This window comes from Apis cerana, linkage group LG3, assembly GCF_029169275.1.
Source record: "Apis cerana isolate GH-2021 linkage group LG3, AcerK_1.0, whole genome shotgun sequence".
NCBI lineage: Eukaryota > Metazoa > Arthropoda > Insecta > Hymenoptera > Apidae > Apis > Apis cerana.
This window is the reverse complement of record NC_083854.1, coordinates 1089404-1213490: the sequence shown is the minus strand read 5'-3', so window position 1 is coordinate 1213490 and position 124087 is coordinate 1089404. Positions and strand designations below refer to the sequence as shown.

The 124087-nt window shown below is 20.1% G+C and overlaps 1 long non-coding RNA gene across 2 annotated transcripts; it reads left to right on the top strand.

The window, feature by feature from the left end:
* Window positions 1–2510: 2510 nt before the first annotated feature.
* Window positions 2511–94011, top strand: LOC114578045 (uncharacterized). 2 transcript variants are annotated; one of them, XR_003698629.2, is made up of 3 exons: window positions 2511–2810; window positions 59568–59621; window positions 93741–94011. It is a non-coding gene; the product is annotated as an uncharacterized LOC114578045 (long non-coding RNA). The 2 variants fall into 2 exon arrangements; XR_009829309.1 differs by lacking the exon at window positions 93741–94011 and adding an exon at window positions 66080–66766.
* Window positions 94012–124087: the final 30076 nt, after the last annotated feature.

Below are 124087 nucleotides of genomic sequence, written 5' to 3'. Positions count from 1 at the left end.
GGATTATCGTTGTTGCAACATTATACAACAATATTATTCCTTCTTCACTATGCAAAAAATTTAATAAATTTATGGAAATTATTATATTATTATTCAATTTTATTAAATTTTATAGAAATCATTATATTTTTATTCAATTTTATTATTAAATATAATTGTAAAAATAGAATCATGTAAGATATGATATAAATATAAATGGATGATTGAAATTGCATAATTAATTGTTAAACGTTATTTGAAAAAAAATCATTCTTTAATGTGTTATTAAAGGGAATGTTAATAAATATTAAATATTTGAAAATTAATAATAAATAATAAATATTAAATTTTTGAAAATTTTTTTGTCTTAATTTTTTAACGTAAATTTAACTTCTCCAAAGAGAAAACAGAATTAATCTTTACCCACATTAATTTTTGTAATTATAATGGATTCTTTCTATTATATTTTTATCATATAGTATCAAATGCAATATTTAAAGATATTCATCATTTGAATAGATATATTTGGTATAATATTGTTTAATGTAGTGATTTCGTTTCATTGGTTTCGAATTTCAATCAGATGATATCAAATGCAATATCCAAAGATACGATAAATTATCATTTGGATAGATATATTTGATGCGATATTGTTTAATATTTTATATTATTATTGTTTAATATTTTAAATTAATGCAGAATTGATTTCAATCAGATAATACCAAATACCATATCCAAAGATATGATGAATTATATTTATAGTTATATTTGAATAAATATTTAATACAATATTATTTAGTACTTTAAATAGGTTCTTGAAAAATTTCATATACTTTTTATATTTTTTTTTGACTTAGTAGTAACTAAAGAGATATTCTTATACATTTTTAAATATTTTAACTTTGATAGCTTTTTTATTCAATAATTTTTTTAACAGATTTATAATTTAATTATGACACTTCTATTTATTAGAAATTATTATATTGGCCATATTTTTAAGAGTCTTTTTTAAGATCAGTTTCTAATATAGATCCTGATCATTGACATCTACAAATATCATCTTTGATTTAAATAACTTTTCTATCTTATTGTTACATGATACGATGATTCTTTGTCATTTCATTTCAAATCTATTACATCCTGCATATAGGGTAGTAAATATTTCTTAGAAGTAAATTTTGATAAAAACTATCATTTAAGTTTTACTTCAAGAATGAGATGAAGGCAAGATACTAAGCGAGTTAAAGAAAATTAAGGTTAGAATAATTACAAATAATTCAAGCTCTAGTATAAACAAAAATTCAATACATCTTATTTAATCAGAACTATACAAAAAAAATACAAGTGATTATTATCACATAATGAATTAATATTGAATATTCTTCAATTTCCATCCAAATGATTTTATTTATTCAGAAACATATGATAAATTAATATTATTTAAAAAATAAACGCAAAGCACATAAGAGATTAGAATTAATATGATATTTGAACAAATTATCATAATATAATTATTAAAAATCCAGTTTTTGTTTATACTAATGAATAGTCCTTCTTTTATCTAGATGACACCAAATACAGTATCCAAAGATGTAATGAATCATTACTACGATTATGGAATTTTCGCAAATTTGAAATTCATATTATTTAATAAAAGTATTTTATATTTATTCAAAATTTTCAAGCATTATTCAAAATTTGAAATATAATAATTTTTATTTTCCTACAATTTCAAAAATAATTTGTCTTAAACAAATTGAAATATATTCTACATTTACTTTATTTTTTGTATTTTTTTTTGTTTCTCATTTAAAATAATAAATAAAAAAAAAATCATTAAATATGTATACATTACATTGTAACATATTTAACTTCAATGTTGAATATACATCTTATGATTAATTAAATTAAAATATCTTTACATTAAAATATATAAAATGAACGTATAAATGAACATAATTTTTGATTCATATAAATTTTATTACAGAAAATGTTTATAAAAGAAATTTACAAGCATTATAAAAAGTATTGAAAAGAAATATTTGAAAAGAAACATTTATTATTTATTTCAAAAAAATGAATTATAAATTAAAAAAAAATGAATATAAATTAATTAATAAAATATTAATAAAATATTAAATTAATAAAAATTATTTGAGTATTCTTTTGGTTCTCTAATTGTTTTTAAATGATTTAACATAAAATTTATTAAATTATTTATTATCCATTTTCTTTCATTCTTATATTAAAATATTTCAATTATTAAAATATTAAAATATTTCAGTTATTTAATATTTTCTTATTTTCCTATAATTGCGGAAATGTTTTTAGAATATGTGATTTATTATATAATAATCTAATAATGATTTATGTTTTAAATTATTTTCTAATTATAAATTATCTTTTATTTTATAAATTTTAACATAAACAAATCTTTATTTAATTTAGTTATTCTAATACAATTTTACAAAGTTGAATATGTATATATATTTTGGTCACTATATATATGTTTTTAAAAAGCAATATGTTGTAATTAATTTAAATTAACCGCTATAATAGTTAAATAGTTAATGAATGTGCCTCATGAGGGCAGTAATCTATATCTTCTTACTTTCTTCTTATATTTCATTTCTATAATCTATCAATCTAATACTTCCATTTTCGAAAGCAACTCGTGTGTGCGCGGATCATGTTAAATTTAAAGTTTTATTAAATAAATCCATTTATTAAAACAGAATCGATCATCGAATCCCCCAATAAATTATGGGCCTAGTCTCAAAACTTTACATTTTAAATTAAAAAGTGAATCATATTGGAAAAGAAACAATTTAGTGAGTTAATTAATATATTTAAATTTAAACGTGCACGATTAAAATTATTTATAGTGTTATTCATTTTCTTTTGCATCTAATTTTTTTTTAATTTAATTTTAAAAAAATTTATAAGATGTTAGATTATTCAATGATCATAGAATATGTTGAATAAAAATAATTATAATTTATGAAAAATATCCATAAAAGCAGTTAACAAAAAATGATCATTGATGCTATATTGATAGTATATATTCTCATTTCATAGCTGAAAATTTCTGGAACTAAGGTAACGAAAAAACTGAAACTAATATAATTCTTGCAATTTTCAGAATTGTACTATATAAAACAGTTGCTAAAATATGAATAAAGTTTGTAAATGTTTATTTTTTCTTTGCAAACCAATATAGTACAAAGTTACTTTATTAAAACAATTGCTATTTATGAAAATAAATAAAAAAGTCGATATGAATTAATTATTTAAGTTTTATTAACTTTTATTAACTTTTTAATTGTTAACTTTTTTGACATATTTTTTATGTAATTATAAGCATTTCACATATGTAAATAGAATTTAGAGATAAATTATTAAATTTTGAAATAATTAAAGAAAATGTTAGATGAATTTGCAAGGAAAAAAAATATATATATATTATTTCCTTAAAAAGCTTATTATATATATAAAATTTACTAATATAATTATAACTTATAAAACTTATAAAACTTATTTAATATAATTCTCATTATCAAAATAATATGATCAAATTTAATTTCAAAGAATTCATTCAAGTGTAATTATTGTAATAAATTTAATGATATAACATTTGTTTATAGAAAATAATTAAAAAATTAAACAAAATTTGAACTATTCAAATAAAGTCAACTAAGACAAAATAGTTATAACAAAAGTAGCTTTTCTATCAATTATATTAAAAATTTGATAATATTATCATTACTAATTATTATTATTAATTATGAATATGAATCAATAATGATGTAATATCTTATATATATCATGATAAACTTCTCATCTGTAGAAAATTAAAAGATAAGATTAACTAAATAGATTAGCTAATAAAATTAAAGATATTATAAATAAAGGTATAATTTTCTTGAATGCTTTAGTAGCAAAAATGAAATTATTGAATACATTATACAGAATATATTAAATGAGAAAGTGCAATAAGGAATATCTCATAAGGAATTGAAATTACCAAAAAAATGTTTTAACAAAAGTTGTTTGGTTCAAAAGGGAATATTATATGATAAATTATAGTAAATTATTTTTTGTAGATCCAAAAAAGATTTCAATATCAATTTCATTTTTTTAAATAGAACTACGTAATTTTGAATGTATTAATTTATTTATTTGGGTATTTTCTATAAAAAAAATAATTATAATAATAAAATAATTAACATATCTTTATTAAAAAACAATTGATTAGGAAATATTTTAACATAAAGTTTATAAAATTTTTAAATGAGATAAAAGACATGAAAAATAATATATCATATTTCTTGTTTTTTTTTATCTATGGTCAATTTTATTCTTCAAATTATAATATCTTCTAGATCAATAATTTGTTTCATAATCTGTTTCATAATGATATTTATTTTTCAATGAATATCTTTTTCTTGGAGAAATTTCTATTTTTTAAATATTTTTTTGAAACATTTAAAGATATAATTTTTGTTATTAAAATTATTTATGCTTTGTTATAAAACTCTGTTGATACACATTTAATTTATTTATTATAATTTTATACAATTTTTTTTATAAAATATTAAATATTTAAAATAGTTTATGAAAAAGATGTTTGTGAACTATTTTATTTCTCTTTGATTTTCATTGGATTATTATGAAAAGAATTTGTATTGAATACAAATTTTTTTTTCTATCAATTATAATAAATTCAATCATATAATAATCATAACTTCTTAATTTTTTTTCTTTATATTTATCTTTATATTTATTTATATTTATAAGTATTTCAAATATATTTTAAAGTATTCTTAATTGTTTAAGGAAATTTGATATTGATATATGTTTGTAGTGAATTGAATTATTTTTTCTAAATTTAGAATAAGATTAAATTATTCGGTACATTCAAATAATCACAAAATTTCAGATCATTATTTTATTAAAATACAATAATATATAAATAGTTTTATAATTCTTAACTTTTATATTTTTTCCAAGTTTTTTTTTAATATTTAAATTTTTAATCTTGTCTTTGTACTTTTTATATAAGATAAATTGAAGATGATAATATTAGATACTGGAAAAAATTCGTGCGGATTTTTAGATTCAGGATTTTTTAAAAAATAATTTTATTTGACAAGTCAAATAATCGTCATTTATTTTTACATTTTTTTTCAGCATTCTAACTTTCATAAAAATTTAGAAATTTATAAAAAGTTAATTAATTAATGATTTTATTTTAAAAATTTTTATTTGTAAGAAAATTCAACATAAATAAAAAGAAATATATATATATATATTTCTTATTTTTTAAATCATAGAAACAACACAAAACATCATATAGCATTTATTATCTTTCTTTGAACGATATTGTATTCATTTGTTTAATATTTTATAAAAAGCAAATAAATCTCATTTTAACTACACATTTTTTTATATTCAAATATCTGCAATTTTTCATAGATTTGCATGTGATTATTTCCGTAGTTCAGACAAGTAAATGAATACCTGGCAGCTCGCAAGTCGTATTCTACTCCTTTTATAATCACATTTTTTCTTTTACTACACTACTTGGAAATGGAAGTAAAAAAGAGATTATATATTAATAATTATGTAAAACAAAGCATTAAGATAAGATAATATGTGATAATATGAATAATTACTAGTAGGAGAATTAATATATTGGTAATAGAAATAATCATGGAGAAGTTGCCCGAAATAATAGGAGAATATGGAATGGTTAATAATAGGAAAACTGGTGTAGTGATAGTAGAGCTATAATGGGGAAAAGAAATTGTCCAAGTTGTCCTGATTCTAAAGCAAAAAATTAAAAAAACATAACAGGACAAATAAATAAAAAAAACATAAGAGAACAAAAAATAAAAAAAACAATATAATAGAAGAATAGTTAATGAAGAAATATTCTTAGTATTTTTGGAATGTAAAAAAAAGATAAAAAGAAGGATAGTAGTCTATATAATCATATATATATATATTCACATTCATGTAAGACAAAGCATGATTATTTTTTAGGAGAATATGGAATGGTTAATAGTGGAGGAATTGACATACTATATACTACATATTAGTAGCAAGAATTGTGAAATGATTAAAGAGGGAAAAGAATTAGCTAGACTTATAATATTTATTTTTCTTTGTTATATTCATTTGTCATTATATTTTATGAAAACAAGTGAGTGATGTTTTTTCTAGGTTTTTTCTAGATTCTTTATATTCGAATATCAGTAAGATTTATACAAAAAAATCCAGTAAAATAAAATAAATGTAAATTTATTATTTTTAATAAGGAGTGTCATAAACACATTTATTTTATTAATTATTTTTCTTGAATTGTTTAAAGCAGAATTCAACAACTTCTTCATGAATTACATGAATCTGGCTCTTGATTAAATGGTTTTCCTACTTTTTTTCCTTAAGAAATTACATAATTTCCTCTTTTAGTAAAGATTTTCATATCATGCATAAAATAATTATTATTATATGCATAATCAGTGAAATAAAAGATATGGAATATGAATAATTATAGAAGAAATTATCATCGAATTTAATTTTAATAATTTTTAACAATTGAAATTAAGAATAAAGTTACTTCCATAAGTTATTTTCATAAATTATTTCTATAACTTATTTCAATAGCATCAAATAACAGCACTTACAGATAAACATCAAACAATTATCAAAACATTAAACTGTAGATCAAAATTATATGAAAAGCAGATCAACTAATAAGTACGAATAAATGTTGTTTAAACAATTTAAATAAAGTTGTTATTTAAAGTAATTTTATTCGAAATTTTAACTAGTTACTTTTTTAGCAGGTTAATCTTCTGAACAAGTAAAACACGAGCTATAATTGACTTGCCAGTTGTCAGTGACATAAACATTTTTATGTGATTCTTTCAATACAATCTTGTCTACACATATGTTTTGCAATATTTATTACAATATTTATTGTAATATTTCTAAATTTGAATTCATAAAATAAGAAATCGCGATTTTTTATTTTTCCACTTTCCATTTTTAATTTCATATAAATAAATATATTAAAACAATTAAAAACTACTATCATGTATAGTAATAATAGCATGAATGTAATTTCTATTAATATTATTTTTATGTCTTAAACTTGTAAATTATTTATTGAAATCCAACTTTATTTCATTGTAAGTAGGAATTTTTTCTAGTATCTTTACGACTTTTTAAAATGAAATAATTTTTTTAAAATTATTAATTAGATAAGCCAACTTGAATTTTTTTTAAAAGAAGAAGAATTAATTTATTAGATAATGTGTAAAAAAAAATTAAAAATAAATTATTGATAAAAATTGGGCGAAAAAAAGTAGTCATCAATTAATACAGGCATTGAAGATTTTTAGATTGATGTAACTTTAAAAAAATTATTTCGTTTTAAAATATCCAATTATTATTATGAATCACTGTAAATATTTTGACTTTAAAATATAATTTTGAATGATTATTTTTACAACAAAAATTTTTATACGAAAATGTTTTTACTTACTTTGACATTATTGAATCACAATAATTTTGTTATATATCAATTAATAAAATCAATTAATAAAATCAATTAATAAAATTAATTAATAAAAAATGAGAAACAAAGAATATATTATAATATGATTTAATTTTGGATCAATTATAATATTAATAATAATAATAATAATAATAATATTAATAATAATAATAATAATAATATTTAAGTTTATTATTTTTATAAATAATAAAAAATAATAATGTATATAATAATATAAAATAAATAAAAATAATAATTAAATATAAAATAAATAAAAATAATTAAATATAAAATAAATAAAAATAATATATTAAGATGTTTATTTTTATTTGATTTAAGTTATAATAATAAATGAAAAAAGTCAAATTTATAATTATCCGAAATTGCAATTGTGATAAATATAAAAAAAAGAAATTTCTGCAATCTTCATTTTCAGTACATTTTTCATTTGATTTGCTTATGCTATAAGATTCAATGCAAATAAGGCAATAATATTTTTTATTTTCTTTATTTTCTCATTATTCTTTTTTTTTTATAATTCAAAAAGATTTGTTTTGATTTGTATCCTATAATTTACATTCTTTTTTTTTTTTCAATTCTTTTCTAATGTTTTTTCTTTTAGAAATATCAATATAATTATAGTAAACTTTCTTTTTTTTTTAAACATTATAATATTTTTACATATTTATTACTTTTATTACTTTTTATTACTTTTGAATTTAATTTATAAATTTTGATTAATGAGACGTTTAAAACTGTTAAATAGCGATCAATATTTAAAAAAGGCATTAAAATTTAAAAAATAGAAACTTACAAAGAGAATATTTATTTTTTAAATTAGTAAGAAAAAAGTTAGTTAGTTTAGAATATCAAAAAATTATTTTTTTTGATTATGTATGTTTCTATTGTATATTATATTACAAATATGAATTTTCATATTTAAAATTTGTGTTAATGTATTATATGTATTATAATGTATTATATAGTATGTTTGTCTGTATATTTTAAATATCTATACAAATTTTTTATATTTTTTTATATTAATATATGATTTATGACTTAAAGTAATAGCATAATAATCAATATAATATTTATATTGATTATATAGCTAAATAAGAAAAAAATATAAACATTATATAAATATAGATTTAAAACTTTATTATAAAATAATGACAAAAATATAAAAAATAAATGATAGAGATTAATTAATCTCAAAGTTATTGAGATTAAATATATTTATTTATATAAGCTATACATATTATAAGACATTAAGCTATATATACTATGAAATATATAAATATAATTACGTGTTATAGAAAAAAAATGTCCTTTTGTATATAGTTTTATTGTTTACTTTTCAAGATGTTCAATAGAGAATGTTTGTCAGTATTTCCAAGAAAAATAAAATAACTTCAAAATATTTCATTTCTTTTAACCTTGATAAAAAAATATAAGAAAGAACTGTTAAACAATCAGAACAATTTTTTTTTAAATTATAAAAATATTTTAAGTTAATATTGAATGCAATCTAAAAATAATAATAAATACACAATATTTTTTTTTAAAAAGTAGCCAAAAGAAAAAAATTAAACGAAATCGAAATTAAAATTGTAATAATTTTATAAATAAAAATTATTTGATAAAAATTAAATATAAATTATTTGATAAAAAATAAATTATTATAACTATATATAACTATTAAATACTTCCAAAATACTAAGAGTTCTTATGTAGTTTATAATTATTTAAAAAATATTACGAATTATATTAAAAAAAATAAAACATCCAGGAAATTATCTAAAATTATTTTTACAAGAGAAACATTTTATGATATGTATTCAATTCTAATGACATGATAAGTAGCAGAAGAAATTGCATAGAAATTAGTATTATATGCAGTGCAATGGATGATAAAGATAAAAAGATTTGATTAAAAAATTTAAAAAGATGTAAAATATTAAAAAGAACATTGTTAGTTATAAAAAAGTCAAATTGGAATTTGCAAAACAACGAATTCATTATAAAAAGAGTTAGACGAAAATAATTTTCTGATTTAAAAGATTTAATTTAATTTAATCTCAATATTATTTTTACAGATTTAAGAACAGAATTAATATTATAAAAACAAACAAATAATATAGATAATTATAGGTATTATTAAAGCAAAACAAATTTTGAATTTATTTTTTCAAGAATGAATAATAAAAAAAATATATTGATAAGCACTTCATGCATATTCCATAATTAAGAAAAAAATCTATTTTTCAATAAAATAATGCAGCTATATATTTTGTATATAGTACAAAATTATTTTAAATACAAAAAAATAGATACTTTATATGAAATACGAACGAGATATAAATATTTTAGAAAACATTAATAAGTATATAATATAATATAATATAATATAATATGATAAAAATTATATAATAATATATTTTATAATAATATTACATAATATATTAATATATATTAAAATAATATATTAATATATTATTATAAATATAATAAAAATAAACTTTTAATTTTTTACGAAAAACCTGTTTTATAGTTTTATTATTTTGATAGTTTTATTTTATAGTTTTATTATTATTATTCTTAAAAATATTGATAAAATTTCTGCGTTGAAAAACTTTATATTTTGTGAACTAAGTATTAATATTTTTTTTTAACATGAATTTATGTCTTATAGTATTGTAACGGATGTTAAAATAAAATCTACAAAATTTATAAATTTATATATCAATCTATTTACTATTAAAATGAATTATTTTAAGAAAATTCAAAATAATAATACAACTCTTAATTTTTTTAGAAATTAAAGATGTTATTTTTCTTTTAATATTATTATAATTATAAATTTAATTCTTTTTTTAAAAAAATTTTTTTGTAAAATTCTAAAAAATTTGCTTTTCATATGAAAATTTCGTAATTTCAGTATGCATTATTAATAATCAATCATATGAATTATCAATCAAAAAAATACAACTGATCTATAACTACGATTAAGAATTCGGTAATTCAGAATGATTTTTTTTTATCATCATCATCTATCATCATCTATCAATCGTTAATTTTACAAGGAATTGATTTTATATTCATTATATTTATTTTATATTAATTATTATATTTTTTATATATAATTTTATTAAAAATAGTAATATTATTAAAAGTAGTAAAATATCTATGAATATATAGACAAAATTTATCTATAAGTTATTTTATGAGTGTTGATCATTGATGGCGAAGAAATTTTCTTAATAATATTATTTTTAAATTATTTTTTTTTTATAGTGCTGTTTTTTTTAATTTGAAAAATTGTTACATGTATCATTAGATCTCTGCATTTCTGTTTCCAAATTGACCTAAACTACCTAAACTAACATTTCAAATGAAAATTTTTCTATTAAATGGTTTTCTAGCAATGCTAAAATTTTTGTTTTTCTAATTAACTTCAAAAAATTCTTTAGATTTTTTTCCTATTTTTTAATTCCATGATTATGTTGTATTTTTTTTTATAAAAAATTACTGTTTAAATTCTTCATTATTTTTTTTTACATAAATTCCCTCATCTTCACTTACTTGATATTCGTTAAAAGTAAATTTTGGCATATTTTTAATATGATATTCTTATTTATAATATAATTAAATTAGATCAATAATAAATATGGTATATTAAAAATTAATTATCGATAAATCTCGTATTTGGATAAGATAAAATTGTGGAACTTTTCTTTTTTTTTCAAAACTTGATTTTTGAATACATTGATTAAAATATTACAATAAATGTATGTATTGAATTATTCTTATCTCATATATTATTCTTATCTTAATAGTTTCAGCTCTTCGTTCTTAATTTGTATGTATTTTAATAATTTCTCAAAATCGATTATTATGAGCATCAATTTTTGATATTTTATTCAATGATTCTGATTTCAAATTTTTAGCATTTTTTGATAGTATTTTTTAAACAAAATTTTAAAATAATGAAGCAACATCTATTTTTCTAATTTCATATAATTAATATTTTTATAATAATTTATTTATTATATTATATTATTTTTTAAAAATATTAAAAAAGTACGATTTACATGATATTCTCATTATATTTTATATTCCAAGATTGTATTTATTTTTATAACAAATATTTTGATTGGAAATACTAAATTATGTAGTTTAAAAGAAAAATTATCTATTATTATTTATATTTATTTATTTACTTATTTATTTAATTATATTTAGCATGTATAGATTTTGGTCTTTTTTTATATATTTTTACATAGATTTCATAAATCTAAATAATAAATGATACATTGAATTACATCTTCTTCATATTATCTTCTTTTCATGAAATGCAAAATCATTTATTTTTTATTTGCAATATAATCTAAGAAACATTCTAATGATATGATTTAAAAATCATTCTAATAAGTTTAGAAAATAGTAATACAATTTAAAAAATATTTATTACATAACTTGAATGCGAATATTGACGATATTAATGCAAAAAAAAAAAATACAAGAAATAATATATATATTTCATATATTATAACGTATATATTATATATGCAAACTTAATTGACAAAGATAGATTAAGTAAGATTATACTGAACCATATTTTACAATTATTATAATTGATAACAATTATTATTATTGATAAAACTTATAACACTTTTACTTTTTTTAATAAATATATTAATTATGTAATAAACGTTACACTGTCTTAGCAATTATTATTCTTTGTTACATCCATTGTTATTGCTATTTAATATATATACATGTATACATATACATATATACATATATATATATATGATTAATGATGAATTTATCATTCGATATGTATTAAATTCGAAAAATTTGTTTTATATGTTTTATATGTCTGTCAAATAAAAACAAAATACGAATTAAAAAACGTAAATATTTCTTTACTTGGAAATATTTTATTGAGGAAAATTTCAAAAATTGTCATTGATCGTTATTATCTTTTTTTTTAAGCACATTGTGATAGTTCAGCTTTTATTATTGGATATACTAGTGTAGCATTTGCTAACTCCTGTTTACATTTTTCAAATACAGTTGTGATTTTTGTTTTATCTCTCTTCTTATTTTAGTATTATAAATGAGTTTACATAAATTACAGTTTTCATATATTGATAAAAATGTATCATTTAATTTTATTCACTTAAAAATTTTCTCAATTATAGCATTTTTGTTTCTTAAACTTGATTATTTTTCAAAATAAGATTAAATTAAATTAAGTAACAGAATTGAATGTTGATCTTCTAATCTAAGAAGTCTATTTCCTTTTTCATGGAATTATTAATTTAAAATTTATTAATTTAAATTATAAATAACTAGTAATAATAATTAATTATTAATAATAAATACATAATTTTTTAATTATTCATTTACAGTAAATAAAATAATTGCTATTTATAGAATATATATGTATAATGTACATTGTACAAATATATACAAAAAAATATATGTAGAATGAAAATAGAATTTATTTGTTGTTCAAAATGAGTAATGCAAAATTTTGATATAAAAAGATAAATATGATTTTTTAAGAAATGAATAATAAATAATATGTAGTTGGAATACAAAAATAAACAATAAATTATAAAGTATATTAAATTAGAAAAAAATTTTATATATAAATAAAAAATAAAATTAGATAAATAGTAAAGTCAGTCAAAATTCAACTCGATCTTTGAAATGTATCATTTTCTTCCGTCTATTCTTTCTTAACATTGAACAGACTTCTTTAACGAACGAATTAATTTGCATTTAATAATAAATAGATTATAAATAAAATTCCTAAAAAATAACATACACGATATTATCGGGTTAACATATTCTTCTTCCTTAAATTGATTATTTGTAATTCAATAATTCCAGTATAGAATTTTGAATTATTTTTACATTAAAAAAACAGATTTTTTTAATAATAATAAAATTTAACATATTTACTTTCTATTGTATCATAAATTTCTGCTTATTATATTTTGAATGTATTGTAGTATAATGATCAATATATCATTAATGTAAGGTTAACGTATTTATCGTTTAATTCGTTAGATCGTCATTTATATCAGTTGATTATTTATAATTTAATAAGAGAATTGAGACTCTTGAATTATTTCTATCTTTTATTAAAAATATTGATAGTTTTAAAAAAATAATAAATATTTATACTCGATATATAATATCTCGTTCAATATTATAATGTTGATATTTATCATTGTACATATTTTTAATCTATACTCTTTGAGTATGCAATACATCTCGAAATTTTTTGTTAATAATATGATGACTTGAATTTTTGATAATGTTGAGCTGCAGTAGTTGCGTTTCCATCAAATTAAATTAATATCTACAATATTTTGAAATATTCGATATTCATTTGTATAATAATTGTATTTTTGTAATTTATGCTCTTTGAGAATGCGATGCATTATCATTTCGAAACTTCTTGTTAATAATGTGATAATTGAATAGAATTTTATGATAATATTTTATGATAATATTGAGTTGCAATTGCAGTTGCTTTCTATGATACCTAAATATATTGAAATATTCGTTATTTGTTTGTATGATAATTGTGCATAGCTTTTGCAATTTATATTCTTTAAGAATCAGATGCATTGTTAATTATGTAATAATTTGAATGAAATTTTTGATAATTTTGAGCTGCAGTCGTTGTGTTTTTATCATGTTACATCTAAAAATATATTGAAATATTCGTTACTCATTTGCACAAAAATTGTATATTTTTGCAATTTATGAATACGATGCATCTCGAAACTTTTTGTTAGTAAGATAGTGGATGCAATTCTTGATAAGTGATAAGTTGTATAGTTACAATATGTTGAAATATTCGATATTCACTGACATAATAATTATGTATTGTAAATTAAGAATTTTTAATAATTTGAGTTCGTTTTTCCTCTTATTGTGCTCTTATTTTATTTTTTGAAAGAGAAGTCTAGAAAATACTCTGGAAAAAATCTTTTTTCTTCAAAAAATTAATATATTTCCAGAAAAAATATATTACGTTGATATAATGGCTGGAAAAGAAGAAAGTTTATAGATATATAAGAGAAAATTTATAATATAATTTTTGAATTATTTTCAATTTTTAATAAAAAAACATAGTTTTATTTAAAAAATATTAAAATGACTTGAATTTTTTATTCAATAAAAATTTTTTTAATTTAATTTAATTTTTTTCTTATGAAGTAAAAAATTCTAATTTAATTTATAATTCGCTTTGACTCTAGCTAGTATTTGAATTATAGCAAATTCTATGATTATGACAAATTTCTGGTGACTTTTATTATATGAAAAAGTAAATAATAATTGAAAATAAAGATTGAAAATTTATTAAAATTAAAATATTATATGTTCAGTTTTTATTTCTCTTTTTAATTAAAAATGCAATAAATTAATTGTTAATTTTTATTTATAATATAAATTATCTAATATCTTTTAATATATGTATAAATATAAAATAAATTTATTCAATAAATGCTATAAATTTAGAAAAATTTATAATAGTAATAAGATTGATTGACATTTTTGAAAAAATTTTGAAAAATATTGTTACCATCTGGATGCCAAAATATATAAATAGTATAATATAATTATAAAAAAGATTAAAATAAAATTTTAAATTAAATAAATATTAATTATAACAAAAATAATATTATAAAAAATTTAATAGTATTTTTATTAATCCTAATAGCATATAAAAAGTTTGTTAAATTGAATAAATTTTATGGCGATATATCTCAAATACATTTCATTTCAACAGATCATTTTTGTTACACATATATATATATATAAAATAATTGAAAAAAAAATAAGAATCATTCTTTAGTTGATATTGTTTATAAGCAACTAATTGTTTATAAGCAAATAAGTGAAAAATTAGTAATTTTCTTGTTATATTATTCTCTATTATACATTTTTATAATAACTTAATTAGCAATATAATGATTAATATTATGTATCTTCATCTATAGAAATTCAAATATTGTATTCTATAGTATTTCTGAATGTTTCAAATGTATGACTTACCAAAGATTTTACAGATATTTTTTTCTTATATTTTTTAAGAAAACTTTTCCACACTATATTATCTAAACATTCTCAAGACATGTTTACTATCTATCTAATACAAATCGATTTTATTATCTAAAATTGATTTTTATTTGATACTACATTAGTTGTATTTGATTTCGAATATACTATTACATACAATATTGTATGAGCAACAGTATTTGCATGTTGAGTTAATTACGACTTTCTATCACAATTAGTTTATTTGAACTTATTATATATTATATATGCATAAACATTAATAAGAACTTTTAACAATTAATATTCTTCAAACGATAAAATTTCAACTAACATTTCAATACATTTATGTTGTTCTGCAATATTTTTTGTTTTTTAAGAATTTATATTTCTTAAGAATTATTTAAGAATTATTAAAAATGTAAAATAAGTATAAATATATATATTGTAAAAAAAATAAATATATTGTAAAATATGCATTTGGAATAATAAATATTAAATAGAGAATTTAATAGAAATATTACATTTACTGAGAATATATTGTATATTATATAAAATATGTACTGTTAAATATGCTGGTAAATTGAAAAGGAATATGATCTTATTGATTCTAGCGAATTTACATAATACAATCATCGATTTAAAAAAAAAATAAAAGTTTAGAGAAAGCTTAGAAATTCATATATGATTCTTTTTTTTGCCATATTACAATTGAAAAAAGAATAAAAAGGAATTAGGAAAAAGATATTTTTAAAATCTTTCTTTGACAGAATATAATTTGAATTTATGAAGCAAAATAACTAAAAATGATGATAAATTATATAATTTATAAATTGATTATTATACTGTATTTACTTATAGTTTCCAATCTTTTTGTTATCTCTTATTAAAGTTTATTTAATCAATAAATTATTAATATATATCTATCATGATAGTTTTTATATTTTGATTTAAAGTATAAATCCTACAAAATCGATCTTAAATTACATTTATTAATGCATTAAAATACATAATATCTATTTTTTGAAGATAAAAAACATCAAGGAATAAGATAATTTACATAGAATTTAATATTCAAGTTTTTTTTTACAATTTCTGTATTTACGTCATAATTAATATATAATTAACATTTTGCGAAAATATCATGAAGATTGGAAGAAAGATTGATGTGAAAGTATCATGAAGATCATTTTTATTTTCTTATTTTCTACAAAAATATATTTTTTTTTCATAAAATTCTTATTTACATCAAAATGAATAATTAGATAATAAAATAATTAGATAATAAAAAATTTCAATATTTTATTCAATATTTAAAATTCATTTATTGTCTAATAAATCCATGGACTAATTGTATCGTCTATGCGCCTTTAACGTGTTTTTTTTTTAAAGTGTTAACAATGTAATTTGATGTGAAAGTATTAGCGAAAAGTATCGACACGATGAATTTTCTTCTACCATAAAACCCTTAACGCACTTTTAATTATCTAAGCTTATTAAGTTTATTAAGTTTATTAAGCTTAAAGTTTATTAAGTTTTTTAAAAAATCTCAATTTACAAGATTGTAGACGGAAAACATTCGCTTAAAAATATGCATACGTAAAATTTTAAAATAGTTTTTCTCAAAAATAGTCTTATTTATTGCTCATTATAAATTAAATTAACATTTGCATATCTTTTATTTCATTGTTATTATCATTTCATTCTTTCTTATTTTTTTTTTTTTTTTTTGAATTAAATAACTTAAATTTGGCTTTATTTTAATCATACATCGGTTTTTCTTAAAAGAAATATTATTGATTGATTTGATTTTATCTATTGCAGAAATGATTTTTAAATTTCCTTTTTTATAGAGAATGACTATTATATTTTCTTTATTAAATTGTTAATTATTATATTTTTTTTATTAAATTGTTAATTATTATATTTTCTTTATTAAATTAATTTTATCTTTTTATTAAATAACATTTCATTTCCATTTATTATTTAACTAAAAAAAATATTATTAAACATTAAAAAATTATAAGAAAATTATAAATTATTAAGATTTAATTTTATATGTTCTAAAATCATTAATTGTAGTAATAATAATTGAAATATATTTCGCCAAAAATTTATTTAATATTTCATGTATTTTTTTTACTCTATATTATAAATTATTTCTGATTAGATTGATTCTAATTAGAATATTAGATCTTGTGTATCTTATGAAATATAATTTTATACATTTCTTTGAATTTCTAGATTTGAAATTCTTCGAAATTCTAGATTTCTTTAAATCTATCATTTATTTGTCTTGAATTCGGATAGTTCTTTTTAAAATTTTTTTTATTTTTCTTTTCTAGAATTAGAACAAATGAATATCTTTATATTTCTAGATATCTATATATCTTTTATAAATTTCTTGTTACTGGAAAATTATTTAGAAACATTTAGAATATTATTATTAGAATATTTGTATGTATTTGTATCATTGTAAAATACGTACTTTAACAATTATGCGATAAATTTGTTTTAATCATTTGTTTTAATCTAACAGATATTAAAAACATGATTTTATAGAAAAATAGAATTTTTCTAATTGCATAGAAATATATCTGCAAAATAATGGTTTGTTATAATTTAATTGTAAGAATTATTTTTTTGATATTATTACTGATTACAAATTTATTATTATTGATGTTGAATAATAACGAAGAAATCAGCTATATTTTGAAAAATTCTTTATGAGATATAGTATGGGTTTAGCTGAAATATTTTTTCTGTTTTTGTTTTTTTTATTTATTTAATTTAAATTTTTGTTTAAGAAGCTCAACTCATATATTGTTAAAGTCATCCAAAATAACATTCAAAATGTTTTAGGTAATTATTGTTTATAAAAAAATTATTATTGAAAAATAATAAACAGTATTACTCTCATATTAGAATATATATGTCAATAATTTTGATTTTTTGTATGAAATTTTATGCAAAAAGAAACGAAATGCATTATATCCTTACATATATTGTGGAAACTAAAATAGATTCAGCGAAAAAATTAATTAAGAGTATCTAATGATTTTATAAAAAAGTTTTATTTAGAAGATCCACAAAACATTCCAAATTTTTATATATAAATAAAAAAATAATTTACAAGTTCTTAGAAAGGATAAAAAATCGTAAATTTTTGTTAGAAAAGTAAAATACTTTGATTAAATTCAAATTGAAGATTGTTTTAGTAACAGGGAATTTACTATCATTTTTATAATATATATTGATATCATATATTGATATGAAATATAAAATATTTTATATTTTATATCAAAAATATTGAATATATACATACATACATACATATATATATATATATATATATCATTAAAGGTTCATATTCATAAATAATTATAATTTACTAGAAATAAATTTACAATAAATAATTTTTTTTTATGAAAGAAATTGTAAAAATTTTTAATAAAGACATCACATTTTCGAGATTTTTTTTTATTAAGATTTTTATACAAAAACTACAAACTCTTTTCCTCTTGGATTGAAAGTTTATCTTCTTATTTAATCATGATTATTTTATTAGGAGTAACGTCTCATAATCCTAACTTCAGAATTCTTTATTTTGTCTCAGTTCTTGGTCTTTCTTGTCCTTTTTTTTATCGATAAAAACATATTCTTCATATATTCGACTTCTCCTCCTTTGCAATATTATATGAAATATGTTCTTTGGCATGATTATATTGTCTCAAAATTACTTTCGTTTTATTAATAAATAATTGATGCATAATTTCTTTTCTCCATCTCTTGGAGAGTTGCTTGTTGCCATCTTTCCGAAATTTCTAGGACTTGACAGTAAAATGCTTATTTTATTTATGTTAAATATATTTTTATATCATTTTTTGAATTCAATTTTTTATTATAAGAATTTTCTAAGGAAAGAAATAAATAATAATCATGCAATATCCGTATAATATCCGAAATTATAGAGAATAAAAAAATAGAATAATAAATCAAAATTAAATATTAAGTCAATTTGTTTCTAGTGATAGCAGCGCTCTTATTGTTATTGTTATCGAAAACGACTCATTGTTTATCTCATTTGTTTATTAATTTTGAATCATTTTATTCAATTTGTTCAGTTTAGTATATGATTTTATAATAATAAAATAATATACTGTAATATAAAAATAATTATTTCATATTGTGAAAGCAAATGGCTATAATAAATGATAATTTAATAATAATTTAATTTAATCTTATAATTTCATTAAATAACAAAACTTTCTTCAAGTGAAAATTAATTCTTGCTATAGATTTCTTATCTTTGGATGAAGAGCATATGTATATTCTTATAAAATATCCATTTTATATTTTTAGTGATTAATATGATGTTTTAAAAAAAAATTTATTCTTGTCATTGAAACAGATTCTATATAATGTTTTAATTTTTTTTTGTAAATGTATGAAGAAAAAATATATAATTCCTGTTTTTCGCTGTATTCCTCATTTTTTTTGTGTATCAAAAATTTATATGCATATATATAGAAATAAGTTTACTATTATTCGCAACACTATGTACTATCTGATTATTTTGGGATATTATTTTAAATATTAGAATATATCAGATATACTTTAAATATATATACATATATATATATATATATATTTAATTATGAATATATAATTATAATATATAATTATGAATTCTGACATGCATTTTGAAAATGCATTTATATCTCAATCGATTTCGAATGTTTCGAAAAGCATGCGTATATAAATCTACATTTATAACATAAACTTAATAAGCAATTAATTAATATCAAACGAATTGCTTACTAAATTTCGCAAAAAAATTATTTATATATTTATATCAAAATCACTAATATCAGACTGAGAAAGCATTACACATGTTCTACTCTTTTTTAAACATTATTATTATTACTATAATACTACTTATTCTACTGTAAAGATTCGTGGCTTTTCTTTTTCATGATTTTTCATTTAGTTTGCGAAAGTTGAAATTCACACAAGATTATTGGATAAGATCTTTATTTTTGTTCTTTCTATTAACTAATTAGACAATGAATGATTTTTGCTTTATTGCAAAGTTTGTTTAAATATATATTGCTGAGGATTGAAACATGATAAAAAAAAGGAGAAATTTGACAATAAATCCAAGAAATCACGTATTTATGACGTGTCATTATTATGAAAATAGTAGAAAAAAAGTGAGACTAAGTGATATGCTTATAGATGGAAAATTAGCTATATAATATATATAGCATCATTTAGTTTTTAATTTTTAAATTTTAATTTTTTAATTTTTTAATTTAAATTAAATCTTCTTTATGCAATACATTAGCAAAAAAAAAAAAAAACAATTAATTCGTTGGTATTATAAATATGAATTCTCCGCATCAATTTTACTCATCATAATATATAGTTTTTAACTGTTTCAATAGTTCTTGTTTATATGAGATGTGATTATAGTGAAAAGATAAAAATTCATATTATTTTGTTTTCGGCCATTTAGCAGCAATGGATACGAATCTTATTAAGGCCATGCTCGCTGAAAATCCGTGATAGAGCGAGATAATGGATGCCAACATTCCCAAGACAACAGTACATAATCACCTGATCAAAATGGGATATGTCAATCAATGTTTGTTTATTAAATAAAGTTTGGATTGCACAGCTAGTGATAGAGACTGACTTTATAAACCGCGTATTTACATGCGATTTGTTTCTTTCTGATATGAAAGAGATTTTTTTTTTAAATAGACTTGTCACTTGGATTTTGTATCAAAATGTGCATCGAAAACGCATTTGATTTAAGGACAATAGATCTTCAACTATTGTCATGAAGTCTGGATTTCACCTGAAGAAAATTCTTTTGTCCATTTGTTGAAACTGGAAAGGTATAGTCTATTATGAGTTTCCTTAAGGTAAAATTTTGCAAAATATTGCAATCAGCTTAATAAATTGAAAGCCATAGTAGAAAAACGGTAAAAATTAGCCGACGAGACGTTTTCATCACGATAATGCAAAACCACATGTTGCATTGGCTATAAGAGAAAAGTTATTACAGTTTGATGGGACATTCTATCGCATTTTCTGTATTCTCCAGATCTTGTTCTATCCAATTATTATTTGTTTTTATCATTAAAAAAATTCTTTCCATAAAAAACGATTCCAATCCGTAAGCGAAATAAAAATATATCTCGAGCAATATTTTGCAAATAAGCTCCAATAATTTTGGAAAGAAGAAATAATGAAGCTTTTTGAGAGATGAAAGAAAATGCTTGAGAAATGATAAAATAGAATGGTTCATAACGCAATAAATTAACCTTAAACAACAAATATCATGTATTCATTTCGCATCAAAGAATAAAAATAAAGATACTTATAGGATACCCTAATATATACCCTTATATATATATATATATATATATATATATATATATATATATATATATATATATAAAATATACATATAAACTATATATATAAGTCAGGTATGAATTTTTGTGAATAAAAAAGTTATATTTTTCTTGCACGATAACACAGCTTTACATTATTTATATGATTTGTCAAAAAATAAAAGATATTGCATAGAAAGTTTTATTTCATTCTTCTTACAAAATCATCATTATGTAATTATCTATGTATCTTTAAATTTTAAAATATTATGTAATTATTTTTATATTTTTATATCTTAAAAAATTGAACAATATGAAATCAGTAATTAATTTATTTTCAATCGATTAAATCTTCAGATTTTTACAAAAAATGATTGGAAAAAATTTGATTGGATTTTTACAAAATTTGGAAAAAAGTGTTAAAATATTTAAATTTTGATCTAGAAATCTATATGAACTTTTTCCGATATTTAATAATAATTTTTTCACTGCTCAATTCACTTTCATGCCATATTAAGTAATTGTAAATGTTTTTGCATAAACGAATGAATAATAAAAAAAAAGAAATTGTTAATCGGGTTGAGGCTGCGACATGCCGCTTGTTAGTTAATTATTGAGCCAGGCGTTCAGCAGTCGAACCTCACAGTGCATCTGATTCAGACCTACTCGGAAATCTGTTGTCAAGACTGATCCGCCTGTATTGTGATTTCCAAGTAATACTTTGATTCTAAACAACTGGGATAGAGAAAGGACCATTTTTCCCTCTATTTTTCTGAAGTGAGACGGTGGATTTCTCACTCCCATTTCTGCCACCTCCTTCCGCGATATAGCTATGTCGTAGGAAATTACTGCGTGCCAATTATATCTATCTCCATTAACATGAAAAACAACAGCTGACGGAGAGAGATCTGCTCCTATCCATCAGAATACAGCACTCTTCTGAACGATTCACATTCGACCAGCGTTTGCTGCGTTGTATTCCGGAGAGCCGCGCAGCTGTGGCTTCTTCTCTGATACAACCTAAATAAAAGACAAAGCAACTATGACTAGTCAATATCTGTGTTATTTAAAAAAGCCTTTTATGTAGTTTTCCAAAGCAGAGAATTGGAAAGCATTAATTTCGAGCGATACCATTAATGCTATCCTATCCTGAGAAATTGATTGTGAGAGGCTCTAACTCGTCGAATTGCATGTTCTTCGAACTGATATCAATGAATGAAGTGAAAAGCCTGATAACTTTCAGTCTAAGGATGCGCAAAATCAGAATCCAGGCTTGATCGGGGATACTGTCGGAATCCGATGTCTTGTTCCATATTTAATGCGGAACATGGCACTGTAACCCCCATATCCGCTGTGAATTCGATATATTCTGTTTTCCAGAATCGAGTCCCTTTCCAGATTTTAGTGTTTCAGTATCGGACGATCGCGCACTCTCTACATATTATCGCGATGTCGACCGACTACCAATACTGGATCCATCTGAGGGCGTTACAGTTCATGGTATGACCATGTTGCAAGTTCTGATCATCGCATCCCAGAATCAAAAGTTTCACGTCCCTAATCTTTTCCTCGCTGGTGTCCGGTCAAAACATAACGAAGATTGTGGCTATATCAGGACGTTCATATGCTTGAGCGCCCATCGAGACTGGCGGATGGTGCGAAGACGCACATAGTGATATATAGATGATCGTTTTCATCTTTTCTATAATGCTTCACCCATAGATACGGCATGTGGCAATAGATGTTTCCCATGAGAGATCGAGAGATTGATTCTCTCTGGTACTGCATACACATATTCATGATCGCCGAAGTAGAAGTTCAATAGAAAGTCCAGGCTTGCCATCCAATCCAACAGAACGAAGCCCTTCGCGTCCATTGTCAAGGAATCCCACATAGTAGATTTACTGTTGAAGTCTCCTCCAATACAATAGCAATGGACTGGTCCCATTATGGATTATCGCAATCCGCAGATTCAAAAATGTTTCGAAGGATACAAGGCTCCAGTTCGGTAGTACCTATGTCCCAATCATGATGAAGCTTTTTCATCTAATGGAATGACGGATGGAGAGTGCCTTCTTTGTTACGCGCATTTGAAATTAGGAATTTTTTAGAAAGATTGTCACTTTGTGGTCTGATCAGGACAAAATCTCCATGTCTGCGAAATATGACTACTTCTCATCAAACCACGTCATCCATATTCGAGTGACAACAAAAGTTCTTATCGGACCATGTTATCTGTATGAGTGACGGTTATTTGACTACTTACGAAGGATTTTCGTAGATATTTGGAAAGATATTCCACAGAGTATAATAAAACTATTGAATTGTTTTAAAAATAATACAAAAATTATTAAAAAAATTATTTAGAATGTAAAAAAGCATTCTATATTCTATACAAAAATTCATCAGGACAATTTGAAAAAAAAGTTGTTATCTTTCTTCTTTCGTGTCTATAATCAATACGTTTGACGTCTTTTATCTGAATAACATAGTTTACATGCGCGTCTAATGCTTATTCCAGAATCATTTTTCCGAATAACGATATTATACTGACTCTATTGAAGAGACAAGATTTTGTTGTATTTTCAGACAATCCTAATATAATTTTGCAGCTAATAATTCTCTAATTTTTCTAATATTTATATTTTTTTTTCTTATTTTAATTTTATAAACTATCAAAGCATCGAATGTCAAATTTTCGGTTTTGATTCTTTCTCTAATTATAATGGCATAAGAAACCATTTGGTCTGAATAATCTATATTATACTTTCTTTTATTGTATTCAAGAATAGCTAGTGATTTCAGTTTTGTGAATGATTATTGGTTTGTAGAAACAGAATACTATGAATGTTTTTTGTATTTAATATCATAATGGACGTGTTTGGATAAAATTCTCACATCTCGCGTATTTCTCCATTTGAATACGATAATCCCGTTATTATTTTCTTTGGATATTATCTCTCTTTTTCTTAGTTTGCAATGAAGAATAGCTTTTGGAATGAATTTTTTATTATTTCTCAATGTTCTAACTATATGAATCTTGCGATTTAGGCATGGTATAGCTAATTCTTAATTTGTATAAAAATTATTAATATATAATGTTCGTCCTTGATAGAAAAGATTCTTTGCAAGCTGTAGGTATATATTGTGTGTCAATTCTATTTCTCTAATATTGTCAATTGATTGAGAATAAATCATTATCCATATATTCCATATCCTTTACTTAAGCATAATTTAAATAATTTAATTCCGTATTTGTGTGCTTTATTTGATATATATTGTTTGAAGAAGTCTTTCATGCCATGGAATCAACATTTCATCAATGACAATGTATTCTCTAGATATGAATATTTTTTGATATTTTCTTTGCAGTTTGTGAAAATATTTTTCTATTTTCATCACAGGTAATATTATGGCAAAATGAAAGTTATTAAATAATAATTAAAAACTGTTTCGTGACATAATGGCACACGGATATTGAAAATTATACAATGGGCTTTTCAATCAATAGTTACAAATCCCATCCATAACATTAATACCAAAAATTTTTTTATTTCTTTAAGATTAGTTGGTGTTCACTTATGTATCCATGAATATAGAGTTAGATTTATTTAACTTTTGTTACAAATATCTATTTATTTCTAATAAAAAATGTTTATTATTTCATCATCAAATCAAGCAAACACGTATGAATTGATATCGCCATGTAATTGTCTAGGGCTACCTGTCTCGGATGAGAAATGATTTTTATCGACCATAAATTCATTCCATTCACTAAATTAAATTATACTTTTCTCGATATTATAAACTTTTCTTTCTTCCTCAATGATTAATTCTTGTAAAACCTCGTTAATAATATCTTTATTACATTTGCTATAATTACATTTATCAGTATTCGAATCTGACGATGTAATTCTATTTATATTTTTCTTTTTGGAAAACTTCATTTCTTCCTTTATTATTCGAATTTGTATAAGTCTTCTTCATTGACTCATATATGATTCATTAAGATACCATAACTCTTCCACTTTTCTTTTCGACATTGGAACGAATTAAGGCAGAAATGTTAATAATTATATTACTCGTTACTCGGCAAAGATTCGAACTGTTCATGTAGAGTGGCGAGATGACAGTGAGATTCTCAGGAATAAAAACAAAAAATGCAGGAGATTCTTGTGACTCACATTACTAAAATATCGGTGGAAATATCTAGTAGAATATGCTTAGTATTGTAACGTGCATGGCCTGTAGAAGATTTCATTAGAAATATGCACGACAATCAACTTCTCGTGTTTAACTTCTTCTAGACGATGCGTCCACAGAGCTCTCGCATCCTAGACGTCTCTTTGCACAATTTTCCCATAATTGCAAATACTTTCGCTCATACAGTCTGCAGTCATGCAATCTAGTAAAACATACTCTCCTGTTCTGCATCGCAAGCATATGTTGCAGCCGTATATATTGCTTAAATTTGGCTGTGAAATCTTTCTTCAAAAACTGTATTATACTGTATTGTAATGATCCAATATCGCAATTTTCTTCCATATTAATGCTATATGTTAACATTTTTCTTAGGGATTTGTTCCATCTTCTTTACTATTCTGTAAGTAAAGCTATCTGAATCACTTTTATATTCGTTTTTATAGATATATTTTCCACTTGCTGTGAGAGGGATGTTTTTTGGTTCAGTTACAGCTTTCTCTTAATCCAGTATCTCGTTTCTATCTCTCTAATTTTCAGATCGATGGAAACTGATATATTTTCATCCGCACTTGGTATCTCTATACTACTTTTATCATTGACGGCCTTTTCCAATCAAATACTTTCCTTAACAGAATCATTTCTGTCTTTTATGCCGAAGTGTTGAGTTTGTCTTCCGTGCATTACTCAATGGCAGTTTATTCGGACGCCTTAACTCGAGAATAACTATCCCGGGCGACTAACAACAGGAGATTGTCCGCATACGCGATCGCGCACATGTTTCTCCAGGCCAAGGTGAAGAGTAGATTGTCGAAGATTAGATTCTTCAAGGTTTATCGGATAATTAATCAAGGAATAAATTTCTCGGATAGTTTCTTTCTTGCAGACAATGGACTATGCTTGATCACTATACATAATTGAATGCTTCCTCGGTATTGAAAAGGATAGTGAGGACATATTTGTTTGTTGTCTCATCATTTCTCCTGCCATTTCTTTCGTCAGGATCGCGTCCATTTTCGATCTACTTGAATTAATGAAACTCGAATTAATTTGTGGCCATGAATCGATGGTCCAAAAGTATTGATAGAAATCTATCTATATATTAGCAACTTCTCCAAGCACTTCATCGGAAGAAGGCAAATTGGTCGATATGATGTCGAATCGTTTTTGTTGGTATTTTTTAATAGGGCGTGAACCAAATCTATCTTCCAGACACCGGAGAAGGAATCATAACCAACGTTAAAAAGATCTTTCAATTTTTTTTGGATTATGGCATAGAAAATCTTAAGGACCTCGATTTTGATTCTAGTGGGATTTTGCGTCTTTCCATTCCTCATTCCGTGAATTGCGTATTTCACCTTCACTTTATCGAAAGGTGGCACTTCGTCTATAATCGGAAATTCGCCTCCATCTCGATATTTCGCAGCTATGATGTTCGGCATGTTATTCAAAATTAGGCAATCCAGTAGTCCGCGGACATACTTCTCCCACGTTGGTTATTTTTCCTCGTCATCCCATCTGTTTTTTGGCATTGTGATTACAGCCTTCGGCGCGATCCTCCTACCGCAAAGTTTGTAAACTGTACTCCATGATTGCCTTCGATGGTGACAAATTGTTGTCAGCTATTTCGTTTGGCTTTCTCGACCGCTGCTTTGTACGTTCTGAAGATCCAGATACGTGATCCTTTTTCTTTCTTTTAGTTTGGAAGTTCATTCTGGAATGTACGTCTTTTTCGTGGCATACATTCTCTTGTGTAAAATTAAGAATTCCGTCCACCACGTCACCGATTTTACATGCTTTTTCGTCCTTGTTGTGTGATTATAAGTTTTGATGACACAATTGCAGGGTGGATTACTGCAAAGGAAATCAAGGCTATCTTGACATTCAGGTGATCCTAGTCTTGCAGTTCCAGGAGATGTCTCTAATTTATGTTCTTATGTTCTTACGTTACATATCTAAAAAGTTGTAGCTTGTATTATTGGTCGTCTCGTAGTACCATATCTATATAACATTGTGATCATCAATCCTTCACAACAGATTATTTCCTGATGAATTTTAGAACATCTTGTGAAGCCAAAATTATACTAATGGTCATAGTGCTCACCGAATAACTTTTCTTTTGGATTGTATGGTTCTTGCATAAGCAGAATATTAATTTTTTCTTTGTCCATATTCTCCTCTCCATGCGATCTCGAGAATGACGCACTGTGATTTTTGCATATTCAACTGGACTAATTGTAATTTTCGTCATTCCTTAGATTTTTATGAGTTATACCACGTTCTTAGTAACATCTGATTCAATACGGCCGCGTATGAAGGACAGATCTTGTCCATCATGGTTTTTTCGCTCACTTCTTTTACAATTGTGATACACTGAATTTTTGGATTTATTAAGATAATTTTTAAAGGCCTTTCTGACACATAGTGTCTCCGCATATTTCTTTTTCATTTCAGCAGTATTTAGTCGTATTGTTGAAGCTGTGGCATTTATAACATCTCATCGTTACTAAGTAATTTTCTGCAAATAACTCCAATTAATGTAAAGCCTTTTATTCTTAATAAAAATATTCCTAGTTTCTCTCAATGTATCCAGTTATAGGATCCAGTTATTGCTGTCCTTCTTTTTATCGTCAGTTTTAATAGCTAATTATATTTGTTAAAGGAACTTATCCTTATTCTTCTCTATATTTTGTTTAATGAGGACTCATTATTATCTCATCACTATTTGTCTTCGGAATGTCATAGATTATGATTCATGGGCTTTTTTTGTCACTGATAAACTTTGCCACTTTCCTCAGCTTTCGATTCGCGAGAAGGTTTTGCGAGAAAATTCTTTTGTCCTGCCATCTCTACGAAAATTCCATTGCTATTAATCTTGATTTACAGATTTGATTTAGTTTCTTCGCAATCAACAATATAATCTTCAGTATCGCTATTTCTGTGTTGGATGGAATTATGGTAACGGTTTGGATCGCGTTTCGTGTTCATGAGAACCGCGGCTCCTGCGTTGCGCATATGTGAGATTTTGTCTTGCTATGGTCGGTTGCTGTATAATTTTTGATTGCACTTTGGAAAGTTGTTAAGTTCTTTTGCTGTAATGTCTCAATCTTCTAAGTTGCTGCTATAAATGAGGCTTCGCTGGAGTAGTATTTATAATTTCGCGACTTTTGACAGAATCTATCTATCTCAACACTTATTTTGGAACATTGTTTTTTGGGTCTGAGAAAAGCCCGAAAATATATTTATATGTCTTGGTCTTTATTCTCATTTGGGCAATGATAATGTCCTCTTTTTTCTCTTCGTCATCCGTCGCCTTATTGATCCTTTTTCTAGAGTTTTTGCTCTTTTGTCACGCCTTAGTCCTCCTTTTCGTTGCTTTGAAACCGAAGATTTTGTACTCCGATTCATCGCCATAAGATGATAGCTTTCTCTTTAGATAGTTGATCTTCTTAATCCACTTTTTCGCACTTCACATCTGAAGTGTCCATGATAAATCTAACTGTCCTTGATATTGTGCAAAGAGAGAAGTTGTTAATCACCTTATGAGATTGCAACATGCCGCCTATCGATTATTGAATCCGGTGTTCAGTAATCGTGCCTCACAACGCATCAGCCAATCAGCGGTGAAAATACGGGGCAGAAATTATCTAATAGAAATTTAAAGGCGCTTCGATTATTCAATCATAGGTTTAGGTCTCTAGATAGTAGTACGAAAGTGGCATTGCGATTGAAGGACGTTAAGTCATCCAATATAACCGTAGACCATGTATCCCTTGATATTTTTAATTATACATTTAAACAATCGAGTTCTCATCAACACGGTGTAAATCTTCTCTGATGACTCGGAATAGAAACAGAAACTCGTATTCATATATAAAGATAGTTGGAAAGAGTTTCCATCCTTCCAGACATGTCCTTGAACAAAGACGAACAGTCGCAAGATTTGCTCATGAAAGGTGGACAATGGATTCATCCTAGAAATGGACTTATCACATACATGCTGATTGTCAGCAGGCATCTCAGTAGGCGAAGATTAAGACTCATGTCCTAATCTCGTATTAAAATATCCTTTGCATCGGAAATACGGAGAGCACAATGCGGTTAATTTCGCGTTGAATTTCCGTAATTATGTTATATCTTCGAAGTGTAATATTTATCTTATAATACAAAAGAACATTAAAGAACATCAGAATTAATAAAATTAATAAAATTAGAAATCAATAAAAGATAATTCATAGCAATTCATAGCAATATCTGATATGATGTATTATATCTGACATATATGATCATCAAGTGTCATCTCCAAATTCGTTAGTTTCCGGGTGTAATATCTGTGTTAACGGTTTATGATTTGTTACGAGAGTGAAATGATGTATTAGTTGTAATAAAAGAATTGCCCAAATAATCGCTAACGCTTCCTTGTCTATCTGAGAATATTGTTTCATTTAATGTTGTACTCGTATATGAAATCGGTTGTTCTTGGGAATACATGTAATAAGATTGCTCAAAGACCTGTTTTATTTGCATCCGTTGCTAGCTTCTAGATTCTAGATAGATAGCTTCTAGAACCATTCGGTATTAAAATTTAAGAAGAAATTAAAATATTCTTGATTGTCGTGTAAACTTCTTCTGCAGCTGATATCCATACGAATTGAATTTTGCGCAACATATTCCATGGTGGTAGATTCAATGGAATAGATTGTGAGTAGATTGGAAATAAAGGCATTATAATAAGTCGCTTTCTCCAAGTATAACTGTGGCTGTTTAGAAATAATAAATTTTGATGTATCTGAATTATTTTTATATGTTTCTCCGATTATGTAATCCCTTGACATCGATATGAAGGCTTAAAAATTCAATTAATGGTATTATAAACATATGCTTTGAATAGTTAAGGCGAAAACTATGCACTTTAAAATGCTCAAGCAATTTTTCTAAAATCAGAAACATATCCTTAAAGTCCTCATTGAAATGACGTCATCGAAGAATATATGAATCTTCTCCAGCCCATGAACGATTTCTTCAATTTACTTCCAGATTGCCGGGATATTTGCTGCTTTATAAACAGTTTAATTGGATCAGTCCATGTGTCGGTGTACTTAATATAAATACATAACTGAATTCTTCATCAATAAATATATGAGAATATGCATCTACATCCAAGTAATAGAACAATTTACTATCTTTCATATTATTAAAAATATGTTCGGCTTTCGGGATTGAATGTTTGTCGATTATTAGCTGTGAATTCAATATCAGTTTGTAGTTATCTATGATTTGAATGTTACCATTCTTCTTTGCGACAACATGGGTTGAATACCCATTCAGAGTATTTTACCTTCTCATAATCCTGATGTTAGTTTATTATTCTCTCACGTAAGCTTTAGAGCGTATAATATATTTGTATGAGCAAAGATCGGCTTTGTATTTGCTTTAAAGTGTGCTCTTGCAAATGATCGATGAGGTTTTTTGTCTTATTATTAAAAACTTGCTCTAAACAATAATTGGTTCAATCGATCCGTTTGTGATATCAACAATATTACTGCGTTGATACTGTCAGTGCTGGAAAACAACCGGTTAAGATCATAATTTTTCTGATATGAAGTGAATTATCCATTCGCAACCAAATAATTTTATAATTGTCTTCGATTGATACGTTGATTGGAATACGATCGATGCAATGAATTTCAGTGAAAAAAATTGGTGAATTATTTGAATAATAGCATTCTTGTCAAAATTATTTTTTTCAGAAATTTTCTGATGTCTTTTTGTTTTCTTTAGAAACGATATTCTTTTTGACATATATAATAGACTCACAAAATTAAATAATGTTTTTTTTAAAATATATATTACATTTTGTTAAAATGCATATATAATTCTTACTTTTCATATATAATTTTTACTTTTCAAAAACTGTTGCAATACGAACAGTTGTTTTTATTATATCAACAGATTCTTTTTCATTTTTTCCTTATAAATATTTAAAATAATATTCTTTTCATTTGCATTATATATATATGTTCTTTTAATGCGTTTTTTAATAGACAATATTTTTCGTTCATAATTAAAATTGAAGAATAATAACATAATAAAAAGATAAAATATATAATGGAATAAAATATGGAATAAAATAGGTTTTGTATATTCACAAAAATCTGAATTTTTTTAGCTTTTTTCTTAGAATGCTTATTACTAAGAAATTATTAATAATAAAAAAATAAGATCTTTTTCTAATTTTTTATCGAAGAAAAGAGAAAGTGAATTCTTGAAGTTTTTCTATAATTGTGAGTATATTTGCAAATCATTTAAATTTTTATTTGCATATAAGAGCACTCGGTAAGACACTATTACAATTTAAGTCTGACTTTTGATTATCGTTTGACAATTAATACTGTAGCTCTAACAATACAATAATAATGTAGCCCTAACATCGATCACATGAATATCATACAATCGTTATTTATATTTTCTAACTTTGTTCGTTGAATCTAGTATATATATAATGATAACAAATTCATTCCTGTGAAAAAATTGATGAATAATTCGTCTAATAATATATATTCATCTAATAATATTCTTGTCAAAATCTATCTTTTTCAAAAAATTTTTGAAAATGATATTTTTCCTAATATGTAATTTTTCTAATATATTGATCTACAACAATATTATTATTAAAATTATTAAATTTAAAATTAAGAAAAAATATAGAAATATACAGATACAGATCTAACTGATAATTTTATTGATATTTGCTATATAATGTTAGCAATTATCATAATAATTGTACGTAACAATAATAAATAATAATGAAAGAAATTATTCTAAACGTAGAAACGATACAAATAACTATCCAATTGACAACAATGAGAAACATGATATTTTTAATGGAATTATGGAAATTTCTCTGACTCATATTCTGTATTTAATTTATATATTACTAATAATTAATACTAGTTAAAACATAATGCTAAATAAAACATTATTAATTATGAATATTATTTAAAATGTGTAAAAATATAGTAATTTATTTAAAATTATTTAATATATCTTTAAACTAATGATTTTCTTTTTCTTGTCACGAGATAAAAAATAATGGTTCTTAAAATGCAGGATTTTCTAATAGAAAAAAATAAGTAAAAAAATAAATAGATCATGTAGCAAATAATTTTCTTAGATTCAATGATTCATATGATAAAAATTCAAAAGAAAATAAGAAGCTGGTTCGAAGACAATTTTATTAATTTTCCATATTGTCAAATCAAATTGTAACAGTAACAATAGATTTAATAGCAACAGAACAAATAGATTTAAATCTTTCAGTATTTAAAAGATATGTTCAATAAATTTTATAGAAATATTAATAAATGATAAAAAAAGTAAAATTAAAAAAAAGTAAAAAAAGAAAAATTAACGTATAAATATAAAATACTAAAATTTTTGTTGAAAATTATAAATTTTGAAAAATAACGAAAAATGGAAACAATTTTTAGTTATTTTCTTCAGATAATTTTAAGTAAAATATTATTGATATGATTTGAATAAATCACATGACATTGTTGAGTTGAAATTTTGGTAATGGAAATATTATGATTTGAACTGCATTTAGTTTTTTCGGGAAATGTATTGCGTTATTGGGAATGATATATTGGATATTAACGAGAATAAATTCTTAGAGATATTTAGAACTTCTAAATGTTTTGATTATGGAAAAATTGAGTAAAATAATTGAATAAGATCATATTTCAAGAATAATGCGGCTATCGACATATTAAAATATTAAGTTAATTTAATATAATGTTTTCTTAACCTCATAGAAAATCTTTGGGAAATACTAGCCTGAGTTATATGCAATTTGCAATAATTCCGGAACTTAAAGATATAAGGCAAATGTTTTAAAAATGTAAAAAAAGAAATCAGGTAAATATTAGTCTTCAGAACTATTGATATAAATGGTAATGATATAAACAATATAAAAGTGCAGAATTATATAAATATAGAAGATTTTTATGAAAAAGATGCGCCATGATTCAAAAAATATTGTGTTTAATAAAATGTTTCAAAAAATAAATGAAGAGATACATACATATAATGCCAAAAATGAGACCCAAAAATACTTCCGAACATTTAAATCAATGGAAGCCGATAAATAAGAGACCAAGCACTTTTTTTGATTTTTAAAAAAAATAAAATTTCCAAGTATAAAATATTTCGAAATATATGTCGAAGTTTTCAATTTTAAGGTTTTTTTGAGAATGCGTTATTTTATAAATACCGATTGTTTATGGAAAATTTAAAAAAGTCATAGATAAGCTGAAAATTTTAAAAAGTATTATTATTTATCAGAATTATCTGCATTGATCGTTTCATGGATGGATTATATTTTTTTTATAATATATAAAGCAAAAAAACTATAAATATGGGATAAAACTTTTTAAACTTTATTATGAACTTATATATAATATATAAATTAGAATAGACATGTAATTTCTCTATCTAATTTACAATGGTAAAGCTTTCAATGAAATAAATATGATCAATCAATGTTAAAAATTTTTGTTAAGATATATTTCGCAAAGATTATACGTTATATACATACAATTGATATTAGATTTAGTAAAACAATTAATATAACTTATCAAATATATATTTGATAAATATTCTCTGAAATAATCGTAAATATAATAAAAAATATAATGTCAAAAAAAAATTGAAAAAGGAAGAATTTATTGCACAGAAAAAAAAAGCAAGAAAGAAATAATAATTTTGAAAAAACATGACAACATATTTTATTATTTTCTATTAAATATTTAACAGAAATGGAAGCTATAAAAATAAGATTATTTCTAAACAAAAAAAAATAAATTATAATACAGAAAAAAATCTATTGATTTTTCGGATCAAATAATCGAATAATAATTCATTATGGAAAAATTTATTAAGGAAATGATATAAAAAATTAGATTTAAAATTTTTTACGCAATACTTTTGTTGTGAGTTTTTTTTACATATCAGACAACAAAATGTCTATTACAACATGTAATGAAAAACGAAAACAAAAAAAAATAAGTTCAAAAAGTAGTAATAATTAGGTAAAAACAATTAAATATTTAATTTAATTACAATTTATGATTGATTATTTAGTTTAATAATATGATTAACTAGTTTAATTAGTTAATTATTTAATTTAATCAATGGCATTTCAAAATTTTCTTTTGAATATATCAATTTCAATTATTTCATCACAAGATGTTAGAAATGCTATTGCAAATAAAACTAAATTATTTAAAAAAGAAATCGCAAAAGAATTAAACAATAATTTATTATCGATAAAAATAAATTGTGTGACATATATGAATCATACATTTATTAAAATCTATATTCAATATATATGTAATATAAAAATTTGTTTAAATATCTTAACAATTAAAAAAACGTATATGCAATATATAGCTGTAAATATTATATAATGAAATTACTAAAAAAACTTTCTTACTTTTTAAATTTGAAATATTTATATGACAAATATTTCTAAATTTATTCCATAACTATCAGATCCAATATAATTAATAGAATGGAAATAGATTAGAAAACAAATAAACTTAGAATGCGATAATAATAATGATAATAATAATAGTAAGATAGTACTCTATAATATATATATTACATATAAAATAAATAAAAATGAAAGTAATGAAGAAATTAAATTTTTATTAAATAATGTAATAAACAATGAAATGAATAACAGTAATAAAAATATTTAAAAAATACCTAATAAAATCTAGCTATGCTGTAACAATATGCGAAAATCGAAAAGTATAAAAAATTATCAGTCATAAAAATTTATTAAAAACAATAAAAAAAGCCAATAAATTATAAATAAATTATCCTATTTGTTAATATTCAACAACAAATATATTTGAACACTTTTTAAAACTTAAAGATTATTGAGATGAAAAAATAAAAATCAACAATAAAAATCAATAATAAATCCTTAAATTTGAATAAAAATTGATATCATGTTCTTTAATTTTATCTTGATATGATAAAAAATTACAAGAAAAACAGTTTGTTATTGCAGACTTTTTACAAAAGTACATATTAAAAATAATAAAAGTATATATTAGAATAAAAGCAAAATTAATAAATTTGTGAAAGCGATAAAAATTCCTGTAAAAAATTTATTTGATATTTTGTAATGAGCATATCTTCATGTATCTATCGTATCTTTATATTTAATTTAATAAAATTTTAAATCAATAGCAAATTGTATTTGTAAACTATTAATTATAATGTATTTTTAGTGTTGGTAGGCTTGTTCTTAAATACATGATTTAAGTAATTTTAAGTTAAGAATAAATTATGCAAACAAGAAATTATTTTAAAAGCATAATTTTGAGAAAAACAAAACAGCAGTCAAAATTATATTCTTTAGCTCAAATTGTCTTAGCAGTGCTACCAATACAAGTCAGAAGTATTAGAAGATTATTTTCATCTGACAATTTTTCATATTTTAATACTTCTAATATATAAACTGATAACATTTTAATATTTAGATTTTTATATAATATTTATATTAGAAAATTTTTTGGATAAAAATATATGTAATGTAAAACGTATCCTAAAATACTTGCAAAGTAAAGATCTAGGAATAAGATATTCATAAGATATAGGATATTATAACTTTAATTATAAATGATATTAATATATAAAAAAGTATAACGCAGTACATAATAATTATGGTGAAATGTTAATAGTTGATATTCTTATAAATAGTTAATTAATTAATAATTCTTTATAACTGAAACAAAAACATGTGGAAATTATAGAATGTTGTAAAGAGATAATATTTGAAAAATATATTAGAAAGCATAATGAATAAAAATATAAAAACAAAATTGTTAATAGATAAAGTACAATGAATGTAATTAAAAATAGTATACTACATCGTAAACATTGATATAAGATTTTATAAGTGAAAAATATAATGAATGGAATATTATTTTATGATCAAATAAATAACATATTGGTTTAGAAAATATCAACATAAAACCAATATAAGCAGTAAAATTAAAAGAATTGAGCAAACTAATTGATTCAGCTTAGATTTAAGAGATTTAAGAAAAAATAGTGAATGAATAATTGTAAATGGTTGATAATATAGATCACATGATTAACAGGTGTATGATTAATAGAAATATATAAATGATAAGATTGCGTAATGTAATCTAGTGTAATTTTAATTAACTAATCATCACATATATTAATTAGAAAAATTCTTATCTAAATAGTATGTACATTGCATAAAATAGAAAAATTTTGTTATACATATATATTATAATAAATAAGTACAAAACAAGATATCTGTACATAATCCTAATTAATCCTAACAAGGATTATTATTATTATTAGATAGAGTATGATGAAACAACGAAGTATTTAAATATCTGCAAAAAAAGAAAAAAGTAAATTTAGAAGACTTAAAAATAAAAACTAGATATAGATTAGACAATGAGTGAAGTAGATTTTGGATGGAAAGAAATGGAAGAAATATAGAATAGATAAAAATAATAGAGAATAAAAAATAAAACAAATAGCAGATTAAAATTTTTAATTTCAATTTATTTAATGAGAGTAGAATAAAAAACAAAATGGTAAAGTAATTAGAATTAAATTAAATTTATTAAATGCAATATAAATATAATTTATATTGCATATATTCTATGTATCCCAAAAACAAGAAAACAATATTCAATAAAAAAAAATAATTTAAAATAAATATTTATTCATAAATTACGATAAGATAAAATATAGTAAAATGAAATTTATGGAATCTAATGTGCGTGTTAAAAATATGTTAAAAATATATATTTGATATGTATTTGATTTGTATTATAATTTGTATATTTTTATAGATTAATTATCAATATATTTAGTAATAAATATATAAATTAAATCACAATTTATTTAGTTATAATAAGAAAAAAAAGCTTTAAAAATGCGCCGAATTTTTAAATATTTTTATTTTTTTATTTTGTTTATTGTATTAAAATTTTTTTTAGTTTTATTGTTAGTTCAATATTAAATCTTAAATTAACTATATTAAATATATAATTATATTATAATATATAATTTATAAATAATATATAATTAAATTATAAACAAAATAATATTATAATTCTTCTACATATAAAATGACATGAAATTATCAAATACAATTATTATTGTTTATTAATCAATTCTCTGAATTTAATGCAATATTTTTTACTTCATGCATTATTTCATTTAATTTAGAAATCTTTACATAAATATTTTTTATTATTCAACATATTCATAAAAATGGAACATCTTTAATGAATTCTATATATCAAAATAATGAAAAAAATTCATATATACATATACAAAAATTCATATGTCATATGATAATTACATAATATTTCATTTAAAATCAATTCATTTAAAATTGTTGTATTTTATAATCTGCCGTACTTATCGAAATTCATAAAAATAAATCAAAATATTATATTCTATAAGAATTAGAAATGAATTTTTATATGCACAATTACTTTTTTAATTATTTTCACATGTACAAGAAAGTCCGAAGTAATGATATTTGAATCAATTTGAATTTTAGATTATTAAATATGAACGAATCAAATCATTGACAAATCTTTATCTATATTTTATTTATACTTAATATTTTTTATTTTTATGCAGAAAAAAATAATAGTCTGAATATTACAACAATCTAGATATTACAATAATGTGAATCAATATTATATATTAATATTATATAACTATAAAAAATATATATTGTAATTGCTTTTTTTTTATGTATATTCGAATGAATATTATAAATTCACTTTTTTCTTTATTTTATACTTTTATTTTGTAATTTCTATTACATGAATCTTATGATCGAACCGAGATCAGAACAAAACATTATCTTAGCAATGGGAAAGATTGTTAATCTAGACTTTCATATTCTTATATCTACACAACATAACATTCAATTTAAACTTATTATTCTATCTCATTTTTTTTTATCAAATCTCTTTCTTTAATACCTATGATTAGTATTCAATTAGCAATTATTTAAATAACACAGTCAAATTTAGAATTTGATGAAACAAAGTTTTAATTAAATAATTTTCATAATTATATATATAATAATTATTTTTTCATATAAAATTAAGTTGTACAATAATAAATATCAATCGAAATAATTTTATTCAAAAAAATTAATATGAATAGTGAGAAGTAAGAAAAAAATAACTAATAAGAAAAAAAATATGCAATAGTAATATAAAAAAGAAAAGTATTTATATAATTTTTTTACATATAAAACGCAACATTGGTATGACATGATTAAAATATAGAAAATTAAATTTCCACTATTATTTTTATTTTTTCTATTTAAATCTCATATCGAAATAAAAAACATTAAATTATTCAAAATTAAATTCAAACGAGATAAATATTTTTTAATTGATGTTTTTGATCTGTAAATTTCAAATTGATTTAAGTATTATTAGTAACTTTCTTATACATTAACAAAACAAATATAAGATAAACAAATTAATAAGATACACAAATAATAAAATAATAAGAATAAACAAATTTATAAGAATAGAAAAACATCTAATTTTTATAATTTGAAATCTTATGGGAATATGTTTTGATTTGTTCCTATGCATTTTATAAGTAAATAAATTGAATGTCATACAATAATTTAGCTATGGATTTCAATAAAACAGTGTATTTATTAATATTGTATGTATTAATATTCTGGAATTTACTAAAATTTATTCGAAATTTTGTTAAATAAAAAGTTACATATTACATTGAAATTCATTTGAAGTAATCAATTGTAATAAAAAAATATCAATGTATTTATTTTCATTGAAAGATTTTGGAAGCGACATTGCAATACTGCCGCGCATTTAGTTGAACGTTCTTTCTTTTGTTGTTTCACTCTATCTAATATAATTAAAATTCAAGTATTAGCAGACAACAAATGTGTATATGAATTTTTTCCATTATTTTGATGTTTAGAATCCAAAAAGTGTCTCACATATTTATGAACATTCTATACATTTTCTAATCATATAAAATTTTATTATATGCATTCTATACATTTTCTAATCATATAAAATTTTATTATTTTTATAATTTTTTTATCTTGCTTTAATCTTAATTTTTTTTATATTCTATTTATAATAAAAATTGTAATATTTTTCAATTATCGACACTTTTATTTTTTAATTCTATTATGTTTTCCAACTAATTTTTAAAAATAAATTTTCATCTTTACAGCATAAATAAATAATTAATCATTTTTAAGTAGTCTCAACAAAAAGTCAAACAAAGATGGCTCAATACATAATATATTAAGGAGTAAATTTAATTAATTTTTAATTTAATTTTTATTTAATTAATTTAGTTTCAATTATTAATGATACTTCAAATTCGACATATATAAAAAGAAAAAGTAAAACGAGGCAGATGAATTTTTCAATATATTAGACTCGTGTTTTCTTTAATTATATTTAAATAATAATAATTTCAGATATGATAATATTTCAGATATTTAAAAATCTACATAATTTAGATAAAAATGATGCTTGAAAGTTTCAATGTTTCACATATGTTTGTATGATTACTTATCTCCTAAAAAATTCTTCAAAGTGTTTAAAATGTTATTGCTATTTAAGATATGCTGCAGATAAATCTTTGGTTAAATCTTTCTAATTTGCATTCAATTAAAATTATGTGATCTGAGAGTATATATAATATTATATAAAATATAATATAGTACAATATTCAAAACATTTTTCAAATATTTTTCAAATATACATTGTTATTTTAATTTTAATTATTTAATTTAATTTTTTGTATGGTTTAATATATATGTATTTATTATGTGTTTATTAAATTCATTATCTAAATTCGTTACTTAAGTTTAAATGCTATTTTTTTTTTGTGTATATGAGATCCCTATTTTTTTCTATATAATTTTGTCAGCATTCTGTATAATTTTTTTCTATAAATATAAATTAAAAAAAAATCATAAATAGGTTCAAAATGTTATTTATAAAAAAAAAAATATAGAATTTAATTATTAATTTTAATCAAAAAGAATTTGAGAATCTTGAAGTCTGGCAGAGAAAAAAATAAAAACATTCTGTATATATATATATAGCAAGGAAATAAGAGTAATCATTATTGGTAAAAGGTTAATTAATAAATATATATAATTATAATACATATAATACATATTAAATACATATATCATACATATATATATTAAATATGTGTTTTAATCTTCATTTTAAAATTTTGCAAAAAATATAGAAAATGTAATGAATAGAAAATTATATAAAGAAAATAATATATATTTAGTTATAAGAAACTGTAAGAAAACTTAAAGATGATTTATATTTACGAAAAATAGAAAAAACATGCAATTCTAGAGGAAGATATGGAAAATGAAAAAAATAAAGTTCAGATAATGTTCATGTATATAGCATTAATTTGCAAAAAAACTTATTTTTTTCTTTTCCTGATATTATTTGTTTTTGATGCATATTATAAAAATATATATTGTTACATTTTGACATTCATATGAAAATATACATGAAAATATATAATTTACATGAAAATATAAAATTCTCTATATTTGAAATGTTTGAAATGAAACAATATTGAAAGAAGAAATAGAAATATCTAATTAATCTTATTTAATTAAATATATCAAACTGAATATGTATTAGTTATAATATACATATCATAACAGATAATAAAAATAAAATAATTATTTATAGTGATACGTAGATAAAAATGCGATATAAATGTAGTTTTATCTCTATTAAAATTAATTCAAAATAATGATATAAAAATAAAAATTATAGAACAAAAATTCTTAGTATCAAGTCATTCATTTTTATTGAATAATTCGAATTTTAATAATACATCATTTAATTATTTGTATTTTTAAAAATTAATATTATATTAGAAATTGTTTTGAACATTCCAACGAATATCGTTTGTGAAATGGAAAGAATTTTTTTCAATTAAACAATTAGAACAATAACAATAATAATTTTAAAGAAAAAAATTTATGCTATAAATTGTTTTATTATATAGAGTGTTCCAAAAATGTGGGAACATTCATTAATTGAAGATTCTTGAAGTAATTTTAAGCAACATTTTCCTTCTCAAAAACTTTCAATTTTATTAACGAATTATTAACAAAAAATACTGATTAAAACAAAAAATACTAATACTTTCTTGGACATATATTGGATTTGACATATTTAGATTTGTTCGTGCCAAGAAAATATGTGTTAGATATGTTAAAGCTAATAAATTCAATTATATATATATTTTTTCAAATATTAAAGTGAGAATATTCAAAATGTAATGAATTTAATAATAAATGAATATTCTATAATAATATCATAATATAATATAATTAACATTACTAATATAATATAATTAGTATATAATTATAATATATAATTAATATAATATAATGTATAATGATTATATGTATGATTAAATTTATATTATATTATAATTAATGAAATATTTAATGAAATAAGGTGCTTATTGCAAAATGGATTTTTTATGGTTCAAAACGATATTTGTATAAATTATAATTATTAATCAATTATTATAAGTCATATTTTTTTAAAAAAGTGACATTATAATTCAATATAATAATAATTATTTATTATATTTGATTATTTATTATATTCCTGATATTATTATGAAAAAAATATAATTTTTCTCTTGACTAATATTATTATAATTAATATATTTATATTTATAATATATATATTATAAAATATATTATATTTTATATTCTTACAATAAAATTGTATTTATATATATAAATTGTTTACAATGTTTTATAATATAACATGCAAGTCCAATTTATATAAAAGTAAGAAAGGGAATTTGATTCATTGAACTAAGGAACTTATATTTCTTGCATGCTTGATATTTCTATCGATTAAAAATTTACAAAATAAATAAACGATAAACCTAATAATTCCCTTATCAAATTATAAATTCGATGCTGCAGGAAATTTTCAAATTAAATAATATTTAAACATAAATTATAAAACAATAAATGTTATACAGTTAATACATATATTAATTTATAATGATACTATTAATGATATTCAAAATGAGGCAAATATATTAAAAAAAAATAATTTATATATATATAATTTATATTTTTTTATATGATATGTGTCAAGCTGGAACATGCAAGTGTCTAGATAACATGAAGAAATTTTCTACAAAAATACACATATCAAAATATTCTAAAAATAAAATAATAGTATAAGATAGTATAAGTAAAATATTTTTTATTTTATTAATCTACCATGTTTTGCATATTTTTTACTAAGTTATCGATATATTCCTTGATAAAAATTTTCATTTTTATTGTTTTTATTTAACATAGTTATTTTCATTTTTATTAAAATTTTATTTTTATAAAGATCCATACATATGATTCATATTTAGCGATTGTGAAAACAAGTCTAGATGTTATTTTCTATTTTCCAAGCGCATAGATGATTCATATTTCACATCATCTTTTGTAGAACGTTTTATCTCTATTTAATGACATTCTAGATTTTTGAAATAAAAATAATAGATTCAAGCGAAAATTTCATTAATTGCAGGCATGTTTCGCGTAAAAATTTTGTTAATGAATATGTTTTTCTGAGATAGCAATGGTTGTTGAAAAAATATTATTATTTTTAAAGAAACGATTTAAATTTAAAAATTAATGATTTCTGTAGAATATTTTTTAAAATTTAATTTTAGATTCTTTTAATTTTCTTTTTATTGTAATAATAATTGTCATAATTTTTTTTTTCAAAAATTTTTTATGCTTGATAAAGAAAAATTTTCTTCAAAGTTTTTGTTTCTTCAATGATTTTATTATTTTTTTCTGTTTCTCCTCTTCAATTTTTCATTATCGATATTTTTCATTGTTTTATATTGATGCATTCAATTTTTTTAAATTTTATCAACTTTTGCATAAATTGCAAAAAAACTTTTTAGAAAAATTTTAAAAAATGCATATATAGCATTCATCTTAAATCTTATGTTTATTATGTACAGACAAACTGATATTGTTTAATTTAGAGTAATCTAATATCTCGTCCAGATTTTATATTTTATGAAACAAACTATATTTTATTGATGTTAATAGATAGTTCAAACATTCAATCAAAACAATCAATTCAAGATTATAGAAGAAGATATTCAGAAAACTTGCACAAGATCTAATATATATCAGTTTTAATCTAAAAATTATTTCATGCAATAATAACTAAAGATCACAACTTTTAAAAAGATTACAATTAAGAACAACATTAAAGAAATATTAAAGATTCTTATATTTCTATATTCCTACCTAATTATATTCTTATATTTCTACCTCGAATTTTATCATGCATAATATGCAACATAATAATTAAATCCATTCGATTTAAAAATAATTATTTCCATGAATCAATATCAAACCATTATGACAAAAATTTGACTAACAAGTTAATTATTTATAACAATATCGAAACGATAGTATTATCTGTTAAATTCAAATATAATGATTTATCAAATAAATAGCAATTCAAAATCAGTTTATCTATAATTAAATGTTTTATCGAGATTTGTGCTGTATGTATAAACTCATTAATCAACTAAATTGAAGAAGTATAATAACTTTCAATAATTTTAATAATATATATTTCAATGAAATATAAAAAATAAAATATAAATTGGCGATAACTGGTACTGATATTTTTATAATAATTAAAAATGTAAAAAAATAACTAAAATTTTATATTCTGTTCAAGCTTTGAATTTAATTATGTATAAAATTTTATAGTATAATCGAAATATAATATTACAATACCAGAAATATCGCAGTATAATAATTTCAAATCATTTCCAAAAAATAAATAATTTAAAATAAAAAATATATTCAAATTAATAAACATAAATTAATATTAAAAATCAATTAAAACGTACTAAATAATAGATCACTGGAATAAAAACAAATAATGCAGAAATAATATTAATATATTTTAATCTTTATCAATTTTCTGATTACATTTGAATCAGAATTACTATTTTAATGTTTTACGGTAGTAAAATCATTTATTTCACGATTGAAGTTAAATAAATTGTAAATCTTATATATATATATATTAATTTCTAAAAATATAATTGCTAAATATAAAAAAAATAACAATCTGTTTACAATTAAATAATGTTAATATGTTTAACTTAAAATTGAAAAAATTTTAATTGAAGATACCAACTTTAATTGAAGATACCAAGAAACTAAAAAAAATGTCATAATGTTTGATTTATCAAAAATTCGATTTTCTATATTTGATAAATAAAATTATTTATTTCTCTTATGTAAATATACATTTCTTCAATTTTTTTAAATTGAAAATTTTGTTTCGATCACCAGTCAAATTATATTATTAATATTTAGATGAGAAATCACTTATGCATATATGAAATTAATATTATTAATATTTATTTGATTTCTTACATATTTTATCGACATTTTAATTTACATATTAATTTTTTTTATTTTGCTTATTGTTTTTTATACTTGCCTTCTTACCAGAATTTTTCAATTTTTCAAATTGATAAAGAATGCTCCTTCATTTTTAATATCGTATCTGGTTAATTTAGATTTTTTTATATAAATTTAGCATTCATATCGATTAAAGATAACAATATCATCTGTGACAAAACAGGCATTATAAATATCGAAGATAAGAATTTATTCGATATAAGTACGATTTATGACTTATATTTATGATAGTAAATGATCATTGCGGAAATAAAAATTGTTAATGAATAGCAATGATAAACATTACGTCGTAATTATAAAAAATATTATAAAAAATAGAAACATCATGGATTGAAAAATTGATTATAAATAAAAATGCAAATAGAAAAAAAGAAAAATGCAAATAAACAATAATTCTAGTAACAGGATATAATGAAAAATGACATTACGCATTTTAAACTTTTTATTATTGTTTGCATAAACTTTCTTCTTTTTTGTTTATATAATAATTCTAGTAGTTCTTCATTAGTAGTCTTTTTATATATGTAAAGATATTTCATTAAAAATATAAACGAACACCATATTATGAAACAAATGCAATTGATTATTTGTTGGTTTTCCCATTTTTAAATAATAATGATTATTATTCTTTAAATTAATGAATACTATATCACGTAAAAATTGGTATAATACTTTCTTGTTCGATTACCAAAGTCAAGCTATGTCGGACACGGTTAGTACTCTTGGATGGGTGACTGTTTGGAAACCGTGTGTTGTTGGTTTTCTTTTCTTGTTTTCTCATATATTTTATGCATATTTATTAATTTTTATCATTTCCGGTATTATCTCTGTTCATAATTTCTCATTAACATTGGTATAGAATATTTTCTGATTTTATAATAACATATTTTTTGATTTTTTGATTTTTTATGAGTTGTGCATTTTAGAATTCACATATCTTTTAAAAATTGTATACTTATTTAATACATTATAAGATCATTTTATCAAATAGTGAACGGAAAAAAAATTCTTTCCTAATATGAATCGATTAATAGTTAACATAGTTTAATATGTTTTTATTTAAATTTGAAAATTAATCTTAAAATTAACATAAATGATGTCGATTAAAAATTTATTTAATTTCTGATTTTATAGTTTTGGATTTTTAAGTTAATAATTTAATTGAAAATCTTTTAATAAATGAGTTAATTTAATTTAATCTAAAAGAAATAATTTATTTTTGTTAATAACTTTTTAATAAATGCGCGAAGTAAAATCTTTGTAATATTATATATAATAATAACTTTGATCACATAAAAAATGATCGAAATTGAAAGATTTTTATAAATACTTATGAAACATAATATTAATTTGATATTAGTCTAATAGTTAATCTGATAGTTTATAGTATAGTTTAATCTGATAATTTAGAAAAGTAAAAATAAAGATTACAATTAGAAAATAAACCGAAAAATATAGATTGAATACAAAGAAAAAAAATATTCAAAAAATAAATCATTTACGATTGCATAAATCATTAATTTCAAACTTTATTCTTAAATTTTTTGACAGATATAGTTTATTAATACAATTATAATTTATAATAATTATATATTATTATATTATATATTATTATATATTATATATTACATATTATATATTATATATTATATATTATATATTGTATATTATATATTATAACATTGTATCATAAATAAATAAATAAATAAGTAAATAATTATATAAGTATAAATAACACAATGTTAAATATATATATATATGAGTAAATAGTATGAAAAAAAATAATTCTATTAAAGTCACACAATATTTATCACCATGCTGGTAAATATTTAAATTTTATTTTTTTTCTTAACTTAGAATATATAGATATTTTTATTTAAATAATTTATCCTTTTGAAAACAAAATATTTCAAATTTTTTTTAAATCTATTTGAAATTATTATAGAATTATTATAGATATCATTATTAGTTAAAGTTGTTTTTAAATTTTCTAATAAATTGATATTATGTTTGCAAATAATTCAATTTTTTTTTAAATATTAGATGAGCAATATTTTCATCATTTGAATTTTCACTTTCTTCAAGTTTTGATTGTTGATAAAGTTGTTTCCAAAATAATTTTTGAATTTTTTTCTTTCAGGAAGGAAATACTTCTTTGTCTTTTTATTTTACTTATCATATTTTTTTAATCTTATATAATATAATATAAATTTTAATAATAATATTTTAATTATAATAATAATTAAATTACGCAAATAAAATTACATATATATAATATAAATAAATAAAAATAATAAAATAAAATAATAAATAAAAATAATAAAAAATAAAATTAAATAAATAAAAATCGATTGATATAAATAATTCATAATCAAAAAAGCGAATTTAACAATATAGTATCAATAATAACAAAAATGATTGGAATAAATATTATTTTTTTTATAATTCATGATTTTTTTCTAAATCTGATACTAATATAAATATTATATATATTATTAATAATTATAAATAATATGATCGTTACAGTGCTAGTATAATATGAGATATTCGAATTCGAGCGATCATCATTGTGTTAGTATAATATCAGTGAAAAACTCCAATGATTCTAAATTATCACTATCAATGAAATACCGATGTGAATCATAGATACAAAAAATTTGGATATCGGACAACATATAAGATAATAAATAATAATGAAAAGATATATAAAACAAATGATTAAATATAAATCTCAATTGATGTTATCTCAAAGAAAATTAATATAATAATAAGAAGATAAATTAATGTAAATATATATAATAAATTAATATTAAGAATAATAAAATGAAAAAACGAATTGAAATATATAGATTTTTTAATAATATAATTTTCTCGTGACTTAATGGCAATTAATATATTAAAGATAGTAAATAATATATTGAATAATATATTATTCCAAAAATCCATTTAAATTAACTATTAGTAAATTAACTAAATATATATATATATAAATAAAATTTCATAAAAATTTTCAAGAAATAAATGATATGCAATGATTATGTAAATTTAAATGTAAATTGTGCAAATTAATTTTTGAAAATCATGATTGATATGAAATTTTGACAAATTAGATTTTGACAAAAATAGATTTAAAAATTAAAATTTTTAGATTTAGAATTATAGTTTTATAGAATTATAGTAATATAGAATATTAATTTTCAAAATATTAATAAAAAACTTTTTATTATACAATATATTGAATCCGTTTAAGTAGATGTTACAATTAAATCATAGTATAGGTCGTCATTCCATTGTCGAATGTAACATAATTAACCCTCTATTGCATGAATTTTTATGAAAAATATGGAAAAAAAAATATATTGAAAAAATATTTTAGCTGTTAATCTACATTAAAAGAAAATGTGGTAAAATAATAAAATAATAATAAAAATAAAATAAAAATAATAATAATAATAAAATAAATAAAATAAATAATAAAATTTTATTAGAAAATGTTATTTATTGCATTTTATTATTGTTTCTGACAAAAAAATCTCCATTTTTTTTTGCTTTGGAAAATAAATATAAACTATTGTAAAGTAATATCGTCATCTTCATTGCTATAATCAGTAGAATTTATTGCTTTTATTATTTCTTTCTTTCCATTGCCAAACTTATCTTTTGAATCATCACTAGCTGATAATATATCTCTTACATTGATTCCAACAGCATTCTTATTTTTTTTAATAAAACATTGATGGGTCCTGTACTTTTTTTGCATTCATATAGGAACACACTTTTGAAATTTAAGTCTAATTGGAAATGGAATGCAATAGAAGGTTAATAATACAATATAGCGATATTAGCTTTAATAATAGAATTATTATTTTTGATTATTATAATTTCATATTATTCATATAATCATTATAATTTTGCTTATAACTAAGAAATATTTTTATATAATTTTAAAGTTACATTTTCAAATTAAATTATTAACAAAAATACGATAAATTTTTTCCCTAACTATGGATAGCTAGCAATACCGATATCTTAATAAGAATTATAGTTAATAAAAATTTTATTAAATTATATTAGATTATTATTATATTAAATAACAATTATATGCATTTAATTTTTTAATATTGTGTTAAATATTGCCATCGTCAATTTTTTGAATGAAATGATATATAAATCCTCTATTATTAAATAATTATATGTAAAAGCTTATTTACGTACAACACATTCTCAAATTCAGAAATTTTTAATAATTAGAAAGTAGTTAGAAATCTCAAAAAGAATACAAAAATAATTACATTTATAAAAAATCCTTTGTTACGGATTTATAAGATTTTTAATATTGATTTTATAATAATAATTACAAACTTATAAATTAATTACAAACGGATTGTATTCTCTGCAACATCTAATTCGTTATATTTTCAATTCACACCTTACAAAATTATGTCCAATTGTGTTTTAAAAATTCGATCTCATATTTGACGCTGTTATTATTTTTCTATGTTTCTATATTCACATTACTTTCGATTTTGATATGTATTCTTTATGTGCATATAAGATATATGCATATCTTAATAACTCTTCTTCGTTATTCTAATTATCTTTATCAAATATTCTCATTTATTCTATCAAAATTTCATTTCATTCAACAACTTTATTGTATATCTTGCATTATTGACGTTTGTTATTTTAATTCTCAATTTTTCAGTTGAGGTATGGTAATTTTACTATATATCTATTGTTTTGTATCTATCAAGTATCAAAAAATATCACAAGTTCTGCAAGTTCTTTTATAAAATTTTGTGAAAATTCTTAGCTTTAAAATTGATTAAAAATTGAATTAAAAAAATTTATATATTTCTCAAAAATTGAAAAAGTTATGCATTTTTTATAATATTAATTTCGATTGAATTTTATAGAGATTATTAAATATATATATTATATATATATTTATAATTATATCTAAATAAAAAACTATGTCTATAATTTATAATTTATAAATTTTTATATTATTTTTTTATATTTCATTATAGTTTTTCTAAATCACATGATTTAAAGAAAAGAAAAAAAATAGATCGTTTTAATAAATAAATTAATTATTATTGAACAAAATTATTAAATAAAAAAAAATTTTTACAGATAGAATTTTTTAAAGACTGATTGATTTTTCCATTCATTTTCCATCATTTTATTTCTCTGTATCTTTTACACATCTTTCGATATTTGAAAAGAATGCAGTCACATCTGCCTCAATATTAAAGTGATCCTACATTCTAGTTCACACGAAACATTCAAATATTCTTTTATATATTAAACATTTCTCTTTCGTATTTCGCTTTCAGCATTTAAATTTGCTATATTTATTTAGCAATCGCTTAGTTTTAGTTTCACAACCTGTTTCTCTTTCATGAAATTAAATAACAGAAGATATCAAAAAAAAAAAAAAAAAAAAATAGAAAATATCATAAATCATTGTTAAAAGCAAAACAAATATAAACATAAATAATATAACCATATACTTAGATATAAATTATTAATTGATAATCTAACTAAAAAAAATTGCTATATAGAAATTGTTATATAGCATACAAATTTATTTATTAAATATTTTATTTAATATTAAATTTATTATTAAATATTTATTCATTAATTTCAAATTAATGCATAGCATTCTTAAGTGAATTCTTGACTATTATTTACTATTCTTTACTAAGCATAGCAATAACGTTTTTCTTAGTAAAATCTAAAATAAATTGAATTAATTAAAAAAGGTTTTTCTATTTTTAAGAAAACCACATAGTCAATATAAAGACATACTATACATAATAAGATTTTTACTATAATAGGAAAATTAAATAAATTGAATCTTTATATAAAATTTAAACTACATTTTCAAAAATTTAAATCTATAATAACTCAATTTACAGAAGATTTAAACATAAATTAAAGAAATATATACGTAAACATTAAAAACAATCTTTTATACTGACTCAATAATACTAACTTAATAATATTGACTTAGAAACGATCTGGTTCGAATAAGATAAAATAATAAATAATGTTATATCAGATTATAAAAACAATATAAATTTTATAGAAAAATATATAATCAAAAATCATTATAATCATTTATATAAATAAAATCAATAATAGAATTATAAAATGTAATATTATAAATTTTAAAATTGATTTTAAAGATTATAAAAATTAAAATAGTTTTACAAAAATACGTTAAATAACACTAGAAAAACAAAAATTTTAATTTAAAATTTTAATAAACTCAATTATAATTAAAAATACTGAATACTTATAAAAACCTCATTACAAATTTAAACACAAATAATTTAAGAATAAACAATAACAATAATTATATTATAATAAATACAATCGACAAAGTATAATAAACTATAATAAATATATAATTAAATACAAAAGCACATTTGCATATTCAATACATATTCAAAACAGTAACTTAGAAAAAATACAACTCATCATGAATAATAAAATCAATTAATCAAAAAAATTTGAAATGAAAAAAAATGTTAATTTCTCTTAAAAAGATATATATAACATAATCTGCTTGTTCTTCGAAAATAAACTAAATTTGATTCACATAGCATTATGTAAATCATCATAATATGTTCAAAATATTAAAATAATTGTTTAAAACAGTTTAAAAAAATTACAAATATAATATATGTATTTTTATAAATAGTTCATAGTTTTCAATTATTTGAATTTAACATATTTCCCAAACATTGCCAAATTGAACACTGCCAAATATAACAATGATCTCAAAAAAAAAAACGAAGACGAAAGCAAGTCTATCAATTATATAGCTATTATATATAGCTATTCTTCAGCAATTAACATTACAATATATTTTATAATCAACAAGATGCATGAAAAAATTCTAAGAAATAAATTATTATTATTATAATATTAATTATTATATATAAATGAATTATTATCCCTAAATATATGAATTAGATTTAAATAAAGATTCAACTATAAAATTTATTTTTACCATCTGCTGCTATTATAAAAATACACAAGTATATTGGAACAAATTTTATAAATTTAGAAAAAGTTTTTAACACAATGTGGCTGAAAGAATTCTTTTATAAGTTCATAAAAACACCTTTCTTAATCATTTACATAATTCTATATAAGAAAAAATTTATTAGAAAAGAAATTAAAACAAAATCCAAAAAAATATTTTAATTTTTAAAAATTAATTATAATAAAGGATAAATTACTGTAATTATATATTAATATAATTAATATATTAATATATTAATTATATTAATATATTAATTATAATTATATTAATATATTAATATATTAATTATATTAATTATATTATTTTTTAATTATTTAATATATATTTAATTTATATTTTAGAGATATATGTTAAATCTACTTGGTATGAATAAGTAAAAACAAATTATCATGATTTTCTAACATTTGGACATAAATAACAATAACAATTCATTAAAATTTAAAAATTATATACAAAAATTCAAAATTTTTATATATGAAATTGAAAATTAATAAAAACAAATATAAAATAAATTTATTCAAACTATCAAAAAAAAAAAGAAAAAAAAAAAGGAAAAGGATCCAAGCTCATATGTTCAAGAATATGTAATAGAATTTAATCTAAAGAACCAAAACATTTTATATAAGTTTATATATATAGATAAAAAATCTAAACTTAAAAAAAATTTACTTAAATTAATATAAATTAAATTAAATTAAAAACGCACACAAACTTCTTTAAGAATTTTGACATGAAATTAAAATTGTTTATTTATAAACATTTGATATGATCAATTTTCACTTATATGAATATTCTAATTCAACTATTACAATAAACACAATATAATGAAAAAATAGAAATATTTAGAAAAAAAAATGTTTAAGAATTTATATATTACAGAAAATTTATATTAAAGTGTATAAAAACTATATAAAAACTATTTTATTTTAAATTAAAATATAAAAGATATATGTACATATTGTGTATTATATATATAAATGTATTATAATAAATATATATTATATAATTATTATAAATAAACTTATCAAGATTTCTTGATTACATGTTCATGTACTATTAACAAAAATAATTACAATACAAATTTCATAAAAAAAAAAATAAAATAAATTATGCCAAATGCTATTTTTTCTTATTCATTGAATCGAATACAATTAAATAATTTAGATAACATAATTAAAATCTTTTAATCTAGTACAATAATATTTGATTTATCAGGTTCTCGTAGATGTAATGCGTATATGTATATAGATATACAGGGAGATATTTGCATGCCAAATAGTAAAAAATTTTTGTAAATATTTTCAAAATTAAAAAAATTATATATATATAATTGTAATAATTAAACATTGAATCATAATGTGATATAATTTTTTAAAATAATTTTTTTAATAATTACATTATAACATTTAATAATTATTAAAATGGTTACATTTAAAATAACTAAAAACTAAAATTATTATTTACAACTTTATTATTTTTTTAATTTATGATTTTATTATGACTTATCTGTGTGTATTATGTGTATTTAATTATTTATTAAATTTTATTTTTATATTATTAGTATTTAGAATTATACGTTAAAGATACTTATCTTTAATATATAAAAAAAAATTGACTGCTATTATTTACTACTGAAATAGGTATAATAACAATTTTTATTATTATTGATATAATGCATGAAGTCTCTTATCAGTCTCATAATATTTATTTAAAATTTTTATGTAAAAATGTATTTTTAATATTGATTAAACCAATTTTTATTTTTAAGTTTTAAGTTACTAAAAAGAGAAGTCAACATATATCATAAATACAATTTCAAATTTATATCCCAAATTTGTATCATAATATCAATTAATATAATCAATTAATAATAAATCATTTCAATATGTGTTACATAATTGTTCGCATAAATTTACATATACATATTACATAAATCACAATCAAGTAATCAATTCTCTTCTTTGTGATCATTAACTAAATTTCATTGCAGATTATAGAAATATAATTTTCTCGCGTCATAAATTCAAAATAATAAAAATCGAAAATAATATAAATTTACAAAAAAAATTTCGTATTCAAAAAAGTTTTGGAATCATTTACAGAAAGAAACAAGAATGGAATTTAAGCTAATAGCTTAATACTAATAATAATTTAATCATGATAATATATTAGAATATTTTACAATAAGAAATGTAACAATATAATAATAATTAGATAATATATATATAAATAATATATATATGTGTATATATTCTTTACATACACATATGTTAGTTGTTTAAAAATTATTTATAAATTAATTTCTGTGACAATTATAAACTTTTCGTTTTTGTTCATGATTGCATATATATATATATATATATATTAATTCAAATCTAGTATAGATCATCATATTAGATAAAATTTTCATCGAATTAATCCTTCTTTATTGATATAATATATTTTTATATATTAAATATTATATTTTTATTATATTATAATTATAGTAATAATATAATAAATATAATAAATATATTATAATATAATATTATTATAGTAATAATATTATAGATTATTTATAATTTAATAAATTATTTATAATTTAATAAATAAACTTCAGTCAACATTTTTGTATATCAACTTTTGTATTTTTTTTTCTTTTAAATTAATCTTCTGAAAATGTTATACATTTCTATAACAATATTCTGGATATAAATATGGATATAAATATATGTGAGATATCTTTGGAGAATTTATTTTATCAGATCAAAACAAATAGTTAATATATAAAAATATTGGTTAAAACTTATTTATTAAGTTATAAGCAATTTAACCTTGTACTGGATCAAGTAAGACGGAACTAAAGTGAAAAAATTTAAAAGTGATCGCACAATGAGGATAGTTCAGTAGTATTTTAATTTATCTAACAAAATGCACAAATGAAAAATTAATTATGCATGTATTTAAAAAATATTGGCAAAATTTCCGAAAATCTGTAAAGTTTGATTCGACTGAATTTTTTAAGATATATGGTATCAAATAAAAATAAAGTTTATGAATAAAATTTTTGATTTAAAAATTAAAATCCAAAATTTTGAAAAATATTTTATTTTTTTATTTTAATGTCATTTCTAATATTTTCTTATAGCATAAAATAATTATAATAGTATTTTTCTTTATTTTATATATATATATATATATGAATTTCTTTTTTATCTTATATTTTATATATTATCTTATATTTATATTATATCTTATATTATATATAAATATTCATATATTTACATAATCGAAATTATGAAACGAATTTTCTTTAATTCTAAATTATATTAATGTTAATATATTAATATTTCCTTAAATAAATTACTTGATATATAAATTTTTTTTTTAAATAAAAATTTATATCATAGAAAAACTATTTATTGTAATTTTGAAATAGATGAATGCAAAAAATGGATAAAAAAAATTTGAAAAAGAAGTCACAGAGTCATAAAGTTATGGCATATATAGTATTATATGATAAGAAAATAATTCAGCATATAAAATTTGTATAATAGATTTCGATTTATTGAAAATTATATTTATATTATTGTATATTGTTTAGTAAATGTATGTAGATCTAAAGAAAAATCCAACAATTTATAAACAAATTACATAATATTTTTTAACTATTTTAACTATATAAACTTTTTAACTATATAAATATAATAATTATTTTTATATAAGTATAATTATTTCTAACTAAATACATATAATATATAATATATATAAAAATATACAAACACTGTTATAGAGTTTGAAATTTGTAAACATATGCCTACCTAAAGATCTATGTATATGTACCTGTAAACAAATAACTTTTAGTATGTTTCTAAGTATTTGTGAACAAACAGAAAATTGAATATTTATTTATAATTAAGAATAATGACTGGTAAGAAATAAAATAAACGAGAAATTATTGTTAAAAAGTATATAAAATATATAAGGGAAAATATGTAATGAAATTATTTTTTAAATAGAAATAAATCAATAATTCATTATAATAATATTACAATAAATAAATATAATAGTGATAAAAATATTCCAAACAAATTATAATTCATTTAAGAAAATTAAAATGATGATTTATATATAGATAATAAAAAATCCATTTGTATTTATTTCAAAATTAATGATTGCTATTGATTTTAATAAAGAAATACATGCAGAATTATATTGAAGAATTTTATAGAAAAACAATATTTATGAAAAATTTAATAAGAAGAATAATTATTTAGATTAAAATTTACTAAAAAATACATAAATACATAAAGGATATAAATTTTTGGAATAAAGTTATTTTTCGGATGAAAGTAAGTTAAATGAATTTGGATCCAATGAAATAATTAAGAGAAGATCAAACACAGAGTTAGACTTAAGAAATCTAAAATTTATTATAAAATGATGAAGACTCGGCAATGATGTAGAAATATATATACATTATCTTAATTATTTTGTATTATTATTGACGAAATAATGAATAAAAAAAAATATTTAATTATTTATATATAATTATATATATATATATATATATATATATATATTATAATAATAATTAAAACATTAATAAATAGTGTAAAAAAATTGGATATATCAAGAGATTTTTATTTTCGTAATATCATAAACATAATCCCAAAATAATGCAACAATGGCTATCAACATAAGGTGTATAAAGTTTCTTATTCATTATCGAATTCACTTCAAAATTTTGATTTAAATTTTATTGAATATCTATGAAAATCGATCCAAAGATTAAAAAATGTAACGCAGAATAAAATATTTTATTACAAAACTAATTAATAGTATGGAAAATTTTAAAGTTATTAAAACTCAAAGTATATATTTATGTTTGTATATTTAAAAATCTTACATATCATATTTTATAGATTAAATAGAAATATGAAAATATTTTATAAATTGAAGCATTGATATTTTAAAATTACGTATTAGAAAACTACACTAAAATAGTAAGACATTTTTTGCAAAATTTCGAATCTTAATTTTTGAGTATAATAAATTCTTTGTAAACATTGTTTGTAAATTATTTGAAATTTCAATGAAACTATTTATAAAATTTCAATCAAATCGATCGTGACATATTTTTAAAAATACAGCCAAATTTCTAATAATATAAAAAAGTTTTTGAATCTCAGAACTTTATAATGTAAAATTTTATATTGTCTGGCTGATAATATAATATTAAATCTGAATATAAAGCCAATTTTTCAATTAACTAAAATCCTTCATTTGCTCGATTACTGATAACTAGCAAGAAAATTGGAATTCTTCACAAGATTTTGTATTTAAATTCTATATATATTTTTTAGATTTATCAGTAAAAGAAATTACAAAAAGCTTAACTAATCTTCTTTTTTTTTGAAAATTTATTTAAAAATTTATTAATTTTTTATTTGGTTTAGTTTAAATTAATATTTATTATTATTTAAATTGTTATTTATTGCTATTTAAATTGTTATTTAAATTAAATTTAAGTTACTTAAATAATAATCATACTATATATCTTCTAAACTTATATTTCTTTTAATTTTACAATGAATAAATTTTGCAATTTTATCGATTACTTCATATAATGTATAAAATATAAATTAATATAAAATTTAACTTCTAAATAAATAATTGTATTCGAAACTCAAATTAATTAATTATTAGTTTTATGTATTAATATAAAACTGTATCATATCTGTCATCAATCGAGATCATGTTTTATTCATGTTTCCAATAACTAATGATATTTTTTCTATTTTCTGATTTCATTTCAGAAGATATACATATTGTTTAAATATATTTAAATTTTTCAGACAATTAAAATAAATAAGTTCTTATAAAAAAAAATTTTCCCGAATTAAATAATTGCTTTTAATATATGCATATTATATACAATGGATGTTGAAAAATAAATATAATGTATAAAGCAACAATTTGAAAATAAATAAAATAAATGAAGAAGAAAAACTGAAATAATCTGATTTAAGTATGAAATATGTATAAATAATCAGATTTTTTATGAAAATAAAGACTGGGAAATGTCAAATAATATGATTTGAAATAATACACTAATTATATACACCAGTTATAATTGGAAAACAGTTTTTAAAAATATTTTTATATATATTTTTATATATACTTCTGGTTTTAAAGTTTATAAACATTATTATTTTTTAGAGAATTTTATTATATTATGTATTATTATAATTTTATTACATATTAATATAATATTTCTATTATTATATTATCTTTTAGAGAATTTATATTTTCAAATATAGATTTTTATTCGAAGATAATTTTTCTGTAGAAATTATAAAATCATTAAATAAAATTATAAAATACATAGATTGTAATTATAAAAAGTTGACATTAGTATTTAGTTAATATTTTTTTATAATAGATTTTAAATTTTTATATTAATATTATTCAAGTTGCTGTAAAGTTAAAATTTTTTTAACTAAATTCTATATTTTAGTCTTATTAAATATTTTTTTTTTTTCTTTTTACGTCAATCCATATGATATTGTCGAAAATATATTTAAAAAAACTCAATTGAAAACAAAAATCATTTGCGGCCTGTATAGAAAAAATAATCATTGTTTTTCCATTTTTCAGGAAAAAGTTCTGATTTTAATCATCATGTTATGTTATACATTTCATCGAAAATAAGTAAGTACATATGAATTTAAGACTCGATACATAAACAATATGACACGTAACTATTTTTATATACTATCTATTTAGTGTATCTTATATTTATTTAGTGTAGTTTGTTTAAGTGTTTATATTTTTATATATTATATTTAATATAAAGGAATATATAAAAATATTTAAAATTGGTGTGTTTAGAATAAAATAGAATATCGAAACAAATAATAAAACGAATCTATTCACTATTTCAAATTATTTGTTATTGACTTTGACTACATAAGGATGGAAGGTAGCGTGTATCTATATACTATAATGATGTTTTCCAGAATCAAGAAGCAAGTATATTATAATGTACTATATATTATTTAAACTAATTAAAAATTAGTACGCAAGTAATGAAAGTTTTAATAATATGAATGTGATTTTTTTTATTTTATTGTAGTTTAAATGATTATACATATATATATAATTATTATATATATAAAATTATTAAATTAATATATTATTTTGTAAAATTTTCTTTTGAAACAAGTTAAGACATAACCTAAACACCAAATATATTTTGATTTTATTAAATTAAGAAATAGAATTTATAGATTTTATTTTCTTAAGAATAAATGTAAAATTATAAAAAAAGTTAATCCATTGCAATAAAATGAAAAAATTGTATTCATAATTTTTTTTTAAAACAAAATTTATTATATATATATTTATTATAGTTTAAAAGTTTAAAATATTTATTTATTTTAATCAAAGAAATTATATTTTATTTTAATTGAATAATTTAAAAAAATAATTTTAATTAAACAAGAAAAATATATATTTTTTATAGGTACCTATAAAATTTTTTTATATAATTTATTTGTTCAACATTTTAATATCTTTTTTATAATTATATGTATTCAATTATACTGAACTTTTCGTTGTTTTCAATATTCAAAGATTTCAAAAATAGATTTCAAAAATAGAATTCAAAGATATCAAAAATAGATGTAATATATAATATATGTACAAATGTATGTATAAAATATTAATTTTATTTTATAAATATATAAAGATAATATAATATAAAATGGAATAACAAAATGGATCAAAGTGAAAATTACAATATTAGAATATTATAACATAATATATTATAAATGTAATATATTTTTATTATCTAATGACAATCATTTATTAAAGACATACATTGATAAAAAGTTTTTTGAATAATTATTTAATAATTAATAATTAATATATTTATATGATTTTTATAATCAAGTAATATAATTAACTAAATTTATGAAAGTATTTCAAAACTATATAAAATGCTTATAATTATAATTTAATTAATTTTTTTCTTGAGCTTAATTTTTTAAATATTTTTTATAATATAAAATTACATATGATAGAATTAATATTTAGAAAATATTATCTAAATATCTATTTAGGAATTTATTACATTATATATTTATTGTTTAAAATACAAAAATATAAATTATTTATTTTAATCTAAGATTTTTGTAACAAAAATATTTTTTTGTGCAAAAAAATTAAAATGAAAAAAATTTATAAAAATATATTAAATTATTTTAGTATATTTATAGTATAGTATAGTATATATATATATATATATATATATGTATATATATATTAATATTGATAGATTAAAATAAATATCTAATATATAAATACTTTTAAATAATGATATTCAATATTATTTGAACATGTTTAAATATTAATAAAATCTAAAAATAAAATATTCTTTTATTTAAAACCTAGTGTACAAATAAATATAAAAATCTTATTTATGTCTTTATAAATTGTAGTAAATTTCTATTTTCACATATCATAATTAACAAATATTACAACATAATAATATTTTTATATACAAATACATTTTATAATAATATTATAAAATTATCATATATGAATAAAATATTATAATATGAAATATTATAATCATATATAAAATATTTTGAAATGATAAGATATATAATATTCATATAAATTATTATATGTGATTTATTTTCAAGTAACTGTATTTCTGATTGAATGAACCAAAACAATTAATATCTGTCATTATTATTGGTCTAGAATTTTTCATTTGCTATTTTCTTAATATAATTGATAACTTTTTCATATAAGTTCTTTAAAATAAATATTAATTGTTATTTTATTGTTTATATTTTTACATGTATAATCATGAATTTTTTATTTTTATTTTATTTACATATATTTTTTATATATTGAAATTTATTTATTTTTCTTTATTGCAATAATTTTCTATTGTTTATATTTTAAAAATAATATTTTTATTGTCATTTTGTGGATTTTTTTTAATTTTATATAATTTTATAGAATTATTAAAATACTAAATTTCTAAGTATTTTTTTTATTTTCAGGGGTCTAAAATAAAATATTTTAAAAATTTTTTCCAAAAAATCATTGAGTAGTAATTAATTTTTATTTAAATGGAAATAAAGAATAAAATAAAATAAAATAAAATAAAGAATAAAATAAAGAATTATTTTATTTTAAAGAAACAAAAGAAAGAAATTTTTTATAAAAAAATTTTTCAAAAAATGAAATGAGTAAAAAATTAATTTTTAATTGTTCTGATTATAATTAAGTAAATAATTATTTATTAAATATTTATTATTATATTTATGAATGAATGATTAAAATTTTTGTTTGTTAATAACTGTTATCGAAATTTAATTTTGATTATTAATGGATTATTAGTAATGGTTTTTGTTTGGTTTCTAATAGCTATTATTGATGATTTTAATTTTGAAATTTAATTTTGATTATTGATTAGATATGAAAGAGATTTCACTTTTACAAAATTATATGGAAATATTTTTTCATTTTTCTTGTAACATATTTAAATTTTTCTTATTAAAAATGATAATTTTTTTGTTCAATTTGTCAGTGTACCATATATGTTTAATAACATTAATATTTCAAAATTATGGTAGCATTTATATGATTTTGGAATAATTATATAATAATCTTTCTCTAAGATTTTTGATACATATATAGAATTTGAATCGTTATAAATGTAGAGCTTAAAATTGTTTAAAATATTTTTCATTTTTTTAAATTATTTTGTAATATATTTGGATATTTTTATTTGTTTATCTTTTCTTTTGACATATAGTTCGAAATTATTTGAAATTACATCAAATTTATTTTCTTCATTTGATTTTTTCCAAATAATTATTTTTACATTAAATGAGAATATGATTTCTTTCTTGGTAATAAAAATATTTTGAAATAAACTAAAATTTATACTTTAATTTAATTAGAAATTATTTCGAGATTTTTGGAATCGTTAATTACAATGTAGATAAAATTCAGAATTCTTTAATTTGAAATTTTGAAAAATTAAAAAATTTTAAATGATTAATCCAAAGAATTATTCCTTATGAAATTTGAATATGAAAAAAAGAATTTACAAATGAAGATAAGTAATTTATAATATAAATTATAAATTTTTATATTTATTAAATTGAATATGTATAAAATAACACAAAAATAAAAATTAGAAAAAAAAATTAAGATAAATCTGATTAAAAGCCATAAAAATATATTATATCGTTTTTTTTTTCATAAAAATTTTTTCCTAAAAATTTTTTCCTAAACTTTTTTATGTATTTATTAGTATATTCTTGAGTTTCTTCAGACATTTAACTTATTTTAACATATTAACAATAATATTAACAATAGTGTAGAATTTATTATCTCTGATCCTTGAATTAAAATTTTATATGAAGATATAATATAATACCATGGATATAATTATACAAAATATTTGCTCTTTTTACAGTTTATTTTTTAAATTCTTTCAAATTAATTCGGTGATCGAAATAATTGAAATATTATAAAAAAACTTTGAATTAAATTTTCATTACATTATTAATGGCAATATGTGATGATTTTCAAAAAACCCAAATTTCGTTTTATTAATAACTCCAATGGTAAATGGAAATTAATTTTCATTGAATTATTTTTTTTCCATGTTTTATTGTTTGCTTTTTTTTTAAAATTAAATGCTTGTCACTTCTATAAATAATTTATATGACAAAACATTCATATAAGTATTCAGAAAGATTATTTATTCATGTAATCTGGATAATTTGAAACAAAAATGAATTTATTGATATCTTATTGTAATATCTTATTAATATTATTAAATTTTTTATTATTGCTTTGCATAAATAAGTGTGGATAAAATTATACATCTTGCCATTAATATGTGCAACTTTATATGAAATTTATATTATATCTAAATTCTTTTATTTATTTTTTAATGTGTACTATTTTGTTCATAGATACTTTATTATTCTCATGTAGAATAAGTCTACAAAATCGAGGAAAAGGAATACTTTGTATTTTTCCACATTTTTTTTATATATATAAGGTGTAAAAAAATATTTGAATTTGATTTTCCATTTTTTGTAAATATCTGCTTATATATTATATTATATTTTATTTTATATTATATATTATATTATATTTTTTCTTATATTATATTTTATTTGGAATCTTCATCACATCTTTGCAAATGAAAATTATATGTCGCATTTCTGTTGAATTTTTAATAATATTTTACATCAATAAAATTTGTTGAATTGAGTTTAGCTTAAATATGCTTATAATTTTATCTCTAGATTTTGTAATATTTACACTTCGTTTTTATATTTTTTTATCTATATCATTTTTATATTTTATAATGCTGTTTTTATATAAAGTCTGCAATCCTAAATACTACTTTGTTGATTATTTATTTTCAATTAGCAATAATAGAATAATATTAGTGGAAAATTTATTTTAATAATTAATTTTCTGTAATCCTTGATGGATATTTTGAATATCTTTATAATTATAAAGATATTCAAAAATTATAATTAATATATATAATTAATTTCTGAAATATCTATTTTTCTAACAACTCAATAATTCATATAGCATAAGACAATGTTTTTGATAAGAAAAAAAAAAAATCAAATTTCAACTGAAAATTTCTTTAAAAATTTTTTATATAAATTATATATTAATTGATTTTTAGTATGTTGTTTTAAAAATAATTAAAAATAATACATCCTTCTTATGAAAAAATTCATACTTAAACATTTTTTTTGACAAAGCATTTCTATTATATGATAATTCTATTCTATTATATAATGATTCTTTACTATGAGAAATTCTCTATCAATCATTGTTGTTTTCAAAATCTAGATGATTTAAACAATTTACTTTTAATTATTAATTACTTTTAATTAATTTTACTTTCCTTTTTCATCTATCGAGATTATTTTCTACATTTTAATTTTTTTTCCAGAATTCAGATGTGTTTATAATAGTTTTTAACTAGTTATCATTAACGCTGTAATCAAAATCGAAAAATTTTCTAGATGTCTTCTTAGATTTTTCAAATCTTCACTTATAGTTCATATATGCTTATAAACTTTATTAAAAACTTTATTAAAAAGTGATTAGTTATCCATCAATTCATAGAGTTTTTGTGCAATTCGTAAACAAAAGTTTCTAATAAAATGATATTACAATCATGTTTTATATAACTTTGTTGACAATATAATTTTATTTACATCGAATCTGAATCTTGCAATATCTTTTGTTTTTTATTTTTTCATTTCAATATTTATAGCGATCGGTTTTTAATATTAAATTTTTATTTTCTCAAAATAATAAATTATAAATAATATTATGAAAATATTGTAATTATAACTGTACGGCATGAAATAAAGCCAACTAAACTTCACAACATGCATCATTCTTTCTTATATTCATTAGGATTCACTTCTTTGTTTTTATGTAATTATTGATATTAAAAATCATTTTTTAATACCAAAACTTTAAAATAGCATTTGTTACAATACAGTTGCTATTTTTTCATAAAAAATAAACTTTAACAAATTTGTAACATACGTCTTTTTTCTAGATATGCTTTTTTAATTATTTTTATATTAATAATAACTTTACAAAGGATATATTTTTCTAAACGAGGATTTATTTATATCTATCTTTTATATTAATATAAACTTCTGCACGCATATATCTTTTTAAATGCCTTGTAACATTTAATCGATATTTGTTATATATATAATAATACATATATTTTTATAATCATTTCTGTCGTTGATGTTGATGGATAATGATATACTTTATTGTTCAAATATTGTCAGAAAAAAAATTTATATTTTATATCTATGAAAATCATGCTACAGAATTGCTGCGGCCAATTTATTTATTTCGAAAAGTATCCTTCGGATCTTTAATGAAATTTTTTCCCGGAATTTCGAAAGAATATTTTCGAAAAAAATGTTTTATATATTGTTATTATTTAGTTTATTGAAAAGTATATACAACAATAAAATTATTACAAACATTAGCTCATAAACTGATAGACCAATGAATTTGTATCGAATTAACATGAAAATTCAGGTAAATTTTGTGCCTTATTGTTGCAGCACTTTTCTCGTGTAAGAAGCGCTTCATCTGTCCACAATACGTATTTCTAAAATGGAGAATTTTGTTCCATTTTCCCCTAATAGCTGGAAATTCAAGTTGAACGTAATCCTGGTGATACAATTTTTGTACATAATTATTCTCTTTAAGAATATGATATACCGTCATCATCTGTTAATAATGTGTTAATTTAAATATTACTTATATATTATATACTATTATACTAATAAATTAAATACTACTCTTAATAATCAATCAAGCTACAACTGTCGCATTTCATCACATTAGATTAATTAAACTCGTATATTGAAATATTTGATATTCGTTCGCAATAATAATTGTGAATCCATTAAAAATATTGATAAACCTTCAAAATTTTTAGATTTTTTAATGATAAATAAAACTTTTGCAGTGACATAACCTTTTGCATATCATATAATATCTCCTTATATTATATTAACCATATATGTATGTTGAACGCGTTGTAACATTTCGATATTTATTAGTATTTTTGTTTCTCTTGATAGATACGCATCGTCCTTCAAATAACTCTTAAAAAAAGAATCCAAGGTGTTCAGTGTTCATAAGATTTCATCTAAATATGCTCGAACATTTCTAGTGTTATGATCTGACATCTAATTATATTGAAAGATCATATTTTTCCAAATCTCTAATGGAATTTCTTTCAGAAGTCCCGGAAAAATATTTTCCATTTATAATTTATATATATTTGATCATCTAATCTATCGTGAAATACATAAAGAATAAAATCATTATTATGTTAGCTCATAAAGTGATAGACCAGCAGATTTATATATGGACAAAATGAATTTTCGTCTATAATCATGCATTATGATGATTATATAGCACTCTTTTCGCGTAAAAAACGTTTTATCTATTATATGAATTTTCAGAGGAATATTATTGCACTTTTAACTAACACTAATAACTCGTTCATTGAATAATTCTATTGCAAATTTTAAATCCGCATATATTTGTACCAATCTATGCTCTTTGAATATGCAGTACATTATCATTACAATAAAATGAAGTTAAATAAACATATTTTTTAAATTAATTATAATTAATAATTAATTAATAATCATATTATCTTGTTATTCAAATATTCAATATTCATATTCAATGATCATCAGTGCTTATATTTGTTTATTTCTCGTCGATATAATGATCTATCATGCATCGCATGACCCATCTTCATTCGAGCATTAAATTATCTGTAGATTAATAAAATTGTATTATTTATAGAATAACTAATATCCGAAATTTCTTGATATCATTGATTAATTATTAACAAGTTAAAAAAATAACTAGTTAAAATTTCAAATGAAGTTACTTTAATTCATAATGTTATTTGAAATGCTTTGAAATACAAAATAAGTTAATTTCAATATTGAACTAATTAATTGAAATTATTCGAAGAGCGATCAATTGTAGCTACGAATAAAAATTACTTAATGCAATTATATCAACTTAATTTTATCGAAAGTATCGAATAAGTCAAAAATAAAAAATTTTTATTTATCATTATTAATAATAAATAAAATTAATATTTTAATTAAATAATAAGTAAATAAAAAATTTAAATAAATAATAAATTTTTTTATATAATATAATATAATATTATTTAAATCATATTTATTAATTTTATATTATATATTAAATTACAAATAATATATTATATATTATATTTTTCATTTCATTTTATTTATCATTATATCATTATATATTTATCATTATATCATTATATTTTTTTCTTTTTTTTCTTCTATCTTTTCCTCTTCTATCATATTCTCATAATTTATTTCATTTTTTTTTGTAAAAATGTGCCTTTTGATAATGTAGCATTTCTTCTAATATTCTTGAAAACAAATAATTTAGTATCATTATAACATAAAATATTAAAAAATATATTTATTAAAATGAAAACAATATCATTTGCGTTTATATTAGTTTAATTTTCACGATATTTTCATTTCCTTTTCTATTTCTTTATCTTTTTTCTTCTTTTATTTTTTGTTTTCTACCTTTATTCCATCTTCTCTTCCATCTTTTTTTTAATTACCTTCTCATAATTTTCTTCTTTCTTTTCTTTCTTATAGCATCTTTTTATTATTTTTATTATTTATTATTTCTTTTATAGCTCTTTCCATCTTTTTCTTCGAAAACGTTTTTTAATATGTCATCTTCGTTTTATAAAAAAAATGATTTAATTAGAAAAAATATAAATTATTAAATTATAATGTATTATAAATTATTAAAATTAGTATGAAATTTACAACACCAATATTTATTTTTCTATTTTATTGAAAACTATTTTTTTCTATTGCTGTGACATTTTTAAATTTGCATAATTTTTAAAATGATATATCTTTTAAATATGTTATAATAAAGCATATTGTTTTTTGCATTATTTATTATTATCGTATATGAAAAAAGCCACTTTTAACGCTGAAAAAAGCAGCAATTTGTTGTATTGATAAAAGATATATTTCAAGAATTTTCCAATCGGAGCATTGATTTTTAAAATAATTTATTTATAAATAAAATATTTATATATTATAAAATTATAAATATAAATGAAACTATATATAAAATTCTATATTTATTCATTAAGCAAAAAATGATTTTCAATGCTCGAGTCATAATCTTCGATTTTGATAAAGATTTTTTCCGCAATCAAAAAAATTTTTTTCACTTATTAATAGAATTTTTTTGTTTTCGATTGTTCTTTTCTTAATTTTTGAATTATTTTTTTAAATTTGTTTATTAATATATTTTCTTACTATAATATAATAATTAATCATTTGTATTTGAACCATTTATTTTTAAATTGGGAGTGTAATAATACTATTATTGCAATATTTATCGAATATACAATATATGTCTCGAGAATAAAAAATTCTTCAAATCGTTTCTCCATGTTTTGTAAGAGGAATTGACAAATTAGTTTACAGTATGATCTATTTTCATTGATTCGTTAATATCCTCTTCTATATTAAAATATATAACAATAATAAATTATAAAAATTATTGATGACATATATTTTAAATGTTTTTTGATATACATCATTATTTTGATATATATTATTATTTTTAAAATATTTTTGATGTCGAGGATTTTGTATAATTCAATCATCTTTTCTTTGCACGATAATATTTAATGTCATGCATGAAACTTAGCCTCCTTAAATAGCCAATAACTTTTTTAATACATTCAGCAAATTTTGACTTTTCTGCTATCTTTCATATACATTATAATATAATATATATTATTATACATTTGAGAAAGTATTTCATATGTTTGAATATACTATTTGAATATAAACGAAAAATTAATCACATTATCAATAATAATAGTAACAATTTTTTTTAAATTTAAATAAAATTCTGAATGTTTATTATGTTTTGCGATAATTTAGTAATTTTGAAAGAATATATTCTTAAAAATCAATGATATACATTACAAGCATTAAGAATTTATGTTCAAAATCATATGAAATCCAGTGTACTGTTGTATCGAAAAAGCTTCGTTTTTTTCCTGATCAAATTTCTGTTGTTACAATTTATATAAATATATTTTATATTTATTAAGTTTTTTTTTTATTTTAGATTTTGCTTTGATAAATTTAGAATTTACTTTTCGATTTAGTATTCTTCGATTCATCCAATCCAATCTTTTAATAATAAATTTTTCACTGATGACATTTTGTCATGATTTCAATGATATATATTTCGTTTATATATTCGTATTTATATATTTCGTTTTCTATTTGTTTTCTGATTACATTAGGATTTTCCATATCATTAGTTTTCTTTCTTTTTGATTTTATTTCAGTTTCATATTCTTCGAATTTTCTTAGATGAATTCATTTTAAATATGAATATTGATGTTATGTGATTTATATTATTTTCTCTATTGATTTCTTCTGTACAATGAATAAAGATTTATTATTTAAAATACTAAAAATACTAAATATTTAAAATCACTTTTTTCATTTAATATATTAGATTCACACTTTTTGAAATATAAAAATAGCATACACATAAATCATAAAAAAAATATTTTAAATTAATTTTTTTTAATACAATTAAGATAAAAAAATAACATTCTTTCTTAATTAAGTAAATATATTTACATTTTCTACTAAAATGAAAAATTTGAAATTTCGAATCCTCAATCTTACGTAACAGATTGCAAACAAATTTTCGCAGAACGAAAATGCGAGTCCTTAAAAAATATAATAAATGAAAAAAAAAAATAAGGACAAAAATAAAAACAAAAGAGAAAAAAAATTAAGTAATCATATTTGAGAAACGAATATCCTATTAAGCATTAAAACTATAAATATGTATAAATATCAATCGAATATTACAGATTGTACAGGGACATACATGTTTATAAATAAATTATACACAAAGTTCAATGTAAATGGTAGTCACAATAATTTCTTACAAATATCATGAATTATATCCTGAAATTAAATTGATATTATCATTGATTATATATATACAACTTTATATTAGAAAAATGTTCCTATAATAAAACATTTTTTATATAATTTATTTAAAAATCATCAAAATCCATGAAACCGTTATATATCGATAGATTAATTAAAATGCTTATTATTGATATTTAACATATAATGAGATGATTTGTTAATTAAATATTATATATATTCATTAAATATTTTTAAATTTTTGTTGAAATCAATTTGGTTTACATTAGATTTATAATATTTAATTATAATAAATAAATATATATAATAATAATAAATAAATAACTAATTAAATAAATAAATGAACAAAATATTTAAAAATTAAAAGTATAATTGAAAATAAAATTCAATATTTATTCATTGAGTAAAAAATCATTTATTGATTTTCAATATTGCTTTTGACGATCTTTAATTTCGATCTAAGAATTTTTTCTGAAATCGAAAGAAATTTTTATTTATTTTTTCTTATTGTTTTCTTAATTCTTAAAGTGCGCATCTACCAGTAACGACGAAGACGAGTCAAAATAATCCAATACATATATATATATATATATATATAAGTTTTCTTAATATTTTATTATTATTTTTATTATAATTACATTTACAATATTATAATAAGGAAAATAAAATTATATGTTTATAATATATATTATTTATTATTCCCGTATATCTTGTACATTTAATTTCACTTATAATACATATTTTATATATTTTTTGAAAATTTAATGTTTTGTAATGTATTTTATATTTTTATTAACACAAATATAATGTCTCAAATAATGATTTTCTAGCTGATATAGTTGGCACTTCTCTATTTTGCTTTATTTCTCTTCCAATTATTTCAATGCTAGCTGGTTTAATGTTTATGAGTAGGTTCTTATTTATAATTTTAGATGCTCATTTGTCTATATTTTTTGATAACAATTCGATAGCTAACATAAAACATATAAAATTTATAAAAAATTTTATTGTTTAAAATGTGCATTGAATTTTGTGTTCTTCAGTCTATGAATATTTTGTCAACTATATAATGAAATTATATCGATATAATGCTAAATAAACCAACACTTTGTGCATTGATGTTTTAAATATTTTCGAACTATTCTATTATTAGAATGTCTCACTTTAAAATTATTTTAACATTCAATAAATTCTGATTTGAATTTATTTTCTGAATTTATTATTTTATTATAATTATATATTAAAAATTTAAAATAAAAATATAGAAAATATATAATAGAAATAAATAAAATAAATAAATAAAATAAATAAATAAAAGAATAAATAAATAAAATATATAATAGAAATAAAAATGTGTTTATTTATATTTTATTAATCGATTCCTATTTTTTATTTGTTTATATAAAAAGCATTAATTTTTTATTTATAAATTTTATAATAATATCACTATTTATTAAATTTGTCTATTTATAAATACATGAAAACAATTTTCCATTATTTTTATATTATTACTGTACACAAATATATACTGTATATATATTTTCTTATATATTTTTGAACAATATATTTATTTATGAACAATATATTAACAATATAACACATATAATTTTTCAAATTCTCGATATCAGGATGTAATATAAAAAATTTATTTTCTTCTAGTTCTTGTATTTCTACAGTGCACCATTACACGAGGTACAAATTATACTTCAATATCATTATTTTCATTTGTATAAAATATGCAAAACAGAAAATTGGAAAATCATTTGAAAAAAAATTTATGTACTTGTGGATGAGAAAGTGATAACATCCATACTTATCTCTTAAATTTCGATAGTATTTTCTTATTTTCTGTAATCCCTTTTTATTTTATGCTTTGTCAATTTTGTTTATTTCTTTGAATTTGAATTCTTTCAAAAAAATATTTGTTTTTGATTCTTTATTCACGCTATTCTTACGTCTTTTTGCGCAATGTATCAAGGGAAAAAATACAGAAATCAGAATGCATAGGAATTGATCTTTTAAATTTTTTTGAAAATGAAAATTTAAAAATAAATTAGACTGTCCAGATTATCTGATAATCTTGAGAGGAATATTTCTACTCTAAAGTTTATTGCAAGATTTACGCTTTTCGTTATTGATGTTCAAAAATGATTTATGATTTTAGAATTATGGTAAATAATTAAAATTATGTTAACACTAAAATTAGATATCTCTGAAGAATAAAATTAATTTGCTTAAAAAAATTTGCTTGTTTTCTTAAAAAATAGCGAAGTTGTTAATTGTATCTATAATCGAATGATCGTGATATACAACTTTTAAGCTAATCTGTATAAAATTTAATTATTCTTTTGTATACATTTAACTTTTATTTTTTAACTTTTTTTTTTATTGGCCAGTTTTAGAAGGAAATAATTCTTAATAAAAAATTGATAAGAATGATAAGAAATACTAATCAAATATATTAACATTGTAATAATTAGTGTTTGAGAATTAAAACATATGACAATAATAAAAATATTTTTCATTTTGCAGTATATCTATTACTTCGATGATCAGTGTTATATATTTTAAACATTCTTCGATATATATTATATCATTATTTCAAAGACAGTTTTTGATGCCGAAGACTTTCGATAATTTAACAATATTTTTTTTATAATATTTGATGTAACAACTTATACATAGTTTTATCTTGCTTGATTTTGCTTTATCTTGCATGCTCTTCAAAGCATAATGATATTTTCTGTGCATTTAGTGAATTTTGATCTTATTACTATTCCATAATATTATTTTTCTATTACGTTTGCATGTATTTTGAAAAATGCTTTCTTGGATTATGTTATATTTGAAATCATACACAAAATTAATGCATGAGAAACAATGTTGCTACGAAAAATGGAAATTATAGAGTAATTTATCTTCTTTTTTCATTTCTTTCTATTTTTTTTATCTTTTATTTTTTTCTTCATCTTTTTCTTAATTCTACCAAATGTATTTTTATTTTATCGATTGATCTATTATGAATTATGAAATGTCTTCGAGAATGCAATCACATTATTGGTAACGATAATTTTCTATGGAATTAAGTGAAATTCTATATGTTTTGTAATAGGTTAACAATCTTGTTGAAGGGATACGATTCTGCGAAATGATGATATGCGAATATGCATGGATTTATGTTCAAAATCATATGAACTTTATTACGCTATTATGAACTTATGTTTTAATGACCGAATAAGCATCATTCAAATAAATTCCATATTCTCTAAATTTTTTTTGTTTGTTTTTTAAATTTTATTTCAATAAATATATATTTATATTAAATATTAAATATTTCAATAAATATTTTATCCAACAGAGATATTCAATATCAGATATTTTTTAATAATATTTTTGATGTTATGATTTCAATTATTTATATTATATATTTTATATTATATTTATATTTATATTATATTTATATTATATTATATTAATTATATATTTCATTTTCAATTTGTTTTTGAAGAGATATATCATAATTTGTTTCTAGTCATTGTATTTTTTTTTCTTGATTTTACCTAGATTTCATAATTTTAATAGTAAATGAATTCGTTTTAAATGGGAACAAAATATTAATATTAATTTGATTTTTGTCTTTTTCTTTTTTTCATATAGATAATATATGTTTATAATTACTTTTTCCCTTGATTTCTCCTTTAGAGTAAAAACATATTTGCTATTTAAAATAAATGATAAATCACTTTTGTCTATCAAAGTTGATTAGTTTATATTACATATGAATGATGAATAATACATGTTTGAAATAAATTGATAAATTATAGATTAATAAATTATAGAAACGAGTAATTATATTGAATAAAAAAATAATTCATTAAGTAAGTAGATAAAGTAAATGTAAATAGAATTAGTTATTTAAAAATTCAACTTGAATTTTGAAATGTGTTAGTATATTATTTTCTTATAAATATCTTTTTTTTAATATTGATAGACTAATTCTTAACAGATTTATATATAATTATAGATAAAATATTATAAAATAATACATACAATATAATCTATAATATCAATAATACATTCAATAATAATTCTATTCATTTCATTGCACAATTACTAACATTGATTAATTCAATAATTATTTATTAATTCAATAATTAATTCAGAAGAGAATCTTGAATTTTATTTCTACGTAAAAATATTATCCGTGAAAAGAAATGATTTTTTATAAATGAAATTTATCCATTTTCTATTATTACACAAACTTGTGCTCATTGTAATAATATCTTTTTGAATGCATCGTAGTATTGATATCGATATTTGTGACAACAGTATTTTTTATTATTATTATTATTTTTTTTAATGTATTTTACGATACATGTGATTCCATATAATCCCTCTCTGTTGTTATACAAGCTTCTACTTGTCATACAAGATTTGTTTGAACGCGCAATTCTGATGTTAAATATACCGATATGAATTTTTGTTATTATTTTTTTTCTGCTAATATTGATGGATACATCTTATTCTTTAAGTATTATCTGAAAAAAAATCGATCAAGAGATATATGGTATCTGCAGCCAATCCATCTGTCTTGAAAAATTTTAATCTAAATATATTTGAATATTATAATCATGTTGAAAGATTATTTTTTAATATTATATTAAAAATATCTTTCAGAAATGTTTTATACATATTATACATATTACACATATTATATATATATATATATATATATATGGTTCTGCAATAAAATCTATAGATTCATGATGTAAATATAAAATCATATAATAGTGAATTTGTTTCAAGCGTGGATAAAGATTTTCTTCTCTCCCTAATATTCTTATAAATATCCTTCCTCTATTCATAATGTTGCGTCCGACAAACACTCGATCCTTTACAATATTATTTTACTTATGATTTCTTCACAATACTTTATTTATTTACAAAACGAAATGATATTCGTTCGAGGAGAAAAGAACATGTTTATTCTAGACCTGAAAGCAATTTCGTTAAATCAATATTTCATAATTTCGGATATCAATCAGAACTTATCTTGTCATTTTCTGTGATGCGATTTATAATATTCTACACTGTGAATGTTAACGTTCGTAATAATATGTATTTAGAACGGAAAGATTCTGTTCCATTTTTCCCAATAGTCACCTATTCAAATTATCGAATGTAATCCTGGACATATAAATTTTTACTAGCACATATATATATATATACATACGTGTATCTCATTTTCTGAAAATGCGATGCACTGATCAATATTAAAACAAAATGAAAATATTTGTCATTATTCGTCGAATTAAACAATTATTTTTTAAATTAATTAATAATTATCTTGTATTGAGATTTGCATAATTATTAATTAAATTAATAATTAAATATTCGAATAATTATTAATTTGTGACAATCATTCAATCTATTTTCGTATCTATGAGCATTAGATTATTCATACAATGTAAATACAACGTAGTAATATCAATACAATTTCATGCTATTAATTTTGGATACAATTTTTGATATCGTTAAATTGCAACCATTGCGTTTGCCATTGGAATAATTAACGATTTCGATTTGTTTGATTATAGTTCAAGAATTAATGTATTTTTAGATATGACCTGTAAAAAATTTTGATTTTTCTTACAGAGATTCGTAATAAAAAAGATTTGTATTCTCTAAATTCCCTTTCATGTTCATTTTCATGATTTCCATGGTTTCTCGTGAAACATATCAATTAATAATATCATCCCTTGGTTGCGCTATACTTCTGACTTAAGGAAAATTTCTAAAATTAGACTGGGGAGAAATGCTGCACATAGAGTTCGTTCTCTCAACTGTTACATGAAATTTTTATTTTCTGTAAAAGATTTATTTGTTATTGTTAAGATTGCAACAGTAACGATTGAAAAAAAACTATGTTTTATTATTTTTGACAATATGATAAATTATATTAATCTGAATATCAACAATTTAGAAACAGGATCATTTTTTTTATATATATCCATCTTGAAATCTTAAATTTTCATTTTTTAAATTTCAAATATTGTTTCTTTTTATTCTTTTTTTTTTGAATAAGGTGAACATTAATTATCTGGTATTTTTTGAAATTTTTCAAATAACATGTTCAATAAAAAACATTTTAAAAATGTCTATCATTTTTTTGTGATTATTTTATAATGCAGAAATTTTGTTTATTTCCTCAAATCTCTTAAATAGTAATAATTCAAACTGTTGCAATTTATAATTTAAATAAGTTATATAGATCATTAATATTGGTCATATTAATATTGGTAAAAAATTGTTTCATTTCAAAAATATTTGTGCTAAATGTGTCCAAAATTGGTAACAAAACATATATATCTGATATTATATAATTGAAAATATTAATAACAAATATTTGATGAAATACAAATATAGAATTTTTCCGCTAATTTTTATTTTCTTGAAACTTAAAAATGTTAAAAAGTTTCTAGCAAAATTAATATTTTTATTAATGTAATAGGTTGGTGCATAATTATTGCAACTTTTTTTGCAATTTTTTTTAAAAATTGACGTTTTATTTAATTTTTTTTCATAAAAATAATTTTTTTTTTTCAGTCAGTGAAAATGTGTATCGAAAATCATATCCATATTTGTCATATTATGCTCCATTATTTTGAAAAAAGTTGGAATGCAGTACAGTCATTTCGAACTTTTTGGCGAAGAAACAATCAGCAAAAGCCAAATTGAAAGATGTTCAAGTTCAAATTGGATGATACAAGTTTCGCATATAAAGAAGGAAGAGATCGATCATCAAATTTCGATGATCAAGCACTTTTGGCCTTTGCTGATTATTCCGTTGCCAAAAAGTTCATTGAGATCGCGAAATAATTGTGTTCCATTCCAATCTTCCTCAAAATGATAAAACATAATATGGCGAATGTGGATATGATTTTCAATACGCATTTTCACTAACTGAAAAGAGAGAATTACATTTATGAAAAAAATTAAACAAAACACCAATTTTTAAAGAAAAAAAAGTCGCAAAACAAAACCGCAATATTTATGCACCAACTTATATTACTATATGTATATGACATTGAATTGACTTTACTGGTATAGAATTGTTGCTTTCATTATAGCTAGAATCGTTTTCATTTATATGTATCATTTTTCATAAACAACAATAATAAATTATTTCATTTATTCATATCTACAATATATTGATTTCTCTTCCATTTGTCGTGATAATGAGAATGAAACAAAAATCGTCAAATTTTTGGAATATTCAAAAGAGAAAAAAAGAAAACACACAAAAAATAACATTAAATTTTCTCTTTTTTTTAAATATAAAAAATAGCGTTTCAATTAAAAGTAAAATATATTTTTTTCTCAATAATTATATTTAAGAACAATTAATTTACATTTTTTTTATATGAAATATGAGTATTATATATTAGTATTAAGAATATTATTATTTAAATTATGAAATATAGCGAAAATATATGAATATTTCAGTTTTTTAATAAAACTTTGTCAGTACATTTTATGAATTTAAATAACAAAAAAGAATATAAGTTATTTAATGCTTTATTAATGAATTATAACAATATACGAAATACAAAATCGGTCATTCAATGCTTTATTAAAAAGTTATAAAAAAAAATAAAATAAAATACAACGAGAATAATAAAATAATGTTAGACTTATACTGCAATATGATACAAATAAAAATAATTCAATTAATTCAATAATCAAAATAATTCATATTCAATATTTATAATTATATCTTTATGTTAATGTAAATTGTATTTATCTGAAAATCAAAATTATAAAAATTAGTTATATAATATTTATATAATATTTAATAATAATTAATATCGAAATTACATTAATTATTGTAAAAATGAAGATTATCAAGATATGACACTTCTATTGAAATACGATTTTTTACTGAAAATGTTTGTATTATGAGAAAGTATCGATCTAGATTTAAAAAGAATAATTTATTGTAAAATATTTGTAAGATGGTATGTACAATGATTGACAGTATCATTTAACTTTGAAAGTTAAGTTTGAAAAAAAAAACAAGTTTGAATTATGCAACAAAATAATAGTTTCTCAAGAATATCCTATAAAGAAATTTAAAAGGAAATATAAAAAAGAAGATTAACAAATTTATAAAAAGTTCGGCAAATTAAGATTGAACGTCAAGTATTAATTAATACATATTCTTAATTTTAATTTACTCCAAAATAAATTATAGATCCATCTATAACTATGTGTAATCGTATATATTTAAATCTAATATCATCAACATGATTGATTCAATTTACAAATCAAGAATTCAAGAATTTAAGAATTTGAATTAACATCGAAGCATTAAATATCAGTCTAATTGTTATAATAAAAATTGTTTATTAAGTGTATTACTATTATATCATCTTGAAGAAAAGGATTAAGCTTTAACTATGACATTTATTAATATTATCATTTATTAATATTATTTATCAAACTAAAAACTCAAACTATTTTTTTTTTTAAATTTTTCTTACAATATAAGAATTTAAGAATATTTAGAAGAAATGGAATTGTGAATAATTAATATCAGAAGAAAAAGAACAATTCAAGATCCTTTGTTGGAAAATTTAATTATCTAAATCAATCAATTTACCTAATTCAATCATCATTTAAACGATATAAATAAACAGTATTTAAGAAATAAAAAATCGTAAGTTCAATTCAAGTCCATACATTTAAAGATATATTTCAATATTTTAATCTTTGCTATACTTGAATATAAATGATTCATTTTATATGCATAAAATAAAAAAAAAATGAATCATTATAACATTGAATACATGGATATTTCATATCATTTATGAGATTTTTAATTATGCAAATTATACGATATTGTAATAACTTTTAAATATATTGAAGAATTACAAATAAATTCACACGATGATTAGCGTTCAATATCATCAGTGCAAATTAGTTTAAAAATTCTGGAAATATTATATGAACTGGAAAACAGCGATCAAATTCTTCAAATATTGTTTGATCAAATATTACTGATTTTTAAGATTAAGAATATAAATGTTTCCATATATTTGCAATAATCTTTGCAAACAATCTATCACAATGACTCAAAAGAATTATTTAAAATTATCTAAAAATAAAATTAAATTATTATGGAATTCAACATAGAAGAATATCAATTCTGCAGTAACAATATATTTGAAACAATATATTTTATAAAAATTTTGCAATTTGTATTTGTATTTCGAGAAAGCATTTAAAAACAAAAGAAAAGTTCAGAAATACGATGTTTGCAAAAAATACAAGAACAACGATTAATATTTTAATTATTTGTACAAAATGTCAAAATGAAATATAACATAAAATTCCAAATAAACAAGCGTTGAATGAAAAATAAATTTTGGAATCCCGCTTTAGGTTTCCAAGAAATATAAATTTAATTCATTCAATCTAATTTATGCTTTAATAATGACACAAACAATAAATATCTATCAATAAGTAAATTTATGTTGTACTATTTAAAAAGAATACAACAATTGTGTAATTTTTTAACATAGAATATAAAAGTATATGCGATATTAAATAAATATATATAATTATCCATATTATCACAAATGGATTTAAGAGTTTATATTCGTTAACAAATATATAGAATTTTATCAATATACATACATACATACATGAAAATAATTTATTTCTATGAAAGATATTGTGGATAGATGAAGCATCGTTTACAATAAGAAGAATTCACAATAATCATTTATAGATATGAAAAATTCAAGCTATAATTATTTAACATCAATATTAATATATGGATTAGTATATATAATAATATATCTTATGATTATTTATATTTATATTGAGCAAATAAATACATTTTTATATATATTTCTATAATATATATATATATATATATATATATATATATATATATATATATATATATATATATATATATAATATATATATATTTTATATAAAAAGAATTAGCATTTGATGTATTTTTTGCTTTAAATATTTGAATGCAATTAAATGGATTTCCAAGCATTCAAAATAGTAAATAATTTTTATCAAAGATAAATAAATAAAAGAGTATATTTGGCTAAGATTATTCATATTATTTGATTTTTATATGAAGAATTTGGAAGATAAAAATATATAAATTGATGTGAATAATGTGATGAATTAATACATATTATTGTTTTCGTTTACTAAAAAATATGGAATAAAATATAAATGAACTTTTTATAATAATAAACATTTTCAACTGCTGTCAATCTTGTATCGCTAAGGACAATGACCATTTCGAGATGGAGTATAGTATTTTTAAAAATTAACAGTAAAATTAATATTAATAGTAACAACTTGCCTAAACAATATATCTATAATTAAATAAATATATCTATAATTATAAATCTTTAATATCTTTAATCTTTAATATCTTTAATCTTTAATTAACTTCTCCGAATTTTTTTTTGTTATATCTTTTTAAAATATATATTATTATTTATATAAAACATTTTTTTTTATTTAGATTTATAGAATATACTAATAACGTTTGGCATCTAAAGCTGAAATATCTAATATATTTTAACAATGAAAGCAAATTTTGATATTTATTTGAATTTGCAATACAATTAAAAAATTCAATTCTGGAATATTTTTTTTTATTTATATTAAAATTTGGAAATATTTTTTTTAATTAAAAATCAAATTAAAAAAAAAATTAGTAAATTTTACTAATGTATGTAGTTATAATTACTATGTGTTACCATGTATTATAATTACTATATTTTTTACAGAATTGATTTTTGTTGACATTTTTTACGTAATGAAAAGCTTATTTTCTGAATAAAATTCCATACCTTTCATTACATTTATAATAAAGATATGTAAATAAGATTTATAAATAAGATTCACAATTATTATAAAATATGCTATATTTCATATCTACAAAATTACTGTTGCTTATAATGTGATTTTTATATAAGTTTATAGCACAAAAAAAAAAAATTGAAGGTTTGAAAACTTCATTACAATCGAAATTTATCATCGAAATTTCATTTATATAATATTATATAATATATATAAAGTTTAAATTACTGTAATTATTAATTTGTATAATATACTTTTTGTAAATAAAATTAGATATTATCCATTTATTTCATAATTACATTTGTGTTATTTAATTATTCTTGTTGAAGGTTAACTTTTGCAATGTTTTTGTGATTAAAATTTTAAATGACAAAAATGAATTTTTTATTTCAAATACTTTATACTCAAAAAACAATTTTTATATAGAAAATGAAAAATTAAGTAATTATTTATAAAAGGATTCTTCTGTCCGATTTTGATGACTTTGAAATATGCTGTTAAACTTAATATTCCAAACAATTTTAATGTTTTTTTTTTTTTTTTGAAAATTAATATAGAAGAATTTAAAAAAATTAGGCTTAAATTTTATTTTAATTAGCGAAAATTACTGATAATGAATTTTAAATCTATAGATTTATAATTATTATGCAATTCAAAAACACAAGTTGTATTTAGAAATTCAAGTTAATTGAATATGTGAAAAGCGTTTTTATGTATTTTTATTTTATCACATTCAGAGAGATTAAAAGAGATAAAAAGAGGAAAGAAATAAAATTAACATGTTCTATGTTTTAAAAAAGTGTTTTTCATTTAACACACAAAGTTTATTACCAATGAATATTTAAGCTATAATCTTGGCAAACATAGAGAACATAATGTTAAAGAAGAAACATTAAAGAAGCAAAATATAAAAATAAAATTATGAAATATCAAAATATTAAAATTCAAATCAAATAACAATATTTATGCAAAAAATAATTCTTATATATCCTGTATTAATTTATTATGAGTAAAACTTTAATAAGTAAGTATTAATAAGTAAGTATATAGTAAGAATTTTAAATTCCCAATGCCTAATCCTATCGGGAATTATATATAAATGACAGTAATCATTTATATAATGTGTTAATTCCAATCCGTTTGTAGAGCTATGATACATAGTGACAAAAATGATTTATTATAAAATTCTGTTATTTTACTTTGAATGATTAAAAGCAAAATCTATAAGTGAAATTTCGCATATGCTATAAAAAAAATTTCTAAAAATTCTTATTAATTCAAAAATAAAAATATTTTTTTAATCCAGACTGTTCAATTTAAATTAATTGAATAATGATTTATTTTTAAAATATGAAGTTCGACAAAACTAAAGATTAAAAAAATTATTGCTAATTAGTCCAGAGTGTTCATTAATTTGAATTGTTCAATAATTAAATATCTTTTAATTTTTCTTTCACAAATCTTCTTTATACAAATCTTCTGAGATCTTTACATCATCTCGAAAGATCGCGGATAATATAAGCGACTAATAACATTGTGGATCATTTTTCTTTATGTGATTTCCACTCTAAGCAAAATTGCTAGAATTAGATTGCCAGAATTAAATAATCAAATTATAATATTATGAATGTACATTAACAAAATTTTTCAAATTTTTTTTTCTTTAAATTTTTTGATAGTCTTTTTCTTTTACAAATTTACTTTTTATATTTAATACGGTTCTAAATTTTGAATGGTTTATATTATATATTTTTTCTATTGCAAAATGCGATTATTTTATATTTATAGCTGGTTTCTTACACACATAAAAACCATGAAAATTTAATTGATGAATTATACTTGCACTTACGATTTGTGGATTTATGCTGGCATATATTACCATTTGTATTATCATTCCATTCAAAAATATATTTTTGAAATTCATTGAGATTGATAAGGATTATTGAGATTATATAAGGATTAAATTATGTTTATTATGTGTAATATTATGTTTCTAGTAATAAACTTTTATTATTATAATATTAATTTCTATAATTTCTGTGGAAAATTCAACAAATTGTAATGTAGTATTATCATTAGATAACCTATTCTTGTTTTGAAATCAATATATATATAAAATATTTATCCATATTTTAAATAACATATTATAAAATAATGCATTTAATGCATAATGCATTTCATGCATTTTTATTCAATTTATATATATAAAGTAAATATAAAATATAAAGTGAACAAATACCAAAAGAATAACTACTGTCATTAATATTTAATGTTTAATAAAAAAATAAATTATTGTCATTTCAATATGTTTATTATTGCAAATATCGTACCCGTAGTGCTATTATATTGTTATTAACAATTTAATATAATAAATAATTAACAATGTTATTTTATTATTAACAATTGTAAATATATTTATGACATTCTTTTTCAACATTATTTACTTTTAATGATTTTAAATATCATATTTCATTATTGATTCTATTTATTTCATTTTCTATAACATTGGAGATGTTAAATAACGCAGTCGAGGTATTTTAGAGGATGATATATTAATAAGTGCTGAAATTATTATGAATATTATTAGATTATATTATAGTTTCAGCAAGCATCCCCGGCAAACATACTTGCGTCAGCTGCTAGTTCACTAAGCTCTATCTAGACGAGAATTTTGAATATTCTTTCTTACATATAATTTGCACAGTTTTTTAAATAAATTTAAATTGTATTAACTTATGATTAAAAAGATTATAAATTTTCCTATACAATTTAAATTTCTTTTATTTTGATATCTTACTAGTAAAAGTTAGAAACGATCAAGTTATCAAGTTAGAAACGAAAATACTATTGTCATATAATATTATTGTTTATATAATCTGTTTCTGTTGTAATTTATTTATTTTGTTCACTCTAAGACTCTATTTTATTCTATTTATATTTTAATTGTATATTTTGTTCAAATTTATTCAATTTTCAATATTTTCAAAACTATGTAATTTAATAAATTTTGCAATTCTGTTTTCATAATTTTCAATAATTTCTATGTTGAAATTTAAGAAAGTAAGAATTATTTTCTTTTACTAACTTAAAATAAGAAATCATTGATTATTATTATAATTTATTATTTGATTTCTAATTGTAATTATATTACAATTTAGATAGTTCTTTTATAATAAAAATATTTATTGTTGCTTTATATATTATACTAAAAAAATTTTAACATTCTTATTGTCTTTAATATACTGAAGTAAACGCAATTTTATGTATTTCGGAAATTCATTTTTATCTCGTTCGATGATTTTTCTAAAAAAATAAAATTATTATATTATTCTAACTAATTAATTCTTCTAATATACATTCTAATATGCATTTTCTAATATTGCATTTGGAAAACGATTTTTTCCCTTTAGATATTTAAATAATAAATGGTTATTGTTGTTCTTGAATTACTATATTATTTGATGGAATTTGATGGAATTCATATTTGAATAAATAAAAATTTTCTCTAACTATTACTGATTACATTCGAAAAATAAGATTTTTATATAATGTGATTGAATTCATTTTTGTTTTAATCAGAAAATAATAACTATTTTACAAATTTAAAAAAAAAATCATTAATAAAAAATTAATAATTAATTTTTATTTAAATAAACATCAATTGTTATTAAATTTTGCAAAAATTTTTTGAAAAATGAAATGATTAAAATTTTTTTGGTTGTTAATAACTATTATTGGTAACGAAATTTGTTTATCACTAATTATAATTATTATTGATAGAATTTCATTTTGCATATAAAGATATTTAGATATAAAGAAATTTTGTTTTGATTTCTATATTTTTTTTATTAATTAAATTATCTATGCACGATTTATAATTATAAAATCATAGAATTTATATTATATTTATAAACAAAAACATTCTGTAATAATTATTATATTTTTTTAATTAATGTATAAAATCAGTATTAAATTTTACGAATAATAATTTATATAACTTATATAATATATTATATTACCGATTATGTAATATTAATTTCAAAATTGAAAAGATTTTGCTACATGTTGTATTATATGTCTTTTCGTTTTAATATGTCATTATTTCAATGATTATATTTTTTCCTATAGTCAATTTCATTCACATATATATATTTTATCTTTCTGCTATTTATATTGAAAATTAGACTTAAAAAATTTCCAAATAAATTTTTTTAAATTGATTTTGAATGTATTTAAATTTTTTGATAAAACATCAATTTTTTTTACTTATTTTTTTATATAAGATAACCATATTTTTTAAGATAGTTTTCAAAAACAAATTTAGCGTTTGCAAAGTTTCTTTTAATTAAATAACTAATATTTGAATAAAAAAAAAAATATTAAGAAAATAAGACATATAATCTTTAAATGTTTTACTAAATTGTTGGAAATATCATATAATGTATTTAATAGAAAGATATATTAATAATTAAATAATGATATTCTTTATAAATTATACTATTACTTTACAATTGCACATTTGCATACTGTTATGTATATCTACAGTATAATAGCTCATTCTTATATCGTCAAAAGACATTAAAAAATCTTATTGAGCTCTGCTAAACTGGACACTTTGAACATTCTTTTTTATATAAATAAAAATAAGATAAAATATAAAACAATCATAAAAAAAAATTGTAGTATATATAATATACATTTAATGGTATATATTGTATAGTACATAAAGTATATTTTAAGTAAGTATATTTTAAATTTATAATTTAAGTAAACAAAGAATATGTACATATATATATATTAAATGTTAACTGATATAAATTAACATAATATATATAAAGTGATTCTTGTAAACATGATAACTTTAAATAATTCGTAAATCATTTAGTAAAAGAAAATGTTGTAAACAAAATTGTATAGTTTTGAAGAATATATATTCATTTTATTATTATATTTTCTATATTTGATTACATATTATTTCTGTTGACATTATATTTATACAGTTTATATTTCATTCTATTCCATTCTATTCCACGAGTCATACAAAAAACATTCATTCTATTAGTTTTTCATTAGAGTATTGTTTTAATCTTATGGTTATAGTTTTAATCTTTTATTTGATTTAGTATATACATTGTTTTGTTTTTTTCAGTTTCTTTTCAAGTGAAAAGTGAATAAAAATTTTTTATTATACCATACTATGAAAATGAATTTCTGTTAATATAAATTTTTGAAATAGAATATTAAGAGATTTTTATATATACATATTGTCATCGAACTGCATTACTTATTATTTATCATTAGTACTTTTGATTGTATGGTTTTTATTTTCTTTATGTATATGATAGCTGTTGCCTAGAAGAGCTCTATATTTTAAATTTAATGAAGCATATATTTGCTTTTTGAACTCAATTCTGAGATATTCTCAAAATAAGTTTTAATTCAGTGTTCGAACTATTATCCATTATTATCGATTACATTTTTTAATCTAATTATAAGTAAATTTTTTTTATATATTTTTATTATGATACAATGTTCAAATAATCCGTTCTTATATTTGATTGTTGTCAAATCTATGATAAATTTTATTTTTTAATATTTTCCAAAACAAATAATCAAGCGATAATTAAATTTGATGCGTGAACTGATAATACTATGTTCGATTTAATGATTAGAAAATCATTCGTTTGTTTAAAATTTGTTTAAAGCTATATTTGTTGAATAGCTATATTGTCATGTTAATACTATATTTTTAACATATTAGAGACAGTTGTTATTGTTTTAATTTTAATAGACCTAAAAATACTTCGGATAATAAAATGAAATATAATTGATAATGATTATTTGATAATTGATAATGAATTATTTTTGGTCACTCATTAAAGGTAGAATATGAAGTAAAAAAAAAATTATTTATTTTTTTTTATAAATAATATAAATAATATATATCTTAAAACATATTTCTTATGCTTTTGTTTTTTATTTTTTAATGGTATGATATTTAATATCTGATTTTATGCATATTTAATATCTGAATAATAGTATTTCATGTCTTTTCTTATTTTTTTCAGCTAAGAACAATATTATCTAATTCTCAAAAATATTATCTAATAATATTATCTACTACTCAAAAAAATATTCGAATAAATATTTTTGATATTCAAGTCTTTTTCAATTCAAAATTTTCCATTTTCCAAAATTTTTATTCATCAATTTTCTATCAAAATAGTAGAACAAAATTTAAACTATTCTGACAAAAAATTTTCTAAATATAAACGATTAAATGCAATATATATATGATTTTATCCATAAAATATATAAAATACAAATATTTTCAGTATAGAGTATTTGCACCAAAAAGTTTGCACAAAATTATAGTTGGTGAATCAAATTTTCTTAAATAAGAATGATTTTTAACAAAAATACAAGGGGACTTGCATTTTCAAATATTTTATATTATATTTTGTATTTTGTATGTTGATGTGCATAAATATTTTTTGATATCGATAATAACATGAAGCCAATCTTTTGTCTTCATAAAATAATAAATTCTAGAACGAATAATCAAATAAATTAATAATAAATATCGTACAGCAAATTATTTGTTTTAAAAAAATAAACAAAATTATTTTTTTTTATGTAAATTATATTTTTTCAATATAAAATTGAAATATTTTATTTTAATGAACAATATATAAATAAGAATAATATTTTAATAAAAAGAATATTTCTAATTTTCAATCAAAAAAATTGAATTATAATCAAAAGATGTTTCTTCTTCTTCTGATCCTTTTTCTGACAATATCTTTTTTTTTGTAATAGAATCATCTGTATAGATTTTGTAATAGATTCAAAAGGAAAATTAATTCTAATGTTCTTTGGTATTCTTTTTTTCTTTGGAATTAGTCTTATGCTTGAAAATAGGGAATCCAAAGTAAATAAAAATTTATTGATAAAACATCCATACTACATGCCTATCTTGAATACTTCCGTGCATGATATTGTCTACAGCGAATATTCGCTTCGGTCCTTTCTTTGAAAAGTTATTCAATCAGCAAAAGAATATTTTCTATTATTTTTGGTCCATGAATTAAAATCTTGTGTATTATAAGTATCATTGAATATAAAACAAATACAATTTTATTGTATTTGGCATATGCTGAAAATTTTTGCATATTGATTTTAAATCTATTTAAAATTGTTTCTAAATTTATTTTAAATGATATGTATTAATTTAATGTCTTCTGTTATTACATTTTTTCTTTTTATAATTCATAATATAAAAAAAATCTTCGACTGCTTTTTATCATCATTTGTGTTTTCAAATCAAAATATATTAATTATTTCGATATATAAGATTGAGATTTTATTTACTATTTCTTTATAGGTAATTTGTACGATAAGTGTAACAAAATTTCGAAAAATTTTATTTTTGTATGTGAAATAGATAAAATTTTAATGAATTTGAAATTTAATTTAACTATTTAATTTAATTATTTTTGATAAGTTATTGAAATTAATTCCTCCTTAGAAATTAATTCACATATATAACATTTAATTGTTGAAACATATTATTTCTTATTATATTATATATTTTTCTATTTATCATTGTATATAGTAATATATGTTTAATAAATTTATTTTTTTTTATCATTTAATTTATTTGATTTTGTATATAATTTACCATTTGTGATATCAGTATCAGATTCTTTCACAAATCTTATTCTGATTAGATTACAATATATAGAAAATAATATAATAATAATAAAATAATATATAATATAATAGAAAATAATGATAAATAGAAAATAATGATGAATTTTTCCATATAAGTTTTTTGTTTATTGAAGAAATTAATTGTAAGTATAATTAATTCTAAATATAATTAAATTTTGAAATATGTCGCAATTTGAATCAGAACTGTTATTAAATTTTTGTTTATTATATATTAAATTCTATTTGTTCTATTTGATCCACATCACATTCCTATTTAGTTATTAATTCTAATTTATTTTTTTCACTTTCTATTATTTAATATCTCTTCTAAATATGATAATAAAAGATTGACTATATAATTTAGATTTAAATTTTATTTTAATGAAGTCTTTATATTTTATATTTTTTATATTTAATTTAACTTCAGTAGCGTAACATAAAATTGAAGAACGGGATAGTAATTCTTTTTAACTTTTCAAAAGTTACAGAAATATAGAAATAATTTCTTATATGTGTTTGATATTATTTAACGATTCCTATTACTTTTTAATAACGATTTCCTATTACTTTTTAATAAATTTACTTGACAAATACAAATAAAATTTCAGATCAGCTATTTTCTTTTTTCTTTTATATTACAAGAATGATGTTTTCTACATTTTTTTGCATGCATGGAAAAAAATTTTCTGTAATATTGAAGCATCTAGATGATTTTAGTTTTGACTGAATTGCAAATAGTTAAGTTGCAGTTAAATTTTCAGTGCATTTTTCCGAAAATTTTCTGCTATTCTTCTTTTTTTACATAATCAAGTAAAACTTTACTTTGTCATTTGAATTAAAATTTTTTTATGGGAATTTAAAATATATTTTCAAACCAATTTTTATATTTTATTTTCTATGTTTTTTCTTATAACATACAATAATTGTAAAAAATCACAATTAATTATGAAACAAAAAATATATTATAATAATAAACAATAAAAGATTTTAATTATAAAATAAGATATTTTAATGTTAATATGTACAAAGTATTATATAGTATTTATAAAATTTTTATGAAATTCTTTTTTTTTTATAAAATTCTTCAAAGTGATTCTTTGTTTTTATGAAACAAAGTTCACAGAGTTATTATACGTAGCTAAATTTTGTGTATCACTATATATAATGAGACTTTTTGGGATGTGACATCAAATTGTATCTCAATATAAAATTTAAATACAAAATATTGAGTATAAGAATATCACTATTAAGCTAGTATTTATTGATAGTCAAAATTTATTTTTATTTTTATTATTTATATTATATATTTTTATTTTTTCAATATAAATTTTTTTTTTATTAGAAATTTGTAAATAATGAAAATATTTACAAAAGTTACATCTAAGAAGTGCCAGAAAATTTAATACCACCATTTTTTATTTTTTATTGTGTCCACAGCGATTTGAACATGAAGCATTATAAGTGTGCACGAATTCTTGAAAATAAGACAGATTTATCAAGAAATGATAATTAATAGGTATATACAATTGCATATAATGAATAATCGATTGGATAGAGTCGATATAGATAAATAAATCTAAACTTTTACATAATACGAAATCAAAGATTATTATTATTTTTTTTAATAATTTGTATACTACATAACATGAAATTACTTCTTTTTGTAATATAAATATATTTAAATAACAAAATAAATAATATAAATAAAATTATGTGATTAATATTTTTTTATAATAATTCCTCCAAACAACAATTTCTTCTCTATCGATCAAAACGCTATTATCTCCTCGAGTAAATTTAAAACTGCTTTCCAATAAGTCATCGAAAGAACTTTTTTTATAACTAAAATCGACATTTACAAGATTTCTAAGCCTTTTTTTATTATCGATACTTCTGATTAATAAATTGATAAATTATTTGCCAAAATCATATATTTGTCTAATGACAAATAAATTTTTGTCAAAATCATATATTTGTTTAATGACAAATAAATTTTTGTCAAAATCATATGTTTTTTCAGAAATTTTCTAACGTCTTTGACAATATTTTTTCTTTTATATATTCTTTCTCTATACAATAGATTGACAAAATTAAATGTTTTTCTTGAAATATATATTGCATTTTATTAAAATACATATATATATATATAATACTTATTTTTTAAAAATTTCTGCAATATTGCAAGTATTGTTTTTATTATATCAATTGATTTCTTTCTAACTCTTTCTTTTGTTTTTTTAAAAGATTTTATTATTTTTTTTTGTTTTAATACATGTGTTTTAATTGTGTTTTTTAACAGGTGACATGCCTCAATCATTCTCAATCATTTTCATAATCAGAATTTGAAAACAACAACATAATGAAAATAAAATGTATGCTTTGAATAAAATATAATTCATAAAAATTTTATTTTTTAGTTATATATAGTTTAGTCCTTTTCAGTAATTTCGCCAGAAGAAAGTTTTTATTCTTTTCTTAATTTTTTATTAAAGAAAAAAAAGTATGTTCTTGAAGTTTTTTTGTAATTACATGCATATTTATAAATTATTTAGATTTTCTACCTTGCGTATAAGAGCCCGCCAATTTCCTACCTTGCAACATTTGAATGTCAACAGTGTTGACATGTTCAACAGTATTGATGATATTGAATATCACGCAATCATTTTGTTTATATTTTTTGATTCCTATTATACTTACACGACGATGATGAATGACGTATTAAAATCGCTTGATATGATAAATATTATTCCTATATAAATATCCTAATTTTACACATCTATTATTAACATAGATTAAAGAAAATGCAAATAATCATATATATATCATAATATTTTATATGTATTATAATATAATATTTATTATAATATAATAAATATTTTACTGTAAATTAAAAATATTTTGAATGAACTCTAATATTTTCAAATAACAATTTATTTCTTACATATTCACATATTTTTCATCATTTATATCATTGTTAAAAAAAAAAAGAAATATAAACATATATCATTTCTTAACATTTCCACAATTTATAATATTGAATTTTTCTGGTTTTATTTTTATAAAAAAACATTTTTATTCCTTGATGAATTTCGTGGTATATTTTTTAATGTTTCTATGTTATAATTCATTAGTCTTCTTAAATTATATAATATTTTCTTCATTTTGAATGTGAGTTATCTAAAAAAAAGCAATATATAATAATAATCAATGATAACAATAACAATTATTATCTGTAATAACTGATTATATAATTATAATGTTCATTATAATCCTGTAATTCAGTACTTAATTTTATTATTATTTTACAGATATAGATAATAAATATTTTCATCTTGATTTATGATTATGTTAAATTATATTATTTTATTATATTTTTTAATGTTTTTAATCATTTTTTTTGTTAAAAAAACGGAAGTCAATATGATTGCAATAAATAATTCATTCTTCTATAAAAAGTGCAAAATATTTATTTTTGATTTTCACTGTGAGATTAAAATTAAAATCCGTAATTGAAATTATCTTTAAGTCCTAATAAAGATATTCAGAAATATCACCAATTTTTTCATTTTGTATTATATTAATATATTATTTAATATAATAAGTTCTAAATATAATCTATGATATAATTGAAAATTGAATAAGTATATGATAAAATTGAATAAATTTTTGCATTCGTATATCTGTTGTTTCTTTAATTAGCTCTAATTATTAATTATTAATTATTTTTTTCTATAAGATTTTTTTCTGTAAGCATTTATTTTTGTTTTATTTATTGATATATTGATATATTATTTTGTAAAATCATATTTAAAGATCTATATAATAATTTTTTAAACATGGAATGTGTAAAATTCCATCATATTTCGATTTTATATAATATAATTTTGTATAAGTTGTAAAGAGAGAGAATGTATTTTGATTTAAAGATAATTATATATTTATAAATCTTTTTTTGCATTTAAAAAAAAGATTATTATTTTATATTATTCATAATATATATTATATTATATATTATATATTATTCTATATTATTTATTATTGTGAAAATTTTTATGAGGATGATTTAGCTATTCATTGAAGATAATATGCAAAACATGAAATATTCAATTTTTCAATTTTTCAATTCACACTATTGATTAATTTTGTAAATTGTTTGGTACTTGTTGAATTTTGCACATGATGTATCAATATTAACTATATGTATACTTCGAACTTGAAGAATTATCCTGCGATTATAGAAAAAAAAAAATAAATCAAATTTATTTTATTTTTATTTTATTTATATTATCATTAGATTTATTGAAGTTTAAAATATAAAAATATAATTATATATTATAATTTAATATAAATTATGAAATGGTTTAAAAAATATATGAATATAATAATGTTTTACAACAATCGAGAGAAAGTAAATAAACGGTGGATTTTAATTTTCGAAAGGATTCTAATGGTGTTTTTTGCGCAATATTATATTTTTGATTCGAAGTCTTTTCTTGTTTTAAAATTCCAAAAATCTGAAAAGAACAAATTATTTTTTAAAGATGATTAATCATGAATCATTTTTTTCCAGTGCTTCCAGTGCTCGCAATCGTGATGTGTCTGGCATGAATGGAATTGGATATCGGTATTATCGAGTATTATGTATATATAAGATAAAAAAAACCTATAATCTTTAATTTTAGAATGATTATATAATAATTTTATAATGACAATTTTATAATATTTCTCATTCACACATCAAATAATCTTCTAAATTTTTCAAGTCTGAAATCAAATTTTTAAACTAAAGATTCTAAAAACTATGTCTGACAATTGCATAATAAAACCAATAGAGATAACATATACTAATGACTTTAACTAAATTTAGACCATTGTAATTAAAAAAAAATACAATTAATTTTATTTAATAAATATTCTTGTTAACAAATTTATTACTATTTAATATACCAGCATATGTTTTCTAATTATTTTAAATTTAACATATTTTTACTATCTTCGAAATATAGTGCAATAAATTAATGACAAATAATTCTAGATCGCATATAACGTTCAATCATCAGTTCAATAATTAATGCTATTAAAATTTTATTATTGTCTATAAACAATGATGCTAATTAACGTGTAATTTATTAAATATTAAAAAGAATAAATATAAAAATCATATATATACAATATATAAAAAATATTTAATATTTTTTAATATTCGTATAATGACATTTTGTTTTTAATTTTTTTTTTATTTCCTCATGCATTTATTATATTATCATTCAATAAAAACGTTATAAATATTCATAAAATAACATTTCATACTGAGATTCGATAATTTAATTCGATATATTAAATTTCAAAATTTTTTGTTATCAATTATAAAAAAGTTGTAGATCTAAGACGATTATGTACGCGTTAAGTTCTTGTAAAATCTTTATATAATGATGAAATATTTAAATAATTTTGTGTTTTAAATTATGCACATAGTTGTAATATTTGGCCTGAAAAACCAAAAAAAAATTATTTTAGCATAATTTATTTATAAACTCACATAAAATATGTTTTCATTTATATATTCTTAAATAATTAATATTCTTAAATATTTTTGTTTCCTATAAGAATTTTTTAAAATCTTTATATCTCATGTTGTGTGTTTTTTTTATAATTGTCTAATAGGAAATAATGCATATTTTATTATATTTGCTGTATGTATAAAAAAATTTATAGATTGATATATTATCTATAGTTAGCTTAATTAAAATTATCAAAATTATTTTTGCAATTCAATTTCGGAAGGTTTATTTCATACAGAGAAAATTGTAATATTAATAATAAATGTTATAAAATCGTTTTATTAATATAATATTCTTGAGATTCGGGTAAAAAAAAAATCAGCATAGCAATTTACAATATTCTCAATGTTTTTTCAACAACGTGCTTATAATAATTTGGAAAGGAAATTTGTTATAGACTGACTTGTCGACTAATCAACTCTCCGACTTCTTGTAATTAAAGAACTGCTTTTTTTCTTTTTTTTCATTTTTTATTGTTTATTACTGTCTTGAATTCAACTTGAATAATTATATGCATCTAACTGCAAAGAGAGAAGATGCATTAGATACATAAACAGATTTTTTTCTTTTAATTATATATATATATACACTTTGTATATTTTTATCTTGGCGATAAGATTTTACAGAATCAGGATGATTCACGGCACACATGAGTCGACCAAAGATATCGAAGTTGAGTATTCAATAATATAATATCAATAATATAAAAGAAATTATGCGCGATTAATATTTCTTTATTCTGAATTAGAGTTAATTGATTCCAATTAATCGGAATCATTTAAATTTATAATGAATGGTTTTATTGTTGCTTCAATTATTCCACTTAATTATCAAAATTTGTCTTCAAAATTTATAATAATGTGTATTTATTCGTCATAATTCACTATTTTGGAAAATAAATTTTTTAACATTAAATAATTAAAAATTTGAAAATAATATTTTTGATTGTATAATTTTTTATTTGAATTTTATATACATATAATTCTATTGGGTTTATTCGCAGTGATATGATGGAAGTTACAATTTGTTTTTTTTTTGCTATTTTATTTACTATGAAAGTATCATTTAGTTTTTGCTGTTTGATGATGTAGCAATTAATTTTAACATATTATCTGCGAATTTTATCTTTGTTTGTCAATGTTGAATATTTATTTTTTTCTTAATTATTAGGAATTTTTTCAATTTAATAATACAGAGCATTATCCATTATAATTAATTAAATGTTCTTCAATTTTTTCAATCATTTTTGAAACTAATTCTTCAAATTTTGATGTGTTTTTTTCATAGTAATTTGTATTTTTTTCGTTTTTAAAGTCCACAACATATTCTTGCAAAGAACTTGACACTAGCAATAAATTATTTTCGAAAGAATTTTTTAAACCAGTTGATAAGCTATTGGAATATGCAATTCGAGTTAATGTTACAATTAAATCCTTCTATAATGTATTTTTCGTATCCTACTTCCTACTTTGATCTAACTTTCATCCAAATAATAAATACGACGATAATAAATTGACATCTTTTACTTGTTTTTTGTCATAAATAACTCTTTCTCCAAACAATTTCTTATCTATCCAAAACATTATTTCATCCTTGAGTAAATTTAAAATAGTTCTTAATATTTTTTAATAGTCATGGAATTTTAATAGTCATGAAATTCATGGAATGAATTTTTCTTAAAACTAGAATCGGTATTTATAAAATTTCTAAGCCTTTTTTTTATTGTGATAGTATTTTTTTTGACATATATTCTTTCTCTATAAATTAACAAAAGTACAAAATTAAATGTTTTTCTTGAAATATATATTGTATCTTGTTAAAATGCATATGTATATACTTATCTTTCAGAAACTTCTGCAATACAAGTATTGTTTTTATTCTATCAATTGATTCTTCCGAATTCTTTTCCGTTTTTTTAAAGATTTCTTAAAAAAGATTATTTTTTTCATTTGAATTAATATATATTCTTTTAATGTATTTTTTGACATACAAACATTTTCTCAATAATTTTCATAATTGGGATTTGAAAATGATATAATAAAAGTAAAATGTATGCTTCGCAAAAATCTGATTATTTTTTAGTCCTTTTCGTTTAAAGAATAAAGTTTTTTTAAAGATTTCTTAAAAAAGATTATTTTTTTCATTTAAATTAATATATATTCTTTTAATGTATTTTTTGACATACAAACATTTTCTCAATAATTTTCATAATTGGGATTTGAAAATGATATAATAAAAGTAAAATGTATGCTTCGTAAAAATCTGATTATTTTTTAGTCCTTTTCGTTTAAAGAATAAAGTTTTTATTCTTTTTTCAACTTTTTATTAAAAAAAATAAAAAGTATATTCTTGAAGTTTTCTTATAATTGTGTGCATATTTACAAATCAAGGAACTACTATAATTTACTTTGCAATATTTGATTGTCGTTTGATAATCATAGTATTAATCACGTGAATATTACGTAACCATTTTGTTTATACTTTCTGATTCGATTCGTTAAACTTAGTATATATATGATAATGATTGTATCAAAATTGTATGATAAATATTATTATTCGTATATCAAATCCTAAAATCTTATATATCTATTATTATTAATACAGATATATATATAAATTATATATAAGTCATAAATTATATATAATTGAAGAAAATATAAATAATCATCAATCATCAATTTTATATATATATATATATATATATATATATATATATATATATATATATATATATATAATGTATATAAAATATATATTATATATATAATATATATTTTATATATATATATATATATATATACATACACACATATACATATACATATATTTCATAATAAATATTTTATTTTAAATTATAATGTAAAAAACATAATACTTTAACATTTACCAACAAAAATTTACTTCTTGTTGTTACAATGTATCCGTTATTTAAAGATAAATGTATATTTAAAGTTTATGAAATAGTTAGAAAATTTTTCACACATTATTGTTAAAAAAAGAAATGTAAACCTATATTATTTCTTAACATTTTCACAATTTATATTATTGAATTTTTCTGATTTTATTTTGTTTATTTTACAAAAAACATGTATTTCTTGATAAATTATTTCGGTAGTTATTCTATATTATAATTCATTAGTCTTCTTAAATTATATAATATTTTCTCCATTTTGAATGTGAGTTATCTAAAAAAAAGCAATATATAATAATAATAATAATCAATGATAACAATAACAATTATTATCTGTAATAACTGATTATATAATTATAATGTTCATTATAATCCTGTAATTCACTACTTAGTTTTATTATTATTTTACAGATATAGATAATAAATATTTTTATCTTGATTTATGATTATGTTAAATTATATTATTTTATTATATTTTTTAATGTTTTTAATTATTTGTTTTGTTAAAAAAACGGAAATCAATATGATTGCAATAATTCATTCTTCTATAAAAAGTGCAAAATATTTCTTCTCTTTTCTTTAGTTGATTTTCATTGTGAGATTTAAATTAAAATCAATAATTAAAATTACTTTTAAGTCCTGGCAAAGATCTTTAGAAATATAATTAATCGTTTATATTATTATTTAATATATTATTTAATACATTAATAAGTTCTAAATATAATAATATATAAAATATGATAAAATTGAATAAGTGTACTCATATATTTGTTGTTTCTTAATCAGTTTCTTAATCAGTTTCTTAATCAGGTTTAATTATTACATTATTAATCTAATTAATTATTTTTTATATAAGATTCCATTCATTTTCATTTCAATTTTTTAAGCATATTATCTTATAAAATCATAATTTAAACATGCATATAATATAAATAGTTTTTATGCATGATATATATAAAAATCATATGTCGTTTTCGTGTATAAATTATAAGTAAAAAAAAAAAAAATATATATATATTTTGATTTAAAGATAATTGTATATTATAATAATCTTTCCTTTTCATTTGAGAAAAAGATTATTATTATTTTTTCTAAAGATTTCATATTATGAAAGTTTTTATAATAATGATTTAACTACTAATTGAAAATAATCTGCAAAAATGGAATATGTGTTTAATTTTTCAATTTATTCAATTGGTTAATTTCGTGAATTATTCGAGATTTGTATCTTGCATGTTATGTATCAACTAACATTAATTATATATTTCGAATTCGAAGAACCATTCCACGATTATGGAAAAATTTAAAATAAATAATCTTATTTTTATCTTATTTACTTTATTAGTAGATTTATTAAAGTTTACAATATACAAAATGTTATAGAAAATATATTAATACAAATGTTTTACAACGATTAAGAATGTTCTAAGCAAAAGTCTAAAGTTTTCCAAACGATTAATTCTAATTTTCAAAAAAATTATAGTGATTTTCTTTATTCTGCGCAATATTATTTCCTTGATTCGAGGTCTTTTCCCACTATTTTAAAATTCCGAAAAGCTGAAATAGGATCTAAAATAAGCTTATTCCTTTGAAATGATTGAATGATGATTGATGATGAACTATGAATCACTTCCTTCCAGTGTGCTCGTAGTCATAATATGTTTTGGGATGTGGATGAGATTAGATATTGGCATCTAAAATTATCGAGGATAATTAAAAAGATCTTTTGGATAATTTTATAGTAACATATTTATACATCAAGTAATTCTTTTAATTTTTTCTATGTATTTAGAATCGAATTTCTAAATTAAAATTTGAAAAACTATGTGGATTGATGTTAGTATATATATATTATATATTATTTACAATTAGTTTTAAAAATATTTAATCGTATCAAAACTATTCTTGCAATTCATCAGGATTTATTTCATGAAGGAGACCAAATTACTTGTAATATTATCTAAAATTGTTTTATTAATGAAATCAATTCTATATCAGTTCTTTTGATTTTTAATTCCATGAGATCCATTTGATTATCACATGTAAGATAATAATCTTAATATCATGAGATTGCGATTTATTTTAATTTATTAATTATATTAATTCAAATATCTTCGAAACATAAAGTTCTATTCCTTAATAGTCAATTTATTATATCTTTTTTCTTAGCATATTTAAAATATCTTATTTTAAAATATTTAAAAAGATTTAAAAAGATTTGTTTAACATTGATGATATTAACTGAACTGTCATTATCATTCATTATTTTTTCATTATATTTGATGAAATATTAGATTATTTCCTATATTTACTTCTTTAACTTATAGCATTCATTTAACTATGACTTGTTTTAAAAATTAGGACAGCTAATTTTTCTAGCCATCTTTTAATAAATCTTGTATAAAGAATTATTAATTGATAATAAGAACTTGAACTTTGTTGTTTACCTGAATCATTTTCATTTCAGTTAACATTTATCAAAACAGATATTATTCATTTATGTTTCTTCATATATATAATATTTCGTCCTATTTTTCTGCAGCAATTTATTCAAGTTTTTAAAAACTTTCCTTTTTAATTTATAATATTGGTTTTTTAATTTTAATTAATATTGTTCGAATCCTATATTTTTTAACAAAATATATAAATTCGTTTTTTACCATGAAAAATCAATTGAATTTCAGATAATAATTTCTTGACTTTATTTTATAACATAAAAGTCATGAATATTATATGAAAAGTCATAATTATTATATTTTTTCTTCTCAGAATAATGAAACTTCTTTTCAATTATTCGCTTTTATTTTGATGATATTCCTTTTCTAGCTTCAAAACTAATATAATATATATTTTATCCAAATTTTATAGCTCGGATGAAGAAAAAACTGATATAGTTGATAATATAATTGTTTACTTAACAGATGAAGAAGATCTCTATTATTAGCTTCTTCATCATATTTTTTGATGAGATTTCGCACTATATTCTGTTTTATATATAATTTGTGCATTTTTCCCCATAATATTATATATAATATACTTAGAAAGAAAAAAATTAAAATTTAATAATATTATATCAACAATATGTACTAATATTAAAATTAATACTAAATTAAAATTAAATTGATATTAAAATAATTGTTTCGGAAAATTTTAAATATTTCAAATATTCGCAAATGTGTGCCAATTGTTTGTAATTTTACATATTATGAAGCAATATTGAAATTGGTCAATGAATTAAATAGTTAAACACAATATTTTAAATTTTTTATTATTATATTATATACGATATATGTATGTTAAATCACTTTTAATGACTTTTTAATGACTGATTAATACTGCGTTGAATTGAAATAGAAAATTCTGTATATTATATATTACATGATTTGGTCATTAGAAAAGAAAAAATCAAGTCGATAGACTGATGAATGACTGTGACTGAGATCGATTATCGATGAATGTTGTTTTGTATTTATGGAGTACGTGTAATTAAGAATTAATCCAATATGAGAAAGTTTCTAGTTTATAGTATAATATTATATATTAGAAAATAATGCTCATATTTTTAGAATCTTTTGACATTGCCTTATGCTTCTTTTATATTTGATTAATTTTAATCTTTAATATTATTATAGAATGTTCTATTTTGATTCGAAATAATAATATTAAATTAAAATTAAACTAAACTATATAAAAATATTAAATTAATGAAAAAATTATACTTTATATAAAATTGCATTATGTTATTGGAAAATAATTCCAAGAAAACTGATTCTCTTGGTATTAATTTTTTTACTTTAGATTTTTTTTATTTTTAAAAACGTTACACATTACAGTATATTATACGTTATAATATTAGATATTTAAATTAAGCATAATATTTTCTATCGTATATTTTAATCACTGAATCGACAGTAATACGTAAAAAATAAGGAAAACATTCAATTTTTTAATAGGAGATTTAATAATAACTTGATTAAAAGAAGTTAATATCATGATTAAAATTAAGAAATTTATATCAATGTTGTTCAAAGTTCTTTTATTTTATTTCATTTTGTTATATCTCATTAGTCTTTGTTACTTTAACCATCTATGCGATGGCAAGAGAAGTTGAATAAAATTATATTTTGATATAAATATTCTGCTTAGCCATTTTCCGGCATTGTAGAATATGATAAATTTATATATTTTTATATTAAATTTTGGATCCCTTTGGCGCATAATGTTATTTGTACAAATAAATAAATATTTATGTCGAATTTCAATTGTTTTTTTCTTCAGAATGTTGTTTAATCGATTAAAAAATCATTTTTTTACTATTATTGACTCATGATTTAATAAATTAAAATTTTATGCTCTATGAGTATGGATATCAATATAGCTGAATATACAAATTTATCGCTGATGTATGTTGAAAATTTTTGTACATCAATTTTATTTCTTTGAAAACACTTCTAAAATAATATTAATATTAATTTGTAAATTTAATAATATTAATATTAATGTAAATTTCTATTATTGCATTTATAATAATTATTTCCATAATGTAAAATCATATTCGCTTATTAATGCTATCATTTATATTTTTTCGAATATAAATTTTAGCATATAAATTATAAGAATCAATTTAATTTAAAATTTTTTTGAATAACATTTTTTATTTATTTAACCATATGTTTTTCATATTAAAATCAATATCTTATTTGCTTATTTTTTAAGAATAATTTAATGATTTGAATTGTAAATGTAATGAAGTTTTGAAAAAATCTTATTCTTGTCTTCATAAAATGAATAAATCAAATTTTTTAATGAATTTGGATTCGTAATTTTTCTCGTTTTTGATAAATTATTGAAATTATTTTATTTTTATTGTTTTAAAGTTAATTTATATATATAATATTTCATTTTTAATTATTATTTTTATCATTTTACATATTTTTTCATTTATCATTTATATATATATATTTGAAATAAAATATATTTGAGAAACATAAATCTATTTTTTTTAATTTCTCTTTTTTTAATTCATTTATTTGATTCTATACATAATTTATTTCTTTATTGTATCAGTAAATTTCTTCATAAGTTTTCTGATTTACTTTCAATATTTAAGAAATAATTTTGTCAAATGATTTTTATGTATTAAACAGATTATTTGCAGGAATACTAAAATATTATTCATATTATGTTGTAATCTGAATCAAATCTTAAATTTGTTTCAATTTATTATAACCGCATTTTCTTATTAATTTTTATCTGTCCTCTTTATTTTTTATCACTTTACTTAATATTTCTTTTAAACATAATAAAGAAGGTTTATATAGTTTAATAAATACTGCAATTCAACAATTGATGTTATTGTATATAATTAAATATGTTAGCAATCTTTTTGATATGCAAAATAACATGAAAATTTATATTATTAATAATATTTTTTATTATTCAATCTGAAGATTTTATTTCTAGTTTCTTAATAATTATGCTTCGATCATAAACAAAGTTTGTGAATAAATCAATTGTTTTCTTTCTTTTTCTGAAATATTGAAATAAAATTTTTTTATATTATTTTGTATATATGTTAAAAGATTTCGTAATTTTTTGCTATTAAAATATCCACTTGATTAAATAATCTTAATTTTAACTATACTATAAATGTTAATTCATTAATGTTGGCAAAAAGATTTTCTATTCTTTTTCTTTTGCTTCATTCACATAAATCAATAAAAATTTAGTTTGTTATCCAAATTGAGATTTTTACGTAAGAATTTTAAATTTTTCATGTCAATTTTATTTTATTTTAAATATCTTTTTTATAATATACAAATACTTACGTATTTTTAAATCTCACTTAAGAATAATACATTATATTTAACGTTTATTTTAACGTTTTAAATAGTAAACATTCTTTTTTTGAATAATTTAATAAAAAATTTCCGAGATATTTCGATTATTTATTATTAATGTTTGCATTATTATATCAAATAATTATTATCTTGTTATCATTAGCTTTATTCCAAATAATCCTATTTATTTATTTTTTTTCTGAATGTTATCCAATAGATAAAAATAGATAAAAATCATTAAAAAGAATTTTCAATGATTAGCATATCATGTATTAAAATCTTATGAATAATTGGTATCATTAGATACTATCATTAGATACTATTAATATAAAATTTTGTTGTATTTGTAATAAAATACAAATTTTATTTTACATCAATACTGTAATCAATATAATTATTTGAAATAATTTCTAAAATTCTAATTATTTCTAATTATTTAATATATAATTGTTTTTAACGAAAACAATTTCTATTTTATATAATAGTTTTTGCCATCTTTATTTTTTATTAAAAAATTGTTATTATATGTAATAATAATAAATATAAGAAAAGCATATAGATTATATAGATAAAATATTTGAAATGTTGATGGAAACAATAATAAAAATTGAAAATATTAAAAATAAATTATATTTGCATATTAAAGTAAATAAGCAATTTATTTTAACTATTTAGTTTTTCTATGCGATTTCATGAATCTTTCGGAGTTGGCTTATTTTTGCATGTAATATATCAATTCTATACAGAGATTCTATATACTTAAATTTGAAGATCATGATATGTAGTATTTATATAGATATATATTATGTAATTATTTATTTATTTATTTTTTACTATTCAAAATCATTTTAAGGGAGTAAAATCAAATTTTGAAAATTCGATTATTTATGTGAATTATTTTATGTTCGTTACAGAATCAAAAAATATTTATTATTAACACTAATAATAGACTATAAGAAATAATTATTTCTTATTGTAAAACTTCAAGTGTCTTAAAATTACTGATAATAACATGAAAACAGAATGTATATATTTTGTTATATTTTATACGCATGTTTCTCTCATTCTTTATAATGAATTCGTGTCATAAATATATATATATAAAATGTATAAATATATCATATGTATATTATATATCTGTTATTGTGTATAGCAATATATTGCATCAAATATAGAACAAGATTCAAATTTCTACAAGATAATTTATTATTTATTATATTTGCAAATATAATAAGAATGTATTTGTTTTTTAAATTTTGACGTACTTATTTAAATTACTGATTAAAATTTTATATTGAAAAATAAATATTAAGAAAAAAAAGAATTATTAATTTTTTTATTTATAACTTTCCTATCGTATAAACAATTAAATATTATACGATAGTTTTTAAAAGAAACAACATGAAAAATTTTTTCTGTATTTCTTAGTTTGCAAGTTATTATATCAAATCGAAAAATAGCTGAATTTTCAAATTTATTTTATTTTTTTAAAAATAATAAAGTGATTTTGGAGTAAAAAAAAAAAAGAATTATGTAATAAATACTTAAATACTTAAATACTTAATACATATTCCAAAAGTTTCATAATTTTTTGAATTTCCGTTGAGGATTTTCTTTGTAAATTTATTAAAGTTTAAATGTATAAGATATTCTAATTTATTAATGCGAATATCGTATAAGATTGAAATTGTTCTAAATACTCTAAATTAAATTCAGAGGGAATAAATATTTTTTAAAATTATTTTTTTATTTTAAATGTCTTGTATGAATATTGAAAATTTTAAGTGTTTTTAAAACGATGATCTAAATGTTTTTACAAGTACCAACTATATTCTATATTCTAACATGCAATATTATACTATTGATTCGTATCTTCTTTTTATTTTTCGAAATTGCAAATATAAATTTTATAAGTTAAAATTGCAAAGGAGTTATATAGGAAAGAGAGATTTATTGGAAGATGACTAACTCCTTGATATTTTTTAAAAAATATAGCATTCTTGTTAATAAATAAATAAATTACTAATTTAATCATAATTAAAAGTATAATTGCTTCATGATTAATGAATTAATGAATCATTATTTTTTATTACAATGATAATGATTATTTTTCTTAATCAATAATCATGATTAATGAATTTTATATTAATTTTAATCTTCATTAGATTAGTTAGATTAATCAGATTGTATTTTATTCTATTTTAGAAGTAGAAGTCATATATTATTTTAATGATCTATGAATATGTTTCCTTGTTATCCATACTGATTCATAATTAAAATTTTTATGCTATGTTATACACGAATGTTTCCAATTTACATAAATTGTGTTGAATTCCTGGAAGTATTCTCAAAATGTATGTGATATAAATATTTGCCGATTTATTTTCTTAATCGATTAAAATGATACATTCGAAATAAAATAGGAATCGATGAAAGATCGATATATAAATAAAATTGATTTGGCCAAATATCAACTAGATAGTGATAATCATCATCATCAATAACGTTATAATAAATAAAATTCAAATTTTGCGCCAATTATTGAATTTCGAAAATACTTTATAAATCCAATGCGGCATCTTCATGTATGAAGGCATATTACCTCTGTATCGATCCTGAAGATCAATAAATCATTCAAAATTGGCTGATTTTAGCACGTGGAATGCCGATTGAAAATTTCTAATAATTAGTTGGAAAAACTATTTGAGAATAAAAAGAAATCCAATTTATTGAAGTTTATTGTATAAAGTATTAGTAAAATTCTAGTTATGTTAACTATATAGAGTTTATATTTTTTTTTTATATATTAGATATATGTTTCTAAGAAAGTTTCTAAAATGTGAGTATAAGTATTTAAAATGATTCCACGAGAATTTATTAATTATTTATTCAATTATTTATTCAATATTTATATTTGTTCCATATATTTTAATGAATACATTCAATTAAGACGAAACTATTATGACTGCGATTCGAGCCTTCGAAACTACAAGAAAGAATAGCCACTTGGGAGATAACTAAGCTGACTCATTTCTCTGCAGTACGTTTGCTGGAAATATGTTTTGACAAAGTGTGTGGGATTAAAGTCATCTGTGCCTGATGTCTGAGCATTTGGAATTACTAAAAATAATTATCAGAATTCATGCTCTTTTAAACAATAGCCTTATGGTGATATGTTAAGGATCTATAAATTAAAAAACTTTCCAATTTTCTATAAAATTCTATACAGAAATCTAATTTTCTAAGTGTTTGAAAAAAAAATCTCCAAACTAATAAATTTCAAAAGCTCTATCTGATAGACAACTCATCATTTGGTTTAACAAAGACCATGTATTCTATGTACAATGCGAATGATTTCACGATTTTTCGTTCCAAACTACGAAACTGATTTTTTCCTATAATAATCTAAGATAGTCAATGAAATGGTAACGATAAACGATCGCTCTGTCTAAATATTTAAAAATGTAAAAATATTTGTAAAAAACTCACAAATGTGATTAGCTAATTCATCAGGAATCAATAAATTTTCTACTTCCCAAAATCTATTTCCGAAAATGTTAAACTGATTGTTTGTGACTAGTATAATTTTCTAGACTCTCATTCTTTATTCTATCGCAAAAAACTTATCTCAATTGATTTAATAAAGAAAATTTAAAATCTCTTTCCTAACTTATGCTGTTTCATCCACATAATGTTCCATAGATGATTGTCCAGAGATTAAATTTATAGATTTTATTCAAATCTCGCAAGATGTAAAAAACTAACTTTTTTAGAACACGGAACGATGTGTGTTATATTTTGAAATTAGCAATTTTTATTATGATCTTATCTATTAAATACAGAAAAACTTTGCACATTTGACGCTGACCTTATTTTTTATGGCTTAAGTAATTGATGATAGTAATAATCGCATCTCATGGCAGTTTTTTATTGTTTTCTTAAGAAAATCATCTTAATTATTCACTATAAGAATCTTTCTTATAGTGAATTTTTCTGAATGACATTATCGCTAAATAATTTTAAATTTTATTAGAAAAATTGAGCTTTTTTCGTAATTCATAATAATCGTAATTATATAATTATTCAAACATGTATATTTTATGTTTAGCAGATTGATGCGCGAAGAACAAACAAATGATATTAGATGGAAAAAATTAGACTTACTTTTATGAAAATTAGATTTATCAAAATTATTTTATATATATTTTTATATATATATCTTTTTATAAAAATTTCTTATAAAAATTTCTAGTATTATACAATTTTCATTATTGTAACATAATAGTTTTAAGAGAATATTCTATAGAATACATATTTTAAATGTATGTAACAAAGATTTATTTAATAAATATATAAATAATTATTATTTTATTAAGAATTTTTTTTAATTCTTTTTTTTTGTATTCAGTGTTAAGAAATGCTCTGTGAGGTAAAAACTCTCTTTATTAATTATAATATTTATGAAAAAAAAGAGAATATCAAAAAAATAAATATATAGAAATTTTTTAAAAGATTGACACAATTCAGAAAAAGATTTGCATAATTTTTTTCGATCGGTATTTTAATATAATTGTTATAGAATTTAAAGTTCACTGAAATTTTATTTGTGGTTTTATTATTCAATGTTGCTAGCAATACCACTACTTCATAGTTGGCATCTATTTGTTTTTTTTCGATATGTATAATTCAATTGTTTTGTAAACAGATATGCACAATCACAAAATCAAATATATTCATTCAGCTAAACTCGTACATTTTTATTTATTGTTTTCATTGCCCAGTCAACAGGTTATGAGCCTAGATTATGAAAGAAACAATAAATAATTAGATAAAGTACAATTCGAAAAAGCACGTGGGTTAGTTATCCGGCCTTGAACAAACATGAAACATAACCTAATCGTGATGGAGTATGAAATTGTTCGTATTAATAAGCTGAAAGGATTGGAAAATTGGGCTTCACGGAAATTTCAAGTGCGCGTTACTTTGAAATTCTGCGATGCATGAGAAATAGTTACAGATGAATCAGTTTTTCCCGTACCAGGAGACGCAGCAAATCGAGCACGCGCTGCCTGGATAATAAAACTCGATAGTACAGCTCAACGCATAATCGCTACATTGGATGAGAAACCACTTTTGCATATTATCAATTGTGAAACAGCCAAAGATATGTGGAAAAAACTAGAGTCCGTTTACGAGCAGAAAACCGATACTAGTGCACATATCCTGCTGCAACAATGATACAGTTACCAAAAGGAACCAAGTGATGATATCGCTACTCACATCGCAAAGCTCGAGAATCTTGCATATCGGTTGCAAACTCTGGGTGAGAAAATTCCAAATCAAATGATTATTACTAAAATATTCATGACATTACCTCCATCATTTAAATACTTTATTAGTGCATGGGAATCAACTCAACCCAACGAAAGAACTCTCATAAATCTTATTTCAAGGCTCACTATTGAGGAAACAAGGAACCGAAGAAAGAGCAGAGAACATTGCTTTTATTGCCAATAAACATTAATATAAGAAAAATTTCAAAAAAGTTACATTAGATCAAGCGTGTGTCATTATTGCCACAAACCAGGACATTGGATGAAGGAATGCAGAAACCGAAAAACAGCAACACCAAATGAAAAATACACAGGAAAGAAAGGAGAGACACTTATTGGAGCCATGTCTGCAGAATATAATTTAGAAACATTCAATGATGCATAGCACATGAATTCGAGTACGAGTGAACACAGTCGTCAAATCATCGCGAGTTTCTCGTCAAATAAAAAATTCGATACAGTAGAGAATATTAAGATAGGCGATGGAAAATATATTCAAGCAATTGAATCAGGAGATATCGATATTCTTGCTTTCAATGGAAAAGAGTGGTGCGAAAATATCTCAGTAATGTTTTTCACGTACCAAAACTGAGTTTCAATCTTTTTTCGGTAGGTGCAGCTCTTGACAAGGGATTACGACAATATTCTGACGACAAAAAATGCACATTCATGAAGAATAGAAATATTGTTGCAGTGGAAGAAAGAAAAGATAAGTTATTCTTAATAAAATTCAAACTCATTACAGACGAGCATCAGGCAAATATGGCAGTGTGCAATTCTCTTTTCTCTTGGCACAAACAAATGGCTCATCAGAATGTGGATCAAGTGAAGAAAATTTTAAGATACCAGAACATCTTTTTTAAGAATCAAAAGTTTCATAGGGAAAATGCATAGACTACCATTCCCAAAAAGCGATACAAAATCTGAGCGCATTGGAAAACTCATTCATGCAGATATTTCAGGTCCAATGCAAGAAAATTCGCTTGGAGGAGCTCGATATTTCTTAATGATGAAAAATGATTACAGTCACTGGAGAAGCCTATATTTTATCAAAAATAAGTCAGAAATATCACGATGTTTAGAGGATTTTTTTAAGAAGATTGATAAGTTTAGAAAAAGGAATCAACATCTTTAGATCGGATACAGCCTTATTCGTCAATAAAGAAATTGAAGAACTAACACGTCGATATGGCATTACGAATTAGAGAACGATACCATTTACTCCGGAATAGAATGGTTCTGCCGAACGGAAAAATAGAACTGTAGTTGATTTAGCGAGAATATCGTTGCATGCAGAAAAATTACCAATCAAAATGTGGGCTGAAGCAGTTAATTACATCGTTTATACTTTAAACAAAACTGGAACTAGCGGGGAGAAAGAAATTAACAACCATTGAACTGTAGCTCAAGAAGAGACCAAACATTTTGAATCTCAGAACCTTCGCAGAAAAAATGTACTTCCATATCCCCAAAAAAAAAGAGACGAAAATGGAGGATGTTAAAGCAGAAAAAGACATTTTCTTTAGGTATGATGAAAACACAAAAGAATTGCGGATCTGGCTCCCTAAAAGAGGACAAGTTAAAATTCGTAGGGATGAAGATTCACAGATCAGCACTACGAATTTAATTCAAATGAAGAATGGGAATCAGATTCAAATACCATAATCTTTGAACATCAGAAAGACGATACAAAATAAATGAATCGAAAACTGTTATTCAGTCAGAAAACAGTGAACAAATAAATTTAGATGATGAATCAGATGATTCAGAAAACAAAAATCAATATGAATAGGATCGATATTTGAGAAATAGAAATAAAATACGACGACCAGATAGGCTCACATACAGAAAATTGTAATAACAGAACAACATGAACCAGAAAGCTACGATGATGCAGTCACATGTAGCAATGCAATCAAATGAAAAGAAGCAATGGATGACGAAATTGATTCTTTAAGAAAAACTCAAATATGGACATTGGTAAATCCGCCATCAAATCATTAAGTCATAGATAATCGATGGACTTACAAATTGAAAATAAATAACGATGGAAATGTTCAACGATTCAAGGCAAGACTCATTGCTAGAGGTTTCAAACAAACTACTGGAATTGATTATCATGAAACGTTTAGTCCTGTTCGATTCGATTCAATAAAGACTATCCTATCTATCACAACCTTGAACAAAATGCACTTATAGCAATTTGACGTAAAGACAGCTTTTCTTCACGGAGAACTCGATGAGATCATCTACATGCAGCAACTGAAGGGATACGAAGATGGAACTGACCGTATTTGCAAGTTGAATAGTTTATATGGTCTAAAGCAGGCATCAAGATGTTGGAATCATCGTTTTACAGCGATATTGAAGAAACATGGTCTCACATCCACCAGCACTAACATTTTGCGTATTTACAAATGAAAACAATCAGGACCCATTGATTCTAGCGATTTATATCGATGATGGATTAATTAGTGCAACGAACCAATCATCTATAAAAAAAGTTGTTAGCTAAACTCCATAAAGAATTTGAAGTAACATCTAATGAGATAAATACATATCTGGGATTACAGATTGAGCGACTGGCAGATCCATATTTTTGCATCAGGAGGCTTATACTAAAAAAATTTTACAACGATTTCGGATGGAAAATGCTAACGCAGTAACAATTCCATCAACTATGCGTGGAGGCGCTTAAAAAAGGATACAAAGAAAAATCAGAATTTATCGGCAAGCAGTAGGAAATTTAATATACTTGTCCAGTGGCTACTAGACCAGACATTACATTTGCAAATTACAATAACAATAAAAATTACATAAACAAAGCCAGCCAATATTTGGAAAAATCTAACAAAATTCACTGGAATAATTCAAAGTGAATTTTCAAATACCTAAAAGGAACAACAAAACGTGGTATTTATTTTTCAACCGAACAGAATAATCATATTAAATCGTATTCAGTGATGCAGATTATGCTGGAGACACTGAAACTAGGAAATCCACTACTGGTTTTATATTAAAATTAGGCGATTCTGCAATTGTTTGGGGATCAAACGACAACGAACAATAGCTCTATCGACTACTGAAGTCGAATATATAGCAGCTAGTCAAACTGTGAAAGAAATCATATGGATGAAAAGTCTGATCAATGATGTAGCTATGTTCAAGAATCTTACAACGATTCTTTCTACGTAGATAACTTATTAAATCAATCAATCAAACTTATTAAAAACCCTGAATTTCATCGAAGAAGTAAGCATATTGATGTACGCTATCATTTCATACGAGATGAATTCAACGAGAAGGAATTTCTTCTGCAACATATAGCATCGGAAGATCAACAGGCAGACCTTCTGACGAAACCCCTGAAAAGAACAGTATTTGAGATACTGAAAAAAATCGACTGAATATTAAGAGTATCGAAGACATAATAGGCACATAGAACTATGACACTCAATATAATAAATATACACACACTAAATAAATTTCAGTTCACTTTTGTGGAAGTATTATAGAATTTAAAGTTCACTGAAATTTTATTTGTGGTTTTATTATTCAATGTTGCTAACAATACCACTACTTCATAGTTGGCACCTATTTGTTTTTTTTCGATACGCATAATTCAATTATTTTATAAACAGATATGCGCAATTAGGTATAATTAAATATATTCATTCAGCTAAATCCGTATTTTTATTTATTGTTTTCACTGCCCAGTCAACAATAATCATTACTATTATTCTACAATTATTATTTATTTCTCTCAATCAATTTAATTATAGTAAAAATTTTTAAATATATGTCTTTTTTTTTTAGAAGAAAACATAGATAACAGTAATGCGAATATTTTTAATGCGATAATTTTAATTTTTCATTTTTTAATTATTTTTATTATTAATAAATATTTATAATTATTATTATTAAAATATTTTAACCTCTATTAAAATGCTTTTATTCTTCAAAATGTTTTAAATGATTTGTAAACATTATTTATATATTTGTGTAAAATGTCGTTTATATTGTATAATTTTTCTTTATCGTATTTTATTATTCTAACGATCTGGATGATAATTTTTTCGATTTTCTGTAGTTTATTTCATAAAAATTAAATTTTTATTTCATAAAAATTAAATTTTTATTTTATAAAAATTAAAATCTTAGAGTTTATTTTATAAAAATATTTTGTTATCTATTTTAAATGTTTTGTTCGTAGTTTTTTATCGTATTATTATTTAGCTGTTTCCTTAGCATCCATAGTATTTATTGATCAAGAATTTTCATATTTAACGTAGTTATCGTATATATAATTATGATATTATTATAGTTATAGATATAATAATAATTCATATGATATCATATTATATTAAATTCATATCATATTATAAGTAAATGTTTGTGTATGTCAATTATTTATCCCAATTAATTTAATTATAGTAAAAATTATAGTAAATATTTTATTAATGTTCTACGACTACGTTTGAATGCTTCGTTTGATTTTGTATAATACATAATAGTTTTATATCTACAACACTATATTTAACATTTTATATTTATATTTTATAATTATATTTTATCAATTTTTAAGTTCTAACTTTTTTATTAATTTTTAATTAATTTTTAATATTAATAATTAATAATAATAATTAATAATAATAATAATTTTAATAATTAACACATACCACTTTTGACTGATTTTCTAATGATAAAGTAAATTTTATTAAAAAAAGGACTTAATACTAATATAATTTTTATGTATGGTATGTCATATAACTTGAAATCAATATAATTCTGATATGAGTATTCCAACAAAATCATAATCGATGTATTAATCAATCAAAAATAAAATATTGGTATTAAAATAGTAGATTAATCGATTCATGATCTAAATGAGATATTCCGCTATATAATATATAATAAGATATATATTGACAATTAATATTGATAAAAATTTTAATAAATTCAGTAAAATTTAATTTATTAATAATTTATTGAGAAATTAATAAATTTTATATTTCACATTAAATATATTTATTAAATATAATAATTATTAATAAAAATAAAATTTGTATTGGCATAAATATTAATAAAACTTTATTAAATTTATTAAAATTTTTATTAATACTAATTAAAAACATTTTGTCCATAAATTTAATTGAAATAAGAATTAGAAATGTTTTTTTTTTAATAATTAAAAATAAAATATATGTAATAATAAAATATATTAATTATAAAATATAATAAGAAAAAATGTAAATTTACAAATCGTGAAATCTAAGTATTAAAATATTATTAAGAATAGAGTCATTGAAATTAAATTACAATATATTTCAATGATGAAAATAATCTTTCAACATTTGTATTGATGGTACTGCTAAGACAATTTGAATTAGAGAATACAGTTATTGTTTTTTTTTCTCAAAATTCTATTATTTTCTTTATAATTTAGAATATTTTATAAATTTTTGTAATATATGCATAATATTTAACGAAATGAATGAAATTAAGAAATGTATAATATCAATTTTCATATTTGAAAGATTTGAAAAAATAAAGTATTGATTAATTTTCATTGCAATAATCTTGAAATTTTAAAAAATCTGCAAATCTATTGTTGAATACATAATTTATTATTGATTTTTTTTCATTGGTTTTAATAAACTTTTACGATTAGTACACATATTTTTTTTATATATTTTTCGAGCTTTTTATTGTTCATATTTTATTATTCATATTCGTTATTTAATAATGAAAACTTTTTCATTATTTTCATTTATTTTATATATTAATAATAAAATCAAACTCTCACTATTGCTATTGTTATTCAATTATATTGAATCATATTCTAAGTTTACTTGTTTTTTCTATCAATTTTGTTAATTGAATTATATTCGACCCATTATTAATAGTTATAGAATAAATTCGCTATAAATATTCCAAATTCGAGAAATAAGAGAGTTTTTTTTTTAATTATTCCATTATATTTATAGCCATATTTAAACAAATTTTTGTAACGCATATACTGAGTATTGATTTTAATAAATGTGAGATCCATATATATCACTGAATCTACTTTTATCAATAATATATTTTAATATTTTCTTCTTTAAATAACTTAGTTTTATTTGCAACAGTATTTCTAACATCTTATGATGAATAATTACATTTGAAATTAATAATATCATTTTAAAAATTTGAATTTCAATATTCTGTTTCTTTCTGTTATCATTATTAGAATTCCTAACAAATGCGATAATAGATTAATAATATGATTTCCTTAAAAATGCACATCGTATAAAATAACAATGAAATATTCATTTATAAATTATTTATGGTAATTTCATGACTATATTAAATATTGATTTGTTGCGAGTTGAATTATATTCATGATATTCATAATATTTATAAAGTTTTTATTCTCTTGCGATTTATTCTATATTTAATTTATATTAATACTAATACTTATACTAATAAATTATAAAAAAATAACAAATAATAAAAAAATATTGAAAAAAATGATAGTGTACTAATAATGTATAATCTATAATACTAATATTATGATTAACACTATTAATAAACTAAAATAGTAAATTTAGTATTATATTTATTAGTATTATATTATATATATTATATTATATTATATTATATTATATTATATTATATTATTATATTTAATAGTATTATATTATAAATATTTAATAAGTTGATAAATATTAAAAATCATTCTTTGTTACTTATATTTGCTCAATGTTCAAATTAAATTGAATTCTCATTCTCTTAGCGAAGCAAACTTTTATTTATTTATTTTTCATTTCCATAGTTTTGATTTTAATTTTGATGATTTTAATTAATCATCATATTAAATTATAATTTTTATTAATAATTAAATTTATTTACTTAATTTTGTTTATATGTTTTACAATATATACGTAATAAAAGTTTTTCAACATAGAATATGTCTGATATATGTGTCTTTTGTATTCGTCGCATCTATATAATTTATATCATAAATTTGCATAGCATAGCGTTTATAAATAATGAATTTATAATAGTTTTTCGTTTTTGAATTATTTTTCTCATAGCAAAATCAGATACAAATTGTTTTGTTAAATATTAAGATAAACAATCGCCAAAAGACAATAAAAGAAGAAAATAACATAAGTAATTCAATAATATTTTTGCGAAGCATTAGATAAACAATAGATAAATCAAAATAGGCAACTAGAGCATAAGAAATTTGTGTTTTACAAATTACTGTATTATAAAGATAAATTAATTTTAGAATGAATTATGAATGAATCGCTTGGTTTAGATCTCTAATTATATCAATTACAATTCGCGAGAAATTCAATTTATTAGAAAATTTTTCCAAGATGAGTCTGTGAACCTATATCTAAAAATGCTGGTGTTTCTTGCCATCCTTTTATCCAGAATATAAATTCGTTGTATAATGATCGATTATTTTCAAAAAGAGAAAGAAAGAATGAGAATGAGAAAAAAATAAAAAATCGCTTAAAATTTACTTTATTTATTTAATTTAAATAATAGCATTAAATATACTTGTTAATTCTTTTTATTTAATAATAATATGATATCAGCATAATAATTTCTTTTAACGAAAATTTTTTTCTGTATTATACCAAATTCTATATGTTCGCGCCTGCAATGCTAGTATTGTATTGATTTGATGGATAATGAATACCCTTTGACTAATTATATATTCGACAAGTATATTTCTTAGTTGTGAACTATATATAAGTTACTTGTACGGAGCACTTATCTATTAGAAAGGAGATCTTTCACACGCACGTAATCATATCTGACAATCAGATATGTTCACAAACTAATTGTTGTATCCGGACTAGAATATAATTACTATTTATAATGTATGTAACAATGTAAGATTATTTGGAAGTGACGATAAATAATTGTATCCAACATGGAAAAAATCTTTTCCTAGTTCAATTGGGAAAATCACAGTTTCCAGTGGGACATGCCAATAGCCAATAGTCAACATCGATTAGACTATGTTTAGAAACTATTGTTTTGTAGTTACATAATGGATTGTTTGCTTTCTCTTCTTATATCTCGTATGTACCCCGGTCTAATTTAAAAAAAAGAAGAAAAGATGATAGAAGAAAAAAGGAAGAGGAGGAAAGAAAAACCGCTTGATGGGCCCCCTGCCTTAATTGCCTTGATCCGCAGAAAGTGGATTCACGCTCTCAGGTGAAACACCAATTCGTGATAGTCTAATCAATGAATTACTATTTACTATCAGTTTTTATCATTCCTTGTGTCACACTGATTTTTTTATGATGCCACTTCGTGATTGCTTTCATAACAGGGATTGAATAGTTTTCTCACCGACTACGATCTTCGCGCCCATACTATCTTCTGGAAATGATGCATAATCTTTTGCTCCGCTGTTGAAATAGTTTGAGGTAATCATGCTACCAAACTTTTTCTCGTTGCAACTGCATCATCCTGAATAACTGAAATTTATTCAAACGATTCTTCTTGACATCAGTGACGTTAAAACAGATAAGAATAATTTGAGAACCTTCTGTTAAAAAGCGCTTAGGATACAATGGAATAAGTTTTATAGAAATGGACAGAATGAATGGTGATCGTACAAATCTTGAGCCATGCTAGAACAGTGAACAATTTCTTGCAAATGCAACGAGACTCATTGACGCTTTGCAATAAAAAAAAAAATAAATACTGGATTACCAAATTTATCGTGCCTTTCCATAATCTCAAGTATGGAACACATAACGGAATGAATTGCCTATCGATAATTATCCATTATAAAACTCGTACACTTAAAAATATAACTCGTAATTACTTCGAGTTGAAATTTTGAAGTTATACAAACAAACATGCCTAAGTGAGTCTTTACCGTAAACCTATTGTATGTTTCATTGTAATGAATGGTTTGTCGAATATCTGTGATAAAAAAGAATGCGCAACCTCGGATTCTAATACCAGATAGTTGATCCATCAGGTAGTTTATATCCTTGGATTCTATGTAATTACATTATATATTTCTGTGTAGGAGGGTTTGAGCGATATTGATTCTATCTAATATTCAATGTCGTTGCATTAAATCTTCAGGATCACAAAATATATTCGTCTTAAATTTACCGTCCATTTTGAAGTGATTCCATTTACTGAGGAAAGTTTGAAATCGGTAGCAACATTAAAAAGTTTTGTTGAAATATCCATCAAGAATAAAGCCAAAAGTTTTGATAGTGATGCTTATTCCTTGGTACGACGTGGATAAAAATCGAGTTTTATAATAGTTTTGAATTTCGAAAATCACGTGATTCGATGCGATGTGTTTCGTATGGTGGAAATATAATATATATATCAATGATATATTCAATATATATATCAATGATTTTGGATTCCTGGCAACGATGTTGAATTTGTTGAGATTGAGGAGTTGAAACGATGTTATATGTGATAGTGATTAATTTACACAGCTTTACGAACCATTCAGCATCCTTTTTCAAGAGACTTTCTGCACTGAAGAGGTTAAAATGACAAAATGCTGGTACATATAATATTTATGTCAGCGTGTAAAACGACGTTAGATGATCAAACACAAAGAAAGATTGATAAAAGATTTTGAATAATTGGTTGAACGCATTGTATCAACCAATGATATTCTATTATGTTTCATGAAATCCTCGAATACTACTCGTACCTTAGAATTCGACACTTTGAAAATTAGGTACGAATTAAATTCGCCATTCATGATGATTTTTAATGATATTCCCGTCATGTATTTTAATCTGTTTTCTCACAATGAGCTCAGAATTCTCGTACAATGTGAACAGCTTCGCGGATTCTTGTTCTGGATTATGCGGCGGAATTTCCTTTAATTCGCGCGAATGCTAACTCATCGAACCATCACTAACTATAATCGACATTCCATAGTGATCAATAGAAATGTTTCTCGATTCTATGATACATAGTTTACACGCGAAATTGATTGATTCATCGTATTTCAAATCCTCTGTTTCCCTTGAAATTCTTTTGCGTGAATTGAATAGTCAGTTCGTCATAACTTCATTGTAAATCTGCGAATTTAAACGCTGATTGTTTTAAGCACTCTCTTAATTATTCGAAGAAAATATTTAAAAATTTTAAAGTTCTTCTCCAATCCATTTTTGTCATATTTATATTACATTCTTCTATATTTTCATAGATATAATTTTCTTTCTCTTTCGGAATTCATATTGTTTTATAGTAATTAGTGGTAGATTATAATTTTTTCTAGTAATTCGTCCACAATGTTGAACACACAAAAAAGCCTATAGAATTCCAAGATATCAATCAGCTTATAATTTTACTTAATAGTTTAAATTCTACGATCTTCCGATCCTGCGGAAAGAAGATATATGTTTAAAAATATGTGAATACTTTTTTGATTATAATAGTTACCTAAAAAATGTTATAAAATCTTTATATATAATGAATTTTATTTTGTTTTATATATTTTATTTTTTATTGTTTTAGAAAATATATATTTTAATAATAATTAAATATTTTATCAATAAATATAAAAAAAATTTACCTGAATTTGCACTGTTTTATTCAGATATTTGGCAGTTTTTATTGTCATTAATAGACATAATTTGTGTAATTTCTTCAGTAATTCATGGCGGTGAAGAGTAAAATAAGCATGCGCATATACGATGCTAGGATATCAGTTGACCCTTTCTGTTTATTAATACAAATCTTATTGGAAAGATGTATATAATATAATATAATATAATATAATATAATATAATATTTCTGATTGCAAATACAAATTTATATTAGTTATTGTTTATTGTATAATATATATAATATATATATAATATATATATTAATGTATAATATATTGGAGATATATTATATATATAATATTTAATAATTTGTTATTTCCAAAAATAAGACAAAAATTAGTATAATTTAAATATATTTTTTAATTTTTATAATTAAATTAAAAAAATTTTTTATATATATTTTTATAAATAAATTGTTTTGTTTAATAATATTTTGACATCATAATTGAATATAATAGTTTAGTTTTTTTTTTAAGAAAATTCCATGAGATTTATTATTATGAGATTTGATATAATATATTGTATGTGAAACAGAACTTTCATATTTATACCTTAGAATTTTAATATTTTATTTTTTCGAAAGTTTTTTAATATTTTTATATTGTATTCCAAGAATTTCTTTAAAAAATTATTTATTTTAAATGTTAAAAATAAAATAGAATTATATGGTAATAAAATTACTTAAATAAAATTAAAAATTTAGAGAATTTAGAAAAATTAAAACAATTTAAAGGAGAAATTAAGCATCAAATATATTATTTAGATAATATATGAATCAATTATCCGTGATATATATATTCGAAATATCAAATCATTTAAATTGATTTCGAATGATAAAAATGAAATAAATTGAATGAAGTTATAAAAACTACTATTCAAAACTACGAAAAGTAAAAATATATTTTATTTTTCATTTATCTAAAAAATTGTTATTTTATTTTATAACAATGTATGAAATTTTCTATTAATAAATTAATCAAAATTTATATAAAATTTCGAAAAATAAAAGTTATATATGTTATATATAATTATATATATTTTCATGAATAAAATAATAAGTGCACATTATTATTATTTATTATCATTACAAAAATGTAATATTTAGATTTAAATAGCTATTCCACAAATTATGATAAAATAAATTAATGTTCAATATTGACAATATTTAAATTGTAGAAAATATATTTAACATAAATTAAGATTATTTTTATAATATAAATTATAATAATTCCTTAAAATAATATTTCTATTAACAATTAACTGAATAATAATATCCATAATTTTATCATGGATATTATCATTTTTTTCAATTAATAATTAATATACCAAAAAAGAAACAACTTTTAATTTCCGAAATTTTTTCTTCTAATTCAGTAAAAAGAAATATTAAGTATAAAAATCATATATTGTAAAATTATAATAATTCATTTCATTTTTATAATAAAATGATAACATGAAATTTTAATGACATAACTACTTGCATATCATATAGACATTAGATTTGTTTTTAAAATAGATGTTTCTATTCATGAACTAATTCTTTTTATATCTGATATTAATTATATTAATATCAATTATAATATTAATTAACAATTTTTTTTTCATTTTTTTCATTTTTAATAATTCATATAAATTATGTTCTTTTTTTAATACATGTTATATTTTTTATGCAATCAAATGCAATTAAATAAAACTAAAAGATAAATATTATTTTTTATTTTCTAATAATTCCATTATTTTCTATAATTTCATTAGATAAATTTTTATTATTTTTAATAATTTCATACGTAATTTATATTTAAATAGTGAGATTCAATTTTAATATTAATAAAATTTCGAAATTTCGCATTTTTTTATTTTGGAATCCTATTTGTATTGTTTGCTTTTATGTATTCATCTTAAGTCACCCTGAAAATCCAGTATTTGTTTTTCTTTTTTCAAACTATTTTTATTAATTAATTGCTTATATCCAGTGCTTTTAAAATTTTTTTTATACATTCTAATATTATACTCTATTCATATAAAAATTAAATGCCAAATTAAAATTTTTCTTTTTAGTTAAATAAAGTTGAATAATGATATTTAAATTTGATAATTATGAATTTTCATTGCCTTTGTATATTTTTTAAAAATCAATAATTTTTAAAAATTTTCAATCGATTTGCTTCATTTCTATTATCTGCAGTGAAATTTATATCTTCTCATACTTTTTCCATTCTTGTTCTTGATTATAATATATAAAGTTTTCTAGAATTTCTTAAAATTTTTGATTCATTTTTCTAAAAATTTTTCCTCATCTAATTGTTTTTTGTTTTCTTTTTTTACATCATCTCTTTTTAATCATTATTTTTTTAATCATTATATAAAATATATATTAATATGATTTGTTAAAAGCATAATTTGAAATATATTAACAATTTATACTTATACTGATACAAATAATAGTTGCATGTTAAATATAAACAAAATAATGACGCAAATATTATTTTTCATTTCATTAAAATACTTATTGACCTTGAATAAAAAAACAAACTAATAATAACATACTTTTGTTACGATACAGTACAACATTCAGGAAAAACGATATAACTGCCCTCAATTGATTGAAATTATAAAGATAAATGAATAAGATTTTGTAATTGAAAAAAAATGCCTTTGCAATATTTTTATAATGATAATTCGAAAATTGTATTTTTTAAGTTATATTACTTTTGTCACGCGAAAGTACAATATATCAAAAGTAATAATCATTTTCTTGAACACGGTTTTGAAAAAAAAGTAATAATTTTTATGAAGAACTAACTTCGGTAATATTTAGATATTGATTTAAAAATAATTTTGAATAAACTCAAAAAGAATCTGGTAGTAATCATGAATATTGCTTATGATAGCTTCTGAAAATTTAAAAAAAACATTAAAAAAAATATAATATAAAAAAATAAAATATAATAAGTAGTTTAAAAATATCTTTTGTAATGATGTGTTAAAAATAGAATTATTAAATATTTTAAAGCAATACAGAATAGCTGATTATATTTCGTAATAAATAACAAAATCAAAAAATATAATAATTTTTCAAATCTTATTTTATTATTGTGAACTAAATCAAATGAAAACGATATGGAACCCAAATTACGTCGCAAACAAGAAATATAATATTTAAATTTGTTGATATAAAACCTTTATTTTATGAAACATTAAATAATTATGATAAAAAATATGCAAGATTTTATGTACAAGAATAATTTTATAAGTAGTATTTGAATGCAGTAATATTATCTAATCACTAAATATTTATAACCTATTTTTAATCTACTGATAACAAAATTTGTTTTTATTTTTTATTTATTTTCTTCAACTAGAAAGCTAATAAAACAAAACAATGTACACATATTTTTTCAAAGACATAATTAATATTAACATAAATTATTTTTTCAACATCAAAACAAAATATTTTTTAATAAAATTTTATTTATAATTTTAAAGATATATAATTTTTAAAAATGAATTTCAACATTAGAAAACTTTTATATTTTATATAATTATTATCAATAAATATACATTTAAAATAAATTAAAATAAGTTAAAATAAATAATTGTCTTTTATATTTTAAATAAAATTTTTGAAATATAAATAAGGATATTATAAGTAAAATAAAAATATTTATAAAATAATTAAATAATATTATTTTAAAATTAAAAAAAAGAAGCTACTTTGAACCAAAGTTTAGTTTCAATTTTTTATGTTATATTTTATGTTATGTTTTATGTTATGTTTATTTATGTTATATTTTATAACATTTATTTAAATATTTTTAAAAATTTTATGTACTACGTATAGAATATGAAGCAAAACTCTGCTAATAGTTATAACAATTGTTATAAGGATATAATAAATTAAGATAAAACAAATATATTATGCTAAAATATAAATATAAAATAAAAAATATAAAATATAAATAAAAAAAAATATTTATTAATATTTATTATCCATTAATATTAACATCCTAATAAATACTGATATGTACATCGAATTTTAATACATTCTAAGTACACATTCTTTGTATTATGATTCGTATCTCTATATACACACGTATAGTTGATGCGATATGATACATATTACACTGCTACCAATTTATTTTAGGGATTTTTCGCTTTATCAACATAAATTATTTTTTTAGCATGAAATATTTTTAAAATATCAATTTGTTAAAATAAATAATTTTTTTTATTATTTTTTATTTTTTAAATTTTCTATATTCATAAAATCTTTAATAATAAAAAATAATAAATAAAATTTTAAAATTAACAAATGAGTATATTATAAATGAAATAAAAATATTATATTTATATTTCTAAAACATGTATATTATAACATATTACTTTATAATAAATATTATTTATTAAATTATTTATTAAATTATAACAAATGATTTAAAATATCTATAGCTATCATATAATACAATTAAATAAAGTGTTAAATTATATCTTTTCATTTTTAATTCATTTTTAATTTTCTTTTGCTAACTTCTATTGTTGTTTTTTTTATTAATTTCTTTTTCAATTTTAATTCTAATTTTTAATTATTTAATTTTTTAATTATTTTTAAATTTATTTTTTTAATATAATTTAAATAAAATTATATATTATATATAATTA